Here is a 144,179-nt window from a genome sequence, read left to right as displayed (position 1 = left end):
TGATTTATAGTTCAATTTCACTCTAGACAATCGTTGTTCACACCAATACAAACTGAATGTAAAGTGATTGTAAAAGACTATCAAATCAAAATTGATAGCGCTTCATGTTTACTTGCACCTGGTAAAAAGATTACAGAAAATACCGGACAAGAACGAACGAGAGCACGTGTCTCTTCTGCAGTCAACTTTTGAACAGCGTAGCTCATTTAAAATATAATTTTCCCCGTAGAAAAAAATTGGAGTTTGTAGCTCTTGTTTCTCACTAAAAGATTCACACAAGATAGATGCTCAGGTAATTCAGTCATTGAAGTTAAAGAGGTCTTTACACAAATAGGTAAGGAACTTTCTAAAACAAAATTATTATGGGAAGATTATCCTGAATCTGTCAATATCATTAATAAAATATGATTTTGAATAAACTTGTTATTAACCCAACAGATAATGTCTGCAATTTGCATTGCAATGTACAAAAAGTTTCTAAACTTTTTTCTTTTTTCCTCTCTTCAGTCATGATTTTATTTGAGACAGTGAGATCTGCACAGAAAATGGCTTTAATTCCTCCTGGTATTGCCATAAATCAAAGGGATAAAGAACAACTAGTCACCCATCCTGCCAAACAACTGAGGTGAAAATCATTAGAAAGGTTCCAAGTTGGAAACCTGTTATTACGAGACTCAATAACATCAGCAGAAGGAACCTGTCTGTGAGGTCGAGAGCAGTCGCCTTGCGGGAGCACAGAAGGCTGCTGGCAAAACCTGCAGCAGCAGCTGGGCACAGACCTGGGGAGATCCTCGGGGGACGGAGGGCCAAAGAGCTTCAGTTCCTGCTGCCCTTGTGCAGGTCCAAACTACCTCCTCCTGCTTATTCCCAGCAATTCCATACACTCCTGCATATTCAACTTGAATTTCCCACATTTATTTAAAAGAAAATTGGGGTAAAATACTAGGCAATTTGATGTGGCTGAAATAGAAGGAAAAAAAGAATAAAAAGGACTGAAAGAAGAATCTTTCCTTGGAGAAAAGATTAACTACTCTAGTAAGAAATGCTTCAGGGAAAGGCCAGTGTGGAAGAACTGTCCTGTTTTTGGCCGGGATAGAGTTAATTTTCTTCTTAGTAGCTGGTACACTGCTGTGTTTTGGGTTTAGTGTGAAAATACTGTTGATGATAACACACTGATGTTTTAGTTGTTGCTAAGTAGCGCTTATCTTAAGCCAAGGACTTTCCCATGCTCTGCCAGCAAGCAGGTGCACAAGAAGCTGGGAGGGAGCAGAGCCAGGACAGCTGACCCGAACTAGCCAAAGGGATATTCCATACCATGGAACGTCATGCCCAGTATATAAACTGGGGGGAGTTGGCCGGGAGGGGCGAATCGCTGCTGGGGCATCGGTCAGCAGGTGGTGAGCAATTACATTGTGCATCACTTGTCTTTTCTTGGCTTTTAGTTCTCTCTTTTTGTTATATTCCTTTTCATTACAATTATTATTATTTTTTTTATTTCAATTATTTTATTTCAATTATTAAACTGTTCTTATCTCAACCCACAAGTTTTACTTTTATTCCGATTCTCCTCCCCAGCCCACCAGGGAGGGGGAGGAGTGAGTGAGCAGCCACATGGTGCTTAGTTGCTGGCTGGGGTTAAACCACAACAACTCATGCAAAGTTGGGGAAGGTAATATGAGAATCTGTTTGCATGTAGCATTTTTTTAAAAGTTTTGGTGAATTTGAGCTTCTTTGTAGCTGTATAAACTTGAATATGAGGGTCTTTTCATGGATTGTAGCTCAGTTTTCATGAAGAATGGGTTTAGCAAAAAAATCAATTCATAATGATACAGCCCTAACTCACATTAGTCAGAGGTAACAGTAGTAGGCTCTCACAATACGTTTATTGTTCCATTAAAAACAAAACAGAACTTAAACTAGGGTAATGAATGGTGTAACAATGTCAGTGCAATGATAAGATACTTCTAAAAAATTTATATAGCTTCCTTCAGATAAAACTGAATGGAGACATTTTAAAATCTAGGGATCATTGAAAAAACACTCATTTTCCTTCCCAAAACAACAATTGTAGGATGCCTAGCTACGATTTTTTTCTGAATTTCTCCTCTTTCCAAAATTTGTTGCATCAACTGTAAAAGAACACAATCTTTTCAGAACAAGTTGCATCACAGCTGTGGTCATAAGAACTACTTACAAAATCTATCCCTTGCTCTACTGGAAAAGGGGATACGGATGAGGGAAATGAGATGTTTCAATCCAGTTCATAAGTAATCCGTCATCATCTATTCTGCTCAAGCCTAAACAGTGTCACCATGCCCCTCTTTTTATTTTGAACTTGTCACTTAGGGCAACCAGACAGATTATTGATCTTTTCATCAAGCATCTCAGTCTTAACTTTGATTAATTTCTTATGTTTCTTTCTGGGAGTGAGGATATCCTGAACTGCAGTGACGGAGGAGAGGAAGCTGTGAGAGGCTGCTCCCAAACTCATGAGTGTTCACCCAAATGCCTGGGCAGGCCCTTAGAGGGTCCGAACACCATGCTTTGGCACACTTGCACTTGTACCTCATTTGAAACATGAGCAACTATTAAAGCATTCAGCTCAATGTTGACTCAATGTCATTAAAAAAGTAAGCTCTGAGAATCCTTACAATTTCAAAAGAAAGTACAGCTGAGGCAGAACTTCCCATATCTCATTAATCACCCACTGAATTAAAACTAGGGTGATCAAAAAGCTTTCACCAAAATAAGGTTTTGCTCAGGAAAAAAAATATTCGGAAAGCATGCATAGAATTTTGTTGTTGCTGCTGCTGGTTTTAGAAAAGTTTGAGCTAATATACACAGGAATTTTCAGTGAGACTTTTGTCCAACAAAAGTAATTATTAACCCTTTGGATGACTTACAAGACCAGGCCCCATTAGGAAAAATGAGAACCTCAACCTGATGGAAGAGGACACAAAGCACCAGCCTCCTCTCGGGAACTACTGGATCTTTGTGAAAAGGTGAGGATTTGGAAGTGTCATCAAGGAATATCCTCAGTTTCCCTTTTCCTATAATAGAAAGACCTCCTCTTCTCTGAGAGATGCTATTAGATATTCTTTCTGGTCTTTTTCCTTTTTTACTTGTTTTTGTTTTATTCTAGCCAGTTTATTTTCTCTGGGGAAGGAATTGCTTTCCTTCCACTTTTACTTAGCTGCGTGTCATGGAACAAAGTTACCACTGATAAGTGAATCAAAATTAATGCAGTGCTTCAGTTTGCACTTCACTAAGGCTTGTGTGCCCAGGACCCAACACCGTACCCATTGAACATTAAGTGGCTCAAAAGGTTCAGAAAACCATGGCAGGCTCAGAAATGGAAGACTAAAAGGTCTGAGTCTGAGTGGGTGGAGGTCACAGTGACCAAAAAGAAGAAACCTTGACCAATATGTGAAACCTGTATAAGTATCAAATAGTTACACAGGAAACAAATTGAAGAAAAATAAAGAACTGTAAAGCCTTTATTAGCTTGGCCATATTTTGAGGACAGTGCTGTATATACATAGGCCTAAATATATCTGTTTGTCTTTTTTATTGCTTGGATCCCAAAGAAATAATATATAATATTTCAGCACTTCTGTCTTTGGTGAGGAGGGGAAATCAGAATTCAGAAAAATTAATTCAGTGGATTTGGAAAAGGTTGAGACATATTCAAGGCTATCTCTTGGGGTCTTTCCCTGTCCAAAAGCCCCCAACTATGTAAGTGATGCTCATAGTTCCACAAGTTTAATGTATAATTTTTCTACTTATAATCTGAAGTAGAATACATTAGACAAAGCTGAGCAATTAGGGAGTCTTTTCAAACTGCTGTTATTCTGTGCTGATACTGGGCCTGCTCCCCGCAATCCCAATGCAGGGGAAATTCCATTGACTTGACAACCTTTCTCAACCTTATCTCCTGAATTAATATAGCTGCACTCTGATTTTTCAATGCAAGGGACTTTTTGGAACCATGATTTACTGTCAGCTCTATTCAGGATGGAGAAACCCCATTGTGTCTCATTTCCAGTTTGCTCAAGCACACCAGCTTGCAAAGGTCATGTCAAACTTCAAAATTACTATCCCCACACTCTCCTCCGATGAGGATGAGAGGGGCAGAGAAGAGAGTTAACACACGGTGGGGACAGATGAACTGGAAAACACAGTGGGAAACAGTCTGTGAGAAGTTTATGTAAGGAACTTTCAAAAAGGAGTACGGTACCTCTTATAAATGGGAAGTTTATTTGTGCAGATCTACGTAAGGACAACTTACCTAACATTTTGATGTATAACTGTTTTAAATTTGCCAACTATTTCCTTTGCAAAGAATTTTCTGAATTGAAAACCACCTTTCCAAATACCAGTGATCTCTGAAAAAACACGACAAAACTCTCACTGGTTTCCTGATTTTAGCTGTTAACAGTGTTCCCCCCCACCTCATTGTGAAAGGGTGACTTTGGGTATGAAAAAAGGGAGGAAAAAAATTATTTTACAAATGTGTTTGTCAATGGTTAATAAATCACTTGAGTAGGTGACCCTGTTAAATTTGAACTTCCTCTCAGAAGTAGAGAAAAATCCTTTAAGATATGTCTGTGGATTATGCTACTTTTACTATTCTCCAACCAGATGTGGCCTTTTCCAAAAGAGATCTCTCTTTAGCACTGATTTTTATCTTGTGATACTAGAGATACAGAGCAGCAAGCAGCTCATTGTTCACTAGAGAAGAGATCCACCATTTCAGCATGGCAATCCTAAGAAATTCAGCAGCTTATAAAAATCACCAGCAAAATGCCTTTTCAGTTTTAGTCATTTTGAAGAAATGTAGCTAGTTCATCATTTGACAGCTCGACATTACGAAAAGACCAAAGAAACCAAGACCCCAAACCATGTTAGTCTGGTTTCTAGTATTTAAATTATCACTTAAATAATTCAGTTTCTTTAGGAAAAATACTACTTAGTACTTTTACTCCCCCACACAGAATTGAGGTGGACTTTCCATTACTCTCCCCATTTCACAGACTTTTTTCAACTAGAAAATTCAAAAAGTGGACAAAATTGTGATTCTACTCAAGTCAGCTACAAATTATCATTGACTTTGAGAGGATTTCGTGCTTCAGAGATGATTACATGCATATATGTGTAATGTTATTCCTGAATTTCCTGTATCTCTGCAGGAATAGGAAGGAAGTATAAACAGGTAGACTGATCTACAGATTTCTCAGATGGTCCTTCTTCAAAGATTCTTATATCTTTGAATTTTTAACTTTGAAGTGTTTAGATTCAAGGGAGCAAATATGATTATTCTCTGGGAGACTTTAACCATCTCAAGATTTTTTGCAGAAGCGTTCTACTTATAGCAGTAAACTAATTATATGCAATGAGAACAAAGCAGAAGACTCAGAAAAAGAGAAGCTGATAGAAAGCTACAAAATCATAATAGAAAGAAAGCATAACTATTTTTAAATAGTTCCATCTTTCAGTCTTGATTTTTTAAGCCTGCATTGTATAAAATAATTTAACATTGCCAAATGAATATACATGTATATTTTAAATGAATTAACTTACAACTTTGTGTTTGCTTTTCATGAATATTCTAGCAAATAGCCTAATAGGAGAAAAATTCCAGAAGCTGCAACGCCAATATGAACATTACAGAATATTAGTAAAAATGTGGTCATGAAAGCAAAGTCATATATATGAACATCTACTAAAAAAAATTCTTTGTATTTTCCCTAACCAAAGAGAAGCACATCTATATCTAAGTATTTGGGGTTAGATCACTTAGATTAGAAAGTAAGCAGAGCTCACATGACTTCAGCACGTTTCTGTCATTTTTTAGAAACCCACTATTCCTTTTTTTCTTTTAAACTAAATTCTACCACAGTTTTATCTGAGCCCAGCTGAGGTAGTAGTAATGGGACACACACCATGTGAGAGACCCAAATGACCTAGTTAAGTGGCCAATAGTGAGATCCCGAAAATCACGTAAGTGTATTAATCCACAAGCCAAATTCCAGCCATTCACTTAAGCCCCAAAGCCTCATGATGTTTGCTGTACAAAAACGCTTATTGTCTGCCTCCCTCAAAAAAATTATAAAATACTTTAACAACATTCACATAAGAGAAAAAATTCCCATTTGTGTAGTTTCACTGATTTCAAAGAAGCTAAACTCATTTACCCACTCAAGCCTCTACTCCACCACTGCATATCAAATAACAACAGGACTGGTACAAGAAAGGAAAAAATGGCATGTTAACATTCATCAGTGAGGCTGCACATGGCTGTTTTCAACATTGCATTTACAACTAATACTGTCCTTTAAAGTTCCTACAACATACATAATTATAGGAACACAATTTTTCTATTACTATTAAGGAAGATCCTTGGGAAACAAAACAAAGACCCTACTGTCGGCAGAGAATGTCTCTGCGGCACTTCACTCCTTGATGCAAAAGCTGGTATTGAAAAATGAAAACAGTAGCCTGGGGGCTGGGAACGTCATCCGTCTTCATTAACCACCATCTCCAGTGCTATGGACTCAGAGATAGCCTGAGGGGAAACAAAGTGCCACAGAAAAATCTCTTCCAAATAAATCACATTTTTAAAGAAACAAGTCAAGCACTCAAACAAATGGCAGCCAGCTGCTAGCGTTAAAAAAAGAAATCCGGTCTTTGCTTCATATGTGTACTTTTCAAAGCTTTTCAGCTTATAATGGGAAATTATTGCCATTTGGAAGGAAAAAGCAACCAGCAATAACAACCCTATTTGGCACCATCATACATTATGTCACAAATCAGAGTTTCTGGAGAAAGGTATATAGTTCACTATTCTCATCCTGGACCAGTCAAGAAATTCTAGACATAGTCATAGGTGTGTGTGATAAAAGGATTTTAGTACTGCACAGTTCAGTGGCTGCTTTCTGTTGATCTATGTTCCTATTGAATTTAAATTATGATGTTTGGTTAGCAAATGATTCCTCCTAAAAATCCTTCATATTTTAATTGTAGGAAAGCTAAATGAATGAATACTGCTAGATGATTTCACAGAGTGCAATGGGACCACCATAACCTTCAAGTTTGACTATGTAAAATGTAAGCGAGAGGGCCTTGCTGAAGTATTTTTGCCTCAAGCATATAATTTGTTTAGAAACACTGATTCTTCTTCAGAATCTTCAGGTATTGATTTCTGATTTTAAAAAAGCCCAGAAACTGTAAGATATAGAGAATCACCTTGTCTTCCCAAGTTAGGTTCTCTAGAGGTTAACTATCTACCCTATTAAAATGTTATCCCTGATTTGCATCCTAGGTTTATGCAGTTACATTTTCCACATACTATAGTTCTGGTGGATTAGGGCCCTAGCATTCAGATTTTTTTATACATATGCTTAATGTTTCTACCATGAATATTTCCATCTACCTTTTATTTTCAGAAGTGATTCATAGCTCTCCTAACTCTAATTCATTCATTAAAAAAAAAAAATCAGATCAATTGAGCTTTTCAGTGTATAAAAAAAGAAAAACCCTCAAAAGTTCTAAAGTGTGTTGAACAAAATTTAACAGAAGAACAAATACTGAAAAAATGTTTCAGGAGGCACTTTGTTGTGCACTTGTTTCCATAAAAAATAAACACCACCATTGTTTCTCTTAGATTATGGTGGGGTTTTTTTCCCCATTCTGTTTGGTAAAAACCCTTTTCTAGCTGATATAAATATTGGTACAGTGACTGTATTTTTGCCAGCTCAATATTAGCTGTCTAACCCCATTTAGCTGCCAAATCAAATGCCAAATCCTTCTGCCTACTCATGACAATGAGTATATCTTTAGGATTCCTTTAGATCAGTTCACTGATCTTTCAGCTTCCAGCTTCAAGTGACTGTGCTGTTTCCTCGCTGTGAGGAAGTCACGGTAAAGACCAGAAAGGTATCTGAGCTGGAGCTCCCCCATTTAGAGAGAGGTGTTGGCATGTTGCTCACGATAAAAAATCGTTATTCTTAGAACATGTTCTTCTCTGGCATCCACCAGAAACATGACTTGTCTCTAATAACGAACAGCTGTCATCTCATGAACTGAGAAAAGAGCTGTGCTGGAAAGAAAAAAAAAATGACTAATCCTTATTTTGTGGGTTTTAGCTGATGCGACAGTCACCTCCGTATGACTGTTTCAGTGCTCTGCACAGACACACCACCACCTGTTCCCACGCCCAGCGTGTGGCTGTGGAGATGGTTGCCTACCAGCTTAAACACTGCTTGTTGCAGAATTGTCCCTCAACGTTTTCTAGTCTTCCAAAAAACTCCACTGTACTGCAACTGGGCTAGTAACTATCACCATCTTCAGACATTCAGTAAAGACACACCTCCCTTGCTGTACTCCTAATTTGTCAGCTCAAAGTATTTGAAGCACCAAAAACCAGAATTTTGTTTTGCTGAATGCAGTCTTGAGCTTAATTTTTAAAAAAAGACTGGCTAACCTCCCTTAGCTTAATGAAATTGAAGCAAGATCTGACAAAAATACAGAATTTGGCAGGAAAAGGAAGTTTTTACTTTGTAAAAAAATTATATTTCGACATTATGACAAACTGCCAAAGAACAGACAAGATTCTAAAATACCAGTCTTTTTGGATCATATTCCCCCAAACCCCCAGATTAAACCAGGAATCTTACAGTGTGGCACTCCAGAAGTAGCTAGTGCTATAGTTTGCCAAAGACTTTTCTGAGACATACTTTTCTGTATGTATGCCTGGTTCTTTTGTAAACTTGTTGTTTCTAAAACTAAGGAAGCTGGTCTGAGAAGAGGTAAATTAATATAATTTGACCATAGCTGCATTTATTTTACAAACAGCAGTATCTGCTAAATCATGTGTGAGCTGCTAACTGGCATCAGCATCAGAAACAGGCTTGCCCTGGCCAGTGGCACTGTATAGAGCTGTTGGGAATGTGCAAGAAAGGGGTCAAGACACAAATGAGTACAACTTATTTCAAAATGACAACATTTCATATTTTAATCTAAAGTTCAGTCGTACTTAATGTAAAACCTTGCTTTGCAATTTATAGTTTTTCTTCCTACTTAGATATTTTTAAAAAATTCTTCCCAACATCTAAACAACCAATAAAATGGAATTTTTTATGAACTAGCCCCCAGCTTTGTGCATGGCGCTGAGGAGCCTACATCTTGCGTTACTTTGGCTGTACTTGTTCTTCAATCACAAATTCCTGCTGCATTTATGAAAAACTGGCAGCATCACGATCTCTGTTCCCAGCCAGGTTGTAGGATGGGTGTGGGACTGGCTTTATGTCAGCTAACTCCCTGATGCTCGTTTGAGCTCTCAATACTTAGAAAAAAGGCTCAGCGTGCAGAAAAGCCCAGTGTGCCACAGAAAGAATAGAGCAGACATGCAGCCTGTCTTTAAAGGGTTATAATTTCCCTGGGGACCCAAGAAGAGACTGGCAGAACTTGCTTTAACCAAGAAAGCCACTGACTTAGCAGTCTGAGTGTGAGCCTGAAGAAGACATACTTAAAAGACATAATGGATGGGTGTATGCAAAAAGATATGCCTTATATGTATTATGTCTCACTCTAAGTTCTCTGTTTCCAAAAGTTTTATTCAGTACTCTGATAAAACTCAGTTTTGAAGCCTACACACCTTTTTGGTCATTCCGAGTTACTCACTGCAAAAGATAAAGTCTAGGCACTCCCACTCAGAGCTCTACCCAAAATGAGTCTTAGCACAGACACTTTATCACTCCAACATCGTAATTGTGTAAAATTCAGCATTGATAAGACTTTGTACTGTGGGATAACTGAGATATATGGCTGGAAATGTGAAGACGAGGCATGCTCATGAAAGCACACCGCAAACATTTAGAGAATAAATCAACTCCCCAAAACTAAGGCAAACTACAATGATGTTGTGCTACTTGCTAGACCAACACACAGTTAAAGAGTTCCAGCTTTAGACTGTCTAAATAAGCAGAAGCAAAGGGTAGTATGTGAATAGATGAACAAAAAACCAAGTGATCTGGACAGGTCTCAGCAGATCAAGTGAAAAGTGAGAGTTCAGTGCATGCTGCCTTTATCCCCATTCACTGCTCTTTAAACTAGGTTGCCTTTTACACAATGGACAAAAAACAACAATAAAACCAAGAAGTCTGACAGGCTGACTCAAACAGTAAGTTCAGCAGCTTTCCAGTATGCTTTCAGTTCTCTATTGCTGGCACTATCTGCTATGGACAGAAACAAAACTATTCAGCTGACAGTTATGTCAAAAATTTCTGTCCTGTACATCTCACTTTTAGACACTTTGGGTGACGTGGGACTCCTTTAAAGGGGAGTGGGGTGCGAGGCGGAGTCATCTGCAAAAGTGACAAAAGTCAAACAAAAATGACATGAAATAAAAGTGCAAATCCAATCACAACAGGTGTACGTGGTAAACTGCAGACTTGCGAAAAGAGTGTTGACGCAGCTTGGAGTCTTTAAAAGGTTCACTGCTTTTGTCAAGCTAATGGAACAATTATTTTAAGTAAAAGTGTTACTAAAGATATGAAACTTGCAATTTCATTAATCAGTTTATGCTTTTTGGAGATCCAATCAGATAATTTGATCTTTGTTCATATGTCTAAAACAGTGTATTGCACTGCCCTTTATGAGCCAAGCCCACCTCATCTTATTCTTGCAGACAAGATGTCTTGTAGACATCACACTGCACAAAACACTCTTTTGGCAAAAGGTTTTGTCTGAAATACTCAGAGTCAAAGTTTGTAGCTTTATTTCTACCACATTGAAAACTGAAACAACAGCCAGCCTGATTAAGGCCACTATTTATAAAATGATATAGCAGTGACATTTAGACCTTAAATGTTGTTTATTGTCATGCAGGAAGTGATTATACAGCAATTACCTTGTCTTGACACTGCTTATGGGAATTGGAAGATTTTGCTTGTCTCAGCTCCTTTCCAATTGAATTCTGTTCTTTATAGAACAGAAAAGCCTAAAGCCAGTCTCTCTGCAGTCAGGATGCTAGTTGAGGAAAGACACCATTACCTACAGGGTACATCGGAAAGGATAATATTTTATTTACAGAATGTTAACTGTTGTTGGAACAGTCGTCAACAGCCATGTTTTCTCATGGTTGTGCAGTTCTAAATGCATAGTCCGGACTGACATTTGTGGAAAACAAAACAGTTTTTCCCCAAACTATGCTGCAAGGTTCTAAGAATCAGTTGTACAAGTGCTTTGAAAATGGGCAGAAATAATTGATGCTTGGTGAAGAGGAGGTGACAAAGGGAAAACAAAGACAGACTATCAAGTCAAAAGGGCGGACTAGAAAAAGGTCCTTTGCCCAAATGGAGAACAGAATAGCACAAAGGAAACTGTCCTAATAAGAAATTATAAAAAAAAAAAATTACCCCTTACTTTTCATGCTGCTCAGTAGAAGATACAAAGATAGTTGTAGGATGAACTGGCAAGTGAGAAGTACACGGTAATTAAGTATTGATGGAAGTTTGTAATTAGTAGGTCCCACTCTACATGATTAGTTTTGAAATGAAAGTAAATCATCTACTGCTTGGTTCTAGAATTGGTTGAAGTGACCCATTTCAGTACTAGAATTGGACAAGGTAGTTGTAGCAAATATTAGTTTAATTCATTCTTTTAAATTGATTTAATAGATTAATTAATTGAACTTAATCTAAGCTACACAAATTTGCCCATTTAAAATTATTTAGCAAATGGTTTAGGTACCATAATTACACTGAATAAAAGGTAAATGTTTAAGTTCATCATCTAGACTCCTTGGACATATTGACTCTGTAAACAGAATGACACAAATTTACCCTAATTCTGTTGGAAGTGGCCTTCTCCTAAAATGACTAGAGAGGAAGCCTATGTGCCTTTCAAATTGAGATGATTAACATTAAACAAATGAATTCTACTGTAAGTCACTCCGTCCATGAATGGAGATTGAAGAATGGAGAGCCTTTCTCTTTGGGAGATCTAGCAAGTTGTAAGGCCTAAAACTTGGTATGAATAAACATTAAGGAAATGCATATTAGTTGTACCACACCCTTGTTCAATACTAGAAAAATTATACTTCATGACTATACTTTACTGCATTTCTGACTCGGATAGTGAAGAATGTATTATCACTACTTCTCAAAGACCCAGAGCTGTGGTTGCTGAAAAGCCATGTGCTGATGGAATGGTGTAATCTGCCTGGTCTGGATTTAGTCCTTCCTTCACCTTGTCCTCCAATTAATTTATTTAAATATTAGACCATTAGAGAGTCAACCAGACCCTCATACACTGCTGTACCTTGGTCAGTTTCTGGATTTCAAAGGAAAGTGAAAATAGAATTGGGCCTACTGTGTCTTAGCTGAAAATCACCAGCTGTCTTCAAACTCTGACGTTAGTAACATATGCCATTTTTATTTGTCACAGCCACCCTTCTGGAATATGCAAGAACCAAACATATGTACACGTTTTGGCCAGGGAGTTAAAAACACCCATGGAAAAAGTTAGTGAACAGATTTGGCCTGTGTTAAATCTGCTTTTTACCTTGCACAGCTCTAACTATGCAAATTAGATAGTGATTATCTAAATAATGATATACATCACAGGATTCCAAAAGGGGTGGAGAATCTCAATATAAAGCCATACACACTTCTTTTGACAGCCTTCAGCACAGACATCAGGTATGAGCAGCTTTGTGATGTCCATCTGTTAAAATAGCTCCTCAGAGATTATCACAGCTGGATGTGAAACAGCAGTCCCCAGGGAGCTCTTATTTACACCTGTGATTGAGGTGCCCAGCAGTAACGTTGTGATAGAAAACTGCTTTTGCCGTAACTGCCATCTGTTTCTTTGCCAAGTGTAGTTCCACTGATTCAAATGGCTGCTAAAACTGACCATACTTTTGTACAAAATATGAAAGTTTTCAGTCACAGCTTGTAGAAATCACTTAATGGTAATTCATTAGATTACAATAACTATTTATTTTAACAAGCTGTGATTATTTCAAATTTGTTTCAAGGTGACTTTGCTCTATATTAAAAAGAAAGAAAACAAAGAAATAGAATAAAAGCCTAACAGTCTCTCCCTATCAACCTGCTACAGGCTGCTGTACCCAGCCAGCCCATTCTTTTATTAATGACAGCTCGAATTAAAACGCGTTCATCTGTTTGTTGAGAACATTTTGTCAGCTTAGATTAAGATTCTGTTTTGTCATCCTTACCCAGACCAGTGAGTAGAGGCATGCATTCAGCTGAAGAGGTGAAACAGGACTGGGATCTGTAGGACCAGAATGTATAAGACTTTATTATAAGCCAAATATTGAATTTAGCCCAGCCATCTTTTCATTGTGTAAATGCTCACGGCATACAGATTTGACTTTGCAAAAAGAGTAGCTTTGCACTTAAGTTGCTGCATGCTAATGTAGTCAGAAAGAGGATGCATTTGTGATCAGCTTAGTATGTCACTCAGTCTTTCCAATGAGACACCCACTCAAAGGAAAATTGCACCAGCTTTTGCACGCACCTGAAGAGCATTAGAACACTTTTTCCGGGTATCCAATATGGATTTCACTCTGTAAAATCATTTGCAGAAGAAATTCGTACTTTTCTCTGAAACATTCCAAACAAAGTTCTTTCAGATAAATATGTACCAAAGCCTTTCAGTAACACGGTGAGACCATTCAAATTAGGAAACACAGAGTAACAAATGCAGGAAGTTTTCCCTGTATCCCCGTTCCACTTTTTTTTTTTTTTTTTTTTTTTTTTTTTTTTTTGTCTCTTTCTGTTAGCTCCATTAGGAGGAGCTCTTGCGGTATTTGGCCTAGATGGGATTCTGGTTTATCTAGTAACGTTCAAACTAATCATTACCCAGTAGAAAGGGACACTCAGCTGTAAAAGTCAGAGCGAATACATTTCAAGAAGTGTGACTTCAACCCTACAGCTTTCATTAATATTACCCACAGACAACAGTTTGACCCGTAAAAAGCAAAAACCCACTATAACAAATAGTACTGCTAATATTTTTGTGTTTCGGGGCATATGCACATCTTCAGACATTCCCACAACATACCAGCCTTAAAGAAGCATCATATATATATGCTGGGAACATAGAAAAAAGCTAAATTATGAAATATAGGCAGAATCACCCATAAGCCATACCCTTTGCGTGACCACAGTGAAAATGTATCTTCACAAAAAAAGTAATGACACATCCTGGCATTGCAACAAATACTATGGTATTGCATGGTCCAGTTTCTGGTGTGTTTGCTAACTCTATCATATTCCTTGATGGCACTGAATTGGCAAAGTTCAATGGACAACAATATAAAGGTAGTTCTGAGAGATGAAATGGAATTTCAGCTTTACCAAACAGAGCACAGGAACATATGTGCAAAGACTAATTCCTGCACACGCTAACCATAGCACACGGGATCACTACATACTGGATGTAGTGATGAGACAACATTCAGTACCAGAACAGATGATTTCAGCACTATTGACTTCAGCAGACTTAAGTTATTAAGTAACGGGTACTGCTAGCCAGCATATAATTTTCTACTTATTTGACTGACAAAATCTGACACTTCATTAAGAAGGAAAACCCCCAAAAATATTAAGCTTCTGAGCACCTACTGCAAGTTGCTTCAGATGCATAACTGTGTAAATCAAAGCACAAAAGCTGGAAGCCTAAGTTCCTTTAACAGTCGACTGAAATATGTAAATGTCAAAGCACATACTTTAGTGCTATAAAATGACTTAAACTACCAAAGGAAGTGTGAACCTCCTCTTGAGTACAAACTACAAGATTTCTAGATGCAGCAGAAGTTACTTAAAGATAAATTTGATTTAATGTTTTTAAACTAATTTTCATAAATATTTCAGCTTTGACAGTGGTTATGTTCAATGACTTATCTCCATGGTGGTACTTTTTATGTAAACTCCACTTGACAGTCATGCACCATTAGCTTTTTCAGTAAAATAACATTTACTGTACTGTTTGGAGAAAAATAGGATACAGCATATCATAAACCTGTCCAGTCTGATGAAAATGTCTAATAAGGTGACATTTCAGCTAGTGCTTGAGTTGTCAATGTTTCTCATTTGAAGAAGCTTACATTTTAAGTTTGTCAGAATAAGGATCAATAGTAAGGAAGAATAGTGTGAAAAAACATTTTTCAGTGCTGGAAGCTGTTATATAAATTTAACTTCAAGTTTTTTCTTTTTCAAGCTGATACTGTGTCCAAGCCTGGATTTTCAAGGCAATAGATAGTTTAATTTCAGTCTCAGGATCAGGGTTCTCTTTCCACATCATAAATACTGAAACATAGACCTGAGCTAGATTAGCAGAATGCTGAATAAGTGGGGAAAATTGCAGGTGAAATTTGGTTTAGCAGTTCAGTAGCCTTAATGAGTGTGCTTTCTATAAGTAATATCTGATTCATTCGCACAACCCAACTTTTTTTTTGGTAATTCTAGAGGAAAAATTTCTAATGTTATTCTTAATTTTCCCTAATTGCAAAGGTATAATTTGATAAAGAAAGAATTGACAACGTATGAATGGACAAATACCTAATACCTACATGGTCTAGACATTTGCTTCTTAGAAATTATTGGCTTGCACATTGTGCAATACCACCTTGGGACACAGAAATCCTTCTCAGTGTGCAATGCAGCAAGGTCTACGGTATGTTATTCTTGCCGACAGCCCTTCCACACCACCTCAAATGATGCCTCATCCTGTTCCTGGGAAATATCTACAGGCTAAGATGGAGAAGGAAAAATTAGATCAAGTGTCTCTCAGCACTCTTCACCCTCTTCAGCTCCTGCCATCTGCTGTATTTTACTAAACCTCCACAGATCTCACAAATTTCAATGATTTAATCAAAAAAGGAATGCAATAGAGGGTAAAATTTGTGTCAACAGCTTGTCCCAATTTCCGATTATGTTATTCTTTTTTTCTGATAGAAGTATTGGTACATGATAAATAAGTTGTGGGATTTTTTTTTAATATATATACTTTTTAAAAAGACATTTTAAATGCATTTCTTCATCTTCTACAGACTAAAGAGGAAGTGACATTTACAGCAAGGAAATTCTAAAAACAAAGTCTGCAATACTGAAGGTCTATTTCAAAGGCAAGAATGTTCATGTTTTATCTGAAATACATATCTGCAGAATACATATGAAAAGTTTTAAAAACAATAAAACTAAATCTCTTTTAAAGGGCTTCAGTTATTAGGCTACCAAGGACAAATAAAGAATGAGTTAAATTATAGCCCTCCTACTGAATTAATTTACTCTTGTTGGTTCATAGCAAATTTTAAATGAAATTTCAACATAAGTTTTTGTTGTCTAGTATATATAAACAACAACAATGTAAATTACTTTCAGATGCCCCATTCATTTTAAAAACTCCAAATACATTGGCTAGACATAACTTATTCATGTAATTCAATAATCTGAACATAATTTCTTACACGACAAGTTATGGAATTGCCTAGGTGCTATTTTTCTCCTTGACTCAGTACTATTCCTTTGAAAATCCAGGGTAATTTTATGCTTGATAATATTTTTAGAGCCACCATTTTCATTAATTAAATAAATGTTTCACAAAGACAAGTCTAATGAGAGATCGTATCTTGTGAGACAAGTTAAAAGAATAGCCCAGTCATTTCTGTAATCAGGGCTCTTCTCTAATTAGATTTATATATAGTATACGTAGTGCCATTGTCAAACATCAAGTACTATGGAAGCAAAAGGTCCAGTCATAGGAGCATTAGAATAATTATAATGTTTTGATTTACCAAAAACCCTCCAAAATGAAGAGGACAGTGATACACTGCTGCTTCTTGACAATTAAAAGCTTTTGACAGAGAATGATAGAGTATAGTATCCTGACAACCTCCACAGAGGCTTAGAATAAAACAGTTTAGCAACTTACTGGAAATATCAGGACAATTCAAAGACTGTCTCAAAGAGCAAAGGTGAAGACACTTAGAAATGATCTTTTAAAATGTAATTCAAAATAAGTTTACATAATGATGCTTCGTATTTCATAGGTTCTGAGTCTGAAATGCTTGAAGATAAAGTAACAGTGGGGTGATATTACCCTGCAAGTTCATCAGTAGTCATAGCACTTTAGGAAACCACCCTTGTGCTCGTTAACCATTTTGTGAAGTAAATTAAGGATATTTAGCCATTACATTTTTCTCTACAATAGTTTTCATACCTCAGAGTTGATTTGGTAAAATTTAAAAATTAACATTTCACAGATAAATCTGTCTCCAAGTATGAAAGCATTTGAAAAATCATGCAAATATGAAAATATGAGTTTAGACAGAGGCATGAGTTCCCCAAGCTGGCTTGCCTGTGCAAATAAGATCACACCCAACAAAATACCAGGAAGGTGACAGTAGAAGGAAAGGTGTCAGTGTTTTGTATTCAAATCATGATATTTATTGCTGAAAGATTCCCCCCCAAAGACAATGATAGCCATACAATAAAGCATTTGTTTGTTCAAAGACATAGATTAGAGGCTGACATCACGGTGCAGGATGTGATGACTGATCTCTTGGTTCTGACCGACAAATTATGGAAAAGGTGACTGTAAAATGAAAAGAGACAAGTAGCTTGTATTTGGTGAAACAGGGAAGAAAAAACAGACCAAGAAAGGTACAAGGTAATAAAAGCAATTTGTGAGGCAAATGGCTTTTTACAGTGGCGTTCTGGATAACTCAACTAAGTGTTTTAGGCCAAAGAAAAAGTAGATTACAGCAGCCAGATACTAGAGGAAGAGAGTGGAGAAGAGTCTCACTGATTGCATAGACAAGAAAAGCCTATCTTACATATCTTTGTTCATTATAATCATCGGAATAACCTAGATATGAAGGCCTAGATACAAGTCTGAGCAAAAAAGTGATGCACAGGAGACAAATGAAAGAGCTGCAGTCTTTGAGAAAGGAGACAGCAAAAGGGAAAACATGTATGTTTTTGCCTAAAGAGGAGATGTATTCATCTGTGAGGACAAGTCAGAAAAACATGTCATGATGTTACATTGAGCAGGTGGAATCATGTCACACTGTCATTCTAGAGGTGGGTTGAAACGTTTGTGCTTGCAAATAAGAAGCTCCAGAAACATGGCATGAAGCTAGAAAAATAAAATAGCAAAAGTCTAGGGAAATATGAAAAAGATGCTAAGGAAATGAATGACAGCAGATTAAAAGTCAAGAGATGACAGTGACCAGTAGCATGATAAATTTTTATTACAAGGAAACCTAGAACTAAATAAAAGAAATTTTTTGCTCTGTCACATTCCTATACTAATCTACTAGGATGCTTACTTATGCTGACTACAAGAGAAGTTGCTTCCTACCAACTGGCTTAATTTTTTCACCCTCTTTTTAATTATTACTTAATGACACTAATTCCAAGCCAGATCATCTAATTTCTGCAAAAATCTAATCAAAGGCTTTGACTTGAAGTTCTTTTGTGATACCAAACATTTTATGGTGTTGTTTTATAATAAATAGCGATGTAAAATGTATCATCAGTTACTGTGTGTACATTGGCAGTATCAGAATTTATTCTGGTAGACGTATGTATGAGCTACTTGCATCTAATCAAGATGATCAGACTTGCTCATGATAAATACACAGAAACCTTCGAACTAATTATTTCAAAACATTTCATTAATCCTAAACATTTATAAGAAACAACTCTCTGATTATTCTATTGAGTGTCTTCAAGTGCAAGAAAAGGAACATTGCCCAAGGGACATTCATTGCAAAGGAAATGGTAAGGGCTTGCAGTGGTAGGCCAGGCTTTCAAGAAAAACAAATCTATTCACCCAAATGGATATTCACAGAGGGTATTAACATATACTCATATTTTGTGATTTCACGTTCCTGAAAAAACAGTAAAACCATCCCATATGACTACCTTAGCATTTGGTAGAAAGGTTTCCAGAATATTGTTAATGCTGTAGGTCCAAAATATCCCTGATAAAATTTCCTTCATTAATTCAGGAATTAATTAATCTGGAGATTCCAGAAGGCACAACTGACATTAGTGGAAAGAGATGATTAGTCAAATTAAATGAGAACTGAAGAACTGAGTTTCATGAACGTCTGTTTGAACACTTGATCCCTTGAAAAATATTTTGACATCCTGAGAGTTCTTTTTTTTTTTTTTCTATAAAAAACCATGTTGGTAAATTCAATTGCCAGGTTAAGTTAAAATAAAAGAGAAACCAATAATACTTCAAGAAGAGTTTATAAACAATTGAATCCCATTATAGCAAAAATCTGGAAAGGCTTAGATACAAATATCTAAAACCATAAAAAAACCTTGAAATCTCTTAGAAGTCCCATTCGTTATAAACTTAGAGCTAGCATATTTGAATTAGATTTCAAAATGCTGAACTTTCTTGAAAATGAATGTAGACTTCTTCAGACATTGAGATGTTTTTCTAAAAACAATGTTAACTGTTCTAGTGGCTAGACATAATCCTTTATAAATCTAAAGGAGATGAATGGGATCAGATCGGATTCAGCTGATGAGTTGCTTCTTCAATGGCCACTATGATCCATAGACACAAGTGATAGATCAGTATGAAATCTCTGACCTTGGCTATATTACTTTGTATTTCCCTTATCCTAAACTTGACCCTGGTGGCGACATGTAAAGTTTTAGAAAGTGTAATTCCATGATACTGGCCAGCTTGTACACACACTAGATTTAAAACAGCATGATAGAAAATGGGTTGGTCTCTTATAAAAATCCTACTGCAGAGTTCAGTAATGACTATATGCATCCAGAGAAAGAAAGTAGAGTTATGTCACAACCACAGGCAGCAAGTAGTCAAGGAAAACAGGCACAGCTCTACATGTTTTGAAGACAATCATGATTAAAACATACATGGGATCCAAATTTTCAATATTTATTGTTTCCAAACCTACATATAGGGAGGGATATCATTTACAAATTTCAAAAAAAGATTATCTATTCATCAAAAAGTCAATTTGCTAAGTTTTCTATTGTTTTTTTCTCAGATTCTCTTTAGAAGGATGGTCAGTTTGTGCTGTACAGCAAATTATTTTTAGTTTTCTAACTATTAAAGTTATGATAGAGAAGATATCATGTACTTTTCAGAAATTATTTAAAAACAGAAGTTTGAATCTAAAATAGTTATTAGAAATAAGCCAATTTAATTATATGAATGCATAAAAAGGCCTAATATTTAATCAAATATTCCTAAAACTGTTTGTAATTGAAATATTCCTGTTCCAATTGTTTTCAAATGTCATTCCAATAGATTACTAAATTTTGAAGCTTCTTTCTTCTACCTTGCACAAAGCACTTGGTAAGCCACTTGGATACAGAATTTCCTTCACATTGAATCTATTTAATTATTGTAGCGTTGCTGGGTAATGCTGCTGCTGTACAGCCTTATAACAACTTTAAAGATTTAAATATTCTTTTTCATGAGGCCTCAGAAAACCCTGGTAAGATGGATACTATCATGTCCACTTTACAGATTACTGAACTAAAGCAGTAGTTCACTGTTTTATTAAAGCTAACCAATGAGTTAAGTTGGAGCTAAACTGGAATTCGGTGATCTTAATCCCACTGCCAACCACTCTTCCAGGAAATACATAACATTAATGCAGCTCAACATTTCTTGTAGTGCTGTTTCATACATTTGAATACAATCACATACATTTCCTTCAAACATCCTACTTAAGAGCTTGTTGCAATGGAAAGTTTAGACCGTTAAACATATCTTGGTGAGACATCTACTCTCAATTAAATTATACTTGAAAGTGAGTGCAAAAATAGGAATGGGAGCAGAAAGGGTGTTGATTTAAATGGAAGTTTCATCCATGGTGTTTACATCAAGAGTGACAGCAAAATTACTGAGTGACTTCAACATTCATACATTTGGATAACTCCAGGGTAGTCAGTATAACAGAAACAGTGCTTGTGCTAGACAGTTTGTATACAGACATTAGAGTTCAAGTGATTCCTAAATCAACAGCAGACCTATTTTTTCTGTAATTTTTTTTTTAAGTAGAGGAAAATGGATTTATGATCTAACACATTTTAACACAGTCTGGAAAGGCTGATAAAACTACAAATCACTATTCTTATGGTCAGATCACAATATATTTCAAACAAACCATTGTAAATCAATCACCTATGAAACTCAGAAGTAAAATTTCCCTTATTTTTTGTTACATTGTGCTGCTAAATCCTTGAAGTAATATCACAAGTCTAATTTGCATTGGTTTGCACGATATTTTTCCATTTCCCATCTCTTTAGCAAATATGTTTGGCCATTCTGTTTTCAAACCGCCAGCTACAGAATTCCGCAAGATTATTTTTCTTTTTAAGCGTTCTTTGATTTACTATATTAATGCTAAAACTTGGCTATGTTATTTTTAAGATTCATAATCATAAGCATAAAGAGAAAATTATTTTAAAAGCATTACAGAGGGAGTTGTTATCCATTGTTACCCAAGTGGATATTCCTTGCTGAGCAAAGGACTTGATATAAAAAAGTATCCTGAACTTAAGTATTGAGAACCACTTACCCTATTCCCTGACCAAAAAAGTCTGTCTAATCTTCTTGTCTCGAGCTTATCTGCATTATTTTAAAATCATGCAGGTGTACCGGGTGTAGATGTTGAGGGTTTGGCAGCAGGGGTGCCCTCTGTGAGAAGAGGCCAGGCCTGCCCCATGCTGGATACAGCCAGTTCCATCCGGCTCCAGCAGACCCCTGTGGGACACCGCCGAGCCAATCAGCAGAGCCCCAGGGGGCGCTCCAGGTGCCAGAGCAGTGGCAGGAAGTGGCAGGCAGTGTTTTAATTTTTTTTTGTGTTTCTCACTACCTAAATCTATTTTAATTGGCAATAAATTAGTGTTCCCCAAGTTGATTCTGCTTTGCCTGTGAGAGTAACAGGTAAGCAGTCTCTCTGTCTTTATCTTGACCTACAAGCTTTTCCATCCTATTTCACCCCCCGTCCAGTTGATGAGGGGGAGCGAGTGAGCAGTTGGGTGGACACACGGCTGCTGGCCAAGGTCAACCCACCATAGCAAGTCAGACTTTCTACTGCTTGATTGCACATAAGGGCTGTGGCTAGACACCCTAGCATGGCCACATGATGTGTTATTCAGTCACTGCATAATTTTTATTTGGTCTTTTTTAATTCTGTCGGTGAGTGTAAACTACTGGTCACAAGGAGGAATGCTTTAACCATTACTATAAGTTTAACAAAAAATAAAGAGTCAGACTTTTTAGAAGGTCTAAATAATTCTACTTGCTTGCTATGGATCAAAGGAGTAGCCTTCATTTGGCCCTCATGTCACAAGAGCAAGGAACACTAAGCATTCAGATATACTCTGAGTGCCTCCATATAAAGTCTGAGGAGCAAGAGAAGTCATAGTAGATTAGAGACAGTAGACAAAACTAAAAGAGATAAGAGATATTTGAAAGTATTTGGGGAAATTTTTCATGGATCTTCAGTAGATGAAACAAAGCTGGTTTAGCTTTCATATCAGATTAGGTTTCACCATAAAAAAAATACATAAGACGTCAACCAGGATAACAAGCACAGAATTACCTCTGAAAATATGTAATGAAGTTATTTCATTTTTAAAATGTGAGAATGCATTTATAACTTCTATTAATCAGCTTTTTTTCCTGTAATAGTAGCTTCAAGGAAATAATTTTGCCATAATTTAACATTGATCATACAGTTTTACTTTTCAAAATGGCAGGTACTAACTACTTTCTGCATACTATCTGTATTTTTCAAAAAAAAACCCCTTTTGCAACAGAGGATAGTGAGAAAAAGCAGTCATAAGACCTGTTTTTAAGAGCTACAGTCAAACTTCTCATATAACATAGAACTGATTGGTTTCAACCATCTGTATGAGGTTTTTCAACTAATACCTGAACTATAATGTCCGTATGTCTTCTGAATGCATGTGCTATCAGGCTTTTTAACGTGCAAATCTACTGCTGTGATAATGACCACTTCTATTCAACAGGCTGGCTACTGGTCAAGTAAGTAGCCCTGGGTAGCCTGAGGTCCATAGAAAAATGTTACTTGCTCACACCACACTGGTTTCTCAAAATAACAGTTTAAAAAGCTACCAATACCATACTTTGCAAACTAATACCAAAGAAACAGTAATTCTGCTGCCAGTTTTTTCAGAGATATGCTACTACTCAACCTTCTTTCATCAAGAAGTCACAGTAAACTAGGCGATTATCTTTAGAAAGATTAAAGACAGATTTTTGAGAAAGTAGTGAAGATTAATACATCACTTTCTAAATAAGCCGGTCCAGATGAGAAGTATTAGCTGCACTCTGTATGAAGGCAGAGAATAGACCTGTATGCTACCCAAAGAATAATAAAATATAAGTAAAACATGCCAACAAAAAACGTTTTACTGTAGGCTCCTATAGTTTTTCCATTACACTACTAACAAATATCATAGAACGACAACTGAAATTTGAACACTTGCTTCCTTTTAACAGCTTCTAGCCAAGTTCCGCAAAGCCCCACATTGCATTCACAGCACTTACCTCTCTCCTCCTAGCAACTAAACCCAGATGTCCATTTACCAATCAGCTTGTTCTGGTACCAGTCTTTTATAGACTCTGATGGTTTACCAAAGTGTCCACATCTGAGCATGCTCTCTCTTTCACTGAAGATACAGGCAACCAATTGCAGATGTGATCTTGTGATTAGAGACTACTACTTAGAAGACAGTCTCTGCGTTTCCCACAAGTATTTCTATAAACCAGAACTCTACAGAAATTAGTTTCATTGCAAATGACTTGAGGCTGGATTTCAGAGGTATTTAGGAGTCTGAACATTGGTACATATTTAGCGCACTTTCCAAAGCACTTTCCCCCACCTGCTGCATCATCAGTTATCAGCAAAATCAAAGACTGATGTGTAGGTAACTGCAAACAAGTGATACTAATGAAAGGTCTTTTTCAAGACCTTAGAAGCAAAAAGATCTCGTATTTATTTTATATTGACCTTATAATTCAACAAGAAGGAGCAGATACTCCATGACCTGAGCAAATTCAATTCATGAGACATTGAAAGGAAAGCAGTAGTTACAGTATAAGTGAAAAGGTGTCAATTTCTCTACTTTTCCTTTTTGGTGAATTCTATTCCTCTTCGTTTTGAATCTGAATCCTCTCCCCTCTACTGACAGTTTCTTTAAGGAACTTTCCTTATTTTTCTTTTTTAATCAAATCTATGTTCTAGAGATTAAAAAGAATTTCAGCTGGTCAAATTCAAGATAGCCTTAGATGTAGAAAAAAGAACTGTACTGATTTTACCTTAGTTTTCTTTGCTTATAGTGCTTCAGCATTTGGCTCACAGTAATTTTTCAGGGTAAAACATACATGGAGAAAGGCCATATTATCCACCACTAAACTCAAAATCTCTGTCATGTCTGTTTTAAGAAAGAGCAAGATGAGATGGCTGCTATTAACTTTGTCAGTATCAGCAGCCTCATGGCACATGGCTGGAAACTTCCAGAGCTCATCTAAGAATTTAAACTTTCCACTGGTGAGAGAACATAAGGAGCAATCTGAGGACAGAGTTCATTCTGGTATTAAGTGAATACCACCACTGATGTTTCTCTACTGTTTCCACATTAGCACCAAATAAATAAATAATAACAACTGTAAATAGAGTAAACCCTATGTACTTCTGAAGTGAAATAAGAAATGGCTTCCTGGGAAATGTGGTAAGGGCAAATCCTGATATAACTAAGAGCAAATATTCAAACTTGCCTTGGCATAGAATCTTTAATAAATTTTATTTCAGCAAGTGAGGGGCAAATCAGAAGTGGAAGGCTTGAAAACTTACTTTCAGCACAGTGGATCCAGTGCTGTGTCTCCTCATTCGTGGTATTTTTATTACAAGCCTTTCAGTGGACTCAGATACAGAAGAAAGTCCACTCTAAGAAGAAAGTTATGCCCAACAAATCTGTGTCCAGAATAAGGTTTCTCTCTTCCGTGTGACTAGCATAACAATAATAACTAAACAATGAATTTGTCCCATACTGTTCATGACTGGAACTGACTGTGAATTGAAATTGTAGACTTTAAAGAATAAATTTTCAAGACAGAATATTTTATTCCTGTAATACTTAATCATTTATGCCTCCTTGAAGTTCCTTATTATTAAACATTATTTCTTAAATCAAATTCTTAACCATAAAAATACATTTCTTGAATGTTTCTCAGCCTTATTGAACTTTTTCCTACCTTTGGATCATTTCCATGTTAAGTGGCAGATAAAAGTATTTTTTCCCCAAAGTCTTTTGATTAAGTTCAGTGAATAATTTCATCCAAAGTATCCTAGAGGAGCACTTATGCAATTTGTCTTATAAATATGTACTATTTAGTTATTAATACTTGTAACTTTTGGTCTATGTATTATAAGAATTATCTGGAAAAGGTAAGAAAAATTCCAAAGCACAAGCAGCCACTGGACTAAAAAAATTAATCAGGAACTGACCTTTAATATCTAGTGATAATCCCCCCCAAAGGAAGCTAAACTTCAATTTAAAAGTTAAAGAAAAATGGATTAAAATTCAAAGAATTGTCTCATTGTATGCATGGCTTTATTTTACCAAGAACAAGTTTTGCCAAAGGAATGAATGAATCAGGCAGATGCAGAAATCAAAATAATCTTTTGGATGTCTATTATTTAATAGTGTGGAATGTTCTCTCGTCAAGGTCACCTAACTGTTGTATAGCATTGCTGAAGGGGAACATTAATTAAAATCACTGATGATGAATACTGCATCTTTAGATGTTAATAAATGAAACTAAATGCTTGTTAGATTTTCCAGAAGTCAATCACAGCTTTAAATTAAATACCACACTAAATACCCCAAACTGGCACACAGTGCTTTACTAAGACCAGTACTAGAATACAAATTCCAGAGAATGGTAGATTAATACATCATTCTGAGCAGAAATTTTTTACTTATTTTTCTCTCTTCATTTGGAAAACTCTTTTTCAATTTTTTTTTCCTTTTATATGCATTATCAACACTTATATGCATTTATCAGCATTATCAACATTTCCCATTAATCACATATCTAATGAATGGTATGTCCCTGTTACCCTTGGGCACAATACTGTCATGTGGGTTGTGATATTGCTATGGAACACCATACGGTTTCCATTTATGCCTCCTGCCCTTAGAAAAATTAATTTTAGAGCCAGCATATTTTTTTCTCTTATCTCTTTTTATTAGAGTCAAGGTTGCAGGATTCTTCTTCTGGTTACTTGTGATTTTTTGCTAAGATATGAGACATTCAATGGAGTTCATCTAATTCAACTATTTCACTTTTCATTCAGTACTCTATTGTGGTAAGTGCAGGATTTAATTTTCTAGAGCATAAGCAGGTTTCTTGCACTTGTTGCCACGTGTGCAAGCCCAACAGCAGTACCAGGTAATGACAACCACACTGAACTAAGCAACATTCTCTAACATAAATAAAACCACCAGACCTGAATAATACAAAGATTTAGAGGTTGTGTCTGTTCCCACTAATAATATGTAGTGTCTTTCTCTCATGCTAAGACTGCTTCACTCCAGTTTTGTTATTTAGACTTCAGAGGAAAAGGCCAGCAGTTAGGTTATTAGTTTTGCCTTGAGGAGCCTGATTTCAATTACATTCTCTGCTGTTGACTTCCTGGTGACTGAAGGCAAGACACTGGCCCCGAATATCCAGTATTAGTCTGTTGTCTAGCTCCTATTGATTTCAACAGATGAATAGACTATTAGATGATAGTATCTTTGTGAATATGGAGCTAAGCTTAAAAATGTCCCATTTTTCCTGTGATAGACAGTACATCCCATCTGCACGTACAATTTATTAGAGTATTGGAGCCCCAGTGAACGTTGCAGGTAGTTACTTTCCCAGTTTTTTATTTTTCCATGTTATGTTAGTACCTGGGACCTAAAGTAAAACCTTAATCCCAAATCCAAAGCAGTGAAAGAGCATAACAAAAGACAGATTCTGCCTTAGCAGGGAGATATCATGCCCTGAAATGCTCTTACTAAGCTTTAAGAGCTTTAAGTGCCTCAAGTTCTTAGATTTCCTAAGTAACTTCCAGTGCATCACTTTGTTCATTGAGGTTATTAAGAAATGAAATAAAAATAGGGTCTATTTGTAATTTCCCTTCCTCCCCAGCCCTAAATACTGGCTCTAAATCAGCCAGGCTCACCTTCTTCATTAATGTGCCTTATCTCTTGGCTATTCATCCTCCCTTCTTATTTTGTTAGATGTTATTTTTGTTTGTTTTATCCTGATGATATCATTTTAGTCTTTTACTTTTTTCCCTTCTTCTTCCTCTTAATGAGAAAAAGAAGTATCATTTACCTAGTGGTATCAAAGAGCAGTTACGAGAAATTACCTGCAATTTAAAAACAGAGTAATTAATTACCTAACTCTACATTTGCTTCCTTGTACATCACCTCCCAAGTTCAAGCAAGACTGAAGATCATCTGAGTGCAGTACGGCTGGGCAAGTACTCAGGCAACAAGGGCATCGCTGGGAGAGAGAACAGCTATATAGGATATGATGAAATTACACTTTCTGTGAGCTGGACTTGTTTCAGAGCATTGTGAAAATAATTTTTGTTTCTGTTTCAAAACCCCTAGTTAAAGAAAATCTCAGCTAGAAAACCTCGCTGATGTTCATTATGGTAGAGTGGGATTTTTAAGAAAGTACTCAGGAGTAAACTCTGAAGCGATTGAAGTTAATGAGTTTTGCCAATTCCTTCCATAGCTGTGCTCAATTCTTAAAAGTTTACCCCTAGTTCAGGACTGCAGTTTTCAGCTACATAAAATTTCCAGACTGCCACCTTTTACCACTGTTGTATAAGACCTCTGGTGTCTGTGGCAATTAATAGTGCTGGTCCCATTCTTCTTAGAAATTAAAAAAACCTTTTTCAACAAGACTTGGGAAATTTAAAAAAAGGAGGAAGCTGGGGGGAGGCAAAAATAAGGTCAGTTGTCAGATAGAGCTTCTTTGTCCCCTCCATCCTTTGCATGGTCACCTGGACCACTGTTTGGGATACTGTAATTGTCGTTGCACAGAAGCATGTTTTCCTTATTGAACTGCAAACTTCTGATCTTGTCGATGTCTGCTGAATGATATGCTATTGAATTTTGTACCAGCCAGGCCCAGCTCAACTCTTTTCCTTACTCTCAACTAGATGTCTCCCAAAGACTCAAAACTGGAAAGTCATTGTGCATTAGTGTATCCTGTCTTGCCATCTACCAGAAGCTCAAACTACTCCTGTGAATTCCTGCCCAAGGACAGGGCAAAGCAACAAGGATATGTCAAATCTCTTCATTTACTCACTCACTGCATAGGAAGAAAGACAGTAAGACAGAAAGACCTCAAATTATTCGTAAATAGAAATTTGATAGGAACAGATGAATGTGATTTTCAAAAAATTATCTAAGCCCTCAGGTAAGTCACTGACCATCTGGCACTTGGCAACATAATAACTCATGAAACTACTTTGGTGAAGCCATCGATTGAAATATTACATTCTTTCTCTCTTTTGCTTTTAACTGACTCATAAAGCTGAACAGCTTACAAATTCCGTCACAACAAATGTAATAATGACTCCTATCCTCTTCACCTTCTTAAATTATTTTTTTTAATAGTACTTTTCAGCAATCCACAGTGACATGTTGTAGGTGGGCTAGTAGCTCAGAATAACTTTTACATACCTTCTGATTTCATGAAGCATTTGAAATAGAAGCCTGTAGGAGGGAAAACCCTTTGCTGATACATTATTTGCAGGTCATGCTGTATATGCCCCTATATAATTGCAAGATGACAATGTTAACAGTGTTAAAATTAGGGATAACATTTAGAAAAAAAAATCTGCATAAGAGGTTTAGCAGTTTCATCTTTCCAGAATATCATGTGCTTGGCAGTTGATGCTAAGAATACAGCAGATAATTTTAAACATATTCTAAAATTGAATTGAATTTGAGCTACAAAAAGAACAATCAAGTAACAAACATACTGCTGTAGACATTTGAACAATAATACCGTGTTCCCAGCCAACAGGAATATTTCTCTAATTTTTGAAAAAACTGATGAAGTTCGATATTGATTAGTCAGTTCTGAAGACACAGACTTAATAGAGCACTTAGAATTGATGAGTATGACTTTGATGAGTATGACAGCATTTGTCATTTTGGAAATTCCTTCCATCATTTTTGGAGTTTTCCAAAAGCTTGTGTTGAAATACATTATTAAAAATAAAATAAAATTGTCTTTAAGGAAAAAAGCAACAAAGGTTGAGTAACCAACAGAAAAAACAAACATATGGTAATTCAAATGTATAAACAGGAGTAAAGATGTGCAGACTAATAGATAATTTAGGATTATGTGATGTAAAAGAAAAATCTCACTGATAAGTAGAATCTGTCACTTGTTTTCTTAAATTCATCAAATTTTATGTATTTACAGCATTATACACTTCTTTTCTTTCAATTCTTAATCAGGCTGGCTGAATTGCTTTCTTGTGTACAAGTCTTTGACCTAGTAAAGCTGGAATTCCTCCCTACTGTACTTCTGGGCTAGGAGAGCTCCACTCATAGACTGCTAGTCCTCTGCTTGCCTGCTTGACAGTTCGACTATTGCCCCCTAACAGTGAAGCATTTCATTCACCGTCCCTGAAGGATGCACAATCTGATATGTTGTCAACTCTTCGGCCACCGCCTGCAGAACTGGGAGTTAGTACTGCTGTCATGATCACAATTGTCTTTCTAAATGTTCTTGTAACATGTGACTGTTAGATATCTAGAAAAGGGGCAACGAATGACATCGAAGTCAAACTCCTGCTAGTGCAAACAAGGCCAGAATGTTACTCCACAGGTTCCATTGTGGTTTTTTTTTAGTAGGAAGTACCTCACATAAGCCTGACTATTATTTTAATAGAAATACTTAATGACAGAAACAAACCTAAGTTTATGAATGTTGCAAATGTTATTGCTACAAACACGAACATTTAGGATTTAGAGTTCTGAAAATCTAGTACAAACAGCTTCCTACCATTTTTGTAGATAGGTTACCCTTATATGATAGCAATCAGTTCTCAAATTGACTTGAGAATTTGAAATAACTTCCTTGTATAAAACCAGAAATTCTAGCCTTTCCAGCAAAGAACAAAATAAACATCTACAAAACAAGAATATAGTGCTCATATAGTACTCAAAGATCAGAAAATGTATACAGATGAAGCTGTGAATATTGTTCCCTGCTAACAAAATATGTCTCTGGTTTCCTTCCATCTATGATTAAGTCTCACTTGTCAAATTAATAAATAGAATCTATCACTGTAGTAGCTAAAGCCCTTTATTTGCAGAAAGTAATATTTAACACTTGTGCATCAAAAGAAAATAAATAAATCCGTGCTTGACAAGTCCTTCATAAACTCAGTTGCTGCCATTTCTTACACACACCTATCACTAAGAGGGTTAAGAGACCATGTATGTTGTGTTTAATGAAAAGTAGTCATATAACGATTTATTAAAGATTTCATAATATCAAATATCTCTTATGTTTTCTTAGTATCTTCAATCATATTGAACAAGAAGGGTAACAAGACAGACTTTCCTTACATTGAATAGCATTTAGACATAGTGTGAATAACATTTGAGTGGGAGGCCTGAGTGGAAAGAATAACACTTCCATTTGCTCCCATGGGGCTTGTAGAATAAATTTTAAAAATTGAGATACCACCTGATGTCACAATGATGGTTGACAACTCCAAAAGAAACCAATAGGACCAATTGAATCAGCATATACACCTTCCTTTTCTTTCCATTTTACTAGCAAAAATAATTATTCACAGTTATTGTCAGGATTGCCTCTGGGAGCAAAATAGTTCCTCACTATCAAATAAAAACATGAAGAAAGATATACTACAAGTGACGGAAACATTGAAGAGGCAGGTAAAGAAGGAAGTAAAACTCCAGACCAATTTTCTTACACCTGACATAGATGCGCCAAGTACAGAACTTCTGTCATTATGTCTTGATTTGTATTCTTCATGGAAAACAGAAAATTACGTGCTTGTTGTGAAGAACAGCTCATTTAATCATCAAGATTACTTGTAAGTGTCACTTAATAATGCTACCAAACCGATAGAGGAAATGATGATTTGATTATAAGTGGCAAATCTGCATACAGTAACTCCTGTCATGATGTCATAGTTTTATTACGAGGATCCAGCTTGATTTTGAGCTAAAGAGAGAGCCGCTGCGATCCTATGCACAAGAGGAAAACACAAATGGTTGACTAAGATTTCTCTAGCACTTAGAAGCCTAATCTGATTTAAATTCTTGCTAGTTAATTTATCTGTATTACAATAGCGCTCACAGCTGAGAACAGAAGTGGCACATGTAGTTCATGTGTACATCAAGAACTGGTTATTTCTTCTGAGACCTTACAGTATATTTTGAAAAAATAAAGAAAAATATGTTTTTTAACTGTGTTTTACAGACAGGGAAATGAGACGTACAAAGTCTGTGGCAGAAGAGGTTATCTACCTCTAGCACCCAAGTTATCTACCTACTTGTATATTATCTCCTTCATCTGTTAGTCTTGGGTCAAGCCTAGAAGTAGAACATCTTTGTTCCTGTTGATTAATATAATAAACTGGTATTTACCAGATGCTTTCTCAGAAGGTAGGTGATTCAAGTTCTATTAATTTTTCTAGGTTTAGCTGATTCAGGCTGGGGATTAGAAACAAAGAAACTGATGGCAACACTACGGATCTGTTCTTCCTCAGTTTAGTAATTGTTTCAAAGAATATACAACAATCAGTAACATTACACAGGGGATAATAGTGAGTGAGCACCTTACTCCGTGTTACCCCACAGTGCACTGGCTAGAAGGCTTTTGCAGGTGCTGTAGGTTGAGATCCCCTTATGCAGCAGAAGGAACTGAACCGAGATGTTACACAATGCTGGATAAATCACAGTTTTAAACATCGCCCCCCTTTTTTTTTTCTTTTTCCCTGAAGAGAGAGGAAGGGTCTTCCCTGTGCTTTTGGCAATTTGTGAATCTAACTCTTCGTTGCCTTTGCTATTGCTTCAGGTGTTTGATAATTAAAAAAAAAGGAAATGTTCAGGTTATATGAAGATTTTATTTGAACTAATTCAAATTTTCTTTTCTGTTAGATAGCTGAACTGAAACCGTCACTTACTTATACAGTTTTACTAATAAAACCTGTATACAAAGGAGTTCTCCATTCATTGCTGAAAAAAGTGAACAAGTTTACAAGAGTATAAGCATAATCTGAAAGCAGGATAGAGGAACAGGAAAAAAAATACTGTAAATGATTTAATAGATGAATGTTTCATGTTAATATTGACTTAAAGTTGGCTCATAAAGTATTCTGATGCCTATAATTCCTACCAATAGTTTGGGTTTTTTTTCTTGAGGCATATGACTTGTCATAAAATTGCTGTACCCAATTTCTATTCCCAATGCACATAAACTACAAGTTTATTTATATTACTAAAATTTTTAAATTGTGATTCATCTAGGGTACTTTGAAACGTTTAAAACTTTCTATTCTTACCCTTCTGCATAATATCAGCCATTTACGTCATAATTTCTAATGGAGCTCATGTGAGAATGGTAAGTAATCATGGGTAAAAATTGCCTTATTGCTAAGCTCCATTATACTAGCCCAAAATGAAAAATCCCTGTGGTTAATCCATGTCCTCCTTGTTCTCATTATTGAACCTTATTTTCAAAATAGTGGAAAAGAACTTATTTCTAATGAAACTGAATTAATACCAAGGGAAAATAAAAAAGATGAGAGTGAAAATAAAGCTAGAAGGCAGGTAGGAATTCAAAAGCAACTAGAGGACTAAAATGTTACCAGTGTTATGCCATCAATATCCAAGAATATGCAAAGACTCAGTACATTACTCTCACTTTTCTTGCTCATAGTAGACAGCCTAATCATCAACTAATACATACAGAACTATGCATATTTACTGTCACTGTGTTTACAAGCCCTTTAACCCATAATAAATATATTTACAGCTGTATGATTTACCTTGAGTCAGTGCAAGCCTACAGGAAAAGAAAAAAACAGTTAATTTGACACAAGAGATATTCCTGACTCTAGCAGCTATTTGATGTATATGTACACAGCAAAAAGTTTGAAAAGTTTCCAGAAACATAAGAACAGAAAATACTTAGTACAGAAAACCTTCATGGCATGCTTTTTACCTAGTTTCATTTCACCAGTTTTCTTGTAATGTCTGCACAATCAAGGGGAATAAACTTAATTAAAATCAAAGAATAGAGTGTATGGTTCCTAAATTATAAGACAGTTTATAAAAGATCATTAGATATTATTTTTGCATCATGATATGAATGATCTATTACAATGAAACACTCTTCTCAAAAAGCAAGATACAGCTACAATAGCTAACAGAATTTAGACAGTTACTGTATGGATGATAACTGACCATTTAACGTCCTTTTTCCACTCAGACCTGCTTCTAGGTTCAGTAATATAATGGTAGACTCTTCACCTTGCCTTGAGGCTTGTTTATTGTATTTCCACAAGTTTCTCTCCCTCTGATAGGATTAACATACATTGCCGGTACGGCAGAGCCTGAAAGGAGTTTATGGGAACATTTCTATCAAAACCAGTTATATTTAACAGATAGTGTTATTTACAGTTGGTTCAATTGCTATGGAAAAATCATTGATTGACTCTTAACTTTGTTTTTTCCTCTCTACCACTAGGCTAAATAAGAATTATTTTGCAACAAAATAAAATTATACTCCCTGGAAATGAGTCATTTAAGTTATTGTGGCCTTCTAGGAGGTGAGCATCTGTACATAAAAGAATAGTTGAATATATATGTCTTAATTATGATATATTTCTCCTTTTAGTATTATAAAACTGTATCAAAAATAAAATAAAATAAATATGGCACAAAGACTAATAAATGAGGTCAGACATGAAAATACATTTAAGCCATATACTAATTAATTATGGAGAGATTTATTTATGGATTCATCTGGAATTTGATGAAATTAGATCACTCATTTGGTGTGCATACTTCTGGAATTGATACAAGCATTTTTCAGCTAAGCTAAGACAAGTTAATAATCACATGGAAAAACAACATCACTTCCTTTAATCTGCTTTGAGGCATTGCTGGTAAAGAAGAGATATTTCGATGCTAAAGAGTACAGTATTGTCCAAGAAAGTGAGAGTGAGTATAGAAAGAAAACTTTCCAAAAAGCTGCAGAGAGAAAAAAACTTTTGGTTGAGTCTAGGCAGTGAGTTGTGTACTTCTAAAGGTTCATTTCCCGAGGTCTTTCTTCCTGTTATGCCTCTGATGCAACATAAATCCCCCCAAAATTAATGGTGTGCTTGATTTTATCAGGGTGGCTATTTTTTACAGATTCTTGCCTGGTCTTTAAACAACAGAATATTCACAGCAAGATTTTGGAAGAAATATAGAATTTATTGTAGGAATATAATCCAAAGCTAGAAAAGTCGTTGAATGCATGTGAAAATATAGCTCTTAAATTGAATTTACCAGTAGTATTCTGTCAGTGAGTAGGCAAGTAGGCCAACAAAATGTCTACAAGAAAGATTATGGAGACTATGAAAGATGTCTAAAAACTGCTTGAAAATCTGAAAAATCCTGCCATTACTGTGTTAAAGCTTATGAACACTAGAGGTTCAGCTGAAGTGAGGATCTGACGGCAGTCTGGTCTTCTGATCTGAGTATAGCACAGCTCTATTTTATAATGTCCTTTATTTTAGTCCTTAATGTAGTTATTAAATGAACCAATGAACTACACTTCATCCAGATAAACCCCTTTGTCTATGTTCTGTCTGAATCATGATTTCATCAATGTTTGCCTATGCTTTTAAACAAATATTGCTGGCATAAATAGAAGCAAATCCAGAGGAAACGATTTTTTATTTTTTTCCTGGTATAGACAAAGCTTCTAAAAGTAGAGAGACAGTTTCTTCAGGCAGCTAAATATGTTAATGATGAGCCTCATTCACAGCACTCTTTAAAATCATGTTATCTTAAGAAATTATGTAGTTTAATTATCCGTTATCTATTTGAAAATACTTTGAAGACATACAAGAACATATTAAACATAATTACAAAAACAAAATATAAAATGACATAAATAAATCATTTATGCATTCATTCTCATTGCACAGATGAACACGACCCACCATAGTTGCTCACAGAAGAACTTTGATTCCTATGACATTTTGACTAGCATATTGTAAATGACATATTCTTTGAATGGCAAAGACATCAGAAGGTAAAGGAAAACGGCTATTTATAATGTAGGGGAGCATTACTTTGTTCAAAGCTGTGAATATAATGAAACTAACTGATTTTCCATATGAAATAGGCACAGTCATAAAGAGGTTTATGGCTATATTCTGAACAGCTGCTCAGGTCTTATCTAATTGGAAAGACGCATTGTAGCCAAACTAAATGGCTCAGTGAAATGTGTTTAATACTTGTATTAAAAATTGCTTTAGACAGGAATAGAGCGATAACATGTCTTAAATGAATAAGTAAGAGAAGTTTCTTAGCTAATAAATTAGTGAAGAACATCTGACTTTAGTACTAAATTTTACCATCTAAAGATGTAACTCATATTGTGTTTTGGGCCTTAATAGATTCACTAAAAGGCTCAATCTTTGGTAGGTAAATGCATATTTTAGAAATTCTTTTTTGTTTTACCCTTTCTTCATCCTCTGTTCTTATTTATATCTTCAGTGTATTTGTCCAGACTCAGAAAAGAATTCAAGGACCTGAAGGGAACTTTCATTTTAGGTGTAGGCACCTACATTTTGATGTGTGACTCTTGATGCCAGTCATTCAGCTTCTGTGTGACCTTGATGAGGCCCAGGTGCTGTCAGCAAGAGATTCCTGATGCTCTTGATTCTGCTGTTAACCCCAGTACCTGTTTTGACCATGCTGATCAGTTCTGTACCCTGTCTTCCTAAACATCATCAGAAGTAGTAAACTTTATGTTCTGCTCCCAGTCTCATCCTAGCTAATCAGGCTGGTAAATGTTTTTGGAGCATATGTAATGAAGAGTGTTTTGACAAATTTCATATATGGCTGATTTCTCCTTTAAACCAGGCAGGCCTGCACTTTTCATTAAAAAAACAGCTTTAAAACATTCATTTCTGTTAGAGGTTCAAGATCCTCATCTGCCTAAATAAATTCAAATCTACTTTGCATACCCCCAAAGAGCATATCCTAACCAGTTGCCTAAAAGCTAAGTACGTCAAAATACTTCAATGTTTTGGATTGCAACTTTCTCAGGCATGATACAATGATAACCACTATCCCAGACCATTTTCAGAATCATTGCATCTCTGGTACTATTTACATTTTAAACATGAGCTACATTCTTTAATCTTATATGTATAACTGTGTTTTAATAGGATGCCAGTGACAATTTAACAATCACCTGAGGATCTGTCCAGTTTCCATTTTACATAATGACAGAAAAAAAAAAAGCTTCTGTCTAGTCCCAGCCACTATGTTGAATAACCTTTCACTGCGCAGAATATGCAAGCGAGTCTACTCTGTTTTTCTTTTCACACAATAAAATAAGAAGTGCTGTCTGAATTCAACTGGAAGTTTCTTGGCAATGTTACAAAATTTTGGGTAGTAACTGAGCTCCTAAATAAAGAGTTAGATATCGGAGAAATCAAGCATGAAGTGTGGTAGACAGCTTCAAGCCAGAAACTAGAGACACTTCTCTTTCCTTTGGAGACGCATTGTGGCAGAGTGTCTCTGATGGATATTACTGTGAATTTAATTTGCAAATGAGTTGTGCAGATCTGATCATGTAAAATAATAAATATTTTCTTTCAAATAAATGCAAAAGTCTTAAAAAGCTACAAAGATCAGATACTCATAATTATTGTAGGTATCCTTGCAATTCCAATTTAACTAATTAACCACTTTCATGTTGAAATTGGTACTGTTTAGCAGTGTGATTTTCAGTTTTCATATCCATACAAGGCAGAGAGAATAACTACCATTTATAAAGGCTATTTACTTCATTACTGTATATGAGCTTGGATAAGAGAGTATCAACAGAACATTTCTACTATTAAAAAGTTTGCTATTTACCTTTTTAGTTTCCCTCCTACCACTTTATGTAATATAATATCTAAAAATGCTAACTTAGGCCATCTGTTCTGATTCCTATTTCCAGCACACTTTTTTTTTTTCTGTTTCGTTCCCCTAGTTTAACTCATTTTAGCAGTACTGGAGCTCATTCTGTGACATTTTGCTACAGGGAAAATCCATGTTTATTTCCATACAATTTAATAGACCCAATCAAACAACGAATATGCAAATTCTGGAAATAGCAAGACTTTTGAAAAAGAGAGCTGTGAAAAAAGAGAAAACTGTCTACTTATAAATACAGAATCAAAATGTTAGAGAGCAGCTGTAATGAATGTTATGACGCAGAACAAGCATTATAATTAGCCTCTAGATACTACAAAGGAATATACGAGACACTGCCCAGATCAACAAATAGAATTAAAAAAATATGATTTAATTACACTAAAAAATGAATGGGGACAGAACTAGAACTCTATGAAGTTTTACAGATTAATAGTTTATTCACTGCCAAAAGGAAAACAGAAGTGATGAGAAATATTTACATATATGGATGGCATTTCAAGCAAAAAAAAAGGAGAATTTTCTATTTCAACATTTTGCTTTCTATATTGGTGAGAAGGACGAGAATAAGTGGCAAAAAACCTGGCCTAAGCTTGGCTGGCATTACCTTTGGGATCCTGTTGCCAAGAATTTCCCAGCTGCTTAAGCAAATTTCTGTCCGTACTTTGAAGCAGTGTAAAAGAACCAGGGTTGGGAACGTGATCTGACAGAATACATCAGAAAATTCAGTTAAACCATCCATAAACAAAATGGAAGGAAGTAACTAAGCAAACACGTTGTTGTGTATAAATAACTCTGGGTCTTTGTGGAGTCATTTGTCTGTTTAAAAGAGCCTAATTTATTTGTTTTCCCAGGATTTCCTTTCACAGATGCTGCAAAGAGATTTTTTTCTCCTCTTTCTTTCTGTAGGATTGTCACTGCAATGTCCATTAGGGAGGATTATTTTGAGAAATAGTCTCCCCATCTGTTGTCTCTTTTAAACAGTGTTAAGTAGCATTTTTCCTCCCTGGAAAAACTGTCCACGTATTCCATTACCGCTGTGCAGCAGCAGGCTGGAATGAACACCTAGGAAATGCAGCTGAGTGGAACAGTCTCAAAGAACAATGTTTGTTTAACTGAAAGTAAGAATGGTCTTACATTCAGATAGAAATTCTACTCATAAAAACAAAGAGTGCATCTATTAATGCACTGTAACCTGTGGCTTAAACGCCTTCATATCTCAACAATGGGCTCTGCCTGCAAGAAATGCCACTTTTTGTTCTCCTCTCTGGTGAAGCCTTAGTGGAGAAGGGTGGGAGCTGGCAGCACAGGGGCACAACAGGGCTCTTACCCTTCAGGGAGAAATTGTCCAAGAAGCGCTGGGGTAGCTGCATGTTTCCCTGCCTGGGTACTTCAAAGCCAAAGTCTGGGCAGTAGGGTAAGTTTATCTATTTCAAGAGCAGAAAGAAAGAAATTTCACACGTAAAAAACTATTTCAGGGCCAGTAGGATAATCAGCTTTAAAACAAGTTAAAATCTCTGATTTTTTTATTTCCCATATCTCCACTGAGGTCTGTGAAATTTCAGTTTTGAATCTAAACTTGTGAGCTTTGCCACACCTCTCTGTGTTTTTCCTAGATTCTATTTCATAGACGCTGATGAATAATACATAAGTAAGTAAATGTTTTGCTGGTGGTTATGCAAACATGCTACCTCAGAGACATAAAAATTGCCTCTGTTATTCCTCAGTATTGCTCTGAAATTATACAAAACTTAGTTAAGAAGCATCTCTGAAAAAAAAAACCCATTTCATTTCCTTTTGAATTCTAGTTTAAATAATGGTGCAGGTGCCTACTGCTAAACATTCAGATATAAAAGGTTAGCCTTTATTCCTGGATTCCCTGACATCAATGTTGCTGACATCATCTGACAAAGATGTCAGATGATGTACCGTCCATTAGTTTCTTGGCTTGTTCTTTGGGAAAAGTATGAAAAATTAAATCAGTATTTGCTGAATGAAAAAGATCAAAAGTTTCAGGAAAATAAATCTTGGTTTATAGCTTCTGAGACACTATTCTAAAGAAAGAGGAGTGTGTAACATTTAACCAATAATTAAAACGTACCTGAAAGCCTCCTTCTAATGGTTTCTTGCAGTATCAATTCACTAGTGGATTCACTCCTGTGTCAGAGACAGTACACTTCATTTTCAAGTGGATAAATTTTCAGATTCTCCCATTTTAGTTTCTACCTGGTTCTGTGTATCTGACAGTGACAGTAGATACAGGGATCTTCAAAATGAAGCTTTCTCATAGTAGTTGGTTTAATTCCATTTTTCTTGTTTTGTTTTATTTTTTACTAATATATACATTAATACTTATTTTAGTCCAAGCCCCTGGACTAATAACACACACATCTCAAGGCCTTAAGATTTCAAACTAGGCAATGCTGCCTAATCATGATTATCACATGATCAATTTTAATAATAGTACAATTGTTTAATAATTACCATTGCTCGTAATAATCAGTATCCTAACCTGACTAGACATTATAGTGTTTTGTATGTTTAAATTCATTTGAACTTACATATTTTTTTCAGTTATTTTTGCTTTAAAATGCAGTTTAATTTACTGAAGTTCTAATGGGATTGTGTTGAAACATGAACTCATTAGCTGTAACAGCCCCTCTGATAATAAAGCCTTTATTGTAAGAGAACTGGGAAACTAAACTAGCTTCCTTTGAAAATAAAGGCAGTTTACAGGTTTGTTTTTTTTTTTTTTACCATGAGAAGGTGCACAAAGCACCTAGCATACAAAGCAGGCACAAATAAATAAATAAATAAATACCCCTGGGAAGCTGCCAGTGATGACATATTACAATTAATTTTATTATTTTAATTTATTTTTTTAAATGTAAAAGAAATATTAATTACAGTTATTCTGAGTCTGGTTTAGCTAGCAGTTTTACATTTCACATTTTGTTGTTAATAAAATTTTATACTAGAGGAGACTGGACGCACCACCATCAAGTTTGTGGACGACACTGAACTGGGGCATGCTGTCAATGTGCTTGAGGGCAGGGCTGCCGTTCAGAGAGGCTTGAATAGGCTGAAGGAAAGAGCCAACAGGAATACCATGAAATTCAGCAAGAACTGCATATGGGATGGGCTAATCCCCCACCAAGGTAAGGGCTGTGGACTGACTGGCAGGGAAGCAGGAAGAAATGGGAGTCCTGTGTCCTGGCAGTGATGAAGGCAAACAGTAAGGAGGTCATCGTTCACCTTTACCGGGCCCTCATCAGACCACATCTGGAGCGTTGTGTTCTTTTTTGGGGCCCCAATACAAGAAAGTTATTGATAAACTTGAGTGAGTCCCCAGAGGGCCATGAAAGCGGCTGCACATGGAGCAGCTCCCCAGGACCTCCAGGGAGGTGGCTCAGAAGGCAGTGCCAGAGAAACAGGTCATTAATCAAAGCAGGGGAAAAAATAATTCACTTTGAGCATAATTGAGGATTGGAACGAATTGCCCAGAGAGGCTGTGAAATCTCTATCCTTGAAGCTTTTCTAGACCTGGCCAGGCAAAGTCTGGTTTAAATTCAGTCAGTGCTGACACCTCTTTTGAGTAGGAGGCTGGATGAGAGACCTCATGCAGTCCTTTCCTGCCTGTCATCTGATTCTATGAGTACATCCTAATAATGGACCCAGGCCTCAGGTTTCAGCCTGACAATAAGTTACATTTTTCTATGACTGGTTTTTACAGCGATTTTGTGTTCTCAGTCCCAGTTCTGAGAGCTTTATAGCGCTGAAAAGAGTCAAATACTAAATTCCTACAATTTCTGTACTTCCTGTCACTGTATGGCCTCAAAGCAGCTCCTGAAGCCTCATTTCATCTAAGAAAATAAACTGTGGTAGTCAGTTAAGGACAAAGATGTGAGTATAAACCTTCACAGTATGGGAAATGTTTCTTTCAGTATACGCTTGACTTACTAAGTGGCATATATGGATGACATAGAACTACATCCCTTCATTTTCCCTTGATGAGTCACTGTTTAAAATATATTAGCAAGTTTATATTTTGGAGCGTTAAGATTCTTGAAAACTTAAAACCGTGGAGAAACATTGAAACAGAAATCTGTTAACATAGGTAAAAGCTAGGATCTAGTCTACAACTGAGATCATCACACAATCTACATTTTAGTGGAGAAGGGATGATTCAGATCTCTTTTTTTTGTTATTGTATGGTCGATGTCATTTATAGGTGCAAAAGAGGACACTATAAGAGAATGATGCTACTCTTTAATGTTTACAAAACAAACACACAAAAAAGCAGACAAACAAATAGGAAAGAGGAATAAAAGCCTTACAGGTCTCTTGCAGACCCAGCAATTTGAAGAGATTTTCAATGCAGTTACAGTTCTGAGTATGTTGTAAGTAATACAAGACCAAACAACATGAAAAGTAATAAGGTTCAGGTTTTTCTTAGGAATATTTTCCTGAAAGTCATTACTTAGCAGTGGACTTTCATGTCAGAAAACTGAACTTGAGAGACAGAGATTAAAAGAAGCTATAAACTTTATATAACATCCTTGGAAATCACTTTTTTTTCCTGAATTTTCTTTTGATCTTGTAAGCAATACTCTTAATTTCCCATTATTTTTTCTCCATTTGCTTTTTAACTCATATGCCTGATTTCTCATTACCTTTAAGATGTGTGGTTTTCCTCATTATTTTTTTTCTCATCTAAAGCATGAAAAATGCATGCCTTTATTTTTGTGACATCAAATGTTTTCATTGCCCTTTAACCTATTAAATGAATGAATTTCTATCAGTTCTTACAGATAAAAAGATATGTAGGAGACCACCTTTTTACTTTTGTATTTAAAAGCTTAACTGAACAATTCTCTGTTTTAATTTCAGCTCATTATTTAACTTATACATAGCATTTATCTATCAGTCATAGAAAGCAACATTGAAGGGACCTCATATACATGTTTGACCTCAGCAAACTGTTCCAGTGCTCTGGGATTCCTACCATACAAAATTTTTTTCCAAGTTATTCAAAGATCATTAATCTAAGAAGCTGTGATAAATCTTTATCATCCTACAAAACAGAAATACCAGCTATTCCCTTCCTCATTCTACCAGTACATATTTGAAAACTTGGCATAATTCCTCTCAGACTGAACTGCATTTACCCCATTTTTTCACTTTTCCTTTGAAAACATTTTTCAAGACTTCTGGCCATTACTTTCTGAACGTTCTGAAATACATCATATTTTTTCAAATCCACTTCTATTTTTTTAAGGTCTAACCCTATTCCCTACCGTGCCCAACCCACTCCTGCCTCTGGCTTGGCATCCTTACTGAATATAGTAAGGATATTATTCATAGTATCACCCAGATCATTAATTAATATATTTATGTCGTGGTTTAACCCCAGCCAGCAACTAAGTACCATGCAGCCTCTCACTCACTCCTACTCCCCCCCCCCCCCCCCCCGGTGGTATGGGGAGGAGAATCGAAAACAAGTAAAACTCGTGGGTTGAGATAAAGACAGTTTAATAGGTCAAGAAAAAGCCACGCGTGCAAGCAAAGCCAAACAAGGAATCCATTCAGCACTTCCCATCGGCAGGCAGGTGTTCAGCCATCTCCAGGAAAGCAGGGCTCCATCACGCATAACGGTTACTTGGGAAGACAAAACACCATCATTCCAAACATCCCCCCTCTCTTCTTCTTCCCTCAGCTTTATATGCTGAGCATGACATCCTATGGTATGGAACATCCCTTTGGTCAGTTGGGGTCAGCTGTCCCAGCTGTGTCCCCTCCCAACTCCTTGTGCCCCCCCAGCCTCCTCGCTGGTGGGGTGGGGTGAGAAGCAGAAAAGGCCTTGACTCTGTGTAAGCACTGCTCAGCAATAGCTAAAACATCCCTGTATTATCAACGCTGTTTCCAGCACAAATCCAAAACAGCCCCATACTAGCTACTGTGAAGAAAATTAACTCTACCCCAGCCCAAACCAGCACAATTTAGTAATAAAAAGTCCAGAATAAACACCTGATGAATCCTACTCAGTACCCACCTGCATTTTAAAAGCAAACCACTGAAAATAACTGAGAACAAAATTCTAGAACTAGATCATATCTCTCTAGTTTGCTCGTGAGAATATCATACACAATATCAAAAGTCCAGAGTCAAAATGTCCTTGCCTGCTAGCACACGCAGACTGTTATCAGGCATCATTTCCAATGTGTATTGACATCCACTATATGGAATGTGATCCTTCAAAATGCTGAAAGTTTGTTTATAGAGGTCAAAAGAGCTTACCCTGAACAGAAAACATAGTCATACTGTGAGACTTCTTCTTCAGCATTATATAAAGGCAAAAACATGAGCAAAAAATAAGCCAGCCTTACAACTCAAACATAGACATGAAAAACAGATGTTGAATACTGTATTGATAACTACTTATACTGTTGTGTATCCTTAGTCCTGTATAATTAATATAACACTTTAGCACAGACTTTTTCTGGTTTTTCTTCTTTCATAAAAGGAGAGAACAGACTGCTTCCTTTCTGCAGGAAAAAACATTCTTTATGGCCTACTACTTCCATTAATGTTTTGGAGGAAGATACCAAAAACCATTTGTAATGGTTATACAGAATGGACATAACATTCTCTCGGCAAGGCTGCCTGTAAGACTTTCACAGCATAGGCTGCACAGACCTCAGTACCCTGGATCTGTTCCTGATGCAGGCATTCCTGCTCCACTCAACCTGCACAAAACCGTATTTGTGCCCAAATGTGTTCTTATACAAACAGCAGGAAGTTTTTCCTCACATTCACTTGGGGAGGAGATACTGCCTTGCTCGTGGAAATAGACTTTGAATATTGCAGTCATAGGAAATAATGATATATGAAAATAGATCTTAAGATTATGTAAACTGTTTAAAGGAAATACTGAATCTGGCATGGAAATACAGAGCTTTTTGTTCTGTGTTAGTGAACACTAAGTAAAATGTCAAACCTACATTGTATGTCAAATCAGATTTTCTGTACAAAAGGGATGACAACCACAGAAAAAGTCAATGAGGCTGGGTCTGATAGAAAGAGTAGCATGCTCTGAATGTTTGCTAATACAGACGTTGGAGACTGATGTCTTAAAATACTCACTAATGAACAAAGTCAGGTTTTGTATTGCTAAATCTCACCTTTTTACTTTTGGGTCTCATTTTCCTGGTGTGAGAGAAAATCAGAAACAGCAAAAATATCTTTACTGAGAAAATAGTGATTACAATTGTGAAAACTGACATTCTGAGGTTGAACTGTTTTCTGTCGAGTAGTGGCCTTTTCTTGTGTTAATGAAAAAAAGGCTACACCTCCTTGTGCAAAGTAAGATGTGGACTTAGATAACCATGATGTTACAGACAGCAGTTAAACATGCTCTTAATTGTCATCAAAGTTTGTGAGACTTGAGCTTGGGCTGTATTTAAGCATGCATTTCAAGGTGCTTCCTGTGGCCTCTTGTCAGGAATTTGCAGACTTTACTCTTCTGGAAAATATATATATTTGTGGAAAAACTGATAAAATACTTCTTTCTGAAAGAAGTAATCACTCTTAAGATAGCCGACGTCTTTTTCTTGTACAGAAAGCAAGTATCTGGTGTTGATGTTGTTCTTGTTGCATTATAGATTGGGGAAAACTAATAAATGAATGAACCATATTTTCTTGGTCTATGAGAATTTTCATTCTTCATCTGGGAATAAAAATAATATTGTAGATGTGCACAGTTTAAATGAACAGATTTAGCATCCTCAAGAGTGCTATTTTTTTGGTAAGAGTAAATAAGAAAAATTCTTAAATTTTTAATTTTCCAAAAGCATAAAAAAATCACGCTCTATAAAGAGAAATGAAAGATTGAATTGAACAACTAAAGAAAAAATGCAGGACTCTATTCCTCACTTTATCACTCACCTATACCTTAATATAAAATAGAGTGATAGTGAATGCTTTTAATATAATGGCAAACTGGCCATTAGAAGCATGACATAACTGAGTGTTCATAGCTCTCTGTTATATATACAGTGCTTTAGAACATTAACAAATCATTTATAGAACACATTAATCATGCCCATTGTGAGTATACACACATGAAAATATATTTGCAAGCATATTGGTCCGTCAAATGTGCTGTTTCTTAGATGATGTCAAGAATACCTGTTTGGTTTCATTCCAATACACAAATATTCAAGTACCAGAACTTAGTTATTGAAAAGTACCCTTTCAAAATTATTTCCTCAAATTTCTAACGTATCTTTCCCTTTGGTATTCAGTGCTGCTTCTGTACACATTGTATTTCTTCCTCTCTCATTGTTAGATAGAGAATATATGCAGTTACAAGTTTACTTATGCCATGCAGGTACTGAAAGATAACTTCCAAAAGAAGTATGCAAATAGGTTGAATGACCACTGATCATAATCATACTTGAAACAATTGAACTAAAGGCATCCCACTGCAAGTACATTTTATGTGAATAGGGTTCCCTCATTCCTCAGTGTAAAGATTCTAGCATCATCCCAGAAGTGACAACAGCATTGCTTGCCTGCTATCCCTCACTCTTTACTCTCAGGAGTGAGAGGAACACAACTCTAGCGTTCTCCTTTCCCCTTCAGTTCAGTGCTTGACTACAGGAAGCAGAGACTGCCTACCTGGGATGGTTTCAAAAGCCATTGGTCTTAAACTTAGAGATTTAGCATAAGGTATGGGGAGAAAGCTATAGTTTGAACACAGGGTTTTGACCTAAACTCTTTATACAGCATAAACACACTCAAAATACTATGCGCAAGAAACCCTGCTAAAGACTAATGTATATGAATATATATCAATATACGGCTCCTGAAAATCATGCTTTTTTTGAACCTCTTGTGGAGCAGCGTCTTCTCTTAGGCATTAATAAAACTGTTAAGAAAACAACCATTATTATGTTCCTTGGAAAGTATCTTAGTATGGTGATTTCTTCACGTAAGAATTTAGTGTAATGGAACTGGGTCCTCTAGATTATATTACAGGATAAGAAACCTTTCTCAGGTCACTGGCAGGGACATGGGGAATGCAGTTTGCTGAAAGAGTTCTATGATAAGACAATATCTTAGATGTTTACAGCACAAAATAGTGTTTGTTAAGTCTGTTGCTGGCAGGAGCTTGTAAATCTAAGTACAGTGAGAGAGCTCTTAGCCAAAAACTTGTTTTCTTTACTGTTTTAGCACAAGATCAAAGCATATAAACAAAGACAGTATTTTGGGTTTGTGTTTTGGTTGTATTTAGGCTACCAGCATTCTTTCTTGTAAGTCAAATACTCAGAAAGTGATTGCTTGGAATAGAAACCTGATGAACCAGTTTAAATAAAAATCTTTCTGAAAAAATGTTCACTTTGCATAAAAACCTGAAATACCATTGTATACATGTTTTAGGAAAGAATTCCCATTTTTTTATTGCTAAGGTCTAAAATAATTATTTAAAAAATAATTTCCCAAGCAGCACAAGATTCTGTTTTTTTTAAAAATGCAGTAGGTTGAATTCTCTGAGAAGTTGGCTTCAGCTTGATGGCTTGCTTGAAAGAATTATTATTTTTTCCTTTTTAGTCTTAGTTTTTCTTTTATTCTGGCAGCTCAAGTGAATCATCTTAATTCTAATAAATAACACTGAAACAATGCTTAAATTATACTTTTTCAGTTAAATAATAAAATCCTTCTGGAGTCCTACTTTGCCAATCTAGAATATCCATATTCTACACAATGATATGCAATTTGTCTGACTCCTTCATCCAATATTTACCAGGGAAAAGTAGCAGTAAGATTCAATATTAAGAAGTGACTATTTTTAGTTACATAACAATAAATAGTTAGATTTAAGTTACGTTTGCCAAAATAGACAGATCTGTATTTGGATACATGATGCACTATAGTTTTGAGTTCATCTACTTAGTACTGATATGAATGTATAAATTCGTGCAGTTGCAATGATGTTCAGTTAGACTTGACTAAAAAAACTCTTTGAAAGGTCCAGATTTCCTGTCCATTAAGAGGTCAATAATCATCTCTAAACTATGATTTTAGTCTAGCGCTAAAGAGTGTACTTTCTATTCAGTCCACCTCCATACCACTCCTTCACAAAATACCTGTATTTTGTGCACATGAATTAAAAGAGAACTAGACGTCTAGGTCTTCTAAATGAAATGTCCACCCACAGTCCCTTGACTTGGCAGTAAGTAGTCAGACCTGGCAGTTCCTGCTCTAGTACAGAATTTTCTTTATCAGTGAGATAATAAACTAATTAGCTAATAGGAAGACACACACACCCTCCCATACACAACCACAAACACATATATGCATCAATAAATGTATAAAAACGTGAGCTACCTTTCTTCTAGGAGTTTTGCAAGATTCATTTTCAGTTGTTTCCATTTTTTAATATATTGATGAGCAGAAAATGTATTAGAAGATAGGCCACGGGAGAAGTAGAGATTGTATCAAATCCTAGAATTCCATCTAAGAAATGTTTTATATTGGATGCTCTTTTCTTCAGGAATTCAGTATTACTATATTTCCCCAGGGCTAGAATATGCTAGGATAATCTTGGAGGAAACCAAAATGTTATCAATGTTATTACTACTACTATAAAATATTCATTTATATATAGCTTTAAACAAGCTATTTTTTAAAATATGTGGATTCATGCAGTTCAAAAGGCGTTTTTCTATAACTAGAATATTTTATTTCTGCATAAAAATAACTTGAAACATTTAATGTATTTTTCTAAGCATCAAAACATTACTTCATATGTAATTATCAGTCTCCTAAATCATCACTAGACAATTTAGCTACCTAGATGTTTCCTTCTGTTGCCTTTAAGAAACCATCCTTAACATGACCCATAAAAACCAGTTAGCTCTTACCCAAATCTTATGCCATTTGAGCGATAGTGAAATTAGCATTTTATTTTTGTTTTTTGTCTAAAGCAAGACAAGGAATTACAAGCTGAAACAGAAGGAACTTTCAGATACAAACATGTGATAAAAGAAAAAAAAAAAATCTTTTTTGTGGATAACTTAGCAATATATTGCCATTGACAGTGTCCTTTTTCTTACTTTATCTATCTTTTATAATACTTTTATTTTTACATTTGTTTTTTCACATAAATCTTTTGTCTTCTTTGTTAATGTATGATGTAATATTTGATACACAGGAAAAAATAATTTTAGAGTAAGGAAGAGCCATGTTTTCTTTGGGCTTAAAGATACAGGCATCTAGGGAAATCAATGGGAGCTGAGAACCTCCTTGTAAAATGGACAAGCTGTCTGCCAAAGTATAGTAAGATACTCTTGTGAATATTATTCTCGTCTGATATAGAATGCATTTTTTTGGAACAATTACTTCTGTGTTTAATTATTCTTCATAAGACATTTTTTCTATAAAAAAACTTTAAGTCATTTGTTGTGAAGATACCACATTTGTGCTCAAGGGCAAATTACTATGTGGGACTGGTTTATCACACGAAAGCTGTCAGGAAAACATTTCACACTAAGCAGTGTCCTCATGTAAATTTGGTCCTTTGTGATAATTTATTATGATGGAATTTTAAACATCACTGTCTGATCCGAGCTTGTGGGCACAAAAAGCAGAACTCCATGCTTCAAAGACAACATGTGTTCAAATAGAAAACAGTTTATTAGATTTTTGTTTTCTGTAGCAGTTATATCTGCTACAGATGAACAATTTTTTTCCCAGCAAAGGCTATCAGAGATTATAATATTGAAATGCAATAAACATAAAACCTGGGTTTGCTTTCTCTTCCTTCAGGCCAAGGTTGCAAAGAACTGTAAGGACAATTTTGCATTTGAAATTATTTACAGCCAAAATTGCTATTGCTTGATTATTGGTGGATAAGTTTTGTGTATCGTGGTGTATTTTGATATCTAAATGATGTTAGCTCTGATATCTACTATCTAGGATCACTGAAAATCCTGACGTGGCCTTTGTGTGGTCCACTGGCTGCATCAGAGGCCAAAGACCCTAATTCCCACTGCTTAAGTTGGTGCCTAAATGTCAATTGCACACCTCTGAAAATAAAATTAAAGTAGATGCATCTGAGATGAAAAATTGGTCATAAAATGATGATGCAAGTTTTAATATGCAGAACAATCTACACAATCTTCAATCTTGTCCATCAAAACCCACTGATATCCAATTAACAATGTGAATAGAAGGTACAGCAAATAAAATATCTACAGGAATAATATTATCAATGGGCTATGTCTCTGTACTTCTTAATGAACTCTAAGCAGTCAAGGATTAGTATTACAGTATCTAACTCCTTTTGACATACCCTCTATGTGATGGGAAGCCTGGAAAAAAACTCTTAAGATTTGACACCAGCAGGTTGTTCTTCTATTGCAGGCCCCTTGCTTTTCTCAACCAGAATAATGAGCTGAACCTCTAGAGTGAAACTGCATAACAATTTTGTAGGAAGTCCAGGAACTATTTTCAGACAAGAAGGATGTGAAACATTTTGCTATGGGACAAATTTCAGCAAATAAAGTGTAAAGCTGATATTCCCTATGTTACAGCAGACATAGTTGCTGTAGCTAAGACAATAACTATTTGCACAGTTCAAATTCTCAGCTATCAACAATTTTGATTCCCTCATCAAAATATACACAGCATTGTTAACCTTCAAAGGAACGTTTTGATAACTGATGAGAAAGATTACAGCAATAAAATGACAGAAGTGTCATGTTCACAGGTAATGAAGTGAACCATGAGCAAATGTTGATATTTGAATATGCATACATACATGTATGTATATATATACACACTAAGAGAGAGATACAGGGAGAGCATCTGGAACATTTTATAGCTTTTTATCTCTGAAGTGGCTGTATTTCACAAGCTGGTGAAGTGATTTAATTAAGAATGGGACCATTGGCTGGAAATATTAAGAACCAGGTTCATAACTTGTTACTTTGTTTGGAAACACTGATAAAAATACAATGACAGTGTTAGATATGGGCTCGAATGATCACAGAATTTTCCAGGGACCAAGATGTATTTCATTGAACTGATAACATTGATCTATCGCTTATAGTCGTAGTTAAATACATTGTGTTTGGAAACGAAAAAAATTAGCTTGATGAGTGAAGGATGGATCGATGTTTTTTGAGAATCTGGGACAGTAACTACTGTAACTATCTATTTTTTATGGATAAATTTCATTCTGCATTTGGACATTGGGAATTACCAGATTGGCTTGGGTATTGGCAGGTTCGAGCAGGATCCAAGCGTCAAATTTGGTTCAGACTAGACTCAGTCCAGAGAGAAATTTTGATGCTTTTATTCTATTAGGAGCACTTCACTTTCTCTCCATTTAAGTGTTCTTTAGAAGAATTATTTCTTTATTTCTCCTTTGAGTTTTAGAAAGATGGGCTTTGAACTGAAATAGTGTCAGGTCACATCTCCCAGTTCCTGATCATTATGTTTGCACATCAATCTCCCAGTTCATAAACAGCATTGGGGAGGCTTGATGCTGTCTATATTTGCTTTGGTTTTAGGCAGAAAAAGTTGGGGAGATAAAAAATTGTTATTGAAGGTCATGGTCCAAGTATCTATTTTAGACTGAGGTGCTCTTACTTTGGGAAATCATGAGATTCTTTGAATTTTTTACTTCACTAGTAGCTGCTAAATTGCATTTTTGGACAATGAAACTTGGGATTCTGGTTCCAAAATTTGGCAAGGTCCAGCTGTTATAGCCGTCTAGTGTTTCCCCTCTGGCCAGGAAGCATTTCCTGTGTCTGTGTAGCCTGATTTTATTAGGGGGAGGGGAGATGCAAACCTTGCATATTCCCCCTAATCCTATCACACACTAAATCACCTCATTCATACTGACTCCACCAATGCTGCTTTCCCCATTTCCTGAGTTGCTTAGCAACAACCATCCCTCCCTTTTCCACTCCCCCATCCATCCCTTCATTTTTTTCCCTTTGCAATCACGATTTTCAGGCTGTTTAGAAAAATGAGGATGCTCACCAGCATAGGGCAAGCTTTTCCTTCCAACCTCCCTTTTTATGCCTGCCAAATCCTTCTCGCCTCCAAAATGAAAATCCAGGCTGCCTGCATATGTGTAATCAAAGGTTAAAAAGCACCCCGGCTGGCACCACGCATGTGTTAATCTGTGCTGCAGCAGAGTGCATCATTTCCACTTTGACCTCAGAGTTAATCTGCATTCAGGCAGAAGCTCCATTCTTTCTTTTCTTTTTTTTCTCTCGTTTACCCTTTCTATTGCTTTATCGGATTTTGTTGCACGTGTGTGAGTGGTTCTGTAATGTGTGCATGTGTATGTGTTTCTTCTTTCCTTGACTGTTTTTATTCTGTGAATGTCTGTGGTTTTGTTTTTTTTTCTTTTCTCCCAATTATATTATTCCCCTAGATTTGGAAGCTGCTGCCTGCTGCCTGAGCTGACGTTTTCTGATTATATCTGCAAAGGGCTTGTGCAGATCTAATTTCTGTCCCCCTGCATATTAATTCCCGCAGCTGGGTGCAATGTATCATCCCACTGGCAGGACCTGGTAGGGAGGGGGGAAGAACCACTACCAAAAAAAATTAAAGAAGGGGACGGATCCATCTGCAACCAAGAGGAAAGGGGGAAAAACCTGGGGGGGAGGGGGGGGGGAGAGAAAAAGAGATGATTCCTCCAAATCCAACAAGCCTGGGGAGCACTGTATTCTTGAATCCTGCATTTTCTCTGAAAATGATGGTGTGGGCACTTCTGTTCCTCTCTCTCATCCAGTGGTAAGATGTGCTTTCTGATTCGGTTTGGGGGGGGGAGAGGGAGGGCTGGGGGGTGAAGAATCTGTTTGCAAATTTGCAGAGCTGTCGTGAGAATGCCGGAGGTTTGGATAGTGGCATTACATTCATCTATCTCCTAGCAGCTGAGATCTTACAATGTTTTATTTCTCTTACAATTGTTGTCGTTCTGACACGGACAGGGAGGGTAAGCAGCGGGTGTGTACGACGGTGGTACATGCCGGGTGTTTCATAGAATTTGATGCCATATTAATGAAGGCTTTTATCTCTGAATTATTGTTTGCTACAGTGCATGGAGTTATAATACAGCTGTGGTTTGTGGGCAGAATGTCAGTGCATTCATGCTTGTTTTCACCTAAGCAGGCACATCATGGCTGTGCCTGGGCTATGGGCTCCGAAGCACTGTACGTTTGTTCCGTCTATAAGGAGCCGGTGCAAGGGTTTAGGACCAAGGACAGAGATGCAGATCTCTGCACAACCCTCCCAAGGCAGGCAGCGAGGTGCTGCCTGCATTTCCCAGTTACTGAAATGCTTTTAACGCTGATGGAACAAGCAATGGGATGTAATATTCGATACACAGGAAATATGTGTGTCATATGAGATGAATGTTTACAATAGCATTTACCCCCTCACACCGACACATGTGCTGTTTGAAGACAACCTGTGCATGCTGCATATGTGTATTGTATACAGAAATGTGAAGAGATAAAAATCTTAACAGCAGAGGAAGAAGGAGTTTGTATGTGGCTGAGTAGAAAGTGGAGGGGGGGAGTGAGTATTGCTGCAGTGCCAAGCATTACGCTGAAGCAGATATTCTTGCAAAAATTTGTGGACCATGCATTTAACAGATTAGATGAGAAAGTAGCACTGCATTGCAAAGTACCTGGCCTTTCAAGTGGTAACAGACTTTTCCTCAGAGCTGCATAAGCCATGTTGTCAATGATACATCAGAGAAGTTAGTGCCCATTCTCTTTTCTACTATTAATGCTGTATTCATACAGGCTCCTCATTCAAATTTACCTTCTTTCTTCTCCCCTCCTTTTACCTGGACACTACCATACTAAAAAATGGGTTCTTTCTGTTTGTTTTTTTGTTTGTTTGTTTAAGAAAAATCAGACTTTGTAGATGCAGTGGTAGGATTTTAGTTCTAAGCAAAATAAAAGGCCGAAATTATTGGCCAGGGAAATTAAAAGTTGCTGGGTTTTAGAGTAACTTTCTTCACACAAAAAGGACTTTGTGAAGAATTCCTGTGAAAAGAAACTTAAAATGGTTGAAAATGGAGTAGAAAGTGAAACAAAACTTGGTGAGCCTACTGTGAGGGATACTTTGTTATTGCGAGTAAGACAGGTATAAGGTATCTCTGACTCTTACAGAATCGTTTATGATTACTATGTGAATACAGTAATGGAAAATGAGCTTTTACAGGATTTCATGAGCACAGGGTCTCAGATTATTTTGACATAAAACTTCCACTAAAATAATCCCAGATATTTATTTTAACACACTTCCTTCTTTTCACTCATCTTTCAGAATAACATAGCCCGAGAGGAATTTTGCCAAAATTATTTCATAAGCTTTAAAAGAAACTCTTCATAATGCAAATTAAAGTTTTATCTCTGCAAAAGGTTCTGTTTTCTTTTCATAGCCATCTGATAGCCAAGATGGTTTCTTCTGACAGCTTCCTGACCCCATAATTTTAAAGAATAAACAATAGACAGAGAAACAATATTAAAAAGCTACAAGTAAAGGGGAAAATTATCCTTAGTGCTTTAAGAAAGTATTTTAAATGAGTCAACATGCAAATATGATTTTAATTCTAATAATCAGGACACTTTTCTCTTTCTGTTGTGGAATAAACCTTACTATTAGTTTTGGAAACTCATGAACCAAGACAGAGTTACAGAAGTTGAACTTAGATACCATTTATTTATAGCCAGGATGAAAGTTTTTCTTTGTTAAAAACTCATCAAACACTTCAGAAGGAGGGGAATATCATTGTATTATGTGTCACTTGTCTTGGACACTGAAATTCTGAAAGGCCAATGCAACTGAACACTAACGTATGTGCTCCATGTTATATGTGTGAATATATGTGTTGACATCAGTCAGAATTCACACAAAAGTTTTAAGTCTTTGCAGAATTTGATCAAAGTAATTGAACACATAAAAATTGATTACCAATATTGTGCAGAAGTTTTTCCCCTGCTAATACAAAAAATTACTATATAGAGAAATTAATTGTTGCAGAGTTGTTGATATTTAAAAGATTAGAGAAAGAAGAGGAAAGTTAAGGCATCATTCAGGCATTAATGGAAGTAGCTAAAATTCTGGCATGGACTTCAGCAAACCATGATTTGAATGAATTCAGAACAAATGTCATATTACAGCACTGTAGTATTTTACCTTTACAATAATTTTATGTATTAGTTTTATTACATGCACAGAGTACATCCTTATGATTGTACACACTAAAGTTTTAGGAAGTGCTTTCTTCCAATTTGTTTCTTGACATTCATAACTGCACTGCAAACTTCTTGCATAAAGTTCCCCCATCATCTTATCACTCAGACTGGTGTAACAGCATTGTGCAGTCTATCATATTGACTGAAGCTGTGTTTCAGTGAAAATGAGTCAAACCAAACTCCAGATTTCTGAAAATTTTGCATCAAATCTTGGGGTTTAGAAACACTTTAAAAATGTAAATAAAACTGTTTAATATTTGAACACCTCAATATGGGGTTTAATTTGAACTAATTATTTGATTACACTTATTGAACATATAATAGGTAATTAATACATTATATGTAATAAAGCTCACTCACCAGCAAAGTTTCAAATAGATTTAAAGCTATATTCTGCATGTTATTTACATATAGTTTTTATTAGCTATTTTTGCATAGTCCTGAGCTTTAACAAGTTGTCAGCAAAAATCACACGAACACAGTGCAAAGCAATGTCCAGATGTGAAATGTTGGACGCTAGCTACTTTTCTTTTTTCACTTGCTAGTGCCCAAGTAGTGTCATGGCAATGTTTCTATGCTGCAGCTAGATACCTAAAACTGAAAACTGTCAAGACTGATCAGAAAAAAGCATAAATAAAGCAATCATTTTAGCACCAAAATAGTTTGGTTCATATGTAAATATATGTATTTTTACTAGTAAATTACTGAACATGGGAGTAAATAAAATTGTTTTGTTCTTGTAAAGCACTAGCAGCGTCAGCTGGGTTCTTGCACTGTGTGATAAGTGATATAATAACAATGATTAAAAGGGGCATGAATATCCCTGAGCTGAAGTCATTTAGAATTACTGTAAAAGTTGCTAACATTGGTTTGGTATTAATCCTGCAGCTGTAGTTATTTGTACACTAGATTCCAATACTTTCACACAGTGTATAGCACGAATATTAAGTCAGAGGACCCACTGAAGCACTTGGAGCATTATTGGAATAAGATGTTCTCAGCCAAGAGACAATTTCTCAACTAACAAGGAATGGTCCCTTTTAAAGAAGTGTCATGACAGAAGATGTAAATCTAGGTGCTGTTAAATTATGACTTTATCCTTGTCTATAGTACTATGAAAGTGAATATTTAGTGCTGACTGGCCTATATACTATGGTGTTTGCTTCAGCAGAGCTGAGGCTGTAGAGACACAGGACCTGCACTCTACTTGAACATTTCAGGAGTAGCAAGGAGAGTGAGACTGCCTTTGAGTTTTTCATAGCCATGCTGCATTCCTGACTGCCATCAGCTGTAATGCTGGGATACAAACTTGGAACAAGTATTATTGTAATAAAAAGACTACTGAAAACACTGATCGAAAGTAGATTTGAACAATTAAGTAAAATTCTCACTATCTCATTATTAATAACTTGAGGAGGCAAAAAAGATTACAGACACTGTTTCCCTACTTGCAAGTAGATAATGATTTGGAGATGTGGATTAAGCCTTTTAACTAACTTCTGCTTTAGTGACTATACCACCTAACCATAACCTGCATGCCAAAATTCATGTATTCCAAAATACTCTAATGAATATACAAAGTGATGTTAGAAAGTCTTTCAGAAAGTTTGAATCCTTGAAACTCCAAGAAGTGAAACTTGTTAATAAAAAACTGTAGAAACTACCTACAGTAAAAATAGCTTAGGAAATTAATCTATTCTTTTAATGTAGTATTTCCTATATTATTTATACTATGTGTCTTCTTCATGGCCATCCAAATCATGCTTTTGGGTCTTAAGTTTAAACTATTCTTGATTAGTGCTGATCTGGAAAAAATACCTTGTTGATTTGCATTGTGGTCGCATTGTTTTCCTCTTTATGGTGCATTTGCTCTGTTGGCATATGTCAAGCAATTCTGTAACAGTTGCACAAAAATTTAAAAAGGAAGAAGACTCTGATAGGAGTGAACAGATAAAGGGAAAAGAAGCAAATGTCTCATCAAAGGAAACTCATTCCAAGTCTCAGTCCCAGTACAATTAAATTCTTATATACTTAAGTAATGACCACCACTTTCTCCAACAAGGAACTAAATTGTGAATTGAAAGCATGAATTATTAAAGGATTAGATAAAGCATTAGACACAGGTGAGCAATAACAGATGCACATGCTTATAGGAAGGTTGATTTTTTTTTTCATATTCTGCCCTTTGTGCCTGCTTAGAGCATATCTGTACTGATCAGTACAGTACCTTGTAGAGATATATTCAAGTAAGCTCCAAAGCAGAGGCAGTTTTAAGGTCAATACCTCTGACTGGCACTGTCCTGCAATGTGGAAATGCACTAGTTCATTTGAAGCTAGCTCGGTACCCTGTAGCCTTTCCTTTGTTACGTTCAGCCACTCTAGCTATAAAAGTTATATATATTCCTAGATACAAAATTCTATTAGGGTGATCATTTGATTTTTTTTTAAACATTCAGTAGAATAACTAGAGTGTACTGTGGTTCTCTGCTTCATTGGTACAGTCTGAACTGCTGCTTTACAAACTGTTGTACCTGCAGCCCCACTCACCGTCTTATACAGAAAAAGAGGTAGATTATGTGAGAATGGCGGTGAATACAATGCTAGCTATGGGCTTGCTTAATATGAATTCAGACTTAGAAAATATACACATAAAAAATGATTGACATAGGGATGTTAGAACTGAAAGGTTTTTTTTAATTTTCATGCTTCATAGCCTATCTAGTGTTGTACTTTTTTTATGGACATTTATTGCAATATAAATTCCCTTTAACACAGATGGTAAGGTTTGATTGTCCATTTTCCCAGTTATGTCTGCTAAGAAATCAATGCCCTATCCTATACCTAATGCTGAAAATCTCAGCAGTTTTAGAAATCTCCTCACATGCCGGGCCTAGTTTTATCCTCTCAGTAATCCCTGACCACTGAAGTCAGTGTGTCACTGAGGGAAAAGCCAGGACCTATACAGTATAAATCCTTACAGATAGTTATGTGTTCATAGGTAAGAACTAGGAAATAACCCAAAGTTAAACTATAACTTAGTAAGAATCTTCAAGAAGTGTTTCTTACACTGCATAATGCTTTTACTTCTTGCAGAAAGCTCTCAACCTACATTCCAGCTAACTGGTTTACAATACCTCTAAACACTGTTTTTCTTCATTCTTTCTTTTTTATTCTGTATAGAAGATCAGGCTTAAACTTTACACTCTGCTTCAGCCCACAGACTGTAATGTAAATTGATCTTAAGTGGCACATAGGTCTTGTCCAGGCCCTCTGGACATAAAGAAATTTCTCCATTCAAGAACAGAGCTTTTTTCTGTGAATGGAAGTTCTGAACAAGAACTAGGGAGACTTTGTGGCAGTAAAAGAGAGAGACACGTGTTTATTTATCTCTTTTTAGAAAAGATATGACAACCGATGATAGAAACAGACATCCAGGTAACGTCACTGGAAGTGGAGGTATGCTTCTGGACTCAAAGGTGGAGGCTGTTTACTTAGAACAAGATACATTCATTATATGATGAATAAAAAGACTGTAGAAAGTACCAGGAAAGAACCATAAATTGCAGAAAAAAAAGTCCATCACCATAGTCAGGTAACTATAATTATTATTGGGCAAGGAAGAGCCTATTTCATAGAATGAGACTAAAACCAAACTTGTTGAACATTAATGAAATTACGGACTACAATTGCCCCTAGTGAATATATCCAAAGCACAAAAAACAGGGTGAAGAGCTATTTTAGCTGAAGTAGAGATGAGAAAGGAACAGTATAAAGTGTCCATTCATTTAGAATGATCAATCAATGTATCAGAAAGTGTGGAATCTGGGCTTAACGTAAATGCTATAGAATAAGGGGTGGATATTGTCCTGGTTTCGTCTGGGACAGAGTTCCCTCTCTTCTTAGTAGCTGAGAATCAGTGCATAGAATGAACTGATTTTTTTAGACTTTAAACTCAATATGATGAGTGACTTCTGATGACTTAAAACTTAACATTTATTGCATGCTTCCTTTTGATACTGGGTTATGGCCCAAATTGTCATGACGCTAACAAAAAGCATACCATGAGAGTCTGAATTCACCTAGTGTGTATACCGATAGAGGCATATTGTCTTTACAGGCATTTTATTTAGGTGAGCTCCTGACTCAGAAGAGCTCTGGTGCAGTATGTAGGAGCTTTGCTGTTGTTTGAATTGGGTCCAGTTTTCTACTTGTGATGTCCAGAAGTAACCCACTTGTTTGATTCTTCCAATTAAGAAGAAACTCCGCTTTGTACTAAGCCAGAAGGTGGAGAAAACAGCATTTAATTTTTTCTTTGGAAACAAGAAAATAATATTACTTGCTTTTAAACTTGTCATATGAAGTGGTTAGAAATTCATTTATATCAGAATGTGTAACCATCTCCTTCAATGTGAGAAATTTACAAAACCCTATCTTTTTAAAGAGTGGGAAGAGGGAGATAGTGGGTACATATTTTCACATGTCCCAGCACCTGCCAACTGGCTGAGACAAACTGAGGTAAAAGAGGGGCGAAGGTGGTAGGTTGAAGAAAGCTATTGAGAGAACAGTGAGGATTACATCTAGTGTGATTCTGGGGTATTTGTATAGTTGTGACAGGAAATTAATATGCGAGTCTTGTCAGACTGAATATTGGGTATTCAGTCTGACACACGGTGATATCCTCTTATTTTTATAACTGGGTAATATTTTTAACACAACTACTGTCAAAAAAAGGAGGCTTTAATGCTGCTGAAAACCACCAGTGACTGGATAAGCAGAAGAGAAATGTAGCAAACACCTTCTCATGTAAATGACTTCCTCAGCTGCATAATGTTTTTTCATGTAATGTCCTAAGCAACATGGAAAAAGTTGACTAGAGAAGCATTACTTTTTTTCTCTTTATATAAAGGGCACAGAGCACCCAATAAAATTATCATTGGCTGCCTGAAAACTTATGAAAATGGTTTTGTTTCTAATCAGTGAGGTAACGAAGAGCCCAAAGATTTATATAGATTCAAAAAGAAGAAAAATACTTCAAAGTTCATTAAACTCAGTCATAACATTTCGTTACAGGAAATCTCTGGCTGCATGTTTCTGGAAGCGGAGAGATTTTACCGGGGAAGCATCATTATATTCTTGCCCTGATCTTTTGCTCTTAGCTTCTGCTATTGGCATCTGCCAGATGCAAAATACATGGCACAATATATAGCTGATGTGACCCAGAGTAATCATTATATTACGATTACTGCAAAGTGATAGCAGGTAATAGAACTTCAGTAATTTATACAAGAATCTCAATGCAACAAATTATTATCATTAAGGAAGAAGATCACTAATGTGTAAGTCAGATTTTCTTATCTACAGGATCAGTGTTACTTTTTCAGATTTAGTGGAAGGACATTTTCACACATATTCAGTAAAGTACAACACAATGCGTAGGCCTAGCTGTGAAATCTGGCCATTGTATATGAAACTAAATATTACTCTGACAAGACAGGACTTTCATCTGTTCGCAGACAGCCAGCAAAACATTAAAGAAACAGCATTTTTACAAAATCTAATCCAACATATACAGATTATTGTATGTAATAAACACAAAAATAAAACATCAATATACAGGGAAAAAAACCTATTTAAAAGAAAAGAAAGATAATAATGAGCATTTGAAAGGAATGGAATGAGGAGAAGATATTTACTTTTTATGCTTGCATTAGCTCTTTCCAAATGATGCAGGTAATCGTGTATGAAATTGTATTTTTACTGAATGTCATCTTGGACTTTGGTGTGAACCCTTGAGATGAAAGGCTAGCTTTTTTCTGAGCTATTTATCATCTTAAGCTTTTTGAATGCTCCATGTTCTACAGAAAAAATACCTATGGTTCTATAAATTTATGAGAAATGCATCTTAAAGAGGATCTCATGCATACCCAAAATAACCTTCTGACAGAATTCCCTGGAAAACAGTGGGTGATATGAGAAAATGAATGTTTTCCTTCAATAGTGATTCAATGTTATATTGTGTAACACAAATAGCATGTTCTGGTCGTATGAAGCTTTTGTTAATCTGTAGTAAGATATCTTCAGATCTAAACAGAAATCTGCCTGCTGTGACAGATTGAGGATTATCTACTGAATTCCACTTTCATTTAATTCCCTTAGATTATTTTTCAAGAGAGAGGAAAAGAGATAGAAGGAGAGAGAATGAGAACAAGAACAATTAAGAAAAATTAATATTAATGAGATAATGCTAGAAAGCCTTACTAAACTAATCAATGCATTATTCAATATATTATTAAGTGACAATCCACTTCTGGGACCTACTGATCCATGTGTATGTTTGATAAAGCTGGAGAAAGTGTGTCACCAAACCAGAATGAATTATACTCATAATGGTCAGATACAGAGATCAGTCATCTCTTGGCCATTTTGTGTACATCCTATGAAAGGGTGGTATAGGCTGTACTCTGCTTTTCCTCTCCAAAAATTGGTGAAGACACAAAAGACTTCACACTGTAGATTAACACTAAAAAGGCTTCAATCAGGTGTACAGCACATACTGATGCTGGCAAGAGAGAACAGTTCATCAAGGAGTCTGCAATCATCTTTCCCTTCTGCTATCCTGAACAATGTCTCTGGTTTCTACTTTTATAGGCCTAAGAGCCATTATTGCAGAATTTAGGCATTCAAACTGCCTCTGTGTGCAGAAAAGTAATCACCTGACCCAAAACAATCAATAATATAATTCTATAGGTAGATCATTAGCTCATGCTTGTTTGTGGTAATTGTCAATATTTTCAAAACAGTTGCAAAACCATTGATGTCAAAAGGTTGTAAAACTAAGATACCTCTATTCCACCCAGATGAGGACAGTGTTTCTTTCCTCTCACAACATGCCGCCACTGTCTCTAGAGAGAGTTCATTTCTCAGAAATTAAATTAAGCAATTCCAAATTATTTGCTATTAATATCCAACCACTTTTAACCACTTTTATATCCACTTAATACACTTTAACCACTTAATATCCAATCACTTTTACTCTGGGTATACTTCTTAATAAGGATTATTTCTACAATGAGTTCCAGAATTTACTATTCAGTCATCTAGGGATTATATGTGTGAAAACAAACCCTATATAAATTTAATTTTAAAAGGGAATAGGAATAATTTTAGCTTTACAGACTTCAAAATGTGGATTTTATTTTAAGCTTTGAAATAAAATTAATCTTTGGCCAGAAACCAAGAATTTTAGCTCACATGGTAACTTTGAAAAAGTTCTGAGTATGTGAAGGCTTCTGGAGAATATTAGAAGAGAAAATTGTTTGCAGCTTTAATTATACAATTTGTTAAGGGAGAAAAAAAAAAAGAGGAAACTTACTGTACCTGTAAAATCAATTCTTCTGTTATGGTCCCCAAAGCACTATCTCTTTTAATCTCTCTATAGTAGATAAGCAGCAGAGGTGATTAAATTCAATGCAATATATATTCAGATTGAAAAATGAGAAACATTTGTTATCTGCAGTTGTTACCTGCATATGCAATGTTCTGAGCTCCTCAATAAAATAGTAATGAAAGGATTTAATGAAAAAAAGCCAGAAGCTTAATAGTCAAATTATGTCCAATCATATATAGTACATATTTTAAATAGGACTTCTCCTTTTAGTTTACCTGCAAGAATTCCAAACACCATGTGAAGAATATATTTCTTTAACAGAGACGTCATGTCTGCATTGGGACACCTTGGGAAACTGGCTGAGCCCGCTAAACTGGGGTTCAATTCTGCAAGGTTTTAAACATTCAAGCCTTCATCCAGGAAAGCACTTTCACTTGTGTTTAAATGTTTACCAACATGGTTTTCTGCACCAGGATCAGAATACTGAGCAGTTGACAGTATGAAAAGCATAATCCTGGAAAATCTGACAGATATAAACTAAAAATGCCAAAATTGCCAGCAAGTGTATTCCAGTTATGTGCTCTCTTCTAAATTATTTCACTGGTAATGTCTCCTGGAAAACTGTAGGGCTTGGAATAGCAGCTGTTCTTTATTTAACAAATTATTTTGAGGTATGTTTGCCAAATTCCCCAGGGATTCAGGAGGATAAACTGCATGTAGAAGTTTTGCTTCAGTGGCTTCCAGTGGAATTTCTTCTCATCAATACTCTACCAGTTATTCTGCATAAGTCTGTAGCTTATAAAAAGCTACTGGAGCTGTAGTAAGGGAAACTGAAGATGAATTTAGCCACGTGGGAGATACGCTATGATTAGTAAAACAACTTTATCCTTCCTTAGCTTCTGCTCATGTTCCATTAATTTCAGGGGTTTGCCCTCTTTCCAAGTTTTCAGGTCTCCATCCTCACCTGATGTTCCCATCTGGCATATGCTCAAGTCATGAAAAGACTCTTCTGTTTTTAAAAAGTTCCTGACAATGCAGTTTGGATAAGATCCACAAAGGACCAACAAAATCTCTGAAGCATCATGGTACCTTCTCTGTACCCATAGAAAATGGGGTCTGAAACCATCTGCATTTTGCCAATTAGCTTATTCTTAGTTACCATGATACTTTGTGCAGCTACCCTAAATATCTTCACGGATCTTGCTTCAGTGTTCACAAACAGTACAATCTGCATAAATGACACCACATGTAGCTGGTGCTCACATCTCTTAAATGGAGCCCCCACAGATGGGAATAGACTAGTTCAAGATGACCTAGTAATGTCAGATGGTAGCAGCTGCCTATCACTGCTTGCTCTTGTATTGATTCACCTTCGAAGCTTATTGCTGTCATGCCATGGTGGATGCTCCATAGAGCTCTGAGAAAGGGCCAAGGAAACCAGCTAGGGATCTGGACATTGTGGCCTGAATATATGGATGTTTTGGTTTACATCTGAAACAGTCTCTGCAGCACATTTAGTGGATCCTTTGATTTAGCCACAGTATAGAGCTACAGTGAAGATGAGGAGAAAAAAAAAATCCTCTTAAATAATCTTTCGAACTGAAGGAAACATTTTCATCTCTGTATGTCTTTCTGTACTTTGTAGCATTCTCTGTAGTATCTTCTGCACTCTGTATTATTTCATTGCTAAACATATTTTGCAACTCTAGTTACATGAGTCTACATTTCCTAGACCTTAAAGTGGTTTCTTCCCTCCAGGAATTTCAGAAATAAATCAGTAATAGTTGTAACTGATAAACTTGGTTCCCAATGCAGTTTTTCAAAATAATGTTTTTGGACTATGTTTATGGCTACACCTACTGCTATTTCTGACCGTTGTAGCCAGTTCCACACATTAATCAAACTCACTCTTAGCTTCTGCTTGTACTCGGTTATTGTTCTGATTCTTGCCCTCTTTTTGAGTTATGAGGCATCCATCTTTCTCTATCCCTGAATTCCATCTACTTATAAAATAAGTTTCTAGTAGCTTTCTCCTTACAAGTTTCTTTCCTTTTACAAAGACAAAATTCTCTGATCATAATGAGAACAATGATAATTTATAAAATAAAATTCTACTATATTGATGAGAGATAGTCAAAAAAGGTACGCCAAAATATTTCTGGAGGAAAAAGAAAGGTCTGGGAGATATATGTTTGTATGCGTGTGAAATAGGAATTGCTCCTATTTTCCTGGTGTTTTGACTAGCCTTAATAGTCATATTTAAATATAAGGGGTGGGAAGATAGGCTCTGCAGTGATCATTATGCCTAGCCCACTCAAATGTCAAAAATTTCAGAGCTAGGTAGAATTTGCATGTTATGTGCCTTACATTTTACTTATTGAAGACTGATAGAGAGGCCAAAAAGAGAGAAATAAGACAATGAGTGAACCTATACACAGTTTTTTCTCATTAAAATAAAGTTTCAGAGTCACCATATTATTTATTAGTTATCACCATTAAAACAATTTACCATTTTTCAGAAAAAGATTTTTTAGTTCTTGCATAAAAAGCTGAATATACTTAATAGTGAGATTTTCTTTCTATGGAATAGACATCCAAAGTATGTGTTTTACATCTTTTTCTGTACCCCGGCATTTCTTTTTGAAACGGTGTTCCAAAACATTTGTTATAGTCAGGCATAAATAGGAAAGGAAGATGTAGCAGCTTTGCATCAATATTTACCTTGGAAGGAACATTTGTGAATTGTAGCATGTAGCCCTGCAATACAACATTGCCATTGCTAATGACAGGCCACAATCTTTGCACTGAGCTTGCAAGGCCTCAGGACAGAGGCTTGTCAGGCCTGCTGGGTCTGAACTTTTCTTGACCTGCCCACAGCTTTGTTTTATTTGGTTTAGCTGCCACAGTAATTTTGCTAATTGACCAGGCATCTATGGCTATTTTGTTTGACTTTTTGTACGGTACATCATAGCTTCATATAGACAATAGTAACAAGCAGTAACTCTATGAAGAATGAGTTATTTACATAGTTACGTAGTGCAGAGAAATATAAGCCTAGTATGACAGCAGAGGCCTTGAGAAGTGGACACGGGATGCAGCATAGAGGTGTACAGGCATGGGGTGACATTGCCATTGAATAACCCTGCCTGGGTGCATATCACAGCAGAGGTGCTAACGATCCTTATCCAGAACCTAGGATGTTCATACGCCCCACAGAATTAAGGAGACCCTGACATGAAGCCATCCCAATAGTACCAACCACCAAGAAAAGACCATCAGAATTCCACAACAAAACCAACATAGGCCATTTCATCAAAATAAATAAATTCCATAGGGGAAATTCAGGCACACTTGTTGACAATTTTCCTACTTAGCTGACATAAAGACATTAGCTTGCTACTTATATTCTTAATGTATCACACATCTACCCTGTTATCGGAACTAAATTCCACATCCACCCCTGCACAGTCTGTTTTACGAGCATGAGTGCAAACAGCGTCTTGCATGATATAAGTTGTTTTATGTAGGAACACATGGGTTACTATTGGTTACCATGCATTAAAAATGAAGTTAAATGAGAAGTATTGTTTAAAAAAACCCAACAAAACCCAGTTTAATTTTCACCATTTGCTTACATTCATTTTGTGAATGAGTTAGCTTCATGATGAGTTAATTAAAGACTTGTATCAAGCAGCTATCTTCTGTTCATTCAGCTCTTTCTTCAAGACACATTTCTATCTAATAAACATTTCAGTAATGATACTTCCATGATCTGAAAGAAGTAAGAATTAAGAATATACTCAGAATAAACCTATATTGGTTTTAAATTTATTTTTGACTGGCTCCCTAATCATTCAGGGTTTATCTGACCCACTTGGTTTACCAAAGAGGTGGGCTATATCATTGCTGATAAGTGCGACGGAAGCGTGATTCCCAGCAATGCAATGTCATTTCCTAAGGCGTGGTTAGTGATTGTTTCTTCCTCCATGAGATGGTTTACCTTCATGCCTAGTCTTCACCAAACACAAATAATAAGGCACATTTATGTGCCTATTTATGTTGTAAAAATGGTTTACACTTACATGCAGAGATGATATAACTTGGCTTATCATAGCAAGTAAAAGGACACTAGTCCTTTTACTGGGGTAAGCATTCAATGTTCCTGACTCCCAGCCCAACACTGGGAACACCATAGTATAGTGCTTTGCTGTGTACTGAGACATAGAAAACGAGAATGAAAACATTCCCTGACAGATTTAATTCTAATGAGCATTTATATTCAGTTTAACTTGAATTTTAAAGCTCACAACTGTAGACAAAAAAAAGTGTTCTAAATCTCAAAAAAATGCTCAGGAAGGTTACTCAATAAGCAAAACTGATGACATTTCTAGCACCTCACATGTTTGTTTTTAAACATCGACAGATAGTGATGTGAAGATGACTACATCATGAATGATTGATTCCAGAAGTGACTCCCTTCTGGGTGAAATTACCATGCTGACAAAATATATAAAAAAGTTGTGCAAGTATTCTGAAAAGCCATGAATATGAGTACCTCATAGGGTATTACAGAACAAGAATCTTTATTCTTTCATTTTTCAAATCTAATTGAGCAATAGGATTGGGTTTTTTGAGCTAATGTTGTTTAAATAGGTGGCTGGAGGGCATCCATGTTTTCCTAATCTTACTCACTGAGAACAAAATTAAGCTTTTTGGTCCTCTTGTTAATTTATAGTGAGATTTTAGAGCAATCTTTTCTAAAAGCAATGTACCTTATTGGGGAAGAGAAATTACATATAATAGTAACAGATGACAATTGCATACAATAAAACACAGACAGAAAAAATAAAAAGAGCTCACACTAAAAAAGACTTAGTCGGATCACATTTCAGTAATGGCCATTAACTTAACTCCTTCTCTTGAGCTCTCCCAGCTATAGTGGAAATCTGCAGGAGCTGAGTAATAGCAACAGGCAAAAACCATGCCCCAAGTGCCTTAGATTTCACACACAGAGATGCATAGAACAGTTTTAAAAGAAATGAAAAAAGAGGAGGGAGGGGGATGGAAGACGAGGGGAGAGAAGTAGAGAGAAGAGGAAGGTAAACCAAAAAATAAACCTTCTGAGGTTCACGTAATTCCAAGGTTACACCTTTTACAATTAGATATAGCTAGATAATTTCAAATAAAGTAGAAGATCAACTCAGGCTAACCCTATGATGCAGAAGAACATCTGAACCTATTTCTCCCTTTTCTGTTTGTTTCTATCTAATGCTTTCCTTTGCTTGCCACTAAAAGGAGTAGCCATAACTGCAGTAAAGAGATATGTGAGTAGATTATGTAACCTCCAGCAAACAAAATGTAAGAAAACATATTCATACAAAATTGCAGCTCAACAAAATTTGAAACAATCATCTTAAGTTATGGAGGCTTATCTGAATCATCTGATCACATCTTAGACTCCTCCAGAGTTCTCATACGTATAAATGCTGCACTTCAAGCTCAGGCTGTTCGAAATGAATGATATGTGCTTGTTTCTATAATTATCTCTCTTGTTCCTTACTGGCTATACAAGTTTGTTTCATCCCTCTACATTTTGCTATCCTCCCTGGGGGTAGCACATATCTCCTCTCCCTGCCCACAAGTTTTATATTGTGGTATAATTCAGTTTTGGTCGATTACATCGGTCTATTCTGATAGATCTGAAGGCGGAAATCCTTTATCAACTTATTTAACCAATGTGCCTCAACTTTCTGCTGGAGAAACTGATTCTAGACTGGGTGCTACATTTCAGCTTTTGGTTCTTTGCCAGGACTGCTAACACTGGTCCCTGTTTCTGGTAATTCTGGTGACAATTGGTCATGAGCCCATTTTGTTGGTATTAGAAATATTGAAAAAGGGACAATAATCCTCTTGCTCACTCACGACTTGAATCCAATCAGTTGTGCAATGCAAAAATTGCACTGCAATTTTTCAGTACAGTGAACTAGAAAACTCAGTAACAACTACAAACCAGAAGTTTTCTTGGTAGCACTCTCAATAAATGCACACCAAAGGGCTTTTTAAAAAAGCATTTTCACAAACTTACAGGAAAGAAACAAAACTCAATCCAAGTTAAATTTTTATTTTCAACCTTTCTGTGTAAACACTTGCTGTAGCCACATTCAGCTGAATCCGCAAATATGGAAAGTAGATGCTTTAAGTATAACTACGAAGGGCTAAAATTTATGATGTGATAAGGTGCAGTAGCTAATGTGAGTGCACGTCTTGGGGAAGATGTAGAATGTAAGATAAACCACTCTGCTATGATTGACAGTTTTATAGTGACTAATGCAAAAACATCATTGCCATGTAATATTTTAGAAGTCTGTGAAGAGGTTTCAGAATTGGACTGCTTTACTCAACATGGCTGACAAGTATCAGTGAGTTTACTATGAGTTGCTGAATGACTAGAAGGCGGCCTGTAAAATCCACAGCACGATGCTTAGGTGCTGTGTTGCCAGGTATCATCTCATTCAGTGGAAAACACTGCAAATGTTCACAGGAATCTGGCCAGCCTTTAAATCTCAAGGTAGGCACAGTTTTCAGAAATGACTGATTGCTGGCAATCTAGGGCCTTCATGTACTGTAAAGATGACTGAAAAGTCATCTGCTGGGAGTAATCATCTGTGCTACTCTAGTGATTTCTGGGTCTCGAATACCCATTTTGAGACTTGTATGCTCAGTCCCTACTTAATCTTAGTGTTTCAGCTGTAGCAATTTATTTATGAGAATTGTAGTATTATTTTAATATTTTTTTTCTTGTACACTTCAGTACCTCTATGACTTAGGAATGACAAACTCAGCTTTGTTTTGTTTTTAAGCAGTGATCATTTCATGACAAGTTTTTAAATACTTTACATTATTTGAATAGTTCATGGAATGATAGCTGTAGCAGTAGCCTAGGAAATAAACTATCTATCTTCTACAGGTGACCTACCTAAAATTCAACTTACCCAAACCATTAAGTAGAGGTAAAAACTGTTTTATTTCTCCTTGTGAACTTCCTCATCCTCCCTCGCTACATGACTGCGTCAAGTGGCCAAAATACAGCTCATGCTCCCTCGTGGCCAAGTCTGAAACAAGCTTTTCTGGAAACACTGTAATGTGTATTGTAGTATTTCAGGCTCTTCTGGAACAGAGCTCCATCAAGGTACCAGAATTGCAGTCTCACCAGCACCAGAGCTCTAGGTTGAGGGAGCAGGACAACAAGACACTTTCTCTGTGATTTCTTAGCCCAAATCTCTCAACACGGTCTCCATTTCCTTTTATGGAACTTCTGATAACTGACTGGATCTCCTGTTTTCCTCTCTAAGCAAAGCATTATTCTGAGTTTCCATCTCTGATGTGGGAATCGACTTGGGATTACATTAATCTTCACATTACATGATTTGCAATCCTGGGAAAAGTGAAGTTTGGGTATTGTGATGAACATTTAGTAGTAAAAGAGAAAATAGGTACTATTTTTACAGTAAAGATAGACCATGGTCCTGGGCACAGCCTTAGGATTTAAACAATACAAATGGACAGAATAGAAACATGAACAGTGAGAGAGAATTCAGCATACAGCTTTGTGAAAACATTTTCTATTTCAATTGAGATAGCTTTACTTAAAATATGATTAGCAGTCAACAAGAGAAAATATAGATACAGTTAGATTTCCACAAACACTGTAATCTCCTGCAAATACGGTATTCTCTCTGCATACTTGTATGTCACATGTGCATACAGCATCTCTGTATCCACAGTGGGAATGTGGAATATGTCCTTCCCTCACAGTGACTGTGTTATCATCATGAATAATGTATGACCTATAGATTAGGGTAATTTTTTATGCACATCAGAGAATGAATTCAGCTTGACTATTCATTAGTTAAACAGTGCTGTTAGGTAAAATAGCAAGCCTTGTTTCAGTCCTTCACTGAGAGGTAGAAAACAGTGGTGCTTTAAGTGGAAAACTCACTGTATGCGTGAGTAGTTTATTAAGTATTTGCTGTAGGCTCTGTAGCTTCTGTAGCCTACTTGGTGTAAAAGATGAAACTGGTCAGATTTTTTTGACAAATAAACTTACGTTTTTAATTACAGTTAAACTAATTAGTTGTTAGCTATTCAGTACTGCTACAGGTCTTTTTCTTTAGGCACTTTGTGGCTACTCTGATTCTGCTTGTAAACAGCAATGCAATAGCAGACAGATTCCAGCAGGGGTAATTGACTCTTGTGTGAAGTTTCTTAATAGAACACTTGGAAATAGTTAAAATTCATTTTCTATATTTAGAAAAGTTAAAGGACAGAGCCACAGTAGGTACAAATTGGCATATCTTATTTAAAGTCACTGGAATTATAGAGATTTTGACCAGCTAAATATATGACCTCACATCTGAATGTTGAAAGACTGAGCAGTCATGGTAGGTTTTTGCGTCTGAGAAGAGTATCATTTCCCTTCTACTACTTGTAACAAGTCGTGAAAATCATGTTCCTGTGGATTAGGAAATATTTACCTTATTTCAAAGGGATATCCTTTGTGAGTTATTGCTCACTAATGAAATAAGATGTGCCCAATCTGTCCCTCAATTTAGACTGAAAAATTATTGCTGCTATCTGTGATTCTAAATAATGCATAGTGTATCTTTACCAACATATGGTAGTGTCTTTCCAAGAAATGCTATGTATGATTCTTCTGGAATTTACATTAGAGTGTCTCTGATATAGAGATGTCATGGAACAGCAGAGATCATCAAAAATTATAATGCTGACTTTATGTTAGCAATTAACAAAAACACGGTAGTTTTGAAATAGATAATCCACTCTTTGTTTTGAATTTTGAACTAAAGAATTTAAGCCAAAGGGCTTGAAAGGATAATAACGTAAGACAGCTAAATACCATTAATATAATTATTTGCTAAATTTTACTAAAGTGATGATATTTTTTATGTAGGTATCAATCTTACTTCCATGGAAATGAAAGCTAAAAAGAAAAGAAATCATACTGAATCTATTAAAAAGAGAAATGTATTCCCAAACTGTAATGTGGACTTCCATGGCTAAGAGAATAGTGTATCAGCACATTAATGAAACCTTTGACTAATGGGCTTTGTTGGGTCTTCTAGACAAAGTTCTGAAAAGAAGACGGAAAAAAATTATTTTCCTAACACATCAGTGATTTCTCAGCAGAGATATCTTCTGGGACTCTTTGAACTAATCTTCTACTATTTCAATATATTTCCAGTATAGAAATAATGCCTTTAGCGCTAAGAAGTCTGTAAAAGAGGCTATGCCAATGAAGTAGAGCATCTTTTCATTAGTTCTTTATCCCTCGGTTGGTGAACCCAGTTCTACCTGCAGTAGGTACCTCTGCCCTCAGACGTTACACTCGCTCCATGAATGATTTAATGTTGCCCAGAAGGTATTGCAAAAAACTTATGGATGATGTGCACTAGCAAAGATTTGGAGAATCCAGTCCTGAACATTTAGTTTGTGTAATCTCAGTTTGTGCTAAAGTTACACCTCACCAATGAGCACTCGAAAGAGCTTTATAAATGTTATGTATCAAGTAACAACTTCTTTAATGCAGAATTAGGATTAGTATGTGTATTTTATAGTGAGGAAGATAAGAAACATGAGTTAAAACTCTTTTTAGCCCCTGCCATAGTAAAAACCTCATTGGCAGAATGAGGTTAGTGTGTAATTGTAGAGTGAGATACCAGTTCGTAGATCTTTGCACATTTTATAAAAAAAATTTTAAAAATATGACTCAATCTTGTGCTGTCATCCCCCCACAAATATCCCTGTAGTCCAAATTAATGCACTTTCTGATCTAAATTAATAAAAGCTTATTACCATGTAGTGATTTCTGCCCTCTATCTGCTTTGTGAAGATGCATTTCAGGTAATTTGACACATACAAAGAGACCCCCTGAATGTTAGGCACACTCATGGTTATATATATATGTAAGTAATCACAATCATAGCTACCTCATGCAGGCTTAGCTGGCAAACTGAGCAGGGATTGGACCAGATGACCTCCAAAAACACCTTCTAACTTTAATTACTCTACGACTTGAAGTTTCAAGTTTGGGTTCTGACCCTCTTAAGCCATCTCTTTTCCAAACAGGGAAACTGGACTTATGTAGAGCAGTCTTGCACACATCTTGCAATGGCATTCATGTCAGAAGTGGGAATGTCTCAAACAGTGAAATTTGGTATCAGTGTCTGAAACATTAACTTTCAAAAAATTTTACTGTAATCTGCAAATAGGTAAATATGTGTTTCCTTGCATACCTATATCACTAGATTTGAAAACTTCTAGCAGTCATAAAAATAAAAAAAGCTTTCAATATGCATTTGGGTATAATCTGGGCTTTATCAAATTTGTTCTGGACATTAAAAGCACTTGCAAAATTTAGGCCATCTAATCAGAAGGACTGATTTGAAAGTCTTAAGGAGATGAAGAGGGCTTTGTCATCATAACTTTCATTAGTATTAATGGCATTGCACAACAAAAGCCCTGCTCATAGAGATGGACCCCTGATTGTTTTGGCTGGTATGCAGTTTTACACAGACAGACATTTAGACAATTGGATACCTATGCTAACTTATGATCCACTTGGAATTCAGATAAAAGCTAGAATTCAGTGGCCTTTTTCCCTAGTTACATTGGCTGTGTTCCCTCTCCTCTGACACTAATCTCATAAAGCATTTGCTGTTTTTTGAGATTTGGAGTGCCAAAATGGCTTGAAACGGCAGATGAGCAAACAAATAGCTATTTCTTTCCTACAAATAATTACCAAGAGGAAATGGAAGTTTTAGTGACGGTGGGCTGCTGTTCAATAAGATTGTTCTAGATTTGAGACAAGTCCTAGACAAACATACTTTTTCATCTTCTAGTCTTCACTGTCCAGTACACCAGACTCTACTAACTAGCTGTTTGACTTTTGAAGCTTTCTCATCACGTTAATATTCAGGAACACATTGCCTTTGTGAAAGAATGTATTTGATTTAGTTTTTGTTTTCCATTCAGAAAAACTATTCTTTTCAGAGAATGGATGTTTAATTGGTTATAAAATAGGAGCATGGCTTTTTATACATAAAGTTAGTTTTTTTCAATCACTTTGCACAGACTGAAAACAAATAATCTAGTGCCTTCTATTTGCAAAGACTTTATTTAGAAGGATTTCGTTTCCTCCAGGAGGGAGAACCTTGCTTCAGTTACGTTTCTTTGAATTACAATTAGTTCTTTGAACTCCAGGCAGCTGAATAAACAAAGTTCCCCCACCAATTTAATTATCCTGGCCTATTTGTCAGTACCAGTAGAATACTATGTAGCACTTTGCCAATTACAACTCCGCTTTTGATTGCCAGTAAAACACTACAGGTTAAGGCCTGGGTAGCCAGAGGGAGGAGATTGGGTTGCCTATTCTTGATCTGGGAAGCTGAAGCTCCCAGATGCATATCGCTGGCACAGGGTAGGTTAGGCGGTGCCTGGAGGCTGCAGTCAATGGTACTCGGTACATGTAATGAAGGCATAGATTAACCTAGCTTCACCAGCAGCTTCCAAGCTCAATTCAATGCAGTGTAAGACTGGCTCTCTCGTGCATGTTATGCATTCCTAGTTGCTACAGCCCTATGCGCAGTCTCAGGCTGCTTCAAATTTCACTGTATCTTCAGCACCTCCTGGGAAGCAGAGTCTTATATAGAGAGGCATAGATGTGCCGTGGCTCTTTCCTGTTAGGCTGTGCCCATGGGGAAGAAAGAAGCTAAAGCCTTTTTCACAGTTAAGTTGTATTTGTGCAGTTGGCTTACAGCTCCCAAATGCCCAACACGGGAAAGCCTTCAGGCCATCCACTCTGGGTAGGTATAAGCAGGATGCAGCAGGATAGCACTGTAGGAAGGAGTGGGCAAGACCACTGAGCGAAGATTTTTGTTAACAGAATGGCGCTCTCAGACTCTGGGACTAGTCATCCCTTCACTATTGCACCCATGACCATAGTCAGCTGTCTCTGCTTTCAATCTTGTGTGCCAAGCATGAGTTCCAGCCCCCATGAAAATCTACTTCTCTGTGCTCTTTCCCACTTCTGTATAGATTCTGGCTGAAACAGGAAAATAATTAAATTTTCTGGTTTTGACCCATTCATATCCTAACTCCACCCACTGGCGTAAGACATTTGTACTATCATTAAGATTTTTCATACCCAGCAGTGTTAAAACTTTGTCACAGAAGCAGGTCAGGAAAGAAGGGCACTGGCATATTATGCAAAAAACTTACAGTTGCCTAGCATCATTCAGCTGATTACCACTGACATTCTGAAATGAAAATGTCTGATGATGTCATATTCTAAAGTAGTTTCTATGTTCTCCTCTAGAACTGGAGGCACAGATTTTAAGAAAACAAAACATCCATTAAGGCTAGTCTTCACATTTCTGATTCCTAACTTGCCCTTTTTACTGTGCTAAGCAGGTTGTATTATACTAGATCTGCTGTCATACTGCTCAGTAGCAGAAAAAAAAGGTAAACAGACTTTTTATCCTCTCTGGGTTCTGGTTAGCAAAAGTGAAAATGAAAACCATTGGCAAAAATCTGTGCTGAACTTTCCAAAAGCACAATAAGCTCAAGTTTATCAGAGTGGAGAAAAGCTGTGTAACAGTTTGTTTGAATGAATCTAATTATTGGTCTTGCTGGTAATGTGTTGCATCAAATTGTTCTCTCAAAGAGAAGTAATGCAACAACACTGTGTACATACTAGGTGATATTTTGGTGGAGAGTTGCATAAGCTAAGTGACAATTAGATTTGTTTCATAACAGGTCCCACCTGAGTCAGTGAGAGGCATGCTAAAAAATAGGCATGCTAAAGGTGATAAGCACTGATGTTCCTTCAAATAGACAGAATATGATCTCAACTGTACTAAAAGGAAATGTTGCTGAAGTGAACCATAACCTCAACTGTTATGTGACATCTTTACTGTGAGTCTCCTTTTATAAAGCAGGCGATTTCTCAATGTTTTGTACAGTACTATTAAAACCTGAATTATGTGTGTATTATCTCTAAAGAGGTTGCCTACAAATTCCTGTTTTTCAAGGCTTTCCATTTCTTCATTTTTATTTCTTTAACAGTTCCACCCAAAAGGGAGATGATGATTATGAAGATTACACTTCAAATAAGACTTGGGTTTTGACTCCCAAAGTCCATGAGAGTGATGTCACTCTTATCTTAAATGGCTTGCTGGAAGGATATGACAACAAGTTGAGACCTGACATAGGAGGTATGTTGGTTTTCTTTTTAGACCACTTTTGATTAAGTGGTGAAAAGAAAGAATTTTCATACCATATTATGCTACACAGGAAGCAGAATCCATTCAAAGTAGTTATGAAAACAAAACGCAATATAGTAAAACATCAGTGGCAGGAAAAGTAGTCATGATTTTGGAAGCTGACATAAATTAAGATTGCTAAATCTATCCTGAGACATCTAATAAGACTGTTGAGATTTGCTGAATCAGGCTGCTTGTAATGATGCACCTGCATAGGAAGTTCAGAATTTAACTTTTGGGGAATGAAAAAGAAAGTTTTTATCTTCTTTGTGTATCTAAGTGAGGGTGTTAGAGAATCACAAATAATATATTGGAAAGGAAGGCCAAAATGAGGATAACGCAGCCTGATCCTTGCATGATGTGATGGACACAGACAGAGCCTCTAACAGCAGCAGATGTGCATTGACTGATGTGGCATGGGCCCTAACTTGCACAGCAGGGCAAGAAGTGACTGGGGAATGGGGCACAGAGGAAGAGGTTCACAAAAGATAACTGCAGTCAAGTAAGGACAACCTCCCTAGATTTTCCCTACAGCCGATATAAGTATATAGACACAAGCTTGGAGTCACAATGGAAGTCTTATTTGACTGGATCACCTTTTGCAGGAATCTTCCTCTCCACTGATTACTGAGGGAGCTCGAAGAGATAAATCTCCCTGAGTTGCTGCAAGTGAGTTTGAGAAGCCCCCATGTGGGCACAGAACAGGCAGACAATACCTCTGTAGAAGAGGATACAGCAGTAATAAGATTGTAAAAAAACGCAAAGAGAATTCATGGATGAGGCAGGCAGAGGAAAACAGAGAGCAGCAAGGTTAATGAAGGAAGTTATTTCTAACAAGTTTATAGAGGCTTATAAACTAAGGAATTTTTCACAGTAAGGGATAAGATGAGTATTTAACCTTCAATGTATGTATATAGTGTAAATTAGCAGAGGAATTTGTCTTATTCTCCCAATCCAAGACTTTAGAGAACAGAAAGGAATTAAGCATTCATAAAAGCATCTGGGAAGAAACAATCATGTTTTAGTCAAGGTGTATAATAACAATAAAGCTACAATAAAGTAATTTCAAAATAAATTAATTTAACAACTGTTTGTTATTCCTGTTTTAGAGCCTTGAGTATTATTTTTGCTTTGGGCTCATGAAATTGTTACTTACCTACAGCCATCTCTGCAGGCAACAGCAGTCATGTTGCATTTGGCATTATAATGTAAAACGAGTGATGCAAGACATCATAAGAAGTATAAGTTTGCTTTCATTGATAGTGTTTTGTCAGATGTGTCACTGTGACCTGACACAAAATATACATACTCTCAGTCAGGAATGACTCACTCTAAGGTAACGACACTGGTTTCAGTATTTGTTCTCATAGCATAAGTGAATTTGTTCCGATAGAATAAATGATATGAGAATTTGTCTCAAAGTGTCTCCAACTAATTTCAAACTGGAGACATCGTTGCAAATTTGTATTTATTGTATATGCACATTTAAATGTGAGGCAACCATAGCCATACAAGAGAGGTACTATAATAATCTTGTGCTTGTGTTTGACTTTCATGTACCTGATTTTGACCTTCACTCACGTTACTGATTCTTGTTGTTTCTCTTACAGTTAAACCAACAGTAATTCACACTGACATGTATGTAAATAGCATTGGGCCTGTCAATGCTATCAATATGGTAGGTAAATGATTGCCAATTTTCCTACAATGTTCACTGTTACAAAGCCTTCATCATTTTTGACATTACAAAGCTTCCGTTAGGTTTAATGTTGTGCTATACCTATATTATTTTAAAAATATCATTATTATTATGGAAGTGAGGACTATATGAGCTATGAATCTCTACAAGACAGGGAAACTGTGCTCTATGCTGAAAAAAATGTAATAATAATAGTTTTAACATATCCTCACACTTTTATGTGCTCTAATTTCAAGTGTTTTGTGACAGTTTAACTCCTCTAAAACCGAGCTTCCAGATGGGTACAAAATAAGGAAAACCATTCACCAGTGATATTACCACTCTTGCCACCAAGAGATAAAAAGAAAAAAGCCTAGATCCTCTCTCCTCTCCTCTTTCCAAATTTCCTACAGGAAAATTTAATTATATCTTCGTACAGGTGAGGGAAAGTGGTCTAGCCTTAGCACAATGTCTACTTCATTCTTCTAGTTTTCATGTACAGAAAGAAATCTCAGATTGCTCTTTTCCATTCTATAAAATTCCCTTTGCAGCTTCTGGCTGCCCAGTGGTGCCAGCGAAAGTGAGACTTCACCACTTTTGATATTAACTGAGGGGCACAGGCAATTAAGGCAGCCAAGTCAGCTCAAATTTTTCCCGTCCTAGATCCAAGGGAATAAGTAATTGTTCTCTGACCTGATCAGGCGTGGGTTGAGGTGTGGGGACACAGAATTAGAAAGGTGCATATACCACTCAATTGCATCTTAGTTTCACCTGTCAGTGGGAAAATAACAGAATAAATTGTTTTTAAACCATAATCTTTGGTAAACCATGCCCTGAAAATTTGACAAAAAATTGTTTTTATCAGTTCTAGTATAATCTTTTGTAGTTCACACTTTTTCATACGAAATTAAGGAAAGCATATCAGGAGTTATGTGAAATGCTGAGTGCTATGTTTTCATCAGTATTTCTGGTTAACACAACAGGAATATACAATTGATATATTTTTCGCCCAAACGTGGTATGACAGACGTCTGAAGTTCAACAGCACTATAAAAGTGCTCAGATTAAACAGCAACATGGTTGGGAAGATCTGGATACCAGATACATTTTTCCGAAATTCCAAGAAAGCTGATGCTCATTGGATAACAACTCCTAATAGGATGCTCAGGATCTGGAATGACGGCAGAGTGTTGTACACATTGAGGTATTTATACCTGACTTTAATTTCAGTTTCTCTAGGGAAAACCAAAGAGAAAGGTCCTGTAAATTCAGGTCATTTGACATTAACCTGAAGGAAAAAAACTTTGTTTTTTCCTATTTACTTATGCATACAACCCTGAAAAAGGGAAATATTTAGAAGATATTACTTACATGCAATTTATTTTATATTGGCACAGTAAAGAGTTTTATTTCTTCCTATAGATCGTACTGTCTTGCTCCACAATAGTCATGTTCCTATACTAAAATGAATATAAGCATTGTTATAGTGATTCGTCTTCATTTTCAGGTATGTTTTATTGTTTGCCACTGGTTTGGTCCATATTGCCTTGTACCTTTTTATCGGGTTAAACTGATGAATTCGAAATATCCTTTAATTAAGTAGATGGTATAAAAGGAGGTATTATATACATCAAAGGCCTCTGATTCTGAATTGATTACAATTTAGCTAGATGAAGCTCCACCCTGCAAAAGCATTTCATTCCTCAAATACCTTATGAAAATAAGGATTACCATTTCAGCGTTGGTCGTTTAAGGTTTAATCCAAAACCTACAGATATGCCCCATTCCACTAAAATTTTCATGAATCTGAACTTGATATGCTCATCTTCAGATTTCTCAGTCACGTGTATAGCTTTTCTTTTGTGACAGATTACCTTTAAAAACTATCTTTTCAATAATTAAGTTATGCATATGCCTACATTTAAGTGTAACACATGCAATATGTAACAACTCAAATATCATATTCCCAATGACCACAAGATACTTCTTAAATGTGAAAATCCTAAGTGCATTTTTGTTTTTTACTTTTTCTTACATGTGATATAATAATTGGTTCTATGTAAAATGTAGATAAAGACAGCATTTGTTCCAGAGAATTTATAATTTAAAAAGAGAGTAGAGAATCAAAGTTGTTAGACATAAGACCATCTGAGGTTTGGACTGCATTTTTTTTAAAGTGTTTTTTCCATTTTTGTTTTATTGGGTGCCAAAAATAAAGTTTTGAAGAAAAGTACATGCATCATATTTTTAATGAATACATCTGAAGCTTTGGTTAAGACAACCTTTTAGTGTTGCAACTGTCTGAATTACAAAAAGGAGTTTTATTTCATAGTTATTTCACATTCATTACACAACGCATTGCCAGAAGAGATAAAAGAATGATCGGAATTGAAATCCAGTGCAAATCAAAGTCAGTCTGATAAAGAAGATCCTAGGTCCACTTTTGAAATGTTAAATATGGACTCAGCTACACTACTGTCTCTTTGGATTTTGTTACCTTTCTCTTCAAATCCCTCAGTTTCTCTCATTAGAAAGAGATATATGTGATAGAACTTAGAAACACTTATCAGTTATTAATGTATACTTAGTTGTTTTAGTGAGTCACAGCAAGCACTAGTAAGGATTCAACCTGGATTAATCCAGAAGTGAAATGTGAAAGTATCATCACAGATCTGGGATTCTGTCCTGAAGAGAAGAGAGCTCTGGAAGAGCTGGCTGATTTTCTCAATCACCTCCCCCCAAGCTCAAGAACAGTCCATCCTGACCAGCAGGAAATCAAGCAAAGTTAGCAGGCAGTCTGCATGGATCAACACAAAGCTCCTGACAAAACTCAAAAGTGAAAAGAAAATGTACTAGAGGTGGAAGCAGGGACGGGTGACCCAGGAGGAATACAGAGATGCTGCCCGAGCACTCAGGGACAGTGTTAGAAAAGACAAAGTTCATCTGGAGTTGAATCTGACTAGGGACATGAAAGCAAGAAGGGTTTCTACACATACATCCTCAGCAAAAGGAAGACTAGGGAAAATGTGGGCGTGCTGCTGAACGGGAATGGGAACCTTGTCACAAAGGACACTGAAAAGGCCAAGATACGCTATGCCTTTTTTGCTTCAGTCTTTACTGGTAAAACTCTGCCTTCAGCAATCCCAAGTCCGAGACCAGCAGGAAAGTAGAGCAAGGAAGACTTACCTTCGGTGGAAGAGGATCAAGTATGGGCTAAATAAGTGGACATTGAGGTGGATTGAATATGCCTGAACTGCCAGGCTCAAATGGCTGGGATCAGTGGCATGAAGGCCAACTGGAAAGCAGTCACTAGTGATGTACTCCCCAGTTTTGTACTAGGCCAATACTGTTTAACATCTTCACATATTCATTAATGACCTGGACAACGGGACAGAGTGCACCCTCAGCATGTCTGCAGATAGTAAAAAACTGGGAGGAGTGATTGGTCAGAGGGACTGCAACATGCTAGAGAAATGGGCCAACAGGAATCTCATGAAGTTCAACAAAGGAAAATGTCATCCTGAACCAGGGGATGAATAACCCCATGCAGGAGTACAGGGTGGGAGCCAACCAGCTGAAAAGCAGTGTGCAGAAGAAGACCTAGGGATCCTAGTGGACATCCACCATGAGCCAGCAAAGTGCCCTCGAAGTAAAGGCAAACAGCATCCTGGCCTGCATTAGGAAGACTGGTGCCAGCAGGTCGATGGAGATGATCCTTCTCCTCTGCCCAGTACTAGTGAGACACATCTGGAGTGCTGGGTCCAGTGCTAGGCTCCCCAGTACAAGAGCGATATGAGCTTACTGGAGCACGTGCAGTGAAGGCCCACTAAGATGCTGAAGGGCTTGGAGCATCTGATGTGCAGGGAGAGGCTGAGGGATCTGGGACTGACTGTTCAGCCTAGAGATGAGAAGACTCAGGGGATCTTGTCAATGTGTGTAATGTGAGTGGGGGTAAAGAAGGCAGGGGATGGAAGGGGTAAAGAAGGCAGAGACATAATCTTCTCAGTGGTATCCAGTGATAGGACAGGAGGCAATGGGCACAACCTGAAGTACAGGAAATTCTGTTTAAACATAAGACGACACTTTTTTGCTGTGAGAATGGTCAAAGAGTGGAACAGGTTGCCCAGAAAACTCCATGCTTGGAGATGTTCAAAGCCTGGATTGTGCTTTGTGCTGGGGAATGAAATCTACTCAATTCCACAAGAGAAAACAAATAAAAAACAGCAGTAAATCTGAGCCTATCCCAAATTCAAACAGTGTTAAATATATTCACCAGAGAAAAGGCAATACCAAAGAAAGAACTTAATCATTTTTTGGATCCATATTATGATTATCTTGAAATGAAACTGAAGATGGAAATGAGAAAAGAAAGAAAGGGCAATAATATTAGCACACAGAATCAGCTCTGTGTCACAAACAGAACTTCCTTTAGTTTCAAAAGAAATTAGATTTGTTCCTAAATCCCTAATGCAGAAAAGTTTCCTTTTGACTTCATTAACTTGGTGGCTAGTTTGTCACAGCATCCCTCCGCATCCCGCAGTATGAGACTCAGGGAGTCATTTGCACGCAGCACCTACGTGCAGGAGCCAGGAGACAAACCCAGCTCACAGGGTTGCTCATTTGGACACCCAGGAATCAGCAAAGACCAGAAACCTATGGTTTTCCTAGAGACTCATGGAATAAATAAACATCACTGCTCTTTTTTTTTTCTCCTTTTCCTTTTTCCCTCTCTCACCCCACCTCCTCCCTCCTTTTCAAAGTCCACGTATCATGCAACTCATGGCAGGGCTGGGGCTATGTATAGGCTAGCAACAATTAAGGGAATCAATGAAAAATGGTAGAGTTTGTAGCAGTCACATCAGGGCATACATCTCATCTAATTTTGGATTTCTAAAAGTACGTGTCTCTACTTGATCTGTAGCACCTACACTACCTGAGTTATCATGGAGACTCTCCTGATATTCAGTGGAGAGAAACACCTTTCGGTACATTCTTCTTCTGATTTAATTTAAATGTCTTATTTTGAAATGAAAATAAGTATATCCTCAGAGCGCCTTTCCACTAACTATGAAGGTAGTCTAGATGGCTGTCTTGGATGCAGATGTCTACATTTGGACTCGCATCCATCATTTCTGAAACAGAATTTTTGTCACGTAAAATACATTTCCCTCGTGCATTATGGCATGTTGTGACACAGAGATTTGTCACTGCTCATGAGATGACCTGTATATCTACTTATGGATTTGCCAATCATTAGTAATTCTGCCATTTCAGATGCATAGGAACAGAACTTTAATACCTTATTCTACTACACAGTCCAGAATGTAGATGATCAGGACTTAGGTAACCAAAAAAGAAACGCTGCTTATCAGTAACCATGATGTCTTCCTATGCTTGGAATATCCAAATAAATACATACATATCAATAGTTTAATTTTGCTTTATATATATATTATATATTTGCATATTTCATAGTCAGGTTCCATATTAGTAAGAATCTCGTTTTGCTTGCCATGATATAGCTTTCAGGACAAACTTCTCAAGTGCATTCTGTATATCCTGATCTCTTTCTCCTCAGGCTGACAATTGATGCTGAGTGTCAGCTACAGTTACACAACTTCCCAATGGATGCCCATTCTTGCCCCCTGGAATTTTCAAGCTGTAAGTAACATGCTTAGAAATATCCCTTTTCTGACCCACACTGAACCACTCATTATAAATTTATATTTACATACTTAGAGTCAGCAAGGGTTATGTTCTTAACTAGACATAGTCCAATGGTTTTCAGTTTTATTTTGACCTTATTTTCAAGTACATGAATCATATATGTTCACAAATATAATTGAGGAATGCTATATAAAAAATGATGGAATTTCTGGGACCTATGTGATTAATTTATGCTTATATCTTAGCATAACAGCAGAAGTTTTTACTTCCAGCATCAAAGTCTCATGGCCTGATACTTTCTCTCTGCACATGGGTGTTTTACTATTGCAATAGTTGGAGTCAAGAGTTTGACATTTTGCAGTCAGGCCAAGGTGTGAATTCCTGGTCCAGCTGCAGACTTTTTGGCCATAATTGAAGGATGACTAAAATGGCGTCCTATTGGGTCCACAAAAGTGGAAAACTCAGTTTTGAAAAATTTTCTCAAGTGCTATTTTAATTTATAATAAATAAAATAACATGTGACATTAAGTAAAAGGCACTACTAAGCAACTTGAGAAAAACATATCTATAATTTACTTGCAATATGCTTCTCCAGTTTTGTCCAGAAATAGAAAATAGTATTTTTATTCCCCAAAGTACACTAAAATCGTAGCAATTACTATGAAACAAAGCATTCTGTATTTTCCATTGCAATAAGATGGCTACCCAAGAGAAGAGATCATTTACCAATGGAAGCGCAGCTCAGTGGAGGTGGGGGACACCAGGTCCTGGAGGCTTTACCAGTTCTCCTTTACAGGATTAAGAAATACAACTGAGGTGGTGAAGACTACTTCAGGTAAGAAAGGCAACTGATCTGTTTACCTTCAGATTAATATAGGATTTTATTAACAGAAAGAAAAAAAGAAAGATATCTCCATTTAGAACTTAGCATTGGCAATTCACTGAACAATTACAGGCTTTTAAAGACCTATGGAACCAGCCAGGCTTTAGTATTTCTGAAGAACAACTCACAGGAAGAAAAATAAGTTGTTGTCTACTGTCCATTCTTGTCCTCCAAGAAATACCTAGAACTGTCAGGAGAAAGTCACTACTACAAGGGGTGGGTGGGCGAGGGAACTTCCTATCCTACTTCAGTGTAGAAAACAGCACAGCTGAGCCACTGAATGATAATCTGATACTGATTTGAATATTTTACAATTCCCTTCTAACTTCCAGAAGCAGAAAGTAGGCCTGCACAGAAATGAAATTCAAAGTCCCAACCTCTTTACTACAGTAGCTCCAAGTTTATATTGTTCCTTAAAACAGGGCACATTCAACTCTTATTAAAGAGAACAGCTTTACAAATCAGTCTCAGATGATTTTCCTGCATATTTCTATCTCCTTGGAAACAAGTAATGGAATTTAAAATGATAGATGAGGAAGTACTCAGCATTTAATAAAAATAGCAATTTTAACCCTACTAAGCAGGAAAATACATTCTTCTAGACATATATATTGTTTTATTTCTCAGTGGAAAGAAAATCAGTAAGTATGAGAAAGGATGTAAAGAGGAATTGCATATTAATATTCTTGTACGTGCATGATATCCCTTGTCTTTGATTTCTTACTTTCAAAAAGAACAGTGAAATGAAAGCAGTTTTTCTTTTCAGGTTGCTTTTGATTTTTACCTTATTTTATTTTTCTGGCAAATATATTGATTTAAATTCAGACATCTGTGTTAATTCTGACTTCAGAAATAACCCCATCCGTTTCATTTCTAAAAGGTCAGCATTGCTGTTATATTCAAAAGGAGAGTGAGATACGCTAGAGTTGAGAGCAGCCTGCTGCGCATTACACTGGAGTGCAAACAAGAGATTGAGAATTAATTCAAGTTCCAACTCCTGAATCACTGGACATTAAGCATCAATGACATGTTTAGTCTTATGAGCAGGGCAAAAATGGAATGAAGCCTCCCAGCTGTAGCTACATTTGCCTTATGGCATCTTCTGCCATTTTAGCTGAGGAAGATATTTAGTCAGCTATTCAAGAAAGCATTTGACCTTTCTCATTTTCCCAGGAAAATAAAAATAAAGGTGCAAAAGAGGACAAGAGAGCAGCATGTGTGCAAGCCATAGCTGCTAATAACCACCATTACACATGACATGGTGGAATTGCTCTCAAGGCAGAAATATAAATAGCAATACATCTCACTTCAGACTGCCCCTGCAAGAGGCAAAGCACAAAAGGCAGCAGTGTACCCAAGTGTGGTCTAAGACCTCATCCTGCCCAGATTGAAAACTAACTATATTTCAGCCTTAATTCAAGTTTCTTTTATTTACTCTTTTTCTTTCCTTTTCTGCTTGAGCCGTTCTCTAATAAACTTTTTTCTGGCCAGAGACAGAAAGTAATAAAATCTTAACATGTTACAAGCTTCAGATCGACTGATTCAGCGCATCTTGCACTGGTGAATCAAAAGCACTCTCTAATGTTCTGCTAATGTGAAGAAAGTGCATACTGGGAAACAAACAGTAAAACACAGAAAGCAAAAAGATACTTTCCCATGCAAAGAAAACCTTTTCTTTTTTCAGGGGATAGCCATTCAAGCCTGTAGTACTCACCTGGAGTACTACCATAATGTTGCATCAGTAGTCTTTAATATGACGACACACACCAGCCCTTTTAATTTGCTTTAAAAAAAAAGTAATTAGCAGCTAGCATGCACATTAAAGCAGCAAAGAGTCACTCTAGTCATCACTCAATTCCTAAGAGGAAATGCTTGTGAAAGCTACTCAGCCTGCTGAGCTGCTTTCAAAGACCTGCTGAGTATAAAAACTTGGAAAAAAGTCCTGTGTATACATTTCTGCTGCTGCAGTTATCTTATGTTTGATTTTCCTTGCTCCTCTTGTTTTTATGACCACAGATACACAAGAAAATCAGATTTGATTTTGATCTAGGTGTAGTATCTAAATAATTAGAAGGTGGGAAAAAAACCCCGAACAAAACAGGGATTGTCATGAATCTGATCTATCGCCTATAAATATTTTGCTAAAGCTGGCAGAGCCTGAAGAGTTCATTGCTTGCCTAAGTGCCTTATTAGCATGCTGGGAACTACATTAAGTCCAATATTCCTCAGCCAGACCCATACTCTACTTATAATTCCTCTCTTACATGCACACATTTTCAATAGAGTTTCCTCAAAAGAAAAGACAAGAAAAATATTCCAAGCTTATAGATTTATTAGCAACTTATGTGCAGCCTGAGCACACAAGTTAAATGTTTGAATGTCCATCTAGCCAAATAAGACTTGAGACTTTGTGCAACTAATTGCAGTGCTGCGTATAATAGAATTTAGGTAGAAACTAACGACAGTACCACTGCCAATGCTTTGGTGGGGATATGAACTGAGGTACAGTGAAGGAGGCAACGGAAAGATTAATGAGACGTTGGAAAGAGGACTAGACTATACTTCCAAGAATTCTTCCCCAAAACTAAATTTAGATGACAACAGAAACCAGAGAAACCTGAACACAAGAAGGGGGAATTAGAGAATATGAGATTGAACAGTTACAGAACAGAAGGAGCCTGGGAGTAGTGTTAAGGCATTTGAAACTGGAGTAAACTTTCCATATCTACATTTATTCCATTTCAAATCAAACTCTTGTTTCCAGCTTCATGCCTCCCAGTGACTAACACATTCTAGTCCTTGAGGACTATGCTTGCTTGTTGACTGGAGCAGAGAAGAGAATCAGAAAGGATGGCTGAGACTTGGTCATTACAAACTCCGTTACCTCTCTTTCTGTCGTGTCATAGCTGAACATTTGAGATTTGGGCTGAGTTATGGACAGAGAAGGACAAGGATTGTTTGAGTGCAAGCTTCATAAGATCTGATGGATTTGCTGAAGTGACTACATTTATCTGCTGCTCTTCCTTTGCATGTGCTGCAGAAATATAAGATTAACTAAAAGGGCCAGATGTCAGAATTCTGTCCCTGATCAGTTAGCAAATCCGGATAATAGCAGAAAAAAACAACTGGAATATTACAAACCATCCTGTCTGTTTCTCTTATCTGAAGTGAGTCATCCTGAATTGTCAACTTGTTTCTCTCCAAACTGAACATTCACATGCGACTCTATTCTTCGAAAATCACAGACCAAGCAATAAGAAATGACTTAGGCAGTGGAATCCACTGTCCATTAATAGCGGGGCCTGTTAAGAGAAGTTAACTCTCAACCTTCTGCCCTATGAACATTTCGTTAAAATGACTAAATAGTGTGTACATTTAATAATATATTACCTGTATATATTTTTTACTTTTTCACTACAACCTATGGTGAGTAAACAGCAGTGGTTTAGTTCAGATTATTTGCAATAAAGTGCATGTTAAGATACAATATCATCTGAGTTATACGAACTATTACAGTTGACCTCACACACCTATAAACTGAGATGGGTTTAAGATTTATTGTATTATTGAAGTATGTGCATAATCACTGCTCAAAGAGTGCATATCTCAGTTATTTATTAAGAAACTACCATTTCTCTTGTGTGACCTTTTTGCTCACAGTGTAAGACCCCATCCACTGAATGGTAGTGAGATTCTCCAATAAAAGAGAGATGAACTAATGGATAAGTCTAGAGAATAAAAATTCACCAACTTCTGAAATTTGGATGGACACTGCCATGAGTAGTCCCTACGAAGAAAGCATCAGATTTACAAAATCTTACTTCAAGCCTAATGTTGAGGTTGCATCGTAAAGCCAGTTGCTTTACTAACGTGTTCTGAGTTCATGTTATACTTACAATAATAAATGACTGCTCTAGCACAGGACGTACTTTTCCATCTTCCATATTCTCATTTAGTATTGCACAATACATTTAATTCAAATGAATGTCAGTTCTTCTTTTTTGCTTTAAAAACTATTCTATATCTAATTTCTGACCTTTAATATTCACTGTTGATTAAAAAAAAGAAACAAATTAGGTGAGAAAACAGTCCAGCAAGTCCACCACTTGTGAATCGTATCAGCAAATACTGCTGTTCTTCACTTTTTGGATGTCAAAATGAAAATATTATAGAGCTTAGCAAGAACCACATTACAGAACAAAAGGTGTCTATTGCTTAGGAGGGACTTCAAGGAAGTTTTTCTAGAGAACTCTCTCAACTCAGATTTCACTAGCGAGAAAGATAAGCTTCAATTTTTCTGATTGTTACTGCAATGCAACATGTGATACACAAGTATAAGATTTGCAAAATACAATGCACAAGTGAATGACACTGATCAGGGACATGCACTTTGGGAACAGGAAATAGGAAAATTCCAAAATTTGCAATTATTTACTTTAAATAAAGAGTGGAAGATTGTAGGAAGGAAATAATCAAGCGCACAAATATAAAAAGGTCAATAGATGTGTAAAAAAATTCTGGGGGCTGTAGTAGTCCACAAACATACAAAGATAGAGAATGTGATACTGTTGAAAAAAATCACCTTTTCTGGGATGCATTACTCGGAGTGTTGTGTGTAAACTTGGCAGAAATATTAACTGTTCTACTCTGTGAAAAAACTGATGTCCAACAGTTGCTGCATTCGGCTTGATTAAAAAAAGTTCACTTTTAAGTGCAACATTTTAGGAAAGACAGGGGAGTGCAGGAGAGTGTAATAAGTAAAGGGTTTAGAAAACATGACCTATGGAAATATTTGGAAGTATGGAACTAGTCTGGAAGAAAATATAATTGGTGATCAAAGGAGTAAAACAAACATACTGTTTTTAAACTGTAATGATGATCAGCACTGGCACATACTATTTAGGGAGACTGTAGAAACGCTAAAATCAGAGGTTTTATGAAATCATATCTCAGACCAGGAGGAAGGGACTAGCTTATATCTTGAAATTCTTTCCATCAATAAGTTTCTATGAATTTCATAAAATTCCTAGACAAACTGCATTTATACTCACTATTCCAGTGTTTTTGAACATACAAAATACTGTACTATACAAAACAGTTTGTGACTGTGTAATTATTCAGGGCAGATGGAGCTTCTGGTATTCACAGTTTGTTTCTGTGACTGGATAGTTCTTTTTTTAGACCAGACATTGTCTATTGCTTATTCACAGAGCCTGTCCTGAATTTTTAATTAGATACAAAGGCATTATAAGACTAATCAATAAATAGCAATACAAGAAGCTGCACAGGATCCTTGAGACTGGTGAGCCAATATCTCTAAATTCCTTTTTATTTTCTTCCTGTTCTGTGTTTTACAGAGCTAACTGGAGCTGTGCAGTAGAGATAGTGTATTGCTCATAATTGATAAACAGTGTCAAATTAGTAATTAAATATTTATCTTGCTATGCATTTATTAAGCCACATAAATAGATCTGGGTCTGGTTTCTGTTTTATCAGGAAAATGTGGTCAAGGCTATTATTTTGTGGAAGAGGATGTATTTGCAGACTTTTATACTTTATTTTAATGCTGTATCATAATGAATTGAACTGTTGGCAGGCATGTAGTCCCCAGAGGTTTCATAATGCTCAAAAAATCCAGGAGTCGTCTTCTTATCCTTCTTTATTAAGGAAAAATATGATATGACAGGTGCATATCAAATTTGAAGATCTGTGTTGGGAAATAGGCCTGACATTAAAAAATGGCCATAGGTGGATTGCCACTGTGCCTAGAAATCCCTGACAGCCCCATACACAGCTCTAGGCTCTAGTATGGGTTAATTATAGCATATGGCATTGTCGGGGAGATCCCTCTGAGAACTGAAAACATTCCGTCAGAAGATTTTGATCTAGTGAATACGTACAAGATACTAGTACCTGCATTTCGCTTTTGGCATTCAAACATACTTTGGATCCACTTTGCAGAGGAGCAAATGATGACATAAGCTTTAAGTCAGAAAACCCAGCCTACTATTAAATTGTTCTGTGTATCTTTATTGTTCTCTTTATGGTTTAGGAGGGTATTTATCTCAATATCCTTGTTTTTTTTAAAAGCTATATTAAATTATTACCTTAAACATACTTGCTAAAAGAATACTGTTTCTGTAGGACAGTGAAACATTTAAAGCAGTAGGCAGACACAATGGACCGAAAGGCCTATTTTTATGTTTGCTGCTTCAAAGGAAATCCTCAGCTCTAAGTTAATATCCTTAAGATAACCCTAAAATATCTTAATAGCTAGACCTTGAGATTTTACTCCTAATATAAATACTCTTGTCACCTGTCCAGAAAGAGAGCACCAGGGAATGTTTTTGCTTATAAATTATTTTTCATTTAAACACTCCCTTATTTTAACTCACATGAACCACTGTTTAACATTGCTGTACCAAACATATCTTTATTTGAAAGAAAATACAGGAGGAGTTGAGTTATTTAACTTTCATATACCACCATTATGAAGGGTAACAGACAATTCCATGAGCAGGAGGGGGATTTTTGTTATGGTGGTAGCTTACAACAGTTTGATATTGCTGTCAGGGAATAAAACCAGTCTCAGGTAACTGGCTCTGCATATTTTTTTGAAGGATAATGAATAACAAACATTTATCGAATATGAATAAAAAACTTCTCTCAAATAATCCAGATACTCATATCTGTTCAGTCATTCATCAAACCATAGCAATTAATGAACGTTTGCTAAAGTTATAACTGTTGAAAAATTTGTTCATTGAAAATAGTTAGTCTACATTTCAGGATCATGTCTTCAAAGCGTAAAGATGTAGTACAATTCCGTCCCTCCCATACCTGTTGTATACTCCACATTTTTTCATCCAAGTTGGTTAATTGTGTGGCAAATGAGCATAGATGAATTCACATGATTGCATAAATGAACTAATCCAGCAAGCAGGCTTTTTGGTTCCTTCCTGTCATGCAGACATCCAAGATCTATGTACATGCACTTTTTCAGAACTGCAAAATCAGAACACCTTAGAACCATTTATCCTTACATAATCCCTGTGAGGCAGACAAGATGACAGGGACAAGCTGAAGGCTTCCTGAGAAACCGGACAATGAGTTGCAGACAAGAGGGACAGAGGCCTCTCCTGGAATGGCTGGGAAGGACTTGAGCCATCTGCATTAGGGTCTCTTCTGTACTGGCTGCTTCAGCCCTGGCAGAATCCCAAAAGACCTGAGAAAATCTGCACAGTTGCCTTCTCACTTTCTTTATTCATCCAAACACCTCTCTGTTCATCATCTAGTCTGTAGTTGTTTTAGAAATCACTATGGACCCATTCCTGTGACAGCAGAGCAATAAGAACATCCATGCCATCTTAACAGTACGGGCCAAGGAGCAGGGAATTTATTAACAAATAACATATCCAACAAGAAAGCCTGTGGATCCAAGTAATACATACAATTAATAGCTAGTGTGGGCCTGTTTTTCTGCTCCATGCTCAGTTACGACCACAATAAAAAGGAGCTTTCCAGCTTATGTGGCAAGTGTGTGGCAGCCATGTGAAATACGTTTCCGTAACGTTGTTAGCTGCTGTAAGACTTCTTAGAAAGAGCTTGATAGTAAGCAGTGAGAACCGCCAAGCCACAGCAGTAGCGACGGAGCTGTGACTGAGGATTGAAGGGCCACCGCCGCTTTGGTGTTAATGCAAAAAAGCATCCAGAGCACAAAGACTCCTTAACTTTGCTATCTCTTTCACAGTGATGGGCTAGAGCTTCGTGGTTTAATGGGCAGGAAAAAAACCCACTATTCCTGTGGAATCGATATGTTTAAAATTCTTACAGATTGAAAGAATCTGACTTTTCTATTCAGGTTTGTATCTGTATAGCTTCAGGTTTAGGCCTTCAAGTTCACCTGATTCTAACTAATCACATAAAGAGTTGAAAGGCTCTTTGATGATTATTTTTTATCTTTTGAGAAGGGTTAAAGGCTTTCTTAAAATTCCAGTGACAGTAATTCAGTCCTTTTTTACTCTCAGTTTTTCCTAAACTCAATGTCAACTGAGTCACCCCAGCAAAGTGAAATCATGACTGTCCCTGAAGAAAAAGGTTGTTGGGGCCTGAAACCTCTTTCAACCCACCCCAGTATGACTTCCCAATTGAACAAAGACTCTTGAGGGTCAAGTTTATTTTTCTGAGTTTGTCTTTCTGAAGGTTTGCCATATCTGAAAGCACGGCTTGCTACAGTTTAAACTGAGCTTTAGAAAGGTCAGGTAAGGATAAAAAGGATTAATATACAAGTAACCAGAGAATAAGGGATAATGTGGAATCTTACAAGCATTTCCACTGAACCTAATGCAGGGTAATTGCAAAAGCACAGATGTTAAAGGCAAGATGGGTTTTGTAATAAATATAGTTTTGAGGCTATAACAGAACAGTGGCTTTAAGAAATAATATTTGTTCATTTAATAGCAAGAAAATAATTAGATCTTTTAGGAAATTTAAATTATTTAAAAATAAATAAAAATCATAGTTTTGAATGTTTTTAATTTTATGATAAAATCAGCAAATTAACAGTGATTCTATGTCTTAAAGCCTTTCCTGCAAATAACTAAGCATACAAATTTTTGTGATGCCTCAATGTCCCTATGAATATATTTTCATAAGTACTGATGACTCTTTGAGACACAAAGCATATTAACATCCCAACTCCCTTTTTTAATTCCTGTTTGGAATGAAATCATCATATACCCCATCCACTGATTGACTTTCACAGAAACTGTTGCAATATCACAAGAGAAAATCACTGTAATTCCACTCTTCGCAAGTGGAGCTAGATCTAATTATAATGAATTGTGGTGAGAAATCTTTGGTTTAAAAGGATTAGACACAATGGCTTAGTAGTGAAAGAACAATGTATATTCACAATTATTTTAGCATTAAAATAACTCTGAATACTAAGCATTTTTAAGAAGTTTTCTTCATAGTGAATAAGTATGTTTAAATTATTGTTTTAAACAAACAAATGTTTTATTGTGCTGTTTAAATAATTCAACTTCAAGCAATCCTGTGATAAACTGGAAGGTTCCTGAGCACTTCAGTAGATTGATCAGCATAGCAGTGATGGTCAATTTCCTCACTGATATTTCACTTCTAGACCCTTTTTGTGTTCAAAAAATATGTTTGTAGCACAATGATTTTAAGAAAATTTCTTTCACTTTTTTTTTCCCTTGGTCTTACCTTACTCATCATCTTCCTGCTCTTTCAGTGGAGAAAAACAAATTCATTAAGGATGTTTGAAGGTGATGACAGCTTAATGTTCATGATGTGTATAGTGTAGGGATAGTTCATTTGAAATAAGTTTGGATTTGCCTGGGGCACAGGTATGTCCTAAATAATAAACATATGCCTTTAAAGCTGTTCTTACACAGTTAAATCCCTTCAGTTTGCAAGTGCAATTTCTAGCTTCTCAATCCCATGTCATTACATAGCATTTTTAGTAACCTACTTATCTAAGATGCTGTTTTGTTGGGGGAGGTTGTCACTGTATTTGAATAGATATTATTGAAAGGCTGAGTGGAAGTAAGACGTAGAAGTCTGCGTAACGAGTATCCAAGTCAGGCAGCATTGATGGGAGCTAATAATACTCAAATACAGCCAAATATCCCATGTAAAAAGCAAACGAAACTAATTTAACACCACTAAGTTTAAAGAGGCCTTCCTAGTGAGCTTTGATTTTTAATTTTTTGTATCAAATAAAACAGGAGGAACAAAAACAAAATAGACTAGGGTGTTAAATGAAAATGAGTGCAGTATGTACAAACTTCTAAAACCTTCTGCAGTACCTTGTGATTATAAAACGTTCTACTTACATTTTTAGATAGGTGTTATCTACAATTCCATAAAACCATCCTATAATGTTGACAACACATTCTCACAGAGGAATATAGTAGCATAATGTTAAGCATGGTAGTAATGTTCAAATATTTGTCATTATCATTTTACGTTTCACAAACATTAACTCCCTCATTTTTATTGTTAAAACAAATTTGTAATTGTAAATAGTGTGTGTTTTAACATTGCCTTTTTAAACAAGGCATAATCATCCTCATTTTGATGTACATTATAGAAGCTATAAATATGCCACTTATCTCAAAAAGTGATACAGTCTATTAAGTGAGTTCTTTGCTACTCTCAAGAAGACTGCATAATTAAGGTTAAAGAGCTGCAGGATAAAATTTATGTAATAATACTTTCTTGTATCATGCCCTACATAAGAGAATTTAAAAATATTTTTCAAGATTTAGTACATAAAGTACCACAACACCCTTTGTGTGTCTTAATGCTAGTGACTAGAAATTATCATGAAACTAGTCAGCAAACTGCTTTGTTCTTTCTTGTATATAGTTCTAAGAATTGAGAAAAAGATCAGAAAACTTGACTATCACAAATAATGTGTTCTTGTTGATTGTAGCTCAATTTCTTCTTTTTTAATCTTGAGAATATGAGTTTGAAGAGGAAGTAGAGTCATACTATGTAGGTAACAATTAGTCATACAAGGTTGCTTCTGTTCTGTGAGTGTACAGGTTAAAAAAATCCCAAGCAACTCTCTTCCCTTGCCCCCCTCCAAAAACCGTAAAATGAGTTCACACCCTGTCCATTCAAATTACAGATAGCAATAACTATGTAACTTTACCTAACATCCCTTCTCTAGTTATGCAAAATACAAAAATATACAGTCAATAAAAAACTGGTAGTGATTTCTTAGATTATTTTCTGCTGTTATCTAGTAACATTTATTTAAAAACAAAATAAAACGAGTTTGAATACTTCCAACCACCCTTGTAGTTCACCAAAATTTCCTTTTTTATATCACTGTAGCAAAGTATTGGTCTGGAACAGAGCTATTAGATTGCTCCAGTTGCAAAATCAGAAAGCGAAACAGCAGTGTCTTGGAACTGCATATTTTAACTTCAGTTGTACAAGTGCAACAGCAATAACCAGGGCAATTCATGACAGCATACTGTCACTCTGGCTATGTTTGTTCTAGTGCTAAGGATTTGAGCTATGAAATAACAGTTCTTGAATAACTCTCACCATTCATTTTCATCCTGGGAAAAGCAAGAATATTATTGAATATAAAGAAAAGAAATTACTTTTTTTCCCTATTATTGTTTTTTAAAAATAATAATTATCAAAACCTGTATGACTAGATTTAGCAGTACTGCAGAAAAAAAGAATTAGACTTTCAAGTATAGGCATACGAAACCTATCATATCCTTCAGTTCTGAGAGAGACACTGTATCTCTGTTGACAAGAAAAGCAAAGAATTTCACCAGGAGAATTTATTACTAGTGAATAGTGCAAATATTTAAAAACCCATCATGGCTCTATAAGTCAGAGAAAAAAAGTGAAAGAAGAAAATATCAACCCTCTGAATACTGGAATGTGGAAACAGGAAATTTCTCTGAACTAAAGAACTGGTTCATTTTATGTGCCAAGAGCAAATCCCACCAGTGCCCCAAAGAGGAAAGGTACCACAGTGTCCTCCCACAGAGGGTATGGCAATTTGTGTTAGAACATAGTCCTGTTGGTCATGGTAGCATTATTTCAGGGCTTTGTAATGACTGAGACTGTTGATGTTGAACTTCCTATCAGCCAGCTGATCTAGAATAACCCAGCTGGCATGTCATTAGATGTGGTAGTGCCTATTCCGTGCAGGAGGATGAATCATTTTATACTTGCAGTAGTTACCACAGCTCAGGTTACATTCTGAAACAAGTCAATATAAAAGCAACCACAAGCAGACATTCCGCTGCTGAGTTTGCCAGCTTTGGTGCCCACCTCTTCTTCATTAGCTAGCTTTACAATTAACCATACCCCCTAAACATAATGCTGTGCTGATGAAGCTGACGAGTTGGGAGGAAAAAAATCTCTACCTCTTATCTCTTTCTCTCTGGCCCACCTCATTCCTAGTGCCACGTCCTTAAAAGTTTTAAATGGATTTTTGTTTCCTGGTGTGATAAGAGATTTTCTCTAGGGAGAATTAAGAAAAATGAACAGTTCTGTGAGCAGAAGGGCTGATTTCTTACAGATTCGCATCTCATGGCAGAATTCCCCACTGTCTAATGAACATGTAAATGCCAATTTAAGCTTTTTCAGCAGCTGAAGCATTCCTCACAGGTGTTCTCTAAGTCATTTCTCTGGAGTCTAACAAGAACCAAATTCATGCCTTAACCTTTCTTGAGAGGAAGAGTGTATGGAGTGGCTGATCTTGTGGAAAGCAGTAGGGTAGCATTATATGACAGTCCCTCAAATCCCTGTACCTGTCTTTTTGACACTGCAGCTTCTGTCTTAATAGTTATAACTGATCAATATTTTCAGAATTATAAATGAGGAGGGCCTGAGATAATATAACCTTGATTTCTCTTAGAGGAACAGGATAAAAAGCAATATGCTTCTCTAAGTTTTAACAAGAGCTTAAACAGTACCAGTTTTGAGGCTTATAAAAAAGGGCTATTCATTATTTGTTTCATTTTTAATTACATTTCACTAGCCATTGTAATTCCAAACTCCAGATGGGACTCAAGCTCTACGAGCCAAAATATCCCAATGAGAATATTGGGAATTAAACTGAAATCAGGAAACCACTGAAATAATCTGAGAAGTGTTCAGCCTAATATTTGTAGGTTGAAGAAAGGCATTTATTTTATGTGCAGTTCAGATAAACAGTTTGGATTTGGCGTGTGGAATTAAAGACAGTACTCTTCTAACATATACTGAACTTTTGTATGAAGATTCTCTAGCAGACTTGAGAACAAAAATTTTACATAGAAATGTTCTTAAAGTAATATTTGATTCTAGCACCCCTGAAAATGAGGAAATTCAGCCAAAGCTAAAGTTCTTCATATATAGACCCTACACTTCAGACTAAGTTAGTTAAATGAGGGAGCTTTATTCCACCTGTACTAGCTAAAATCAAAGATTAATGTATGATAATTGTTAATAAGCCTATCTGAATGCAGTGCCACAGGTACTACCCATGCACAAAACTTAAAATACAATATAAAAATAAATTTAAAGGAAAAAGTAGTCTTTCAGAAAAGGGCAATGAGGAATATTATTTTTGATATGGCAAAGCAGTAATTCTATAATTCACTTACTTGGGGAACACAAACTTGGGGAATACAAACTCTTTTTTCTTCTAGATACAATTCTGTGATAGTGGAATTTTAATCCAAGATCAGGGTTGCTAGCTCATGGTAATACAACTAAACAACAAATAAATTGTTTCATGTGAGAGCTGCTCGGAGAACTTTGTTTACACCTGTGTTCTTATTTTCATTCACTTCGCTTAAAAAGGTGTTCACATAGAGTTGTTAGGATCAAGAAACAGGGAGGAAACTACATGAGTAAAACATATATTTTTCAAAAACTACCATCACTCATCTTCTTTTGAACTTATTCTACTTCTAGAAATAATAAAATGTTTAAAATTCATCTGGCTGGGAACTGTTGGGATGCAATTTGAGAACACTGATGTCATTTCCACGGTAAAAACTCAAAGTCATGACAAAAACCCAAACCTCCAACTTCTCTTTTTCACTCTACTGAAGTATTTTAAATGCTCTCTTGGCTCTGGCTACTCTTTCTCTCCCACCTGCCATACGTGCATATGAATGGCAAAGTGCTTGCTCGAGAATGGGGTCAGCAGAACTGACCCAGAAGGGAGGCCTGCTGCTGGGCACAGCGTGTGGAGGAGGAGTGCTGCATTTGCCTGGTGGGAACGTTGGTTTCTTGAAGGAAACTGGACGGCATTTCCACACCCACATCCCTTCCAGGAAACTCATGAGCCCCTTCAAAAAAAATATTGTTTTATTGGGTGTAAGAAGCTACTGCTTGCAATTTTATTGCTTTGCCTCTTGGGTTTTGAGTATCCTTCTCTCTTATGGTATCTGAGGTAACATCATAACTGACTTTGTCTCATAGAGAGTCTCTATAACAAGTTACACGTGCAAGATATGAATGACCACTGCATCATTTCTTCATCCAACCTATCATTTCAACCCTTAAGTCTTTTATGATAGCAACCTCCACAGAAAGATAAATGCAAAAAGCATTGGATGACTCTTTTGAGCACATTAACCTTTTCTGGTGCCTAGCACCAGGTGCAGCCTCATCTCTCTGTAGAGTTACAAACACAGCAGCTGAACTTCTAAAAAACAACGTAGGAGACCTTACAGAGATCTAGCTTCTAGTGACTTCATATTACATCACCGATGTGTAGGGTACACTCCAGCCTACGTGGTAAAGCTCAATCCACAGTTCCCTCGCCAAAGTCCTGTGGGACTCCAAATGCATCCTTCTCTGTATGCCACACTGTTTCAGATCCAGAATTGCCAGTTCATTTTTAAAAGCTTTCCAGGACATAACATTTTCAAATGTTAAAAGGGGAAAGTCTTAAAAAGACATAACCCATGGGATTCACAGTGTTATAACCTCACTTTTAAGAAAAGATTAAGAGGTTGCACTTCCTGGCCTGAAAACATGCAATGTGATGGTATTCACACTGCGACGTAGGGAATGGAGACTCTCAGGGGAACCTGTTTTGTAGTAGCTGTGAACGTTATCCTGAATATGTCTATTTGAGAAATAAATAGTTCTTCAAAGGTCTCCTCTTGAAAAGGGCAAGCCATTTAAATACCTTGTAGGATGTGGACTAAGGTGATTACATGCACATAGAAACCCTACCTTTATTTCTGTGAAGTTGGTAACTGAAACTTCAAGATGGTATCTGTAGTCTTTAAAAATTTTTTTTACATCCTAAGCTTGATCTATTTGACTTCAAATGGCAATACTGGTTATAAATTATTCATGATTCATAGCTGTCTCTTCTGAGACATGATCTTTAAACTAAGCATCCCCTTCATCTCTATTCTTCCCTTCAGGCCTGTTGCATGCAGGCCTGTGGCCTGTCTTACTCTTGCTCTTGGTATCGAGTATAATTTTAGAACATCATCTCATTGTTTGCCATTTTTCATAGTTTCTCCCTCTCTTTCTCTCTCACTATCTCCAACACCTTCTACTTTTTAAACTCTACATTTATTTACTATTTTAACCATAACCTAGTTTCTTCTGCTTCAGTGCCTTTACTTCTTCTTGTTCTCTGATTTTAAAAATAATTTTTTCCCCCTTCTAATAGTTAAAGATATTCTGGGTTTGACAGCTTCTTTTTCTTTCCTCCAACAATTTTACTTTCTACCTGATGTCAATAATATCCTCCTAGAAAGCTCAAGAGGTTAAAAATACACCCAAACACATTTGCCATCTCCTTTCTTAGCATGTAAATAACTGTTCTATTAGAGCTAGTTTTTTCCATTTCATTTCCTCGCCAATCACACCTTAGACTATTTGGCAACACCTACTTTTGCCAGCCGATGTTTCTGCTGCTACATGTTAGCTGTGATTGTGAACAAGATTAATTTGCACATTGCTGAAGGTTTGCACCTGGTTTCTGTAAGACAAAATGCTTAAGAAACCAGAAACAATTTTGAATCTGCACACAGAGCAGGCATTGTCCTCAGGCAAACTGATAGCAGGAGAACGAGGATACTGTTTACCTCTCAAACAGTCCACAATAGCCTTTTCTAGAGTGTCATGGTTTAACCCCAGCTGGCAACTAAGCACCACGCAGCTGCTCACTCACTCCCCCCACCCAGTGGGATGGGGGAGAGAATCAGGAGGAAAAAAAAAAAAACAACAAAAAACTCATGGGTTGAGATAAAGACAGTTTAATAGGACAGAAAAGGAAGAAAATAATAATAATGGTAAAAATAATAATAATAATAAAATGCTAATAATAATAATAGAATTAGAATATACAAAACAAGTGATGCATAATGCAATTGCTCACCACTCACTGACCAATGCTCAGTCAGTTCCCAAGCAGTGGTCCCCGGCCAGCTTTGCCCCCAGTTTATATACTGGGCATGATGTCATATGGTATGGAATAGCTCTTTGGCCAGTTGGGGTCAGCTGTCCTGGCTGTGTCCCCTCCCAGCTTCTTGTGCCCCTCCAGCCTTCTTGCTGGCTGGGCATGAGAAGCTGAAAAATCCTTGACTTAGTATAAACCCTACTTAGCAACAACTGAAAACATCAGTGTGTTATCTACGTTATTCTCATACGAAATCTGAAACATAACACTATACCAGCTACTAGGAAGAAAATTAACTCTATCCCAGCCAAAACCATGACAGAGAGGAATGTCTCAAGTTGGAAAACAAATACATTTGTGATATTTTTATTTGCAATTGTTCTAAGTATTTATAAAAATCCACATGTATGATTCTGAATATCTTATTTTTAATAGTCATAGATGTGAACTCTGGAGCACTCTTTTCCAGGTAATTTGGCAATCTCTTCCAGCAATATAATGGATTTATCTACTTAAGAATAGGGAACAAAATGTCTCTGAAATTCTTCCACATTTCTCATTGGACAAACACAGTTTTTAGTGGTAAATGGCTTGCCTAGATGTTATAGTTTTAAAGTATGTTTCTAATAAATTTTAAGTTTTTACAAAATGTTGACAACAAAAAAGTTACTCTCAAACAAGTGAACCTAAATATAGATCCAGATTCTTCTCATGAAAACCATTCTAAGCTTTTGTGTGTAGGATTTATGATATTTTGAAAGCTTTTTAAGTCATGTATGTATGTATGAGTGTAGGTAATATAGTCATGTATGTAATACATTACTTATGTAATATACATGACTTCACGTCATGTATATTACATAAATAAATGATCTCTTATTAAGCTCAGTTCATGGCAAACTGTAACTCTAGAGCTCTAAATCCTAGTAGTCACCAACTATCTTGAGGCAGATGCATACCCTCCTGAAACATGTACATCAATGGGAGTAACCTGCTCCAATATAGCCATTTGTATGCACAGCAGGAGAAAAGCGCAGCTCACATGGGAGAGAATGTACTTGCATGAGACAGCACATACTGCTCAGAAAGTAGGTAGGCAACAGATACTTACTCACTGGGACAGAGAAGGCTGTTCTTCCCATGCCTTGAACAGACCATGCAAGAGAAAGAAAAATGTTTTGTTCTTTTGAGCAATGTAGACCTCTGTAATAGCCAAACACAGCATATTTTTCAGGATTCCTATACTTCAGATTAGAAAACTGATTTCTTTTGAGTTGCACTCATTCTCTTAGGTCAAAAGGTGCTCTCCCAACCAGTCCAAACTGGGTTTACTCTGCTATTGAGGAATTTTACATGCCAAAATTCTGGTTAGGACCTATGAAACAGGCTTAAATACACATATGCAGATATGCATCAATTGGCAAAATAGAATATATGTTCTCCAGAATGACCAAACTCTGAGCATGGACTAACCATGGGTTATTTTAATTCCTGGTTTTATTTGTAAGAGTTAAATGCAACAGAACTCAACTTACTTGTAGAAGTTAAATGCAACTATCTCAGCTTCAATTCTAGGCAGCCATATATTAACAATTAGAGGAAAACAACAAGTACGCTTTCATCCACCTTTAAAAGACCCTAACAATCTACATGGACTTATCACTGTTGTTACTGTAAAACATCTCAGGGAGGGACTCAAAACTGAAGTAGCTTTACAGGTTACAGACACAGGTGGGAATCTTTCTTGTGCTTGATAGTCTAAGAAACTAGTACTTCTGTCAGGCAACTGTTTCTAAGGGTCATTCTACTGGTGTCTATGTCTCAAAAAAAAGTAATCATTCCATTCGCGAACAGTAACATGGTGTCGTGGTTTAACCCCAGTCAGCAGCCAAGCACCACACAGCTGCTCCCTCGCTCCCCGTCCCCCCCCGCCCCCTGCTCCCGGTGGGATGGGGAGGAGAATCGGGAAAGAAGGCAGAACTTGTGGGTTGAGATAAGAACAGTTTAATAACTAAAGTAAAATATAATATTAACAATAATAATAATGAAATATAATAATAATAATAATAGTAATGAAAAGGAATATAAAAAAAAAGGGGGGGGGGAACCCCAGTGATGCACAATGCAATTGCTCACCACCCGCTGACCGACGTCAGAGCTGTGATCCGCCCCTCCCGGCCAACTCCCCCCAGTTTATATACTGGGCATGACATCCTATGGTATGGAATACCCCTTTGGCTAGTTCGGGTCAGCTGTCCTGGCTCTGCTCCCTCCCAGCTTCTTGCACACCTGCTTGCTGGCAGAGCAGGGGAAACTGAACAAATCCTTAACTTAGGATAAATGCTACCTAGCAACAACTAAAACATCAGTGTGTTATCAACATTATTCTCACACTAAACCCAAAACACAGCAGTGTACCAGCTACTAAGAAGAGAGTTAACTCTATCCCAGCTGAAACGAGGACACATGGCATTAGATGTAAGTGGAAAAGAAAAATTACCTGGCCCATAAATGAGTAGTACTGTTGCTGGGAACCCTGACAGCAGCTACATTTGGCTGCAGGTTCAGAAAGATGTCATACAACATTAGCAGAAGGAGCACAAGGCTCACTTTCCTAGTATACAAATGGACCATACGTTGCTACAAACAGATAGTGAGATTACCATGGTAATCACTATTATAATTAAAAAAAAAAAATTGATGAATACTAAAACTTCACAAATAGTTACAAAAAGTGTATTCTTCTTCTCCCTTCTTCCTTTCACCTGACGTATAATATACATACAGAGACATGTTCAAGACTCATTCAAACAGCAACTCCTGGTGTAACCAATTTACATGTTCATCTGCTAATGCAGATAAGATATGCACTGGAATTCCTACACCAGGAGGAGTTTGCTAGTACTAGTAAATCTTAAACAAGAAGTTAGCATTAGAACTCAATTTAACAAGGTGTGTGAATATCCTCTCTTCCTACCTGTGTATCTGGGTAAACAACAGGTTTCTGAAGAACTTAATATGTCAACAAGTAGAAGTGGAAAGCTGTTTGGGAGGATTCCCTGCAGAATTCTGCAAGCTTTTCAACACTGAAAGCCTTCATGATAAAACCATGAATTTTTAAGCAACAGAATTATCTTTTGCTATGTAATTTCATTTTAAGTCAATATTCGACAGAGGCAAATAATGGAAGTTTAAAATGCACTTACGTATTGCTGCTAGCTGTGTCTCTCATTGATAAAAGAAACAGAAAATTGTGGACTGTCTCAATGGCATAATCACTACCTGGTTTATGCACTTACTTACATTTTAATTAACTACTAAATGAATGATTTGGTTACCCTTCAACTACATAGGGGTATCCTGTAAGAATCAAGAGTATCAGGAAGTTCAGAATTACTATAATCATTCAAGAACCCATATCATTTAGTGGTTAGCCAGATTCTGAATATGGACAAGTTTTTCAGTGGAAGGTGCAGGGATCCAGTACTAGATGACAGCAAAATAATCTAACTCTCATACATGTGTCACCTTAAATATTTTTAAATTATTTTTTTGTAAGCCCCAGTGCATGAGGGTTTTTATTCTTTTCCAAAACTCTGTTTTCTGAATTTTCTGATCATCTATAGGTGTCACCTTGTTTCCATGTTGTATAAAAAACTTCTTCAAAGCATACAGCTTGCATTTTTCTGGCAACGCAGAAACATGACAAGATATGAACATGACAAAACTGAATGAAGTTTGTTTTTTTCTTTGCATTTTAAGAAAAAAAAGTTTGGAAAAATGCAGGAAGTTTCAGACAAATACTTATACCGCTGATTACGGGCTCTGATTTTAGATAGGAATATTTGTGAGTTTGCTTTATTTTGCTTCTTTGTATGTCCATGCCTACATTGGTATTTTTTAATATCACCAGAAACAGAATAATAATAATCAAACATTTTTGAGTTTTCTTTTGTGTGAGAAGCCAAAGAAAAATTATTATATATGTATAAATAGAAATCATAAATATTATATAAATACAAAAAAATTATTTTTTTCTTTTTCAACCACTGCCATTAAATATTTCCATGTAAGTTTAGAGCAGAATCTGCCAGATGTTGTTGAAGCACATATTATGCACATGTTCCAAAGAACCACCATGGGAGGAAAGATGGGTTGAGAGAAGAGAAATAGCTGTCCTACAGCTCTACAGCTGTTCAGTGAGAAAGCTGGGACTAGACCTGAGATATCTTGCCTGCTGCTTCAGTGTCCTAATCAATAATCCACACTGTTTCTTTGAGATATTTTTGGCTATGTTATTTTCCAACAAGCCAATTTACTTTTTACTATGTATCTTTGTTGGGTTCTTGTGCTCGAAGTCATCTTCTTCTATTACTGAGCTGCCCTAGCTCTCTGAAGCCCATGACATTTGGTAGCTGATGACACTGAGCTCTAAAGAAAGTTGGGTTTGATCTGTACTACTTTTGCTCCTTGATGTTTTGCCTTCCAGGATCTCATACCCGGGTGAGTTTTAGTCTTTTCTTGGTTACTTAGATTGGTTTCCTGGGGGTTTAAAACTAAATATTCGCTGATGTAATCTTCTAAAATATTTAAAGGAAGCCAAAAATAAATGGAATTGAAGTCCTAAAAAAAAATAAAGAAAATAGTGCTGGAAGTTGAGCAATAAAGCATGTTGTATTCCTTCCAGCATCCCTCAGGCTCTTTGTTTATGGTACTGTCTTTCCAGTAATCTCCCTGTGCATTCAGTGGAAGCAAGAAGCTGGTGTTCGAGTGGTACTTTCTTGTATAAATATTTCTTCTGCTTGGGGGTTCAGACAGAATGAATCTGTGAAATCTGTAGCTCCCCTGCAGAACATTGCCTCCATGCAGTCATGCCTTCTCTCCTCTGGAGAGGAAGTAGAAGAAAACATCAAGTTTTATTGCAGCCTTGGGTTATGTAATACTGTCTCCTGGCTCTGAAAATAACTGGAAACATCAAGATCAAAGATTAAATGTACTGTATCCTCAAATTCCTCTTCTCTCAGAATGAAAGGCTTTCAGAGGAATTCCAGAATGACCTTTGCCATGCAAGACAATTTATAAAGATGTAAAAGCAAATCTGAGAAGTGGTGTTTTATGAACCACGTTAGTCCTGTGCAGTCATTTCAGCAATCAGGACGTGCACAAAGCTCATTAAACAGTACTAATTTCAAGGGAGTTTTCTAACATGTCTGTAAGTCTGTTGTTATTGAGACCAAAAATATTAAATACTTTCTTTTCTTCTATTGTGGCATTCACCAAATAGGCCTCTATCTAATTTTCAACCACTTCTGAAATTTTAGGAAGCCTACGGTAGAGTACATAGGTGGCATGTAGGTCTCTTGTTCAGCCAGTACAGGAGCAGTTCTGTCCACAGACATATCCATTGACCACAAACAGAGCCCTGATGTTTAACATCAGATTAGCTGATGTGACACCATGAAGGGAATTGATCCACCTAAGATCTGACTCCCTTTGGGAGTTGTCTGTCCCTTTTGATCGACCATTTGCTTTTAACTTTGTTATTTCAGGTACTTAATGTTAAAAGTTTTTAACCTAGGCCTCAAAGTGCCACCTTTAACTTCTTTCCCATTTTTACATCTTACATTTATCTTATTACCCCTGGAGTTGCCCGCACTCCCTTTTCACAAAAATCCTTTGCACAGTTGTCTAGGAAGTCCAAGTATGTAAAGCCATGATACAGTACAGATGTTGTCCTTTACCACCCCTGTAAAACAAAAACAGCCACCATTTTGTGCTTTTTTTCCTTGATGCAAACTGCTGAAAATTTCAACATGATAAAATTTACATAGCTTTGTCAATTCTTATTTCATGCCGTTTCATAATGCCGATAGTGTGTGTGATCTAAAGTACCGGGGATGTGGTGTACTTCATGCTCTGAAGTATGGAAACAAACCAGTGATTTCCAGTTCTCCCTGTATGTAAGAGCAGGCAAGGCTGGATGTTGCCAGGAAGTGGGTATACCATCTGGATACCTTGAAATAAATGAAATATAATAAAACTTATTTCTTATTTGCTCACATTGGTGATTTCACTGTATCTCAAAACCTTTATTATTATAATGATAATCGGTCAAATATTCAAAATTCATCAAGTCATTGCTTTAAACATGCAGGGAGCCCTTATCTATAGGTGGATAATTCTTTTGAAGCAGACAGCTTTTCCTTAGGTATTCAGATAACAACCAGACATCCAAAAGAGCCAAGGACACAGGATGCCTGACTGTGTCAGGCACAGCAAGATTTCTAACAGAACAGCACCCCAATTGGTTGTGTTGCCTGGAAATTGTGGCTCTCTACTTTCTCATGTTACTTGAGATTTCTGTCATCCTCACATTTTCTCATCTTTTTGTTCCAATTTTCTATGACAGTAAGTCAAACAGGTTATTTAGGAACCTAACCACTCCTAACCATTCAGAGATGAGACGCTGAGCTTTCATCCTGGGTTGATGCTTCCTAGGCAGGAGGGGAGTGGGAAAGGGAGCAGAAGGTTCTATAATTTGCAGATTATTTACACACTGGAGCACAATGGTTCACTCACAGCAGTTGCAACCTATTACATCTTGCTGCTGCCACATCTGAACACTAATCCTGCACACTAAAAATCCTCCTGTGTTTGCTAATGCCAGTGTAGTAGCTTAGCTGCCTTCAAAAACAAACAAAAAAGATCAGTTGTTTGTAATTATGTCCCAAACTAGGAAAAAATCGTATGTAAATATATAGGGTCAGTAACGTTCATTTTCCCTTCGAACTTCTAGTATTCACAGATGGAACCTTAGAAACAAACACACCTACCTTTACCTTCAATCCCTCAATACATTTCCACGTACTGACATTTTTCAGTAACAAAAAATTCTTAGGATTAATCTTGTCTCTGTGAATTCAAAGGGAAGGTGGGAACAATAGTAATAGATTTTAATTACTGTCTAGTGTCATTACATTCTTTCCTCCTATAATTAGAAACTAATGAGAAGTGGAACACATTCTGTCAAATGAACTGAGAAAACAGCACTTCAAGTGGAATGGGTGGCCAAGGACCAAACAAAATCCAGAACTGTCGGGCAGAAAGTCATGTCATACATAAATAAATTTCATTTGCTTGGATGGCTGTAATGATTCATCTCATTTTGCAGCAGTTTCATCAGCTGGGGTTGTCATTTCACACAAACATAAACTAATTCCAGTTCTCTTCTCCCTGCTCCCGCAGGAAATCAAGGTGTTTGATGTCAGACACATTCACACACAGACATACACGTTACTCTTTAAAAACAGAAAAAAAAGAGAAAATCTCCTCCCGTTCCCTACCCTCCACCCTGCTGTGCAATGTAGTTAGGATTCATCCTTTGGAATGTAAATTGAAAACCAGGCTTGCAGCTATCTGAATCCCAGAGATAATCTTATATAAATGGACTATAGTTCAAGCTTTGTCAAAGTCTTAATATTGTTTTACCTCATTACATAATCAAGCTATAATCACGGCTTAGAAAAGGATATTTAGAATTGGGGTGAAATCACCTAGTACAGTTGCTGTGCTGTATCAGCAGTGACCATGAATCGCCCCATTCTTTATGTAATACTCAGACAGAGCAAGTGCCAACAGTCAGGTAGAGAATGGCACCGCTTCCAAGTGCTTCAAGTCTGTTGCAAGGAAATATCTACAATGCCATGGCAGATTTTCTTTCTTTCTTTGCCCTAAAGGCTTAACATTCACTGTATTTTATTTCACATCATGACTTCATTATGACACAATTGTGGTGTTTTGCTGCTAAACCTCAGAGGGAAAGAGATTGTCGAGCATTTTTGAAAAGGAAGAGACTTAATTATTTTTTGAAACTGTCTGGCCCTTATGCAGTCTAAAAATGAGTCAATGAAAGAACAAAAAACTGTGAAGGACAGAAACAATGAAAAGGGCATTTGGCAAAGGATAAGATAGTACAAAGGTCTCATGGTCAGATATCTAGGGGACAGTGTTCTTTCTGATTTTCTGTTTTCCCCAGACTTTTCATTTCTGGCTGTGTGCACCAATAAATCTCATAAACATCACCTTATGATCAGCATTGTGATCAAATTTCTGTCCTGTCTTTATGAAAACTCACTCACGTGCCCAGTGATCAAATACTTCACCTGAAATTATTTTCCTGTGATATATCTAAAATCGTATTGCACTGGAGGAGCTAATATCATCTCTTCATGTGATAAATGACCAATTTTAGAAGTACTGTTTCATTAGTACTGAACTAGACAGACTTAAGAACTTTCTGATCTGTTGGAAGAAGAAAAAACCATCAAAAATAGGTCACTTCAAGTTTTATATAAGAGAATAATTTGAATAGGTTAAATCTGAATCCTCATAGAAATTTGTGTGTTTAGAAAAAATACTGTGTTTTCCTCATACCACTGTAACAGTGCACGACATCTCACTGAACCGCATTTTCAGGCTGACTCAGTACCCTCACCAAGACAGTAAATGCCAGCAGAATTCCAAATATAAACCCTGTCAAGGCAAGAAAAGAGATGGGGACAAAAGCCAAATGAAGATTCATCAGGACAAATACACCAATCTTAAACTATTTACATGATTTTTCATCTTAGATTAGAGTTGCACTCTACAATGTAGTCCACAGTCTGACACTGGCCTGATTTGGGAGAGAGAAGTCTGACTCCGGTCTCCCATTCTCCCCTTTTCCCATGTTTCCTGGGGGCAGTAATGTGCATCCAGCCACTGCTGAGCAGAGCATACACCAGAGCTCTGGTACCATCACCTGTTTTGACATGAAAGAGAAAAAGCTTTGTCCGTATTTTACCATTCCCTGTTTTTTTTTCAAATTTTATTTCTCCACTTATAGCAGGTTTTGGGTAACCCTGCTGCCTTCCAGTGTGCCAGAAGTGGAAGAAGGGCACACAATGTGAAGGAAAATTGGTTGTTTTACAGGCAATGCCCCACAAGTTTACCAACTAGTTGTTATTTATTATTACAGAATATCTGTATAAAAATGGCACCAAGCCTGACTCTTTTTTAAAGAAGAAGGATGCATTTGGGATCCTTTTTGTCCCATTTGCTATTATTTTTATAGTCAATATCGGTCCAGTAGGTTGGCATTTTAAGAGCTAGAGACAATTAGAAGTTCATCTGGATTCGGTAGGATTTGGGTATGTAGCTCCAGCCCAGAAATATAAGGCACTGAACTAAAACACAGCAAGATGCAATAACACCAGCTCTAGAAAAATAACAGATGTTTTTCACATGTTCTAGAAATCTGAATATTGCAGACTTAGCCAATAAACCTTTTGGGTCTGGGATCATCTTGTTTTGCGTGTGGGTACATCATGAAACAAACTGGTCAATGATTAAAGCCTTTCAGTTCTGTTAAAATATTTTAGACATTTTTAAAACCTTTTTTTTCAAATTCTTCATGAGTGTCTTCTTTTTTTTGAAATACGATTAATTCAGAGTGAGAATTTACTTAGAGTACTGAAAACAATGAACTCACAACAAAGCTTCTACCTTAAAGGAGGTATTTATAGAAATCATATGTTACTATTTTAATGGTGTTTCCATGTACCATGAATAAAACCAAGAAAATACATCTTTTCCATTAAGCTATTTACCTGTTCATTCTTTTAAAAAAACCAAACAACAGTGCTAGCTGTGATCTCTGCCTAACAGAAAATGAGACTGTTGGCCATGTTAACAGTAAAAGAGAGAGAGAACAAGGATGTATCTATTAGTTATTTATGAGGAAAAGAAGATAAATTCGTCTGCCACAGTTGTTCTTCATTAACAATTTATGCAGTTTATACTCATTACTTGTAGCATAAAGGTGATGTTACTTTGGCAATATTTCTATCATACAAGAGTCAGTTTAGTTTTTACAAGTGCTCCTCTATTAACAGAGCCATAGAAGTCAGTTATGCCATTTGAGTGTTTGTATAAACACTCAATGGGGAGAATAATTAGAAATTTTTAAGATTCAGTTTTCCACAGGCAGACTTGCAAGGGTTTCTCCTTTCTATTCTGAGATGACAGTGCCCTCCTGTGGCACGATGTTTTTTATTTGCTTTTTTCCTATGTATACTCCATCCAGAAAGAGGAACTGGATAGGTTTTCCCATATATAAACAAGTAATTTATTTATATACTTGTTTATATGAGTTAATTTTGAGAAAAGGTTCCACTTCTACCTATATTTTCACATGGTTCTCTAAACAAATCTTTTAAAAGTTCTTGCTCTTTTCTGCATGGTTTCTGTGTAAAATTAGGAGAGAAAAACCCATTGGAAATCTAAACAGCTGGTGCATGTCTGGGTCTGTATGAAACATGTGGCTGCTATGGGCTGCACTAACAAGATTGTACCTGTTAGTTACCATATAAACAGTGACCTACAGTAATCCTAGTTTCTAGTCATTTGATCAGTCCTTAAAGAACAAATGATCACCTGAAATTTTGGGAGAGTTTGCGTTACTCTTCTCCTGTCTTTTTTTTTTTTTCTTGGCAGTTTCACAAATCCATCTAGTAAAGGAAAACTTCAAGTTTTAGAAAGATATAATAAAGATACTTGGTAGCGTTTTTCTGACAATTATTGATTCATCATCAATATTCTCCTATATAATCTATTTTCTCCACAGATTTTTACATTTTAGGCATAAAGTGCTAAATTATAAACATTATCAAAATTACTAAAACACACACTGATTTTCGTACTACTAAACACTGGCAAAAATATTTAAGGCAACCAAATACTCAAGGAAAATCTTGCTCAGACCCTGTGATAGAACACATCCAGTTCCTGGGGGAGAAAAGCTCCACAGTGAAGCTCCCTGACACCATGGAGTCAGCATGAGGTGAGGAGCTCACGTGTTGTATACTTTCAGCACACAGAGAAATTCTGGAGATTTTAGATAGTGGACTGTATAAAGGAACAAATAAAGTTCGAGAAGAACAGAGCCACCTCTGCCATCCATGTGTTTTTGGTGTGCCCTTCAGAGTGGTGCATAGCTTTGTAAGAAACAGAGACAGCACAGGGCTAGTCAGAATACAGTCTTCTTATAAACTCTCAAAAAATTTCTTATGTCTATGGGCACATGTCTGTGCACACGTTGGTTGTTTTCCAAAACTTTTAACTTAGCCATGGAAGATTTTCACAGAAATGCCAACATGTAAAAAGGCCAGCCCTTCACCTAATTGAATTTCCCTGTTCAAAACTCCATATATTTAACAGCAATGTAACACTGAATTTTCTCCACTCCAAAACTATCTATGAGAATGAACTGAAATGACACATACAAATAACTTGACCAGGTGGCCAACATATAATTTTTGAAACTCTTCTGCAGTTCTTTTAATAATTTAAATCTAGCAGTCTTTTAAACAACAGAAAACAGAATCTTACAACAGTAAGTGTGAGACAATCTCAGCTGTAAGTGTTGCTACCTGAACTATAATTAAGACACCAATTTCCTGTGATGTTAGAAAGCTGTTCTTTTCTCTAGCATTTGTACTAGCTTCCAAATCACTTCTGAGTACGAATTAGAGGCTTGTTTCCCCAGTACCTTACACTTTGCACAGTCACTTAAACATGCATAAAGAGAGTACTAATGGGTATAATTTCCCATTCACTTCGCACAGGTATAAATGATTCCACAACCAGGAAGCAATGAAGGATCACACCCACTGTGCTGATTAAATCAGTTAAGTAGAGTGTACGTTCCCCCTGGCTATGCTTCCTGGCACGACTAATTCCTTCTATTGAACCTTTGGGACTTAGGCCAGGACGTATGCACAGATGGTTGCTCAAATCAGGAATTCACTTCCCCTACTGTCTAACAGAGCCTGAATCCTGGTATTCAAATTACTATATTACAGAAGTGTATGGTAGGAGGAGCTCCCCAATTTCCAAAGTTCTCATAGACTGCTTTGAATCTGTGTAAATTAGGATAGCACAGGACTGTTAGAAAGAAAAGCTTTTGTAAGGGCTTACTAAGGTCATGATCACTGGATACTGATGGTATGCATCTCCTTTTCAAAATATCTTCTACTCTAGAAGTGACTTAAGGCCCATGCACTTTCTTTGTGTGCAGCAGGGATTATTGCCACCGAGAGAAATCTTCAATTTCCCATTCAGAGTAGCAGCATGAAGATGCTGTGGCTCAAGTCAGAACCCTGCCCTGCATCTCACAATCTTCCAAACATAATTGGCAGGAATATGCATTTAGTAGAAAACATCATATGAGTATTTATATGTGAGGATAAACATGACCTGGATAGCATTTTCCCAAGGGACTGAATTCTGGTTAAATATATGTCACTGAAGAAACTGATTAACTGGTTATCATATCTTCAGATGAAGAAGACTATGTCTATCTACATATATATACAAACACAGATGAATACGGAGGAATAGGAGAAATACACATATTCATACAGAGAGAGAGAGAGAGAGAGAGATGAGGTCTAAATATATTAAGGATGACTTATTATGCTCTTCGATGTAATAAGATTATTTTTTCCAGGGAAATTTTGTGTTTCTTTAAAAATTGAAAATTATCTAGGTATTACTTTCTAGACATATGTAATAGTTATATATACCTTAGAATGGGCAGCAGGACTGTAAGGTCTCTGGTGAAAGGCTAAGTAATCCAAAATCTTCTAATTAGAGTGCCAAATGTTAAGTACTTAAGTATGTTGTCTTACAAAGATACTGCCAGGTTGCATTGTCATTCATTTCCAGAAAAATCCAAAAGTATATTAGCCCTCCAAACAGTAATCTGGCAGTCTGAGAAGCTTTCCTGCTGCAGTAGACAATATTGGCTAAACAAGAGCCAGAGGTCATGGAAAGAGGATGAAGTAATAATGAAAAGATTATCAATTTGCCAAGTGAGTGCTAATGAACGACACTCTGCTAAGGATCAAGTCTGGCCATTTTTTACTAAAATAATGTCTCAGTTTGACAGCTTCATGCAGATTTCACACCAGGAGTGAAAAATCACCTCAGGCACAGAGATAATCTGAAAATAACAGAGAATATTTAAGCTGGTCCCAGCTGAAGAGCAGAGAAGTCCACGAATAGAATCAGAAAAAAACAAGTGGATAAAAACAGGGCTGGGGCAAGATTCCATCATGAAAGGTGTGACTAAAGCAAAGTACTGTCAAGTCCATGTCCAACAGATGACTTAATGCATTTTATGTTTTGGATGTATGTGTTATGACAACTGATACTAGGTCCTAAATGGCACATCTTTGGTCTTGCATTAATTTGTATGCTCAGAGTACTTTCTTATTCAAAATCTCAGAAGGCCTGCTGTTATATCATTCCAACATCACTTATGTAAACTGGGCAATACCAGCAAGATGCTTCTCTGAAGCATCCCACCACTTAGTCCTGTTTTCCTTAATGCTTTATTTACAATTGCTCATATTACTTCAAAGCTAGAAGAGATATTCAATACGTTACAGAATTATTGGCTTGCCTTGTGTTGGCATTTCCTAACTTATATTTGTTATTCTCAGTCTTACCTTGAAAAAAATCATCAGTACATCCCATTTCCCAAAATCCCAACCAAGCAAGGTAAGAAATAAACAAAACACCTCTCTGTGGTACTAACATTATTCCTTTCTTTGGTAAGATTCTCTGAAATAGTGGAATATACTCCACAATGCAACAGTGTCTGCAGCACCAGCAGGCTTTCAGATTAGAAAGCAATATGTACTTTAAAAGAATGTATGCATCCTTGAATGATTCTTCACACTGGTCAGCTCCACACTGCCTGGCAAGTTACAGTCAACATTGAAGTTTTTACTTCCTCTGATTTAACTTCTCCATTAGTAGAAACCTTAAAGCCCATACAAAGTATATATGGTCTCTTATTTCCTTGAGCTTTCAGTAGAATGTTTCCAGTTCTACAAGGCATGAGAAATAAGGTCTGCCAGAATAATTCTGTGGACTTTGTCTATAAATATCAGGAGCTGATACAGTGTTTCCTATGGATATAATTCTGGAGTGTTTTGGATTTTTTTACACATATATCTACTAGGAAAGAAAGTCTTTGCATAAAGGAAGGTGCAATAACATTTGTGAGCATTGAACAAAATCTAGAGCACTTACATCACTTTTTAACTTTTTGGAACATGTTAGCAGAGATAAGCTCTTTCTAAATATAATTGGTTAAGAAGTCCAGTATTAAAAAAAAAAAAAAAAAAAGGCAGAGGGAATTGTGTTCAATTAGATATAAAACACTTCCACCTGGAGTGTCTCCAGTTTGTGTAGCAAATGCTCTGTGACAGGACACTGCTGTTGCTCTATGGAAATGGATTGTCCTCTGAAGCACATCTTTGAGATGACAGAGAATTCAAAGTAATGTTTCATTGCTGCTGAATGGACCAAGGCCTTTACAAGTTAGTTAACATTTTAAAAGCTCTTATGCATTACAGTTTGAACAAAAAATATTTTTATTTTTAAATAATGCATAAAATATTGTAAAAATATTATTGTAATAGCTTGCTGTAGAAAAAACACTCCTTGCATTAAGGGAAAAATCCAAACAAGTCTCCATGGAGACCAGATGACCACCACCAAGCTTTCTAGAAAAAACACAATAAAACAATGTATGTGGAAACGGTCTAAAAAATGGGAGGACTGAGGCTACTCTCTCTATATACACATATACGTATATTCTTATGTTATCCGCACCACCATTTGTCTTGGTTTGCATACACTGTTAAGGAACAAGGACAACGCATGAAGTCTTTGCAGTATGCCTTGGTCTAGGTCATCTGGATTTATCTGTTTGTTTTCTCAGCACAGGTGCTGAGTTTTGAATTTGACTCTAATACCTGTAAGAAAGTGCTGGCTTGTGTACTAGATTCTGATATTTTCTGTTCTTTTGAAGAAAAGATCCTACAAGGCAAGATTGCTAGAACTACCAAAACAGTTGGGCAAAAAGACCTGTCCAAGTACAGGACAAAAAATATGGAGATAGTTATCTAGGATCTGATGTATCTGTTCAGCTACTCCAAAAGAGTCTATAGCAGTTGCAGCAGTTGCTTCAGAAAAAGAAGCAATAACAAAAAGAAAACATCTGATTTCAATTCTGAGCTAATCTTTTGTACCTTTTTATGTTCTCATCTATGTTCAGGTTTATATTTCACCTCTTCTGGTAATTTTTTGTCTCATTAGAGTAATATAATAACACTGAGCATGAAGACAGCCTTCTCCTTAAAACTGTTTGCATGGAAGTAATACAGCTACTGCTTAAAGTAATCTCTACCATAGTATAGCAGGGGGAAAAAAAAATTGAAATACCAATGCTATTAATAGCATTTATGAAGGTGAATGAATAAAATAGTTAATTCCCAAAATTGACGAAATAATCACTTCTCAGGAAGTTAATACATGATCCAGAGATATGAAGAATGAGTCATACTGTAATCTTATGGCTTCAGTTTTACAGTGTTCCTGATCAGTGGTGTTTTTTTGGGTTTGGGTTTTTTTGGTATATGAAGGACATACACATATAATGCAAACTTATCTGAATTAAGAGGATAATCAGACTGTAGTTATTAAAACTGGTTGCTCATATTCAGCCATATCTCCTTGTAAACCACACATACATAATTTGTTTTTTAAGTTTTTGGTTTAATAATAACATAATTAAATTAAAACCAGTTAATCCCTGGGATATGGACATTCACATTGAAAAAAATAATATAACAAAGAAGCACCAGCTGAAAAATGATCTCTGAAGTCTCTTCTGTGGCCAGGTTCAAAGGGATTATTCTGGGGGAAATTAAAATTTTAATTATGCCTGAAAACAGAGAACTCAATGTTAACTAAAAGTACTGATCTAAGCAGAATACACAAGCCACAGAGTCTCTTTGATAACGCTGGAAAACTATCTTACTCTAAATTTGGAAATCCTATTCTGTTTCAGTTTGAGACTTCTCTGGACTGCATTTCACTGAATTGCAATGAAATCTTTTGTAGTCTGGGGTTCTGTAGTTCTTTTGCAATCAAGATTTCCCAGGAGTGGTGTAATCTGAAGTAAAGATGAGAATTAGGTTTTTTTAGTTTAGAAAAAATACATCAAAAACTGAAGTTTTGCTGTATTCCTGAATCCCGATGGAATTTACTTAATAGTTTGAGAGGGGAAAAAACCTGGACAAAGAATCACAAAACTATTGAATGGGAATGATGTGTTATGCACACCAGAGTAACATATAGCTTGGCTTTTTGGGGCACTTAGGAGATATGGGTTCAAATTGTTTTAGAGGAGATAATACAACAGAAGATCTGCAGGCAAATAAAAAATTAATTATTGACACAGCCTAGCCCTGAAGAATAGTTGAGAACATGAATAATTTAGAAAGTACATCTGAAAGCATGCATTATTTGAGAGCAGAGCTGAGAGCATGCTAACAGGGACAGCATGGTGACTGGAGGTTTGCTGGACCACCACAGCTCACTCAGTTGCTGTAAGAGGACTATACTGGGCATTTGCAAGTTATGAGGAATGACAAGTAGAAAGAAGCCTGCTGTGCTATGCAAGGGAGGTTACCCTTGAAATCTTAAAGTATAAGTTACCTAAGGGAACCTGCAAGACTGATTACTTTCATAGCGTGGAAAATCCACCAATTCTTGAGCTATACCAGTGTTGAAGAAGAGGTATGTACGTATTTGCCGTCAGTGTGTCTGGTGAATCAGTTTAATGTATATACCCCAGACACAGCATAGGAAAATCCTAGCTATTATATAGAAATTCTATGTTGGGTTTTTAACGTATTATTCTATCTCAGTATGCTTTTATTTTACAGGAGACTATGTAGTCATGTCTGTTTACTTTAACCTGAGCAGGAGAATGGGTTATTTCACTATTCAGACCTACATTCCCTGCACACTTATTGTTGTGTTGTCCTGGGTCTCTTTCTGGATTAATAAGGATGCAGTTCCAGCCAGAACATCACTGGGTGAGTTGTTTTTTCTTCCTGCTTTTATTCAAGCATTACTATGTTTAATTGACACCTCTGCAGATCACCAGTTTGTAAATGTAAGAGGAGAGACAATTTCACGCAAGCTCTCCTCATTTAGAGGGACGTAGTCATTTCCAAGGAATAACACAGCCTAAACCATATTTACTTCTCTTCCTTTTTACTATGTCGGATCCTAACTCTGAGTATTGTAGATTGCCTACAATAAAAACTTTTGCATCTTCTCTGACAACAGCAGTATTTTTTATAAACATGAAGAGGATGGGGAACTTTGCTGGATTAGAGGCAGGGATGCATTAGTTTTATTTGCTCTAATTCCATATCAGGGTGACTAGCAATACAAATGATATAAATACCAAGAAGGAATCAATCTTTCTGGCTGGCTGTGTGCCGTAGTGGTGAAAAGGGAAGAATGTAGTACCCTGACTTCTACTTTAGGGACCAACAATCAAATGTAGCCTTCAGGCCACAGAATCAACTGAATTTGGTGGTATCTAAAATCCTATACATGAAAATGTGACATGCAATTAATCAGAATTAGCAATTTCTACATATTTAGCAACTGTTCCACAAGTAAACTAAAAGAGAGACCAAATTAACCTTGCTTGTGCAAAGCAGCTGTAGTTGTAAGAATTAGCAAAGTAGAAACATTCAACTAGAGAAAGTTAAACACATTTTCTACTTCTGCATTAAATCCACACAAGTGAGAATCATTTTAGTTTTTCCTTCTGCATTTTCATTTCTTCACAGAACTACAGCACAGAGCACTGGAGTGCAAAATGAGGGACAGCATTTTCATTCCAGAACTCCCTTGAAAGAAACACAGGAATAGAGGACCAGTGTCTCCCATGACAGAAAGTTTTGAGCGTTTTATTGCCTTTTTCATGTCCTCTCTAAAAAAAGGTTATAAAATCTGCTTTAAAGAAGTATAAAATTAATAAAGGCATTCAGCTGTTATTTTAAATTTTACTTAGATATACAAAACAGACCAGTCCCTCTGTTGAGAATTAGTCTATTTGTACCACTGAGGAGGTAAAATCAGCGGTATGAAATTTGCCATATAAAATGTGATGGATTTTAACTGTTCTGATGCATTTTTAATGTTCTTCACATCATAGTACAGGGAATAATGTTCTGAAAGGAGAAGCGATGGTGAAGCATGTCACAGTTCTTCTCAGTTATAGACTACAGTCACTTATGAAGGCCGGAAGAGATACTGCTCTGGCACAGAGAGAAATCTGATCTCACAGTGTTACAATGATAAGGAGCCCTGAGAGACTCTCTCTTCCAGCTTCATATGCAAGAAAACACTTAAATAACGAGCAGCAGATAATTTGTGTGTGGCTAGTATCTTTTGCATACAACTAGAATGCATTTAGGCAAGAGAAAGGAAACAGTCTTATTTCTTTATATAGTGCACATACAAATCTACACACGTTTTGTCCTGAAGTTCCTGCTGGATTACATGCTTTCTTAAGAATTTTCAAGAATTTCTACCTCATATAATGGCTGCAAGTGTGTCTCTTAGTGACAGTGGTATCATTATCCTGCAACTAAAAATAAGCAAAACTTATCCCAACAGCACAAAAAGTTTGAGATTGGTCTTGAGGTTACTTTGAAGAATGGAGTAAAGTGATTTTTATTCTCCACCATGATTTTCTCACTCTGACACAAGTTCTCTGCTCTCTAGCTCTGTTTAAGGGTTTGAGCACACAAACCCTAAAACTAAAATTCTCAAAAATAAATAAAGGCCTCCTAGAAGTAAACTACAAAACTAAAAAGCTAAATTAAATTTCTTAGAATGAGAATCCATCTAACCAAAGTATTCTGCAGAGCAGCACGTGCGGTAACCATGCAAAAATGTTTCATACCCCATGTTAATCCTCAAAGCTCTCATTGAATCCACATTTCACTGCTGGGATGTGCTTTTTAATATCTTTGCTATATGTTTGAACTCCATACTTCAAAACCAGTCAGAGAGAGATAACTGACAAAATCAGTTTGTTACTTGAACTAATAATATTTCTGTTGTTTTCTATCTGTCTACCAGGTATTACAACTGTCCTGACAATGACCACCCTAAGTACAATTGCTCGTAAATCTCTTCCCAAAGTCTCCTATGTGACAGCAATGGATCTTTTTGTGTCAGTCTGCTTTATTTTTGTTTTCTCTGCACTGGTGGAATATGGAACTTTGCACTACTTTGTCAGCAACAGAAAGCCAAGCAAGGATAAAGACAAAAAGAAGAAAAATCCAGTATGTATCTTTTTACCAGCAAGGTCTAAAATTCAATTAGGTTTTCTGAGAGACCATTTAAATCCCTCTTTATGCTTGTACTTTCTTTTCAGACTTTGCTATTACATGTATACTCTTCCTTTGTATTAATAGGAATGCAAACATTCACCTTCAGAATGAAAAGCTCATATATTACAGTTGTCTGGATGCCAGAGTAACTAATTTCTTAGAATAAGGATCCTTTTAAAAAAAGTGTTCTGCAAATCACAACTATCACCAAAACCATTTTTTATGTTATAGATAGAGCTCTTGCTGTGAACTTTATGGAAGAACTGTCAGTTTCTCTGTCTTAGCTTTAGCAATATTCTCTGCCATTAACTTATGTCCGTATTATTGACATGACTTTGTTTTTCTTATTATCAGGACTACAGTTAAACTTTTATATTCAAACTGTGGAATGTGCTTTTTCTAATTTCCCCTTAAGCATCTGTTTCCTTTTCATTGTTTCCTTATCTTCTTTTTCTTGTATTTCTTACCTCCTTTATCTACTTCTCTCCCTTAGAAAGTGATTTAGCTAGCAGTTTACAATGCTACTTATGGATGCATGCTACACAATAATGAAAAAAATGTATATAATAGCCACAATAAAAAAAATCCTGGAAATACCCTCAGTAGGGGTTTGGGGTTTTGCCCAGATAGGGAAAAAGTTTGTTGCTTATTTCTCTTTGCCTTTTGCAACTGAGCTGAAAAGTCTGTTGTCTAGAAACTCTGAGATGAAAAGAATTAGAGTAAAATCCTAGAGGGAAAGTAGCCTAATAGTCTACAAAAAAACCCAAATACGCCTGTGAAAAATGTGAAGAACAAGTGTTTTACAAGAGAGAGTATTTTCAAATCCATTTCACGCATCTAGGAAACAATGAAGTCACTTGGATTTGCTCTGCGAAAATCTTCAAGGACTTTTGAAGGTGTTCTCTTTTAGTTATAATATATAGCACAAAAAGAATACAGAAAAATAGTAATTAAAGAACATTTTATTACATATTATTGCTATAATTTCAACTTTAAAAGCTGTTGAGAAGTAGACTCTAAAAAAAATAATAAAAAAGATTTATTCTGTAGTGGATAAACAGCCAGAAAAACATCTATAAGACTACAGAGGAAGAATTCTCACCTAACTTTAGGTATGCTAGAGTTGGATTTAATGATAGGCCTCTCTTTTGGTCAAAAGAAAGAAAGAGGCACTTCCAGAGGGTGATGCATCTTGGCCTGTCTTAGGCTGAAATAAAAGGCTATCTGTGTGCATGTGTGGCTTTCACAGTCAATTAAAGGAGCAAAGATTAACTACCTCAAATTTAGCTGTCTCACTTGAAGATGTCCATATAAGGGCAGATTACTTGTTCTTTACATTACTTCTCTGTGAGCATGTGGGGACAAACAGAATTATAAATGATTGCCTGGATCCTAATCACAGAGACTAAAAAACTTAAAAGTAGAGTGTTCAGGACCCAGTATGCAGGTAAAAAGAATTTTTTCTAAAAAATATTTTTATAAACCGCGAATCGTGTCTTTCACAACAGTTCAACATAAAAGATTGGAATCCCCTGGGAACATGAAAAGATCTAAATGGAGTTTGATATCCTATGTCTCTGGCCCAGATGTAGTTACAAAACAGTGACAAGTCAAAAATGTGGGGGGTTTATATTACAGATACTTGTTTAAATTGCTATTATCCCAACCTTTCTATAAATTTAGTTCTTTTTGACTTACTATGTTTTAGAAACATATTTTTAATTTATATTATTTTTGTCTCTTTCTTTCTTTCCTTTCTTTCTTTAATTTAAAACAAAACCCTCTGATTCTCTTTTCTGTCTACAAAATGAAAGCTTCTTCGGATGTTTTCCTTCAAGGTATAATGTTTTTTGGAATGGAAATTCACTGCATGCGACTGCTGAATTTAACTATTAGAGCTTATATGAGAGTGGTGTTTTGTTGGGGTTTTTTTTTTAATGAGACATCTAAGCATTCTACTCAAGGTAACTTCCTAATTAAGTAGAATGGTTACATATTTCTAAACAATTTGTAGAGTTGATTCAGCAGCCAAATACCAATTCACTATGGTTCTGAACTTACCTAAGTTCAAGAGTGACCAACATTATTGGATCGCATGAATGAAGAGAGTTTAATCTTAAAACATTTCTGCTCCTCTCTTTCTGAATTTGCCATGGGATCCAATAGCACCAGCTACACCAGAAACCTGCAATACACCCTTTTAGAACTCATCTCTGACCTCATCTTTTTAACCCGTGTGATTTCATGCCAAATTACAAAACCAAATCTGTTCTGATGTTGACCTGAACAAAATTCAATGTCATCATCAGTTACTCAAATGCTGTTCCTTATGCAAAAAAGTCGGAGTTTTGAAAGGGTTTAAGATGCATATATATTTTCAGTGCTGTCACTGGATCAACATACTCTTAGCAAATTAGCAAATATTTCTAGCTATGTTCCACATCTAAACCTTATCTTCAATGAGAAATGCAGAGATTTCATCAAAAAGACAGGGAAAAAAAGAAACCACGTAAAATGAAAGCCAAGAAATTTACATACCTATGGAATGGAATTGTTGTTATTTTACCCTAACAACTATCAGCAGGAAATTTCAATACCTGTCATCCTAGTGTTCACCAAGTGCTCCAATGTGTTTTAAATGCTTAATTTGCTCAATTCATTCCAAATATATATGTGTATATATATGTACAGCTACTATATAAAATTTGGAACATGCTGAAACGTCTAGTTGGTGAACATTAGTAGATGGTGAACTGCATATATTCAAACAATTGGGGAGTCTTATAGAGAGTCTCCTAACCTTATTCAAAAGACCCAGTTTTTGCCTTTTTTCCTGTATATATATTTGCTCCTGTCTCAACATGAACCAGCTCTATATTAAAATTCTGCATTTTCGATTATTTCAGTTCCTTCCATGTGCAGTACACAAATTGCCTTCAGATATGAAGCAGCTGTGTAAAATATAAAACACAAAAGAAATTCATAATACCATCAATTACATTCCTGGATGTTTCCTTTAACCTCTAATGTTTACTTAGTTTGGCTTTAAAGCTAATTATCCACAGCTGTTAACTTTATATTGATTTGTGCTGCTTTCTTGTAAAGTTAAAGTATATGATGCAACTGATTTTAAGCAGTTCAAGGTAGTATTACCATTAGAACTCCTCAGCAATTTCTCATGCACCCCATGCAGAACCATCATTCACATGTTGACCATTAGTCTCTATTTCCCTGTTGGTCTGGTGGTAATAACAGAGTCTCCCTTCTGCCATCTTTTTCTTTTTTTGCCACTCCACCTTAGGCACCTACAATTGACATCCGGCCTCGATCAGCTACTATTCAAATGAACAATGCTACACACCTCCAAGAAAGGGATGAAGAATATGGGTATGAGTGTCTTGATGGCAAGGACTGTGCCAGTTTTTTTTGCTGCTTTGAGGATTGTCGAACGGGAGCATGGAGGCATGGAAGAATACATATCCGCATTGCCAAAATGGACTCCTATGCCCGCATCTTCTTCCCAACTGCCTTCTGTTTGTTTAACCTGGTGTATTGGGTATCATATCTTTACCTTTAAAAGCAGAAGGAAATCAGTGATATGAGCCTTACTCACTGAATTTCTTAGAGAGATGGTTTCCTAAGTCCACTTGAAGTATTTACAACGCGCTTTATAGTTGTCTGAATTCTTTAGTGCCATAACCCGGTAAATATCAATCTCATCATTTGTCCAAAAATTGCCATCAGGTTATAGTGAATTAAATGTCCGTTCAACATGCTGAAATAATTTGAAATAAAAGTCATATAAACAGGTAATATACAGTTATACCTGCTGGAATACAGAGAAACAGAGCAGACAGGGCAAGGGGAGCATGGCAACATCACTTAATAGTTGGTACGGCTATTTCAAACAGGAGTGAGAGAGAGGAGAATTCCCAGGTAGAGTGCTGTACAGTTTGTTAACATTGGCTATAATTATGGTATAGCTTTATTCCCTGTGGGCTTTTCTTTTTGGAAGAGTCATCTCTCACTTTGAATAGGTATTATTAAGCTAGGAAAGTTAACTTCTACTCCCACCAAGATAAAAATAGACCTTTCCCTTTGCCATCCCTTTAAGAGCACATGTACAATGCTGTAAATATTTCAATACCTGGTAGTACATAAAGTCTAGTGCATGCATCTTTGGGGGGCCAAAATAAATGAAACAAAGGTACCATAAAGTTTTGTCTTTTATTTTGTGTCTCTGGATGTGCTATTGTAATTGAAATGTTGACTAAATTTTCTTTTTCCTTGAAAAATTACCCCTTTCCCTCATGCATGGAAGATCCAAGCAGACAGCACTTTCATGTAAGACATTAGAGAAGCCTTAAGGATTCAAATAAATAACATGTAGACAAATCTGTATGGCCAATATAATAGCTCATGAAGTATACTGTATGTGTCTGCTGCAGTCGTAACCTTCATTTTCCATTGATAATGTTGCTATATTTCAGCTGAATTTCCAGTAAGTATACATTGCAAGATCAGCTTCCGAATTTAAGCCATGTACTTCTATTGTTCTTTTCCCATGTTGAGCTCTACTTTTTTCCTTACACAAGTGTTTGTGGGGTTTTTTTATTCTTTAATCCAGTCCAGGAAATAGCTTTTATTCTAGACATTATTTTTACATAAGAGCTTCAAGTTCATTTTGAAACATTAGATTTTATATTATATATACACATACAATTCTCTGCCCATTCATGTCCTTGATCAGCAATAGATGTTGTCAGTGCTGCTTTTCACTTGGTGAGTACCTTTACTAAAACAAACCTTTACCATGGCTAGCACACAGTTTATAGATAGCCTTGAAAACAAAAGGGAACAAAGGGTGTCTTGGCTACTAAATCACATGTATGCAGTTTATCTGTGTTTAAAACCTCCAGCCCACCTGGGTGAATCTTGAAAACCATTCATCCACTGGTTTTCAGAACCTGTATAATGCTCAGTTATGCAACCTTAAGCACATGTAAATATGACTGACCTTTTTTTTAATTGTCAAAGATGTAAAATGTCACCTCCAGGAAAGCGGGCTTGCAGATTGAAAAGGGAGATATATAACTTATCATTACAGAATTACTAATAGCTAAAATGGAGGAAAAGGAAAGTTTTCCAATGTTTGTATAGTTTTGGAAATAAAAATGTATAAAAAAGGAATAACTCTTGATCATCAATTGCTCCTTGTCCAATGTATTTGAAAACATTTTAATAAAGGAATTGCACACACCTGTGGACTTTTTCAATAAAACTGCTGCACTCAATTCCAGTTTTCTTGTGATTAGTTTGTTAAAAGCATGCTTCAAGGACTAGACTGCTTGACTAGTTTGATTCATCAGCTGCCTAAATATAAGTGATTATAATCTTCATAACCCTCTGCATTGTCTCATTTCGTAGTCAAATAGCTCACCTACATAACTTTCAAGGATGGAGACTAAATCTTTAAAACCATTTTGAAGATTATCTTATTCTTTAAAAGAATAAAAAAGTCAAAAAATCACTGAATTGGCAGTATCCTAATGAAGAGAGATAACCTTTCTTTATCTACTTAGAGAGTGTCTCCACTCCCTGAATGACTGTCAATCATCTTTCACACAGAAATGTGTTTCAGCTGGTGCCAGACGGGTCGCTTTTTTTTTTTTTTGCAGTGGTCAGTGATTTAACAGCTTTCTGTTAGTTCCTTGCAGTTAATAAGAGTGGCTGATGTTATACATTTAACGTTTCAACTTTTACCTGGATCTTTTTCCTGCTACCAAATAGGTTTTATTTGGTAGCAGGAAATACAGATCATTATGAATCTCAGCCCAAAACAGCCCTTTAATTCCCTCAGTCCAAGTGCATTTCAGTTAACATATTTAGATTTTTTTTGTCAAGGTCTGTGAAATTAAGGATTCGGTGACACTAAGTACTTTACCCTAGTTCAGCCATCAGTTTACATGTGCCTATAGAAAGCCTGTGACACTGAAGAATTGGATGCAATAATGAGGAACAAACGATCAGATCCCTCACCTGTGCAAGTTGGCCTTCTCCTTCCAGCAAGGGAGTTTAGTTGAAGATTGATATACCCCCATCTCAATAATACAAACCACACAAAATGGAAGAGCATGCCACACCTGCAGTTAGGGAGTTGAGTGAACTTTTCTCACCATATATCATTACACAAAGTAAAGGAAATAAGCCCTTAATCAGTCATTACCCAACACCTCGGCTCCTGTCACACTTAGTTAGGTGATCTGTCATTTCCTCCTGGGGAAAATGGATCAGATTCAAAAGGACAGTTCATGGAGAAACATGTAGTTCCCAGTGAGAAAATGACACCAAAGCACAATCTAGTGCTAACTAAACAAAAAGTATAGTGTTCCTCTGAATAGAGGATATATTAGCTATTCAGCACAGAATCAAAAGATGACTTTTGTACTGTAAAGCCAGACTGCCACCACAGCAAACTAAATAGCAAGTGAAATAGCATTTGGGTGTGATGAAGATTATTATTCAAAAGAAAACTGCTCAGAAACCTATCTACATAGACATATTCACACATAAGTATTATATAAAATATTATATTAATATATACATTATACATATTAACTCCCAGTCGCATTCCAGAGAAGAAACTCACTCCTGATGCAACAGACTTGCTAAAATGTTTTCAAGTTCATCACAGTGCAGATGGCTATTAGTGCTCTGGGATTTGTCTGAGGATGTTCAGATGGTCATTAAGAGTTTTGTCAAGCATACACTAGTGGCACAATTATTTACCTGCTATTTATATTCCAAGAGTATGTAGATGCCCCAACTGAGACAAGGTATTATTGTCCCAGGGATTATGTCATATATACATATCAAAAGAGAACACCCTCAAAACATTTAAAAATCTTTATACATTTACAACATTTACAAACCCCAGTTTGTAAATAAAGAGCTGGTATTCAGAGAGATAATGTGACTCAACAGTAGTTCTCCTATTTTCAATATTAGGCAACCACAAAAGACAATATTTTAACTAGCCAGTATTGAATAATTTGTACAATACAAAATGCTAAAGTTCCTATAGGTGCAGTTCCCAGGATAGATTATACACACACACACACAAAAAGCAAGTGGTCTTTTTTTAATCCACTCATTTCTACCTCATTTTCCCACAGTCACATAAATCTATCTAACATGAATGAATTGGTCAAATATACTATGTGCATCAGTTTCAATGACACAGTTACAGCAGCAAATACTGGCATATATTGGAGGTCCAAATATTTGGACCTCCTTCCTCCTGTGCCCCCAAAGCCCTTCAGTCTAAAAACACAGGTAGAAAAAGGAAAAAGAATACTTATAAAATACTCAAGCATATGAATAATGTGAGAAATGGAATAAGAAAGCTTTGTTAACTGCACAAATTTTAGTAGATAGCATTACTTTACATGGAACTAAAAAAAGAATTGGGAAAATATAGTTTTAGATTATCTGCCTTACCACAAAATCTGGGTTTTGTAGAATCACGGTAGAGATGAGCTGCAAATTGGGATTTGAAAAAGGATAAGCAAGGATTTTTTCAGGTTTGCTGAAGTATTTCTCATGCTACAGAGGAAAGACAGGACTAAGTAAGAAAGTCTTTGTGGGAGAAGCTGGTAGTTGAGGAATGAAACCAAGGCATGACTATGACACAGAGGCTGAAGTCAATATTGAGCTGATCTGTTCTATCCAGCCTGCAGTTGAGAACCGAATTAGAGAAGCAAACAAAAGAATTTGCTGAATTATGTAAGAATTATGTACGTTAATGGACTAAAGAGGCAGCCCAAAGCAACAAGTTAAGAAGAGGGATTCAGAGGCAATATGAGCCACAGAAAATATAACTGCCAAGGCCGGAATAATGAAGGTTGCAGTTCTCTGAGCTGAACAGGGCATGTGTAGGGTTCAGGCTTCATCAACATGGATGAAGAACCAGCTTTTGGTGATGCTGTGGCAGAAAGTTAATGTTATTTGGAAATGAATAGCTAGGTCCAAGATAAGGACTTAGTGAAAAATGAAGCCTGTTCAGGGGCTTCTGCAGCTGGAAGAATAAAGCCTGTTATTTTAAGCTAGGGGATCCAAGGCAGAATCCAATAGTAAGCATGAACATAAGAAGAAAAGTAAAAATATAAAGGAGCCATCTAAACGAAACTTAATTACAGCCCAGGGGAAAAAGTGACATTTTAAAATGCAAGTGTTGTCTTTCAAACAAAATTTCAGTTGCTTTGCAACGAGAATTTAATTAAACCTTATGAAAAGCTTCACAGGTAAATCAGTTTATTATACCCATGAGAGATCTATTGTTCCATTTATAAAAATTAAAAGCCAATGCACTTTCCTTCCTTATTTAGAAGGATCCTGTACATGAAAAGATTTAGACTTCCAACTTACACATTACTGTGTTTTTCTTCTTAAAGTCAAGATTTACAAAAAAAACCATATCTGTTGAATATGTAAAAGAAAGTTCATGACCTTTAAAAGATCTTGAATAACAGACACGAACTAAAAGCTTTGCTTACAAATCTGCAAACTCATTTGAATAATTCATTCCAGAATGTTGAATTAGTTCAGAAAAACATATTAAAAAAGGTTGCCTTTCTTGTAGGAATAAAAAAGCACAGTATGATAAGACTGGATAAGATTTTCTCATTTGGACTCACATAAAATTCATATTGATTATCAAAATAAGAAAAGGGAAAATAAGAAATAAGAAAAGACTAATATAGCTTTAATTTAACCAGTATGAAAAACATTAGAAATATTGATCTTTCCACCAGACACATGCTTTTTGATACTGGCATATTGAAATCTATATCTGATGAGGTTTAATCAGCCATCACTCTCTTTAGAATTTTCAGGTATATGCTATAACCCTAACTATAGATTCAGTCATTTTGCTGTGAGAAGCCTAACCTTAATTTACCCACAGGAAGAAAAAAACAAAAACCAAACCCTCCTCCAAAAAAACTCCAAACCAAGACTTCTCATTTTGTTCCTAAAAAGAGACACAAGCACATAGAGACATCTATCCAGCTAATATATTTACAAGATGTCTATAAAAATAGACAGTAGATGAGGCTGGTGCTGGTTTTGGCTGGGATAGAGTTAATTTTCTTCACAGTAGCTAGTATGGGGTTATGTTTTGGATTTGTGACCAAAACAGCATTGATAATACAGGGATGTTTTAGTTATGGCTGAGCAGCGCTTACACAGAGTCAAGGCCTTTTCTGCTCCTCACCCCACCCCACCAGCGAGGAGGCTGGGGGGCACAAGAAGTGAGGAGGGGACACAGCCGGGACAGCTGACCCCAACTGACCAAAGGGATATTCCAGACCATAGGAGGTCATGCTCAGCATATAAAGCTGGGGGAAGAAGGAGGAAGGGGGGGACGTTCGGAGTGATGGCGTTTTGTCTTCCCAAGTAACCGTTATGCGTGATGGAGCCCTGCTTTCCTGGAGATGGCTGAACACCTGCCTGCCGATGGGAAGCAGTGAATGAATTCCTTGTTTGGCTTTGCTTGTGTGCACAGCTTTTGCTTGACCTATTAAACTGTCTTTATCTCAACGCACGAGTTTTCTCACTTTTACTCTTCCGATTCTCTCCCCCATCACACTGGGTGGGGAGTCAGTGAGCAGCTGCGTGGTACTTAGTTGCCAGCTGGGGTTAAGCCATGACAAGGCTATAAATGGTTTGAAAGTCAGATAGACCTGCTAGAGAGGATTTAGCATAGCTGGATACCTTGCTGTATTAAAGAAGGAAAAAAAAAACCCACATGTAAATTTACCATGCCTTTACTAAAAAAAAAAAAAGTCTTCATGTTTGTATTGACAAAACAATGCATATTCATAAATTCTCAGAATTCATTTCAGTGTTTCCCTTAAGACTAGAACAACAATTTCAGCAATTCTATAATATCACAAATTTATTCAGATTTCACACGTTTTTCTGCTTCTCATTCTTGTTCTACTTATTTCAGTGCCCTTTAATCTGCTACCACAGTGAGATTTCATGTAGAAAAAGGCATTTTCCTTTTGCTCTTTCCAATTCCTTTGCCCTCACTGAACATTGACCTGAATTTGATAGCTTTCCTGCTGACCTAGCAGCTCGAAATCTTTCTTGCATGTATAATGCTTCTGTCCCATAAATCACCATCCTCACAGCTTCACCCAAATTCGTGATTCCATTTCAAATCTGAAAAATTAGTGTAATTTGAAAACTAACACTTTTAAAGAAACTGCAGGTGAAGTTGTAAAGTCAATGGACTCAATACTAGGAAGCTAAAAAGAGATAAGACAGACCTATTGCTAACTTCAAGCTTGCCTTTATTGTACTTGTTTTCAGGAGAGCTGATGCCAGCTCTCATTGAGGCCTGGTCTCCCTACACTGAATTGTAATAGCCCAGAGAGTACCCATATTCACACAATCTGCAAACCCTGACAACATCTAGGTGTGGCATAAACCTCACCAAAGCCGTACCCTCTCCATATAGCAGCACTCCTGCTGCTGTCAAGCACCTGAGGATGCCGTCTACAGATGCTGAAGCTCCTTGAATATTTCTGGAAAGCAAAGACAATGGTCACACAGAAACAGCTATCATTAATTCCTTCAAACCCTAAATAACACTTCATGAGCATTTTTTTGGCTGCCCTCCCTGGTTCCAGTAGCTTTGCTCATTTTTTAGGAGTCTTCAGTGGCTCTTTTGGAAAGATATACACTAGCTGAGCATACCCTGGATGGCCCTTGGGAGAGTCTCAATGTCAGAGAATCACAGGTACAGACTATACAGGGATGAGAGAAGGTAGTTTACTAAATGTTATAATGTTTGAAGCAAAACAAAGCATTTGTTCTTCAGCTCAAACACTTGGGGTATAGAAGAAATAGCAAGTCTAAAGAATAAAAACACTCAACAAAATGAAACTGCAAGAGCAGCTTAAGAAATGGTCATTTAGTTATAAAAGTGTGTCATGGTTTGACCCCAGCCAGCAACTAAGCACCACGCAGCCGCTCCCCCCTCCCGGCCCCCGGTGGGATGGGAAGGAGGATAAGGAAAAAAAAGTAAAACCCATGGGCTGAGATAAGAACAGTTTAATAACTAAAGTAAAATAAAATATGTTACTAAGAATAATAAAAATATAATAATAATAATAATTGTAATGAAAAGGAATATAACAAAAAAAAAAAGAGAGAAATAAAACCCAAGAAAAGACAAGTGATGCACAATGCAGTTGCTCACCACCCGCTGACCGATGCCCCAGCAGCGATCCGCCCCTCCTGGCCAACTCCCCGCAGTTAATATACGGGGAATGACATCCTATGGTATGGAATAGCCCTTTGGCTAGTTCGGGTCAGCTGTCCTGGCTCTGCTCCCTCCCAGCTCCTTGCACACCTGCTTGCTGGCAGAGCATGGGAAACTGAAAAGTCCTTGGCTTAAGATAAGCGCTACTTAGCAACAACTAAAACATCAGTGTGTTATCAACAATATTCTCACACTGAATCCAAAACACAGCACTGTACCAGCTACTAAGAAGAAAATTAACTCTATCCCAGCAGAAACCAGGACAAAGTGTTTTTCTCCCTTTATTTCTACAGATTATTTTGCAAAAATACCACAGCAAAAAGAAAAGAAAAAAAAAGATCTGTATTAAAACAAACTACAAAGAATAAGTACATCTCTAATTTTGATTTGTCAGAATAATTTGTTTACTTTTAAATTTACTGTAGAAACATCCTAAGTTAGACTTTGTTACAACAGTGAGTGAGCAACAGAGAGTGTGACTGTTCTGCTCCTCTCTAGGTCCCATGGAGCATTTGGACAGACAGGTCCAAACCACCAAAACAAGTGGTTTCCCTGAGACAATGCTACATGGGGAAACACATTAGCTTACATCACAAATTATCCAAAATCCGTACAGTAGAAAGCAAAACTGTGTCAAAGCAACCACCTTGCAAACTCCTAATACACATGGAGAGATTTGTTTCAAAATACTCTGTATGATATGCCATAGTTGATCAGAACTTTCTCTATTTGAAGAGTCATCTTCTTCTAGTACATTAGTTTGTGTTTTAATAAAATAACATTTTTAGGCATTGGAAACCTTTTCTGTCCTTTGGAACATTCACTCTAAAGAAAAGGTAAGGCAGTTCCTCCTTCCAGCTGTCATTGACCGCATACCCTATCACTTGTGTGCAAAGAAACAAACCCAAGCCCCAAATATATCCAAAGAGTAGTACTGAACAGAACTCCCAAAAAATTTGTGAGATTCTTTTAACCAAAATCATAGCTTTCTTCCAAAATCCTCTAGAGAGCCTTCTCACCTGCCCATGAAGGAATTTAGGTCATGGAAAAATGATTCTCATTAAGTGTGCTGCAGCTCGTGTAAGCAGCTATGTGTTCCACTAGCATATCCTATCCATTGCCCTGTTGAATTATTACTCAAGTGCTACTGGTGCCTTCTCACTCACGTTTGCTGGTCTGGTGTTCCTAAACCAATGCAGTGACACAAGTTCTTGGCAGCATGTAAAAGCATAATGTGGAAAAAGTAATATGATTAGAATGGTACAGCATCAATGACAAACAGGAGAACTTATTAGTGATTCAGTGTTATTATCTAGTAATAGTTATTCATAAACTGATGTTGGTTTCTACATATAATTTTAAGAATCATAAGTTTTTGTTAATTACTCTACACCACTCTTGTTTAGCTTCTGGCTGCTCCTTTTAGTAATGGTATCTGTTGGGACCAAAAATTGCCAAGGTGTAAATGGTAGCATACATCTTCTCTGTAATTGCATATTTTAGAGCTATTGTGAAGTGAACAAAAATACAGGATGCCTGCCCAGTAAAATTAAAGTGGTTAGCTCTGCTCAAGATCTCTGAAATTTGAGAATCATTTTATCCATTTTTTTTGGTGTGATTTTGTCCCTTACAGGGAATTTAAGGATAAAACACTGATCTTTCTTGAGAAGTCTTAAAATTAATCCGAAACCTAAAATAAGATATGCTAGGGTAAAATTTTATAGGGGATGAGCTGGATACAAGCTCATTGTGTGAGCATATAATTTAGTCTCCACGGTTTATTTTTCCTACCTGTACAAAGAGGAACAACCAATAATGCTGAGCAGTTAATGCAGACACACGGGCTTTGATTATGTAAACAAGTTGAAGTTCACATCCCATGCACATTTGAGATAACCGGAAAAATCCTTTTGAGGATTTTGCCAAATAAATGCTAAGTATTATGTTATTGCTCCTTCTACTCTCCCTCCCACTCTCCCTGGCACCTAGGCACAGAAGGAGCTAGCCCTCAGTACACTTGAATTCATATGTGGTGCAAAGGAAGAGTACAATGTGAGAAGATACTCCTTTTCAAAGATGCCCTTATTTTACCCTGTGTTTTAGGAAAAAAAAAATGCATAGAACTGAAAAGTGGTATGTGGGGAAATTTTAAAATAGAAAAACTTTAAATTAACTCTGCAATCAACTTTTCTAGGTAAAGAAAGAGAAAAGTATTGGCAGCCCAGTTCCTGCTCTTTATTTGCCTTACTAAACATCTTAGAAAATTGAGAAGCTAGTAATTTAGAAAACTAATCTTGGTAGACTAAGACCATCATGACCGATCCTATGAGAAGTGCAGTAGATCCCTACATCATTTTGAGTACTAGTACAATTAAATAATTCTACCCTGTCTGAGTAATTTGTCACAGTTCCAATAAACGGATTGACATTCTGATGTTGCCTAGAGAATGTGTTCAATGAACATTTTGAAACAGAAAGGGAAAGTACCAGTTTTTCAATTTTAGTAACAAAAATCTTATTAACTTTTAAAGCTCTGTTAAAATTCGTAGGTAGCAGGCAAAATACTAATCAAAATGTTAATCAAAATCATTCATGCTATATGTACTGGGTTTGCATGGCAAGGTTTTGGTAGCAGGGGCGCTACAGAGGTGACTTCTGTGAGAAGCTGCCAGAAGCTTCCCTTATGTCTGATAAAGCCAATGCCAGCTGGCTCCAAGATGGGCCCACCACTGGCCAAGGCTGAGGCAATCAGCAACAGTGGTAGCACCTCTGGGATAACAGATTTCAGAAGGGGGAAAAAAAACCTGCTGTGGACACCAGCAGCAGTCAGAAGAGAGGAGTGAGAATATGTGAGAGGAACAACTCTGCAGACACCAAGGTCAGGGAAGAGGGAGGGGGAGGAGGTGCTCCAGGCACCGGAGCAGAGATTCCCCTGCAGCCTGTGGTGATGAAGACCATGGTGAGGCAGGCTGTCCCCCTGCAGCCCATGGAGGTCCACGGTGGAGCAGATCTCCACCTGCAGCCTGTGGAGGACCCCACACCAGAGCAGGGGGATGCCCGAAGGAGACTGTGACCCCGTGGGAAGCCCAGGCTGGAGCAGGTTTGCTGGCAGGACTTGTGACCCTGCGGGGGACCCACGCTGGAGCAGTCTGTTCCTGAAGGACTGCACCCCGTGGGAGGGACCCACGCTGGAGCAGTTCGTGAAGAACTGCAGCCCGTGGGAAGGACTCATGTTGGAGAAGTTTGTGAAGGACTGTCTCCCGTGGGAGGGACCCCACGCTGGAGCAGGGGAAGAGTGTGAGGAGTCCTCCCCCTGAGGAGGAAGGAGCGGCAGAAATAACGTGTGACGAACTGACCCAAACCCCCATTCCCTGTCCCCCTGCGCCGCTCAGGGGGAGGAGGTAGAGAAAATCAGGAGTGAAGTTAAGCCCGGGAAGAAGGGAGGGGTGAGGGGAAGGTGTTTTTAAGATTTGGGGTTTAATTCTCATTATCCTACTCTGATTTGGTTGGTAATAAATTAAATTAATTTCCCCAAGTCGAGTCTGTTTTGCGTGTGACGGTAGTTGGTGAATGATCTCTCCCTGTCCTTATCTCGACCTGTGAGCCTGTCGTTATATTTTCTCTCCCCTGTCCAGTTGAGGAGGGGAGTGATAGAGCAGCTTTGGTGGGCACCTGGCATCCAGCCAGGGTCAACCCACCACACTACAGTAGAACAGAATATATTTTATTCTGAACAGCAACAGCCAGTTTCTAAAGATGCTCAGCAATTATTATCAGTTCTGAGGCATAATATGCTTTTCAAAGAGTTAAAATACAAAAGGAGTCCTTTTCTTATTAAGAAAAAAAATGAAAATAATTACATAAGAAATGAAAGCAAAAAGAAAGCAGGCAAAAAACCTATATCTCTGAAAATATGGTAAAATAATGGAACACATAAGTTTAAAAACTCACCAGCTACATTTTTAAGAGTTAACACACTTGAAAAAGTTTGCATTCCTCTTTTCCCATAATTTGAAATATATTACTATTCAAAAATCAGAACCATTGGAGAGTTATGTCACAGATATCAATGAATACATCCCCACCTGAAGGTAAGTTAGCATCTGTATTTAGCTCTGTAGATCTATATTTGTATTCAGTTTTATCTTGTTCAGAAAGAGACACCAAATGTCTCTCTAAAGCTTTCCTTAAACATAAATTTTATTTTTTTAAAAAAGAATCTCATTTTACCTGTTCCTTAGTATGCTTAGACAACCAAAACTTAAGGAGAGAAGTTAGAACACTAAAAAAACCATGAAACTTGGAGAGTTACCACTTAGTCATCTATGTGAACTTCAGAATTCATATTTTCACATTTTCTCCAGAGCTTTTCTAGAGAAAACATTGACATTTCTTTGTCATATGTTGGAAAACAGGGGGAAAAATGGCCTTTAAACTGATAAAGGACCTAGTCACTTTCTGCTACATGCCCATTTTTGTAATTAGTCTAAGATCCCACATGCTCGTCTATATGAGCTTAGAGGTACCAAAGAAATCCCTGCTGAGATCTACCACACAAGCACACAACTGCAGAAGAATACTGTAACCTGTGTTAGCAAAAATGGCCCCCAAAACTACAGAACCATCTGTTTGTTGTGACTTGTTGCATTTTGTCAGGGACTTTGCTGACTAAACCCAAGCTCACAGAGATATACAGATGGCAACAGAGATACATAGATTAGCATAAAAAGATAAATGTAAGAGACAGTTACAAGGTTCTTTATAAGTTAATGACTATTTTTTCCTCTTCTCAGATTGTTGGACAGGTACATACAGAATTAAAAAATTATCAGTTCAGTGATACATTCTCTCTTTGCCGCATTTCTTTATATAAAGCTAAATATTAAGGCGCATAAAAAGGCAACAATATTCATTAGTGTGTGTCTCACTTTTAAAGTGTTTGCTCTACCATTTAACATTAAAAATACCATTTGGGTATACCATCATCTTAAGTAATCTTTGGTTTTATTATACTACTTATTTTGCAGTAAATATTGAAAACAAGAAAGTGTTCCGTTTTATGACATTTGTAAACATTACCCAAATATTCTTTGTGAGATATCATGCTACCTGGATATGTTCTGATAGTAGGTGAAACATTGCTTTGCATTTTCAAACTGTCTAGCAAACTGCCTAACCCCATTAAGGAAGGAAGCACTATGAATGTCACCTCAAGACAGAAGCAGCCCTACTTATCTCAAGTGATTTTTGGTTTGGGGTTTTTTTGCAGGTTGGGGGATGACATATAAAGCTACACTGCATTATTCCTTCTCTTTTGAATCTAAAAAGCCCCTTTACCTCACGTTAACAAAACCTATAGCAACCTTTAGCCTACGTCCAGGCTCTTTCAGCTTATTTATTACTCTTAGAAAATTAATGATCTTTCTTAACTTTTGGCTGCTAGTAGCCAAGTGCGATCTCACATGTCAGAACAACACACCCACAGGCAGTGAAAATCCCTGGGTTTAGTCTCTATGACCCCATAATGATTCCCTAATCATTGACTAATATTGTTACATAAAATGAAGATTTTTCTGTTTCAAGAAACAATAGCTAAAACCAGAATCCTCCTCTAAGCAATCACGCTCAGCTAATAACACAAAATATACCTTGAATTAACTTGTACAGGTAATCTTCTAAGAAATTCCTTTTGCTACCATAGAAACCAAGGACACGTACTCTACAGCTGATCTGGAAATTTTTATTCACATCCCCTGACTTTGCTCATTTTAAGACTGAAATGCATATTTGGAGGCAATGATGAACAGAATACGTATTTCTGAAAGCTTTTTTTGAAGGAGAATGAAGACATGAAATGAATGTAAACCCACTGGACAACAGGATGATGACTCAGTTCCTATACCTTCTAAGACAAAATGACAAAAGAATCAGGGAGACAGAGCAATTGCAGCAATTCTGGACAACTGCACAGAACTTTCCTCCTATATTCCTATATAGGCTCCATGATCTGCAAACAAAAAGTGGATAAATTGGTTCACATTGCCAAGCAGCTCTTCCTACCAAGAACTTTTCTGATGGTACTACTCTTGGGGGAAGTGGTAAATACAATCGCCATTTGTTCAAGCCTCTTCTTGCTTCTCTTTTTCCATTCTTTTGGTTGATTCTTTTCCTCCTGGGCCTATTTTACAGACTCTGGATGAAGTGAAAAGTCAGCTTGAGACACAGCTCTCCTTTCCTATAGATATTAAAATTGTAAGCAGGTAATATTAGATGGCTTTCAAGGAGCCATTTAAGGTTGCTTAATGTGTAATTAAAAAACAACTTGCTAGTTTCATAAGTTGGAAAAAAAAAATTTGTTTTGTTTGCTGAACCATCACAAATTCACTTTTTTTACTGGTGCAGAAATCTTCACTTGACTGATACTGTAAGTCTAGAAGACTGAATACCATGTGAGTGCTTGCATAGCTTCCCAATGCACAGAAGTCAGGCTAAAATAAAACAATGCATGTTACTCTTAGCTGAAAAGGAACCTGATTTCATGATGAGTTGAACAGCATAAAAATCAGATGAGATACAAAGCCACAACAACTAAATGTGAACATCAAGATAAATTGCCTTTATGTCAGATAACATGAGTAAAAAAATAATAGATTCCAAAAAGAGTGTTTTAAAATGTTGATATGCATTTCAAATTCTACTGAAGTTGCCCTTGAAATATCCACTGCTGTCTGTGTGACATCAAAAAGATGAATATTCATTTGTGCTTACAGTTCAGAGTTAGCAACACACTGAAATATAAACATATCCCCATCCTTCTCACATCTCTGAAGAGAAATTTGCTTAATGTTTGTACTATGCAGATTTCATATTGCCAATAGATGCATTGTTTGGTACATTTAATTTCTCTGAAAACTACTGTATGTTTTCCTTCTTCTGCATCAGTTCAGGTGAGTGTACAGAAACATGCACTGAGTATGCTCTTAGTCTGACTTTCCAAAGGGATTAGGCACATGCACAACCGCATCCCTGAACTGGAGGTATTGTATAACATTTATGAGGCCTAAATTTCAGGTTATAGCAAAGTTAACAGTTCCGGTGCAAAAGACAGCATTTTTGAGATTACAACATCTAAATAGAGAGAGGAATGCTATCATTACAGAGAAGAGGAAAAGAAAGAAAAGATACAGGCAATGTGAAGCCTAAACCAACATCTGTACAAAGTTTATATCAAAAGACGTAAACTGAACTAGAATCCTTTGAGACCCAATCTATGCCTTAATCACAAATCTGTCCTTTCTATGCCATAAAATGAAAAATCTCTCCACCTGCCTGTCAGCCAGTGACAGTATTATGAGGATTAAAGATGAAAGGTTTTACAGAGGTTTTTAAACTGCAGATCTTACAGATTCTTTGCTTTCTCTCTCATGAAGATTTTATATTTGTTCTCACTTTGTATTTCAGTTTTCCTAATCTAAAATGAAAGTCATTGAGACTGAAATGTATGTTTTGCTCTTTATGCACCACAAACACAGCAAAGAAAGCTGTCAGTGAAGATCAAACTGTGAAAAACAACAAACTGCATAGAGAGAGCAAAGAGAAGGTGTGAAGAAGATTCTTGCATAAGAAATAGAAATAATTGAAAAGAGCAAAAAGAGTATGCAACCACGCAAGCAAGCAAACCAGCTTATTATGCAAACATGGAACTTTTCAGTTTAATTAAAAATATGTGAAAAATCTTGTTATCCCTCACAGAGGAGCAGTTAATATTTTCTGCAAATGCTCTTGAATAAATGAGTGGTTTTTAACAGATTCTGCAGCCCTTGTAATTTTCCCTGGGACTACTCATGGAGTAAAGAATGACACAATGTGAGTCCTAAAATTATTCACAATGATATCAATTAGGCTGTGCAAGTTCATTTCCCTTTTCTTGGTATGTTGAAGTCATACAGAGCTCTAATAAAGTTTGTGGGAGGGGGAAAGAGGGGTAAACAAAACTTCATTGTGGATAAAAGTGTGTTAGGACACCCCATGTCTGAATGTGCAAATCTGGAGAGGAAGTACCTTAAAGGCAATGTGATACAGAGCCTTGTACCTCAATTAATGCACTTAAAAACTATGAGGAGCTCCCACATATATTAGACCATAAAAGCAGTCTATCACAATGCATGGAAACCCGAGTTCCCACTTCCACCACAAGTTATGCTCTTACCAGACCCGCTGATAGCGTACTTCAACCCTACATGTACCCTAGGTCAGAATGGAATCATATTAAGTCTCACTAATAGCAGAAAACAAATCAGGTTACATCGTATGTTCACCAGCCAAAAGCCCTGATCTGTTTTCTACTCAAAATCACCTTGAAGCTTGGAAGATGAAGTGGAACGTTAGCAGTTGTGTACTGTGGCCATGCAGTACAAAAGGTGAGCTGTCATGAGCCAATATTTTCTGTTTGTCTACAGTGATTTTAATTATTTGGTTTCCAAGTTGTAGGTCTTGTTAGTTGCTTCTCCACTTTACAGTATGAGTGCTAAAAAACCCTAAGAGTGTTGAGAGATGGCAAGACCATCTGTTTTGATTATTCTGGATCCCATGGCTCTGTTTTCTTAACCTACCATAACTGTTGCCTGAGATTGGATGGAACGTTTCCTCCTATTTCTTCCACTGGGATTTGGAAAAGATGTTGCACTATGGTATTCATCTGCTTGGGGTGACAACCTCCTACAACTGGAAGGAAACCTCATGTTACCCACCACTGTCTCAAATACTGTTTCCTTTTGCAGAAATATGAAGCATCATTTTGACAGCGATAGTTCCAAAGACCCCAAGATCATATTGTGGTTTTGTTTCACATCTTTCTCTTTATACTTCCGCAACTCCCTGAAGCTTTGACGTCAGTTTCTAACATTGCAGACATATTTGGTTTCAGTTTTCTCTTGAACAAAATGTCAGCAGGTCATAACCATTGCTCCATTGTATTGTAATTTAACAATGTTAAATATAGAGTGGTCTAACTCTACATGCCTTTCTACTCCAAGGTTTCTGGCTAAAGTAGTAACCTGAATCGTCATCCCGCACACAGAGCACTCTCTAACAGTCTAAGACATCTTAAGTTTATCATATGCTAATTTGAATCAAACTAAAAGACCACATATATCTGAAAGTTCTTAGCATAGACATCTGATCTATTATTAGGAATATAGAAATTTGCAAGCCTTTTTCTAACTCCCCAGTTTGGAGGATTAGTGGATTGCTCTTTATCTGCTTCTCCTTTTTAAGCCTCCAACTCTGGTAGCCGTTAGGAGTCTAAACTTTTGAGTCATTTAAATACACAAGTCCCCAAGGAAAAATATTACTATAAATATAATTAACAGATTTTTCAGATTATAATGGGTTGTATTTGTATTACATAGGATTAATGATGCAACTAAACAGCATCAGTTACCACTGTAAATGTAAATTAATAAAATAATTTGACAAATTATTGTTAATTATTGTGTTAATTTTCAACATCCAGTACCAACAAGAAATTCTTTGGTGTTCTAGCAGCAAACTCACACTAACGTATCCATATTGCTTATTCTGGCACCAGGAAACATTCTGCTCACTATTTAACTTCTCTAACTTTCTTGATTAACCTAAAATTCTGTGTGCATTGCACATTAATTGCTACTTTGAACTCTTGAATAAGTTAATTTAGTAAACTCATGACAGCTTGTTTTTTTCTAGCTTCTCCAATCTTGATGCAGGCAACCTTATCTAAAAATCACAACCAAAAAAAATGAAAATCTCTTTCCTTAAATACACATCGTTAAATAAATTCTGTGGTGACATTATGAATGGAACAGCCATACACAAACTTTGTGATAACATTTCATTTAATTGATTTACCATTTTTCTCTCTCAAAACTATCTATATTTTATCAATTTATTACAAGTTGTGAATTTCAACCCATAGAGAACTCTCAAAATATGTACTGAACTATTCAAGTATTCAGTCCTTGCACTGTGATCATCTAACCCAGATTAGATCGATTCTGTTCCTGATTGTGTGATCTGACCTTTGTAAACTATTTCTACTTGTTTAAATCATGTTTTGATTATACAAATCTTAGTCCTATATCAAAATTTGCATTTAATCAGCATTCACACAAACTGAATCATATTTGCAAAAGAGATTATGAAGAGGCATTACGTGAGAGGCAAATACGGTGGATACAGTATTCTAGTTAAAAGTCAAAATACTTAGAAATTATTTTTCCCCACTACATATTAACTGTACTCATGAAGCTCCAAGTTTCCTTTTTCTGAAAAGGAAAATGTACACCATATAGCCCTATTATTTCACTAGTCCGAGGCTAGTGCCTCTTTCAGGGTAGTAGCTATTATGCCAGAGAAAGGAAGACAGTCAGTTGATACTTTATATCTCTCTCTACCCTACAAAGAAGTTGTTAATACTTTTGTTAGAAACTTCTGAAATATTGAAAGTTATCTAGACTGGAGAACAGCATATCCCAATACAGAAATACAATACCTACTAAATTCAGGATTAGGAATTCATTATCCATCCCCAAACTGTAATTCAGTTATTGACTTTCCTAGTCCTTCTATTGTAACAGCCATTTGGAAACTTAAGAACAAGAGGTATGGCTGTAGGGACTCTAAGTAGTCTTGAAACAAAAACTCCCTCATTTTTAACATTTAATTTTAAAGAATAACAAAAAAACATTTTTTAAAAGTCAACAGGGAACCTTTTACAACTTTTTTAACAAAGTAGTTTGTCCAAATCCCAAAGATGAATTTTTTTCTTCTGATTATTCAAAGTATGCAAATTGTATTCACAGCCAAATGCAATGGGTAGACAAGTATTCTCTCTATGATCTGTAAATTTACAGTAGGTTCTTTTACATAATGTGTAATCTTAGACCTCCAGTATGTGTATTAAATATTTTGTATACATATTTTTATCTGTTTCAAAGCACTAATGAAAATAAACAAATTTCAAAGTTCATTTCAATTGTCTTCAGAAGAAAAATAGGTAATGTTTCATTTTGAAAATGTTGATATTTTTCTATTTTCTATACATTTTTAGTTTTCTTAAGCCAGAACAATAAGACACCTTTTTCTGTTTTCCTCTTGAAGAAATTGTTATCCCAAATTCATTCATTAATTAATTTAGGAAAAGCATCTGATCTCATTTATAGGCTCACTGTAGTCCATTCTGCTCTTAAAATCTGCTAATCTTGAATGAATTGGGAAAAAAAACCCCAAATATCAGGGACTGATTTAGAGTAGAGACGTCCAAGACATGGATTTACTGAAAATTCATAGTTCACAGCCTCACAGTAGCAGCTTTGACTTACACCAAGATCATAGGGTTACTCAAGGATTTCATTCATCAGTGAGGAAAAGCTTATCCTGGGAAATTCTCCTCTCTGGCTCTACCTATCTCTGAAAATTTCTTTTTCCCACTGCAGAGACTTTTCAGCTGTTTATGAAGTAACTGTTGAATCATCACAGAGTAAATAGGCACTGACTTGGGCTATGTTAATGTGCTGCGCTGCAAACAGTGGCAATTCTTACACAAACAGTTTAGTCCCCTCAGTAAAATGGAGATGGGAATCTCAGCAGCTAAGTGGAAAGACAGTGCAAGACAAAAACGTCTTACAGCCATCATAAGATGAGCCATCACCTCGCATAAGACTGAGCTCCATCTAGAAACAATCAGGCTATGGTGGATTATGACTTTTACCAAAACTTATGGTTTAGAAACTTGCTTTCATTTCTGTTGATGTCAGAGCAAAATCTTCCCAAAATTTCCAGAAAGAAAATGGTCAGATTTCTCAGCTGTGTCCCCATACTCCCAATCCCATGAAAGTGCATTGAGAGTCTACCATAGGTCTTTCAAAGGCTTATTGCTGAAAACTTAATCAACAGTTATACTCCTGTCAGAAGCCTTAGCCTCAGTGAACCAGCATTATGTTTAAAAAAAACACAAATTGTAGGGAGTAGCCAGTTCAGTCTTCTCTCTCCAAAATATTATATAAGTAAATACAACGGAACACAAATCTGCTATGCTTTTCTTCTCCATTTTCAAACCACAAATTATACTTAAAAAGGTTTTAACCACATTGTTTCCTTAACTCCTACTACAGACAAAGCATTTTACTGATGTAAGACATGCCTTTATAGTACCTCTGCTGGCCCAAAGTTGCCTCACACAGTGTGAATATTTCAAACTTGAAGGCTACTTTTCACTAGAAAATAGAATAAAATAGGTCTAGCTGAATTGCAGAGTCTGGCTTTTAGACTTCTGAAAGATAATGGAGAGACATGGTAAGTGCTGCTGAAGGTAAGTTGGCTTTATTCGAATTTGCAGTAAGACTAAATCAGCACTATTGTTAGAAAAAGTAGGACTCAAAAGCATAAGACATTTAATTAACCTCTCATTCCAAAGGACTGATCCTCCATGTCAGGGTTCATGTCAGTTGGTCCCATAGAAATTGGCACTGCTACCATCTGCTCTGTGGATGAACAGCAAACTTCACAGTCCTCACCTTTTGGGAGCAAAAAGTTCAGATACATATAGAAAAGTGGTTTTCAGAAAGCTTTACACTCTGGCTGTAGTCCAGGAAAATGGCCCTTTGTAATTAACCGTGCACGAATCCATTAGAGAGGGACTGAAAATCACAAGTTACTGGGCTGTCAGTGACCTAGAAAGGGCAGGAGAATATTGACAGGTCTGCTGGTGCCTTGCCTGGAACTCACACTACAAAATGGACCATAGTCAGAAAGATAAGTCACTGCAGTGTTTTTAGGAGGCAAAATTTAAATTCTTTTTGCAGATGAAAGCCTAAGAAGACCATGTTCAAGCTAGCTAATTTTGTCTTGAGTTTTCATAGCTTCTGAGCCCCACAGCTTCTACTGCCTTCAGATCTGAAATTCAGGTCACTAAAAGTGACCAAAAGAAGTTTGGGGCCAAGTGCCCAGTAACAGTTAGATATTAACAATTATTACTGATGTAAGACAGAAGAAAGGGACCTGCTGGAGAAATTATCGCTAATAAGCACTGCCAAAAAAATCTAAAACATTTCTGGAAAGTTGCCTAAAATACTTTTATAATGGAATGGATATGAATGAAAAACCATTGGATGAAAATAATAGGGTGTGATTTTGGGGGGAAAAGAAAAGAAGCAATGAGAATAAAGAAAAAAGTTTTAAAATCCCAGAAGAGTGGGTTTGAATCATGTTGCCTTAACTGATTAAGTACAATGCCCTTACACATAAGCACAAACACACTAAAGATTACACATTGCTGACAAGAGAAGGGCTTATAGATCTAAATGGAAGCTCAGCAAAATATACTGGATTAATAGACACAGTTTTCCTGCTTGCTTCTCCACAGTCAGAACTACTGCAAATAACATAACAAGTCAGTTTTCTAACTTGTTTTTCAAGTTCTCTTTTTATCCATTTTCCCAGAACTAGCACAAGCAAATGAAGCTGAGATTTAAAACCAAGTCCTGTGGAGTATATATTTTTTAATGTTTAATTTTGAGGAGGATGTCTCCCTCATTGCACTGCTACTGTTTGAGTATTCTCAATTCAAGCATCACTTCTTACTTCTACTTTCACAGACAAAAATACTGTGGCATGACCCAAAAATGATACTAAATTCAACTCCTTGACCAAAACTCTGATGATTTTACTAGAGCTACCTTCTCAAAAAGTGTAGTTTGCTGCTCCTGGACCTCTTCTTACCCATTTCCTTGCCCATTTATGTCTGCTTTGTTTTTGAAGTCTCCTAAGAAAACAACAAATAAGAAAAGGATACTAGCTTCCCAACTCCAAACCTTCATCCTTTATTACTCTTCCTGACACATGAAAAGATTTTATTCTCTTGAAGGTGACAAACTATATAAGCCAGTCTAATTCTCAAAAGGTATTTTCAAAGAGATTCATTAAAACCAGAAATAAATACAGATAAAGTGGCAGCTGTGTAGGAGGAACGGTAGACAGAAAATATCAA

The 144,179-nt window shown here is 36.5% G+C and overlaps 1 protein-coding gene across 4 annotated transcripts; it reads left to right on the top strand.

The window, feature by feature from the left end:
* Window positions 1–52,038: 52,038 nt before the first annotated feature.
* Window positions 52,039–122,398, top strand: GABRG2 (gamma-aminobutyric acid type A receptor subunit gamma2). 4 transcript variants are annotated; one of them, XM_050905649.1, is made up of 10 exons: window positions 52,039–52,145; window positions 75,153–75,301; window positions 76,960–77,027; window positions 78,011–78,231; window positions 82,606–82,688; window positions 83,392–83,529; window positions 116,344–116,496; window positions 118,568–118,773; window positions 120,636–120,659; window positions 122,123–122,398. In XM_050905649.1, exons 1-10 carry the CDS (start codon window positions 52,039–52,041, stop codon window positions 122,396–122,398), a joined length of 1,425 nt encoding a protein of 474 aa, XP_050761606.1. The 4 variants fall into 4 exon arrangements, with proteins under 4 accessions (XP_050761606.1, XP_050761607.1, XP_050761610.1 ...); XM_050905650.1 differs by lacking the exon at window positions 52,039–52,145 and having other exon boundaries at window positions 75,148–75,301; window positions 116,347–116,496; XM_050905653.1 differs by lacking the exons at window positions 52,039–52,145; window positions 120,636–120,659 and having other exon boundaries at window positions 75,148–75,301; window positions 116,347–116,496.
* Window positions 122,399–144,179: the final 21,781 nt, after the last annotated feature.

The sequence above is a fragment of the Gymnogyps californianus genome, chromosome 14 (assembly GCF_018139145.2).
Source record: "Gymnogyps californianus isolate 813 chromosome 14, ASM1813914v2, whole genome shotgun sequence".
Classification (NCBI taxonomy): domain Eukaryota; kingdom Metazoa; phylum Chordata; class Aves; order Accipitriformes; family Cathartidae; genus Gymnogyps; species Gymnogyps californianus.
The sequence above is the reverse complement of the archived record's forward strand: the minus strand, read 5'-3'. Positions and strand labels throughout refer to the sequence as shown.

Excerpts from the sequence above, each read along its gene's own strand:
- GABRG2 (XM_050905649.1), top strand. The coding sequence starts at position 52,039 with ATGATTCCTCCAAATCCAACAAGCCTGGGGAGCACTGTATTCTTGAAT. Across the intron at positions 83,530-116,343 it reads GGTGGTGAAGACTACTTCAG|GAGACTATGTAGTCATGTCT; the intron begins GTAAGAAAGGCA and ends TTTATTTTACAG. Across the intron at positions 118,774-120,635 it reads ACAAAAAGAAGAAAAATCCA|CTTCTTCGGATGTTTTCCTT; the intron begins GTATGTATCTTT and ends ACAAAATGAAAG.